This window comes from Schistocerca piceifrons, chromosome 4, assembly GCF_021461385.2.
Source record: "Schistocerca piceifrons isolate TAMUIC-IGC-003096 chromosome 4, iqSchPice1.1, whole genome shotgun sequence".
NCBI lineage: Eukaryota > Metazoa > Arthropoda > Insecta > Orthoptera > Acrididae > Schistocerca > Schistocerca piceifrons.
In genome coordinates this window covers 775,393,327-775,537,505 of record NC_060141.1, presented here as the reverse complement: position 1 = coordinate 775,537,505, position 144,179 = coordinate 775,393,327, and positions in this window count along the sequence as shown.

The following is a 144,179-nucleotide window of genomic DNA, read 5'->3' as shown; positions in this document are numbered from 1 at the left end:
CACTTCTGCAGGACCAACCACAGTACGAATTAATGAGAGGAAAGATTCAAAGAAGGGGGAGCAGCTGGCTGCAGTAACTATGACTCTCTTAAGGTAGCCAAATGCCTCGTCATCCGGCGAGGTACGTTTGCTAACTAGAGAGACTCGTAGTTGGAGTAACAGTAACGACGTTAACGTGGACATATAGTGGCACATCGGTACCGTAGGACAGGCCATAGCAAGAATGACGTAGAGAAAGGGCTTAGAAAACTGGGAGCAGCAGGCAGGAGTACTATGACTCTCTTAAGGTAGCCAAACGCCTCGTCACCATGTGAAATTTTTTTTGATTACTCGAGGATATCTTCGTAAAGGTAGCTCAGACAACGTTAAGGATTATATGTAGTGGCATATCGCTGCTGCAGGACTGCCCACTGTAATAATTAAGGAGTGGAAAGATACAAAGTACGTCGAGCAGCTGGCAGCAGTAACTATGACTCACTTAAGATAGCCAAATGCCTCGTCATCTGGCAATGTACATTTGCTAACTCGAGAGACTCGTAGTGGGGGTAACAGTGACGACGTTAACGTGGACATATAGTGGCACATCGGATCTGTAGGACAGGCCATAGCAAGAATGATAGAGAGAAAGGGCTTAGAAAAGTGGGAGCACCAGGCAGGAGTACTAGGACTCTCTTAAGGTAGCCAAATGCCTCGTCACCATGTGAAATTTTTTTTGAAAACTCGAGGATATCGTCGTTTAGGTAGCTCAGACATCGTTAAGGTTTACATGTAGTGGCATATTTCTCCTGCAGGACTGACCACAGTAATAATTGAAGTGTGGAAAGATACAAAGTACGTTGATCAGCTGGCAGCAGTAACTATGACTCTCTTAAGGAAGCCAAATGCCTCGTCACTCGACGAAATTTATTTGAAAACTCGTGGAAATCGTCGTTGAAGTAACTCAGACAAGGGTAACATGGACAGGTGGTGGCATATCGCTTCTGCAGGACTGACCACAGTACGAATTAATGAGAGGAAAGATTCAAAGAAGGGGGAGCAGCTGGCTGCAGTAACTATGACTCTCTTAAGGTAGCCAAATGCCTCGTCACTCGACGAAATTTATTTGAAAACTCGTGGAAATCGTCGTTGAAGTAACTCAGAATAGGGTAACAGGGACAGGTGGTGGCATACCACTTCTGCAGGACTGACCACAGTACGAATTAATGAGAGGAAAGATTCAAAGAAGGGGGAGCAGCTGGCTGCAGTAACTATGACTCTCTTAAGGTAGCCAGATGCCTCGTCATCCGGCGAGGTACGTTTGCTAACTAGAGAGACTCGTAGTTGGAGTAACAGTAACGACGTTAACGTGGACATATAGTGGCACATCGGTTCCGTAGGACAGGCCATAGCAAGAATGACATAGAGAAAGGGCTTAGAATACTGGGAGCAGCAGGCAGGAGTACTATGACTCTCTTAAGGTAGCCAAACGCCTCGTCACCATGTGAAATTTTTTTTGATTACTCGAGGATATCTTCGTAAAGGTAGCTCAGACAACGTTAAGGATTATATGTAGTGGCATATCGCTGCTGCAGGACTGCCCACTGTAATAATTAAGGAGTGGAAAGATACAAAGTACGTCGAGCAGCTGGCAGCAGTAACTATGACTCACTTAAGATAGCCAAATGCCTCGTCATCCGGCAATGTACATTTGCTAACTCGAGAGACTCGTAGTGGGGGTAACAGTGGCGACGTTAACATGGACATATAGTGGCACATCGGATCTGTAGGACAGGCCATAGCTGTAATGATAGAGAGAAAGGGCTTAGAAAAGTGGGAGCACCAGGCAGGAGTACTAGGACTCTCTTAAGGTAGCCAAATGCCTCGTCACCATGTGAAATTTTTTTTGAAAACTCGAGGATATCGTCGTTTAGGTAGCTCAGACATCGTTAAGGTTTACATGTAGTGGCATATTACTCCTGCAGGACTGACCACAGTAATAATTAAAGTGTGGAAAGATACAAAGTACGTTGATCTGCTGGCAGCAGTAACTATGACTCTCTTAAGGAAGCCAAATGCCTCGTCACTCGACGAAATTTATTTGAAAACTCGTGGAAATCGTCGTTGAAGTAACTCAGACAAGGGTAACATGGACAGGTGGTGGCATATCGCTTCTGCAGGACTGACCACAGTACGAATTAATGAGAGGAAAGATTCTAAGAAGGGGGAGCAGCTGGCTGCAGTAACTATGACTCTCTTAAGGTAGCCAAATGCCTCGTCACTCGACGAAATTTATTTGAAAACTCGTGGAAATCGTCGTTGAAGTAACTCAGACAAGGGTAACATGGACAGGTGGTGGCATATCACTTCTGCAGGACTGACCACAGTACGAATTAATGAGAGGAAAGATTCAAAGAAGGGGGAGCAGCTGGCTGCAGTAACTATGACTCTCTTAAGGTAGCCAGATGCCTCGTCATCCGGCGAGGTACGTTTGCTAACTAGAGAGACTCGTAGTTGGAGTAACAGTAACGACGTTAACGTGGACATATAGTGGCACATCGGTTCCGTAGGACAGGCCATAGCAAGAATGACATAGAGAAAGGGCTTAGAATACTGGGAGCAGCAGGCAGGAGTACTATGACTCTCTTAAGGTAGCCAAACGCCTCGTCACCATGTGAAATTTTTTTTGATTACTCGAGGATATCTTCGTAAAGGTAGCTCAGACAACGTTAAGGATTATATGTAGTGGCATATCGCTGCTGCAGGACTGCCCACTGTAATAATTAAGGAGTGGAAAGATACAAAGTACGTCGAGCAGCTGGCAGCAGTAACTATGACTCACTTAAGATAGCCAAATGCCTCGTCATCCGGCAATGTACATTTGCTAACTCGAGAGACTCGTAGTGGGGGTAACAGTGGCGACGTTAACATGGACATATAGTGGCACATCGGATCTGTAGGACAGGCCATAGCTGTAATGATAGAGAGAAAGGGCTTAGAAAAGTGGGAGCTCCAGGCAGGAGTACTAGGACTCTCTTAAGGTAGCCAAATGCCTCGTCACCATGTGAAATTTTTTTTGAAAACTCGAGGATATCGTCGTTTAGGTAGCTCAGACATTGTTAAGGTTTACATGTAGTGGCATATTGCTCCTGCAGGACTGACCACAGTAATAATTAAAGTGTGGAAAGATACAAAGTACGTTGATCAGCTGGCAGCAGTAACTATCACTCTCTTAAGGAAGCCAAATGCCTCCTCACTCGACGAAATTTATTTGAAAACTCGTGGAAATCGTCGTTGAAGTAACTCAGACAAGGGTAACATGGACAGGTGGTGGCATATCGCTTCTGCAGGACTGACCACAGTACGAATTAATGAGAGGAAAGATTCAAAGAAGGGGGAGCAGCTGGCTGCAGTAACTATGACTCTCTTAAGGTAGCCAGATGCCTCGTCATCCGGCGAGGTACGTTTGCTAACTAGAGAGACTCGTAGTTGGAGTAACAGTAACGACGTTAACGTGGACATATAGTGGCACATCGGTTCCGTAGGACAGGCCATAGCAAGAATGACATAGAGAAAGGGCTTAGAATACTGGGAGCAGCAGGCAGGAGTACTATGACTCTCTTAAGGTAGCCAAACGCCTCGTCACCATGTGAAATTTTTTTTGATTACTCGAGGATATCTTTGTAAAGGTAGCTCAGACAACGTTAAGGATTATATGTAGTGGCATATCGCTGCTGCAGGACTGCCCACTGTAATAATTAAGGAGTGGAAAGATACAAAGTACGTCGAGCAGCTGGCAGCAGTAACTATGACTCACTTAAGATAGCCAAATGCCTCGTCATCCGGCAATGTACATTTGCTAACTCGAGAGACTCGTAGTGGGGGTAACAGTGGCGACGTTAACATGGACATATAGTGGCACATCGGATCTGTAGGACAGGCCATAGCTGTAATGATAGAGAGAAAGGGCTTAGAAAAGTGGGAGCACCAGGCAGGAGTACTAGGACTCTCTTAAGGTAGCCAAATGCCTCGTCACCATGTGAAATTTTTTTTGAAAACTCGAGGATATCGTCGTTTAGGTAGCTCAGACATCGTTAAGGTTTACATGTAGTGGCATATTACTCCTGCAGGACTGACCACAGTAATAATTAAAGTGTGGAAAGATACAAAGTACGTTGATCTGCTGGCAGCAGTAACTATGACTCTCTTAAGGAAGCCAAATGCCTCATCACTCGACGAAATTTATTTGAAAACTCGTGGAAATCGTCGTTGAAGTAACTCAGACAAGGGTAACATGGACAGGTGGTGGCATATCGCTTCTGAGGGACTGACCACAGTACGAATTAATGAGAGGAAAGATTCTAAGAAGGGGGAGCAGCTGGCTGCAGTAACTATGACTCTCTTAAGGTAGCCAAATGCCTCGTCACTCGACGAAATTTAATTTAAAACTCGTGGAAATCGTCGTTGAAGTAACTCAGAAAAGTGTAACATGGACAGGTGGTGGCATATCACTTCTGCAGGACCAACCACAGTACGAATTAATGAGAGGAAAGATTCAAAGAAGGGGGAGCAGCTGGCTGCAGTAACTATGACTCTCTTAAGGTAGCCAAATGCCTCGTCATCCGGCGAGGTACGTTTGCTAACTAGAGAGACTCGTAGTTGGAGTAACAGTAACGACGTTAACGTGGACATATAGTGGCACATCGGTACCGTAGGACAGGCCATAGCAAGAATGACGTAGAGAAAGGGCTTAGAAAACTGGGAGCAGCAGGCAGGAGTACTATGACTCTCTTAAGGTAGCCAAACGCCTCGTCACCATGTGAAATTTTTTTTGATTACTCGAGGATATCTTCGTAAAGGTAGCTCAGACAACGTTAAGGATTATATGTAGTGGCATATCGCTGCTGCAGGACTGCCCACTGTAATAATTAAGGAGTGGAAAGATACAAAGTACGTCGAGCAGCTGGCAGCAGTAACTATGACTCACTTAAGATAGCCAAATGCCTCGTCATCTGGCAATGTACATTTGCTAACTCGAGAGACTCGTAGTGGGGGTAACAGTGACGACGTTAACGTGGACATATAGTGGCACATCGGATCTGTAGGACAGGCCATAGCTGTAATGATAGAGAGAAAGGGCTTAGAAAAGTGGGAGCACCAGGCAGGAGTACTAGGACTCTCTTAAGGTAGCCAAATGCCTCGTCACCATGTGAAATTTTTTTTGAAAACTCGAGGATATCGTCGTTTAGGTAGCTCAGACATCGTTAAGGTTTACATGTAGTGGCATATTTCTCCTGCAGGACTGACCACAGTAATAATTGAAGTGTGGAAAGATACAAAGTACGTTGATCAGCTGGCAGCAGTAACTATGACTCTCTTAAGGAAGCCAAATGCCTCGTCACTCGACGAAATTTATTTGAAAACTCGTGGAAATCGTCGTTGAAGTAACTCAGACAAGGGTAACATGGACAGGTGGTGGCATATCGCTTCTGCAGGACTGACCACAGTACGAATTAATGAGAGGAAAGATTCAAAGAAGGGGGAGCAGCTGGCTGCAGTAACTATGACTCTCTTAAGGTAGCCAAATGCCTCGTCACTCGACGAAATTTATTTGAAAACTCGTGGAAATCGTCGTTGAAGTAACTCAGAATAGGGTAACAGGGACAGGTGGTGGCATACCACTTCTGCAGGACTGACCACAGTACGAATTAATGAGAGGAAAGATTCAAAGAAGGGGGAGCAGCTGGCTGCAGTAACTATGACTCTCTTAAGGTAGCCAGATGCCTCGTCATCCGGCGAGGTACGTTTGCTAACTAGAGAGACTCGTAGTTGGAGTAACAGTAACGACGTTAACGTGGACATATAGTGGCACATCGGTTCCGTAGGACAGGCCATAGCAAGAATGACATAGAGAAAGGGCTTAGAATACTGGGAGCAGCAGGCAGGAGTACTATGACTCTCTTAAGGTAGCCAAACGCCTCGTCACCATGTGAAATTTTTTTTGATTACTCGAGGATATCTTCGTAAAGGTAGCTCAGACAACGTTAAGGATTATATGTAGTGGCATATCGCTGCTGCAGGACTGCCCACTGTAATAATTAAGGAGTGGAAAGATACAAAGTACGTCGAGCAGCTGGCAGCAGTAACTATGACTCACTTAAGATAGCCAAATGCCTCGTCATCCGGCAATGTACATTTGCTAACTCGAGAGACTCGTAGTGGGGGTAACAGTGGCGACGTTAACATGGACATATAGTGGCACATCGGATCTGTAGGACAGGCCATAGCTGTAATGATAGAGAGAAAGGGCTTAGAAAAGTGGGAGCACCAGGCAGGAGTACTAGGACTCTCTTAAGGTAGCCAAATGCCTCGTCACCATGTGAAATTTTTTTTGAAAACTCGAGGATATCGTCGTTTAGGTAGCTCAGACATCGTTAAGGTTTACATGTAGTGGCATATTACTCCTGCAGGACTGACCACAGTAATAATTAAAGTGTGGAAAGATACAAAGTACGTTGATCTGCTGGCAGCAGTAACTATGACTCTCTTAAGGAAGCCAAATGCCTCGTCACTCGACGAAATTTATGTGAAAACTCGTGGAAATCGTCGTTGAAGTAACTCAGACAAGGGTAACATGGACAGGTGGTGGCATATCGCTTCTGCAGGACTGACCACAGTACGAATTAATGAGAGGAAAGATTCTAAGAAGGGGGAGCAGCTGGCTGCAGTAACTATGACTCTCTTAAGGTAGCCAAATGCCTCGTCACTCGACGAAATTTATTTTAAAACTCGTGGAAATCTTCGTTGAAGTAACTCAGAAAAGTGTAACATGGACAGGTGGTGGCATATCACTTCTGCAGGACCAACCACAGTACGAATTAATGAGAGGAAAGATTCAAAGAAGGGGGAGCAGCTGGCTGCAGTAACTATGACTCTCTTAAGGTAGCCAGATGCCTCGTCATCCGGCGAGGTACGTTTGCTAACTAGAGAGACTCGTAGTTGGAGTAACAGTAACGACGTTAACGTGGACATATAGTGGCACATCGGTTCCGTAGGACAGGCCATAGCAAGAATGACATAGAGAAAGGGCTTAGAATACTGGGAGCAGCAGGCAGGAGTACTATGACTCTCTTAAGGTAGCCAAACGCCTCGTCACCATGTGAAATTTTTTTTGATTACTCGAGGATATCTTCGTAAAGGTAGCTCAGACAACGTTAAGGATTATATGTAGTGGCATATCGCTGCTGCAGGACTGCCCACTGTAATAATTAAGGAGTGGAAAGATACAAAGTACGTCGAGCAGCTGGCAGCAGTAACTATGACTCACTTAAGATAGCCAAATGCCTCGTCATCCGGCAATGTACATTTGCTAACTCGAGAGACTCGTAGTGGGGGTAACAGTGGCGACGTTAACATGGACATATAGTGGCACATCGGATCTGTAGGACAGGCCATAGCTGTAATGATAGAGAGAAAGGGCTTAGAAAAGTGGGAGCACCAGGCAGGAGTACTAGGACTCTCTTAAGGTAGCCAAATGCCTCGTCACCATGTGAAATTTTTTTTGAAAACTCGAGGATATCGTCGTTTAGGTAGCTCAGACATCGTTAAGGTTTACATGTAGTGGCATATTACTCCTGCAGGACTGACCACAGTAATAATTAAAGTGTGGAAAGATACAAAGTACGTTGATCTGCTGGCAGCAGTAACTATGACTCTCTTAAGGAAGCCAAATGCCTCGTCACTCGACGAAATTTATTTGAAAACTCGTGGAAATCGTCGTTGAAGTAACTCAGACAAGGGTAACATGGACAGGTGGTGGCATATCGCTTCTGCAGGACTGACCACAGTACGAATTAATGAGAGGAAAGATTCTAAGAAGGGGGAGCAGCTGGCTGCAGTAACTATGACTCTCTTAAGGTAGCCAAATGCCTCGTCACTCGACGAAATTTATTTTAAAACTCGTGGAAATCTTCGTTGAAGTAACTCAGAAAAGTGTAACATGGACAGGTGGTGGCATATCACTTCTGCAGGACCAACCACAGTACGAATTAATGAGAGGAAAGATTCAAAGAAGGGGGAGCAGCTGGCTGCAGTAACTATGACTCTCTTAAGGTAGCCAAATGCCTCGTCATCCGGCGAGGTACGTTTGCTAACTAGAGAGACTCGTAGTTGGAGTAACAGTAACGACGTTAACGTGGACATATAGTGGCACATCGGTACCGTAGGACAGGCCATAGCAAGAATGACATAGAGAAAGGGCTTAGAAAACTGGGAGCAGCAGGCAGGAGTACTATGACTCTCTTAAGGTAGCCAAACGCCTCGTCACCATGTGAAATTTTTTTTGATTACTCGAGGATATCTTCGTAAAGGTAGCTCAGACAACGTTAAGGATTATATGTAGTGGCATATCGCTGCTGCAGGACTGCCCACTGTAATAATTAAGGAGTGGAAAGATACAAAGTACGTCGAGCAGCTGGCAACAGTAACTATGACTCACTTAAGATAGCCAAATGCCTCGTCATCTGGCAATGTACATTTGCTAACTCGAGAGACTCGTAGTGGGGGTAACAGTGACGACGTTAACGTGGACATATAGTGGCACATCGGATCTGTAGGACAGGCCATAGCTGTAATGATAGAGAGAAAGGGCTTAGAAAAGTGGGAGCACCAGGCAGGAGTACTAGGACTCCCTTAAGGTAGCCAAATGCCTCGTCACCATGTGAAATTTTTTTTGAAAACTCGAGGATATCGTCGTTTAGGTAGCTCAGACATCGTTAAGGTTTACATGTAGTGGCATATTGCTCCTGCAGGACTGACCACAGTAATAATTAAAGTGTGGAAAGATACAAAGTACGTTGATCAGCTGGCAGCAGTAACTATGACTCTCTTAAGGAAGCCAAATGCCTCGTCACTCGACGAAATTTATTTGAAAACTCGTGGAAATCGTCGTTGAAGTAACTCAGACAAGGGTAACATGGACAGGTGGTGGCATATCGCTTCTGCAGGACTGACCACAGTACGAATTAATGAGAGGAAAGATTCAAAGAAGGGGGAGCAGCTGGCTGCAGTAACTATGACTCTCTTAAGGTAGCCAAATGCCTCGTCACTCGACGAAATTTATTTGAAAACTCGTGGAAATCGTCGTTGAAGTAACTCAGACAAGGGTAACATGGACAGGTGGTGGCATATCACTTCTGCAGGACTGACCACAGTACGAATTAATGAGAGGAAAGATTCAAAGAAGGGGGAGCAGCTGGCTGCAGTAACTATGACTCTCTTAAGGTAGCCAGATGCCTCGTCATCCGGCGAGGTACGTTTGCTAACTAGAGAGACTCGTAGTTGGAGTAACAGTAACGACGTTAACGTGGACATATAGTGGCACATCGGTTCCGTAGGACAGGCCATAGCAAGAATGACATAGAGAAAGGGCTTAGAGTACTGGGAGCAGCAGGCAGGAGTACTATGACTCTCTTAAGGTAGCCAAACGCCTCGTCACCATGTGAAATTTTTTTTGATTACTCGAGGATATCGTCGTTTAGGTAGCTCAGACATCGTTAAGGTTTACATGTAGTGGCATATTACTCCTGCAGGACTGACCACAGTAATAATTAAAGTGTGGAAAGATACAAAGTACGTTGATCTGCTGGCAGCAGTAACTATGACTCTCTTAAGGAAGCCAAATGCCTCGTCACTCGACGAAATTTATTTGAAAACTCGTGGAAATCGTCGTTGAAGTAACTCAGACAAGGGTAACATGGACAGGTGGTGGCATATCGCTTCTGCAGGACTGACCACAGTACGAATTAATGAGAGGAAAGATTCTAAGAAGGGGGAGCAGCTGGCTGCAGTAACTATGACTCTCTTAAGGTAGCCAAATGCCTCGTCACTCGACGAAATTTATTTTAAAACTCGTGGAAATCTTCGTTGAAGTAACTCAGAAAAGTGTAACATGGACAGGTGGTGGCATATCACTTCTGCAGGACCAACCACAGTACGAATTAATGAGAGGAAAGATTCAAAGAAGGGGGAGCAGCTGGCTGCAGTAACTATGACTCTCTTAAGGTAGCCAAATGCCTCGTCATCCGGCGAGGTACGTTTGCTAACTAGAGAGACTCGTAGTTGGAGTAACAGTAACGACGTTAACGTGGACATATAGTGGCACATCGGTACCGTAGGACAGGCCATAGCAAGAATGACATAGAGAAAGGGCTTAGAAAACTGGGAGCAGCAGGCAGGAGTACTATGACTCTCTTAAGGTAGCCAAACGCCTCGTCACCATGTGAAATTTTTTTTGATTACTCGAGGATATCTTCGTAAAGGTAGCTCAGACAACGTTAAGGATTATATGTAGTGGCATATCGCTGCTGCAGGACTGCCCACTGTAATAATTAAGGAGTGGAAAGATACAAAGTACGTCGAGCAGCTGGCAACAGTAACTATGACTCACTTAAGATAGCCAAATGCCTCGTCATCTGGCAATGTACATTTGCTAACTCGAGAGACTCGTAGTGGGGGTAACAGTGACGACGTTAACGTGGACATATAGTGGCACATCGGATCTGTAGGACAGGCCATAGCTGTAATGATAGAGAGAAAGGGCTTAGAAAAGTGGGAGCACCAGGCAGGAGTACTAGGACTCCCTTAAGGTAGCCAAATGCCTCGTCACCATGTGAAATTTTTTTTGAAAACTCGAGGATATCGTCGTTTAGGTAGCTCAGACATCGTTAAGGTTTACATGTAGTGGCATATTGCTCCTGCAGGACTGACCACAGTAATAATTAAAGTGTGGAAAGATACAAAGTACGTTGATCAGCTGGCAGCAGTAACTATGACTCTCTTAAGGAAGCCAAATGCCTCGTCACTCGACGAAATTTATTTGAAAACTCGTGGAAATCGTCGTTGAAGTAACTCAGACAAGGGTAACATGGACAGGTGGTGGCATATCGCTTCTGCAGGACTGACCACAGTACGAATTAATGAGAGGAAAGATTCAAAGAAGGGGGAGCAGCTGGCTGCAGTAACTATGACTCTCTTAAGGTAGCCAAATGCCTCGTCACTCGACGAAATTTATTTGAAAACTCGTGGAAATCGTCGTTGAAGTAACTCAGACAAGGGTAACATGGACAGGTGGTGGCATATCACTTCTGCAGGACTGACCACAGTACGAATTAATGAGAGGAAAGATTCAAAGAAGGGGGAGCAGCTGGCTGCAGTAACTATGACTCTCTTAAGGTAGCCAGATGCCTCGTCATCCGGCGAGGTACGTTTGCTAACTAGAGAGACTCGTAGTTGGAGTAACAGTAACGACGTTAACGTGGACATATAGTGGCACATCGGTTCCGTAGGACAGGCCATAGCAAGAATGACATAGAGAAAGGGCTTAGAGTACTGGGAGCAGCAGGCAGGAGTACTATGACTCTCTTAAGGTAGCCAAACGCCTCGTCACCATGTGAAATTTTTTTTGATTACTCGAGGATATCTTCGTAAAGGTAGCTCAGACAACGTTAAGGATTATATGTAGTGGCATATCGCTGCTGCAGGACTGCCCACTGTAATAATTAAGGAGTGGAAAGATACAAAGTACGTCGAGTAGCTGGCAGCAGTAACTATGACTCACTTAAGATAGCCAAATGCCTCGTCATCCGGCAATGTACATTTGCTAACTCGAGAGACTCGTAGTGGGGGTAACAGTGGCGACGTTAACATGGACATATAGTGGCACATCGGATCTGTAGGACAGGCCATAGCTGTAATGATAGAGAGAAAGGGCTTAGAAAAGTGGGAGCACCAGGCAGGAGTACTAGGACTCTCTTAAGGTAGCCAAATGCCTCGTCACCATGTGAAATTTTTTTTGAAAACTCGAGGATATCGTCGTTTAGGTAGCTCAGACATCGTTAAGGTTTACATGTAGTGGCATATTACTCCTGCAGGACTGACCACAGTAATAATTAAAGTGTGGAAAGATACAAAGTACGTTGATCTGCTGGCAGCAGTAACTATGACTCTCTTAAGGAAGCCAAATGCCTCGTCACTCGACGAAATTTATTTGAAAACTCGTGGAAATCGTCGTTGAAGTAACTCAGACAAGGGTAACATGGACAGGTGGTGGCATATCGCTTCTGCAGGACTGACCACAGTACGAATTAATGAGAGGAAAGATTCTAAGAAGGGGGAGCAGCTGGCTGCAGTAACTATGACTCTCTTAAGGTAGCCAAATGCCTCGTCACTCGACGAAATTTATTTTAAAACTCGTGGAAATCTTCGTTGAAGTAACTCAGAAAAGTGTAACATGGACAGGTGGTGGCATATCACTTCTGCAGGACCAACCACAGTACGAATTAATGAGAGGAAAGATTCAAAGAAGGGGGAGCAGCTGGCTGCAGTAACTATGACTCTCTTAAGGTAGCCAAATGCCTCGTCATCCGGCGAGGTACGTTTGCTAACTAGAGAGACTCGTAGTTGGAGTAACAGTAACGACGTTAACGTGGACATATAGTGGCACATCGGTACCGTAGGACAGGCCATAGCAAGAATGACATAGAGAAAGGGCTTAGAAAACTGGGAGCAGCAGGCAGGAGTACTATGACTCTCTTAAGGTAGCCAAACGCCTCGTCACCATGTGAAATTTTTTTTGATTACTCGAGGATATCTTCGTAAAGGTAGCTCAGACAACGTTAAGGATTATATGTAGTGGCATATCGCTGCTGCAGGACTGCCCACTGTAATAATTAAGGAGTGGAAAGATACAAAGTACGTCGAGCAGCTGGCAACAGTAACTATGACTCACTTAAGATAGCCAAATGCCTCGTCATCTGGCAATGTACATTTGCTAACTCGAGAGACTCGTAGTGGGGGTAACAGTGACGACGTTAACGTGGACATATAGTGGCACATCGGATCTGTAGGACAGGCCATAGCTGTAATGATAGAGAGAAAGGGCTTAGAAAAGTGGGAGCACCAGGCAGGAGTACTAGGACTCCCTTAAGGTAGCCAAATGCCTCGTCACCATGTGAAATTTTTTTTGAAAACTCGAGGATATCGTCGTTTAGGTAGCTCAGACATCGTTAAGGTTTACATGTAGTGGCATATTGCTCCTGCAGGACTGACCACAGTAATAATTAAAGTGTGGAAAGATACAAAGTACGTTGATCAGCTGGCAGCAGTAACTATGACTCTCTTAAGGAAGCCAAATGCCTCGTCACTCGACGAAATTTATTTGAAAACTCGTGGAAATCGTCGTTGAAGTAACTCAGACAAGGGTAACATGGACAGGTGGTGGCATATCGCTTCTGCAGGACTGACCACAGTACGAATTAATGAGAGGAAAGATTCAAAGAAGGGGGAGCAGCTGGCTGCAGTAACTATGACTCTCTTAAGGTAGCCAAATGCCTCGTCACTCGACGAAATTTATTTGAAAACTCGTGGAAATCGTCGTTGAAGTAACTCAGACAAGGGTAACATGGACAGGTGGTGGCATATCACTTCTGCAGGACTGACCACAGTACGAATTAATGAGAGGAAAGATTCAAAGAAGGGGGAGCAGCTGGCTGCAGTAACTATGACTCTCTTAAGGTAGCCAGATGCCTCGTCATCCGGCGAGGTACGTTTGCTAACTAGAGAGACTCGTAGTTGGAGTAACAGTAACGACGTTAACGTGGACATATAGTGGCACATCGGTTCCGTAGGACAGGCCATAGCAAGAATGACATAGAGAAAGGGCTTAGAGTACTGGGAGCAGCAGGCAGGAGTACTATGACTCTCTTAAGGTAGCCAAACGCCTCGTCACCATGTGAAATTTTTTTTGATTACTCGAGGATATCTTCGTAAAGGTAGCTCAGACAACGTTAAGGATTATATGTAGTGGCATATCGCTGCTGCAGGACTGCCCACTGTAATAATTAAGGAGTGGAAAGATACAAAGTACGTCGAGTAGCTGGCAGCAGTAACTATGACTCACTTAAGATAGCCAAATGCCTCGTCATCCGGCAATGTACATTTGCTAACTCGAGAGACTCGTAGTGGGGGTAACAGTGGCGACGTTAACATGGACATATAGTGGCACATCGGATCTGTAGGACAGGCCATAGCTGTAATGATAGAGAGAAAGGGCTTAGAAAAGTGGGAGCTCCAGGCAGGAGTACTAGGACTCTCTTAAGGTAGCCAAATGCCTCGTCACCATGTGAAATTTTTTTTGAAAACTCGAGGATATCGTCGTTTAGGTAGCTCAGACATCGTTAAGGTTTACATGTAGTGGCATATTGCTCCTGCAGGACTGACCACAGTAATAATTAAAGTGTGGAAAGATACAAAGTACGTTGATCAGCTGGCAGCAGTAACTATGACTCTCTTAAGGAAGTCAAATGCCTCGTCACTCGACGAAATTTATTTGAAAACTCGTGGAAATCTTCGTTGAAGTAACTCAGAAAAGTGTAACATGGACAGGTGGTGGCATATCACTTCTGCAGGACCAACCACAGTACGAATTAATGAGAGGAAAGATTCAAAGAAGGGGGAGCAGCTGGCTGCAGTAACTATGACTCTCTTAAGGTAGCCAAATGCCTCGTCATCCGGCGAGGTACGTTTGCTAACTAGAGAGACTCGTAGTTGGAGTAACAGTAACGACGTTAACGTGGACATATAGTGGCACATCGGTACCGTAGGACAGGCCATAGCAAGAATGACATAGAGAAAGGGCTTAGAAAACTGGGAGCAGCAGGCAGGAGTACTATGACTCTCTTAAGGTAGCCAAACGCCTCGTCACCATGTGAAATTTTTTTTGATTACTCGAGGATATCTTCGTAAAGGTAGCTCAGACAACGTTAAGGATTATATGTAGTGGCATATCGCTGCTGCAGGACTGCCCACTGTAATAATTAAGGAGTGGAAAGATACAAAGTACGTCGAGCAGCTGGCAGCAGTAACTATGACTCACTTAAGATAGCCAAATGCCTCGTCATCCGGCAATGTACATTTGCTAACTCGAGAGACTCGTAGTGGGGGTAACAGTGGCGACGTTAACATGGACATATAGTGGCACATCGGATCTGTAGGACAGGCCATAGCTGTAATGATAGAGAGAAAGGGCTTAGAAAAGTGGGAGCACCAGGCAGGAGTACTAGGACTCTCTTAAGGTAGCCAAATGCCTCGTCACCATGTGAAATTTTTTTTGAAAACTCGAGGATATCGTCGTTTAGGTAGCTCAGACATCGTTAAGGTTTACATGTAGTGGCATATTACTCCTGCAGGACTGACCACAGTAATAATTAAAGTGTGGAAAGATACAATGTACGTTGATCTGCTGGCAGCAGTAACTATGACTCTCTTAAGGAAGCCAAATGCCTCGTCACTCGACGAAATTTATGTGAAAACTCGTGGAAATCGTCGTTGAAGTAACTCAGACAAGGGTAACATGGACAGGTGGTGGCATATCGCTTCTGCAGGACTGACCACAGTACGAATTAATGAGAGGAAAGATTCTAAGAAGGGGGAGCAGCTGGCTGCAGTAACTATGACTCTCTTAAGGTAGCCAAATGCCTCGTCACTCGACGAAATTTATTTTAAAACTCGTGGAAATCTTCGTTGAAGTAACTCAGAAAAGTGTAACATGGACAGGTGGTGGCATATCACTTCTGCAGGACCAACCACAGTACGAATTAATGAGAGGAAAGATTCAAAGAAGGGGGAGCAGCTGGCTGCAGTAACTATGACTCTCTTAAGGTAGCCAGATGCCTCGTCATCCGGCGAGGTACGTTTGCTAACTAGAGAGACTCGTAGTTGGAGTAACAGTAACGACGTTAACGTGGACATATAGTGGCACATCGGTTCCGTAGGACAGGCCATAGCAAGAATGACATAGAGAAAGGGCTTAGAATACTGGGAGCAGCAGGCAGGAGTACTATGACTCTCTTAAGGTAGCCAAACGCCTCGTCACCATGTGAAATTTTTTTTGATTACTCGAGGATATCTTCGTAAAGGTAGCTCAGACAACGTTAAGGATTATATGTAGTGGCATATCGCTGCTGCAGGACTGCCCACTGTAATAATTAAGGAGTGGAAAGATACAAAGTACGTCGAGCAGCTGGCAGCAGTAACTATGACTCACTTAAGATAGCCAAATGCCTCGTCATCCGGCAATGTACATTTGCTAACTCGAGAGACTCGTAGTGGGGGTAACAGTGGCGACGTTAACATGGACATATAGTGGCACATCGGATCTGTAGGACAGGCCATAGCTGTAATGATAGAGAGAAAGGGCTTAGAAAAGTGGGAGCACCAGGCAGGAGTACTAGGACTCTCTTAAGGTAGCCAAATGCCTCGTCACCATGTGAAATTTTTTTTGAAAACTCGAGGATATCGTCGTTTAGGTAGCTCAGACATCGTTAAGGTTTACATGTAGTGGCATATTACTCCTGCAGGACTGACCACAGTAATAATTAAAGTGTGGAAAGATACAAAGTACGTTGATCTGCTGGCAGCAGTAACTATGACTCTCTTAAGGAAGCCAAATGCCTCGTCACTCGACGAAATTTATTTGAAAACTCGTGGAAATCGTCGTTGAAGTAACTCAGACAAGGGTAACATGGACAGGTGGTGGCATATCGCTTCTGCAGGACTGACCACAGTACGAATTAATGAGAGGAAAGATTCTAAGAAGGGGGAGCAGCTGGCTGCAGTAACTATGACTCTCTTAAGGTAGCCAAATGCCTCGTCACTCGACGAAATTTATTTTAAAACTCGTGGAAATCTTCGTTGAAGTAACTCAGAAAAGTGTAACATGGACAGGTGGTGGCATATCACTTCTGCAGGACCAACCACAGTACGAATTAATGAGAGGAAAGATTCAAAGAAGGGGGAGCAGCTGGCTGCAGTAACTATGACTCTCTTAAGGTAGCCAAATGCCTCGTCATCCGGCGAGGTACGTTTGCTAACTAGAGAGACTCGTAGTTGGAGTAACAGTAACGACGTTAACGTGGACATATAGTGGCACATCGGTACCGTAGGACAGGCCATAGCAAGAATGACATAGAGAAAGGGCTTAGAAAACTGGGAGCAGCAGGCAGGAGTACTATGACTCTCTTAAGGTAGCCAAACGCCTCGTCACCATGTGAAATTTTTTTTGATTACTCGAGGATATCTTCGTAAAGGTAGCTCAGACAACGTTAAGGATTATATGTAGTGGCATATCGCTGCTGCAGGACTGCCCACTGTAATAATTAAGGAGTGGAAAGATACAAAGTACGTCGAGCAGCTGGCAACAGTAACTATGACTCACTTAAGATAGCCAAATGCCTCGTCATCTGGCAATGTACATTTGCTAACTCGAGAGACTCGTAGTGGGGGTAACAGTGACGACGTTAACGTGGACATATAGTGGCACATCGGATCTGTAGGACAGGCCATAGCTGTAATGATAGAGAGAAAGGGCTTAGAAAAGTGGGAGCACCAGGCAGGAGTACTAGGACTCCCTTAAGGTAGCCAAATGCCTCGTCACCATGTGAAATTTTTTTTGAAAACTCGAGGATATCGTCGTTTAGGTAGCTCAGACATCGTTAAGGTTTACATGTAGTGGCATATTGCTCCTGCAGGACTGACCACAGTAATAATTAAAGTGTGGAAAGATACAAAGTACGTTGATCAGCTGGCAGCAGTAACTATGACTCTCTTAAGGAAGCCAAATGCCTCGTCACTCGACGAAATTTATTTGAAAACTCGTGGAAATCGTCGTTGAAGTAACTCAGACAAGGGTAACATGGACAGGTGGTGGCATATCGCTTCTGCAGGACTGACCACAGTACGAATTAATGAGAGGAAAGATTCAAAGAAGGGGGAGCAGCTGGCTGCAGTAACTATGACTCTCTTAAGGTAGCCAAATGCCTCGTCACTCGACGAAATTTATTTGAAAACTCGTGGAAATCGTCGTTGAAGTAACTCAGACAAGGGTAACATGGACAGGTGGTGGCATACCACTTCTGCAGGACTGACCACAGTACGAATTAATGAGAGGAAAGATTCAAAGAAGGGGGAGCAGCTGGCTGCAGTAACTATGACTCTCTTAAGGTAGCCAGATGCCTCGTCATCCGGCGAGGTACGTTTGCTAACTAGAGAGACTCGTAGTTGGAGTAACAGTAACGACGTTAACGTGGACATATAGTGGCACATCGGTTCCGTAGGACAGGCCATAGCAAGAATGACATAGAGAAAGGGCTTAGAATACTGGGAGCAGCAGGCAGGAGTACTATGACTCTCTTAAGGTAGCCAAACGCCTCGTCACCATGTGAAATTTTTTTTGATTACTCGAGGATATCTTCGTAAAGGTAGCTCAGACAACGTTAAGGATTATATGTAGTGGCATATCGCTGCTGCAGGACTGCCCACTGTAATAATTAAGGAGTGGAAAGATACAAAGTACGTCGAGCAGCTGGCAGCAGTAACTATGACTCACTTAAGATAGCCAAATGCCTCGTCATCCGGCAATGTACATTTGCTAACTCGAGAGACTCGTAGTGGGGGTAACAGTGGCGACGTTAACATGGACATATAGTGGCACATCGGATCTGTAGGACAGGCCATAGCTGTAATGATAGAGAGAAAGGGCTTAGAAAAGTGGGAGCACCAGGCAGGAGTACTAGGACTCTCTTAAGGTAGCCAAATGCCTCGTCACCATGTGAAATTTTTTTTGAAAACTCGAGGATATCGTCGTTTAGGTAGCTCAGACATCGTTAAGGTTTACATGTAGTGGCATATTACTCCTGCAGGACTGACCACAGTAATAATTAAAGTGTGGAAAGATACAAAGTACGTTGATCTGCTGGCAGCAGTAACTATGACTCTCTTAAGGAAGCCAAATGCCTCGTCACTCGACGAAATTTATTTGAAAACTCGTGGAAATCGTCGTTGAAGTAACTCAGACAAGGGTAACATGGACAGGTGGTGGCATATCGCTTCTGCAGGACTGACCACAGTACGAATTAATGAGAGGAAAGATTCTAAGAAGGGGGAGCAGCTGGCTGCAGTAACTATGACTCTCTTAAGGTAGCCAAATGCCTCGTCACTCGACGAAATTTATTTGAAAACTCGTGGAAATCGTCGTTGAAGTAACTCAGACAAGGGTAACATGGACAGGTGGTGGCATATCACTTCTGCAGGACTGACCACAGTACGAATTAATGAGAGGAAAGATTCAAAGAAGGGGGAGCAGCTGGCTGCAGTAACTATGACTCTCTTAAGGTAGCCAGATGCCTCGTCATCCGGCGAGGTACGTTTGCTAACTAGAGAGACTCGTAGTTGGAGTAACAGTAACGACGTTAACGTGGACATATAGTGGCACATCGGTTCCGTAGGACAGGCCATAGCAAGAATGACATAGAGAAAGGGCTTAGAATACTGGGAGCAGCAGGCAGGAGTACTATGACTCTCTTAAGGTAGCCAAACGCCTCGTCACCATGTGAAATTTTTTTTGATTACTCGAGGATATCTTCGTAAAGGTAGCTCAGACAACGTTAAGGATTATATGTAGTGGCATATCGCTGCTGCAGGACTGCCCACTGTAATAATTAAGGAGTGGAAAGATACAAAGTACGTCGAGCAGCTGGCAGCAGTAACTATGACTCACTTAAGATAGCCAAATGCCTCGTCATCCGGCAATGTACATTTGCTAACTCGAGAGACTCGTAGTGGGGGTAACAGTGGCGACGTTAACATGGACATATAGTGGCACATCGGATCTGTAGGACAGGCCATAGCTGTAATGATAGAGAGAAAGGGCTTAGAAAAGTGGGAGCTCCAGGCAGGAGTACTAGGACTCTCTTAAGGTAGCCAAATGCCTCGTCACCATGTGAAATTTTTTTTGAAAACTCGAGGATATCGTCGTTTAGGTAGCTCAGACATTGTTAAGGTTTACATGTAGTGGCATATTGCTCCTGCAGGACTGACCACAGTAATAATTAAAGTGTGGAAAGATACAAAGTACGTTGATCAGCTGGCAGCAGTAACTATCACTCTCTTAAGGAAGCCAAATGCCTCCTCACTCGACGAAATTTATTTGAAAACTCGTGGAAATCGTCGTTGAAGTAACTCAGACAAGGGTAACATGGACAGGTGGTGGCATATCGCTTCTGCAGGACTGACCACAGTACGAATTAATGAGAGGAAAGATTCAAAGAAGGGGGAGCAGCTGGCTGCAGTAACTATGACTCTCTTAAGGTAGCCAGATGCCTCGTCATCCGGCGAGGTACGTTTGCTAACTAGAGAGACTCGTAGTTGGAGTAACAGTAACGACGTTAACGTGGACATATAGTGGCACATCGGTTCCGTAGGACAGGCCATAGCAAGAATGACATAGAGAAAGGGCTTAGAATACTGGGAGCAGCAGGCAGGAGTACTATGACTCTCTTAAGGTAGCCAAACGCCTCGTCACCATGTGAAATTTTTTTTGATTACTCGAGGATATCTTTGTAAAGGTAGCTCAGACAACGTTAAGGATTATATGTAGTGGCATATCGCTGCTGCAGGACTGCCCACTGTAATAATTAAGGAGTGGAAAGATACAAAGTACGTCGAGCAGCTGGCAGCAGTAACTATGACTCACTTAAGATAGCCAAATGCCTCGTCATCCGGCAATGTACATTTGCTAACTCGAGAGACTCGTAGTGGGGGTAACAGTGGCGACGTTAACATGGACATATAGTGGCACATCGGATCTGTAGGACAGGCCATAGCTGTAATGATAGAGAGAAAGGGCTTAGAAAAGTGGGAGCACCAGGCAGGAGTACTAGGACTCTCTTAAGGTAGCCAAATGCCTCGTCACCATGTGAAATTTTTTTTGAAAACTCGAGGATATCGTCGTTTAGGTAGCTCAGACATCGTTAAGGTTTACATGTAGTGGCATATTACTCCTGCAGGACTGACCACAGTAATAATTAAAGTGTGGAAAGATACAAAGTACGTTGATCTGCTGGCAGCAGTAACTATGACTCTCTTAAGGAAGCCAAATGCCTCATCACTCGACGAAATTTATTTGAAAACTCGTGGAAATCGTCGTTGAAGTAACTCAGACAAGGGTAACATGGACAGGTGGTGGCATATCGCTTCTGAGGGACTGACCACAGTACGAATTAATGAGAGGAAAGATTCTAAGAAGGGGGAGCAGCTGGCTGCAGTAACTATGACTCTCTTAAGGTAGCCAAATGCCTCGTCACTCGACGAAATTTAATTTAAAACTCGTGGAAATCGTCGTTGAAGTAACTCAGAAAAGTGTAACATGGACAGGTGGTGGCATATCACTTCTGCAGGACCAACCACAGTACGAATTAATGAGAGGAAAGATTCAAAGAAGGGGGAGCAGCTGGCTGCAGTAACTATGACTCTCTTAAGGTAGCCAAATGCCTCGTCATCCGGCGAGGTACGTTTGCTAACTAGAGAGACTCGTAGTTGGAGTAACAGTAACGACGTTAACGTGGACATATAGTGGCACATCGGTACCGTAGGACAGGCCATAGCAAGAATGACGTAGAGAAAGGGCTTAGAAAACTGGGAGCAGCAGGCAGGAGTACTATGACTCTCTTAAGGTAGCCAAACGCCTCGTCACCATGTGAAATTTTTTTTGATTACTCGAGGATATCTTCGTAAAGGTAGCTCAGACAACGTTAAGGATTATATGTAGTGGCATATCGCTGCTGCAGGACTGCCCACTGTAATAATTAAGGAGTGGAAAGATACAAAGTACGTCGAGCAGCTGGCAGCAGTAACTATGACTCACTTAAGATAGCCAAATGCCTCGTCATCTGGCAATGTACATTTGCTAACTCGAGAGACTCGTAGTGGGGGTAACAGTGACGACGTTAACGTGGACATATAGTGGCACATCGGATCTGTAGGACAGGCCATAGCTGTAATGATAGAGAGAAAGGGCTTAGAAAAGTGGGAGCACCAGGCAGGAGTACTAGGACTCTCTTAAGGTAGCCAAATGCCTCGTCACCATGTGAAATTTTTTTTGAAAACTCGAGGATATCGTCGTTTAGGTAGCTCAGACATCGTTAAGGTTTACATGTAGTGGCATATTTCTCCTGCAGGACTGACCACAGTAATAATTGAAGTGTGGAAAGATACAAAGTACGTTGATCAGCTGGCAGCAGTAACTATGACTCTCTTAAGGAAGCCAAATGCCTCGTCACTCGACGAAATTTATTTGAAAACTCGTGGAAATCGTCGTTGAAGTAACTCAGACAAGGGTAACATGGACAGGTGGTGGCATATCGCTTCTGCAGGACTGACCACAGTACGAATTAATGAGAGGAAAGATTCAAAGAAGGGGGAGCAGCTGGCTGCAGTAACTATGACTCTCTTAAGGTAGCCAAATGCCTCGTCACTCGACGAAATTTATTTGAAAACTCGTGGAAATCGTCGTTGAAGTAACTCAGAATAGGGTAACAGGGACAGGTGGTGGCATACCACTTCTGCAGGACTGACCACAGTACGAATTAATGAGAGGAAAGATTCAAAGAAGGGGGAGCAGCTGGCTGCAGTAACTATGACTCTCTTAAGGTAGCCAGATGCCTCGTCATCCGGCGAGGTACGTTTGCTAACTAGAGAGACTCGTAGTTGGAGTAACAGTAACGACGTTAACGTGGACATATAGTGGCACATCGGTTCCGTAGGACAGGCCATAGCAAGAATGACATAGAGAAAGGGCTTAGAATACTGGGAGCAGCAGGCAGGAGTACTATGACTCTCTTAAGGTAGCCAAACGCCTCGTCACCATGTGAAATTTTTTTTGATTACTCGAGGATATCTTCGTAAAGGTAGCTCAGACAACGTTAAGGATTATATGTAGTGGCATATCGCTGCTGCAGGACTGCCCACTGTAATAATTAAGGAGTGGAAAGATACAAAGTACGTCGAGCAGCTGGCAGCAGTAACTATGACTCACTTAAGATAGCCAAATGCCTCGTCATCCGGCAATGTACATTTGCTAACTCGAGAGACTCGTAGTGGGGGTAACAGTGGCGACGTTAACATGGACATATAGTGGCACATCGGATCTGTAGGACAGGCCATAGCTGTAATGATAGAGAGAAAGGGCTTAGAAAAGTGGGAGCACCAGGCAGGAGTACTAGGACTCTCTTAAGGTAGCCAAATGCCTCGTCACCATGTGAAATTTTTTTTGAAAACTCGAGGATATCGTCGTTTAGGTAGCTCAGACATCGTTAAGGTTTACATGTAGTGGCATATTACTCCTGCAGGACTGACCACAGTAATAATTAAAGTGTGGAAAGATACAAAGTACGTTGATCTGCTGGCAGCAGTAACTATGACTCTCTTAAGGAAGCCAAATGCCTCGTCACTCGACGAAATTTATGTGAAAACTCGTGGAAATCGTCGTTGAAGTAACTCAGACAAGGGTAACATGGACAGGTGGTGGCATATCGCTTCTGCAGGACTGACCACAGTACGAATTAATGAGAGGAAAGATTCTAAGAAGGGGGAGCAGCTGGCTGCAGTAACTATGACTCTCTTAAGGTAGCCAAATGCCTCGTCACTCGACGAAATTTATTTTAAAACTCGTGGAAATCTTCGTTGAAGTAACTCAGAAAAGTGTAACATGGACAGGTGGTGGCATATCACTTCTGCAGGACCAACCACAGTACGAATTAATGAGAGGAAAGATTCAAAGAAGGGGGAGCAGCTGGCTGCAGTAACTATGACTCTCTTAAGGTAGCCAGATGCCTCGTCATCCGGCGAGGTACGTTTGCTAACTAGAGAGACTCGTAGTTGGAGTAACAGTAACGACGTTAACGTGGACATATAGTGGCACATCGGTTCCGTAGGACAGGCCATAGCAAGAATGACATAGAGAAAGGGCTTAGAATACTGGGAGCAGCAGGCAGGAGTACTATGACTCTCTTAAGGTAGCCAAACGCCTCGTCACCATGTGAAATTTTTTTTGATTACTCGAGGATATCTTCGTAAAGGTAGCTCAGACAACGTTAAGGATTATATGTAGTGGCATATCGCTGCTGCAGGACTGCCCACTGTAATAATTAAGGAGTGGAAAGATACAAAGTACGTCGAGCAGCTGGCAGCAGTAACTATGACTCACTTAAGATAGCCAAATGCCTCGTCATCCGGCAATGTACATTTGCTAACTCGAGAGACTCGTAGTGGGGGTAACAGTGGCGACGTTAACATGGACATATAGTGGCACATCGGATCTGTAGGACAGGCCATAGCTGTAATGATAGAGAGAAAGGGCTTAGAAAAGTGGGAGCACCAGGCAGGAGTACTAGGACTCTCTTAAGGTAGCCAAATGCCTCGTCACCATGTGAAATTTTTTTTGAAAACTCGAGGATATCGTCGTTTAGGTAGCTCAGACATCGTTAAGGTTTACATGTAGTGGCATATTACTCCTGCAGGACTGACCACAGTAATAATTAAAGTGTGGAAAGATACAAAGTACGTTGATCTGCTGGCAGCAGTAACTATGACTCTCTTAAGGAAGCCAAATGCCTCGTCACTCGACGAAATTTATTTGAAAACTCGTGGAAATCGTCGTTGAAGTAACTCAGACAAGGGTAACATGGACAGGTGGTGGCATATCGCTTCTGCAGGACTGACCACAGTACGAATTAATGAGAGGAAAGATTCTAAGAAGGGGGAGCAGCTGGCTGCAGTAACTATGACTCTCTTAAGGTAGCCAAATGCCTCGTCACTCGACGAAATTTATTTTAAAACTCGTGGAAATCTTCGTTGAAGTAACTCAGAAAAGTGTAACATGGACAGGTGGTGGCATATCACTTCTGCAGGACCAACCACAGTACGAATTAATGAGAGGAAAGATTCAAAGAAGGGGGAGCAGCTGGCTGCAGTAACTATGACTCTCTTAAGGTAGCCAAATGCCTCGTCATCCGGCGAGGTACGTTTGCTAACTAGAGAGACTCGTAGTTGGAGTAACAGTAACGACGTTAACGTGGACATATAGTGGCACATCGGTACCGTAGGACAGGCCATAGCAAGAATGACATAGAGAAAGGGCTTAGAAAACTGGGAGCAGCAGGCAGGAGTACTATGACTCTCTTAAGGTAGCCAAACGCCTCGTCACCATGTGAAATTTTTTTTGATTACTCGAGGATATCTTCGTAAAGGTAGCTCAGACAACGTTAAGGATTATATGTAGTGGCATATCGCTGCTGCAGGACTGCCCACTGTAATAATTAAGGAGTGGAAAGATACAAAGTACGTCGAGCAGCTGGCAACAGTAACTATGACTCACTTAAGATAGCCAAATGCCTCGTCATCTGGCAATGTACATTTGCTAACTCGAGAGACTCGTAGTGGGGGTAACAGTGACGACGTTAACGTGGACATATAGTGGCACATCGGATCTGTAGGACAGGCCATAGCTGTAATGATAGAGAGAAAGGGCTTAGAAAAGTGGGAGCACCAGGCAGGAGTACTAGGACTCCCTTAAGGTAGCCAAATGCCTCGTCACCATGTGAAATTTTTTTTGAAAACTCGAGGATATCGTCGTTTAGGTAGCTCAGACATCGTTAAGGTTTACATGTAGTGGCATATTGCTCCTGCAGGACTGACCACAGTAATAATTAAAGTGTGGAAAGATACAAAGTACGTTGATCAGCTGGCAGCAGTAACTATGACTCTCTTAAGGAAGCCAAATGCCTCGTCACTCGACGAAATTTATTTGAAAACTCGTGGAAATCGTCGTTGAAGTAACTCAGACAAGGGTAACATGGACAGGTGGTGGCATATCGCTTCTGCAGGACTGACCACAGTACGAATTAATGAGAGGAAAGATTCAAAGAAGGGGGAGCAGCTGGCTGCAGTAACTATGACTCTCTTAAGGTAGCCAAATGCCTCGTCACTCGACGAAATTTATTTGAAAACTCGTGGAAATCGTCGTTGAAGTAACTCAGACAAGGGTAACATGGACAGGTGGTGGCATATCACTTCTGCAGGACTGACCACAGTACGAATTAATGAGAGGAAAGATTCAAAGAAGGGGGAGCAGCTGGCTGCAGTAACTATGACTCTCTTAAGGTAGCCAGATGCCTCGTCATCCGGCGAGGTACGTTTGCTAACTAGAGAGACTCGTAGTTGGAGTAACAGTAACGACGTTAACGTGGACATATAGTGGCACATCGGTTCCGTAGGACAGGCCATACCAAGAATGACATAGAGAAAGGGCTTAGAGTACTGGGAGCAGCAGGCAGGAGTACTATGACTCTCTTAAGGTAGCCAAACGCCTCGTCACCATGTGAAATTTTTTTTGATTACTCGAGGATATCTTCGTAAAGGTAGCTCAGACAACGTTAAGGATTATATGTAGTGGCATATCGCTGCTGCAGGACTGCCCACTGTAATAATTAAGGAGTGGAAAGATACAAAGTACGTCGAGTAGCTGGCAGCAGTAACTATGACTCACTTAAGATAGCCAAATGCCTCGTCATCCGGCAATGTACATTTGCTAACTCGAGAGACTCGTAGTGGGGGTAACAGTGGCGACGTTAACATGGACATATAGTGGCACATCGGATCTGTAGGACAGGCCATAGCTGTAATGATAGAGAGAAAGGGCTTAGAAAAGTGGGAGCTCCAGGCAGGAGTACTAGGACTCTCTTAAGGTAGCCAAATGCCTCGTCACCATGTGAAATTTTTTTTGAAAACTCGAGGATATCGTCGTTTAGGTAGCTCAGACATCGTTAAGGTTTACATGTAGTGGCATATTGCTCCTGCAGGACTGACCACAGTAATAATTAAAGTGTGGAAAGATACAAAGTACGTTGATCAGCTGGCAGCAGTAACTATGACTCTCTTAAGGAAGTCAAATGCCTCGTCACTCGACGAAATTTATTTGAAAACTCGTGGAAATCTTCGTTGAAGTAACTCAGAAAAGTGTAACATGGACAGGTGGTGGCATATCACTTCTGCAGGACCAACCACAGTACGAATTAATGAGAGGAAAGATTCAAAGAAGGGGGAGCAGCTGGCTGCAGTAACTATGACTCTCTTAAGGTAGCCAAATGCCTCGTCATCCGGCGAGGTACGTTTGCTAACTAGAGAGACTCGTAGTTGGAGTAACAGTAACGACGTTAACGTGGACATATAGTGGCACATCGGTACCGTAGGACAGGCCATAGCAAGAATGACATAGAGAAAGGGCTTAGAAAACTGGGAGCAGCAGGCAGGAGTACTATGACTCTCTTAAGGTAGCCAAACGCCTCGTCACCATGTGAAATTTTTTTTGATTACTCGAGGATATCTTCGTAAAGGTAGCTCAGACAACGTTAAGGATTATATGTAGTGGCATATCGCTGCTGCAGGACTGCCCACTGTAATAATTAAGGAGTGGAAAGATACAAAGTACGTCGAGCAGCTGGCAGCAGTAACTATGACTCACTTAAGATAGCCAAATGCCTCGTCATCCGGCAATGTACATTTGCTAACTCGAGAGACTCGTAGTGGGGGTAACAGTGGCGACGTTAACATGGACATATAGTGGCACATCGGATCTGTAGGACAGGCCATAGCTGTAATGATAGAGAGAAAGGGCTTAGAAAAGTGGGAGCACCAGGCAGGAGTACTAGGACTCTCTTAAGGTAGCCAAATGCCTCGTCACCATGTGAAATTTTTTTTGAAAACTCGAGGATATCGTCGTTTAGGTAGCTCAGACATCGTTAAGGTTTACATGTAGTGGCATATTACTCCTGCAGGACTGACCACAGTAATAATTAAAGTGTGGAAAGATACAATGTACGTTGATCTGCTGGCAGCAGTAACTATGACTCTCTTAAGGAAGCCAAATGCCTCGTCACTCGACGAAATTTATGTGAAAACTCGTGGAAATCGTCGTTGAAGTAACTCAGACAAGGGTAACATGGACAGGTGGTGGCATATCGCTTCTGCAGGACTGACCACAGTACGAATTAATGAGAGGAAAGATTCTAAGAAGGGGGAGCAGCTGGCTGCAGTAACTATGACTCTCTTAAGGTAGCCAAATGCCTCGTCACTCGACGAAATTTATTTTAAAACTCGTGGAAATCTTCGTTGAAGTAACTCAGAAAAGTGTAACATGGACAGGTGGTGGCATATCACTTCTGCAGGACCAACCACAGTACGAATTAATGAGAGGAAAGATTCAAAGAAGGGGGAGCAGCTGGCTGCAGTAACTATGACTCTCTTAAGGTAGCCAGATGCCTCGTCATCCGGCGAGGTACGTTTGCTAACTAGAGAGACTCGTAGTTGGAGTAACAGTAACGACGTTAACGTGGACATATAGTGGCACATCGGTTCCGTAGGACAGGCCATAGCAAGAATGACATAGAGAAAGGGCTTAGAATACTGGGAGCAGCAGGCAGGAGTACTATGACTCTCTTAAGGTAGCCAAACGCCTCGTCACCATGTGAAATTTTTTTTGATTACTCGAGGATATCTTCGTAAAGGTAGCTCAGACAACGTTAAGGATTATATGTAGTGGCATATCGCTGCTGCAGGACTGCCCACTGTAATAATTAAGGAGTGGAAAGATACAAAGTACGTCGAGCAGCTGGCAGCAGTAACTATGACTCACTTAAGATAGCCAAATGCCTCGTCATCCGGCAATGTACATTTGCTAACTCGAGAGACTCGTAGTGGGGGTAACAGTGGCGACGTTAACATGGACATATAGTGGCACATCGGATCTGTAGGACAGGCCATAGCTGTAATGATAGAGAGAAAGGGCTTAGAAAAGTGGGAGCACCAGGCAGGAGTACTAGGACTCTCTTAAGGTAGCCAAATGCCTCGTCACCATGTGAAATTTTTTTTGAAAACTCGAGGATATCGTCGTTTAGGTAGCTCAGACATCGTTAAGGTTTACATGTAGTGGCATATTACTCCTGCAGGACTGACCACAGTAATAATTAAAGTGTGGAAAGATACAAAGTACGTTGATCTGCTGGCAGCAGTAACTATGACTCTCTTAAGGAAGCCAAATGCCTCGTCACTCGACGAAATTTATTTGAAAACTCGTGGAAATCGTCGTTGAAGTAACTCAGACAAGGGTAACATGGACAGGTGGTGGCATATCGCTTCTGCAGGACTGACCACAGTACGAATTAATGAGAGGAAAGATTCTAAGAAGGGGGAGCAGCTGGCTGCAGTAACTATGACTCTCTTAAGGTAGCCAAATGCCTCGTCACTCGACGAAATTTATTTTAAAACTCGTGGAAATCTTCGTTGAAGTAACTCAGAAAAGTGTAACATGGACAGGTGGTGGCATATCACTTCTGCAGGACCAACCACAATACGAATTAATGAGAGGAAAGATTCAAAGAAGGGGGAGCAGCTGGCTGCAGTAACTATGACTCTCTTAAGGTAGCCAAATGCCTCGTCATCCGGCGAGGTACGTTTGCTAACTAGAGAGACTCGTAGTTGGAGTAACAGTAACGACGTTAACGTGGACATATAGTGGCACATCGGTACCGTAGGACAGGCCATAGCAAGAATGACATAGAGAAAGGGCTTAGAAAACTGGGAGCAGCAGGCAGGAGTACTATGACTCTCTTAAGGTAGCCAAACGCCTCGTCACCATGTGAAATTTTTTTTGATTACTCGAGGATATCTTCGTAAAGGTAGCTCAGACAACGTTAAGGATTATATGTAGTGGCATATCGCTGCTGCAGGACTGCCCACTGTAATAATTAAGGAGTGGAAAGATACAAAGTACGTCGAGCAGCTGGCAACAGTAACTATGACTCACTTAAGATAGCCAAATGCCTCGTCATCTGGCAATGTACATTTGCTAACTCGAGAGACTCGTAGTGGGGGTAACAGTGACGACGTTAACGTGGACATATAGTGGCACATCGGATCTGTAGGACAGGCCATAGCTGTAATGATAGAGAGAAAGGGCTTAGAAAAGTGGGAGCACCAGGCAGGAGTACTAGGACTCCCTTAAGGTAGCCAAATGCCTCGTCACCATGTGAAATTTTTTTTGAAAACTCGAGGATATCGTCGTTTAGGTAGCTCAGACATCGTTAAGGTTTACATGTAGTGGCATATTGCTCCTGCAGGACTGACCACAGTAATAATTAAAGTGTGGAAAGATACAAAGTACGTTGATCAGCTGGCAGCAGTAACTATGACTCTCTTAAGGAAGCCAAATGCCTCGTCACTCGACGAAATTTATTTGAAAACTCGTGGAAATCGTCGTTGAAGTAACTCAGACAAGGGTAACATGGACAGGTGGTGGCATATCGCTTCTGCAGGACTGACCACAGTACGAATTAATGAGAGGAAAGATTCAAAGAAGGGGGAGCAGCTGGCTGCAGTAACTATGACTCTCTTAAGGTAGCCAAATGCCTCGTCACTCGACGAAATTTATTTGAAAACTCGTGGAAATCGTCGTTGAAGTAACTCAGACAAGGGTAACATGGACAGGTGGTGGCATATCACTTCTGCAGGACTGACCACAGTACGAATTAATGAGAGGAAAGATTCAAAGAAGGGGGAGCAGCTGGCTGCAGTAACTATGACTCTCTTAAGGTAGCCAGATGCCTCGTCATCCGGCGAGGTACGTTTGCTAACTAGAGAGACTCGTAGTTGGAGTAACAGTAACGACGTTAACGTGGACATATAGTGGCACATCGGTTCCGTAGGACAGGCCATAGCAAGAATGACATAGAGAAAGGGCTTAGAGTACTGGGAGCAGCAGGCAGGAGTACTATGACTCTCTTAAGGTAGCCAAACGCCTCGTCACCATGTGAAATTTTTTTTGATTACTCGAGGATATCTTCGTAAAGGTAGCTCAGACAACGTTAAGGATTATATGTAGTGGCATATCGCTGCTGCAGGACTGCCCACTGTAATAATTAAGGAGTGGAAAGATACAAAGTACGTCGAGTAGCTGGCAGCAGTAACTATGACTCACTTAAGATAGCCAAATGCCTCGTCATCCGGCAATGTACATTTGCTAACTCGAGAGACTCGTAGTGGGGGTAACAGTGGCGACGTTAACATGGACATATAGTGGCACATCGGATCTGTAGGACAGGCCATAGCTGTAATGATAGAGAGAAAGGGCTTAGAAAAGTGGGAGCTCCAGGCAGGAGTACTAGGACTCTCTTAAGGTAGCCAAATGCCTCGTCACCATGTGAAATTTTTTTTGAAAACTCGAGGATATCGTCGTTTAGGTAGCTCAGACATCGTTAAGGTTTACATGTAGTGGCATATTGCTCCTGCAGGACTGACCACAGTAATAATTAAAGTGTGGAAAGATACAAAGTACGTTGATCAGCTGGCAGCAGTAACTATGACTCTCTTAAGGAAGTCAAATGCCTCGTCACTCGACGAAATTTATTTGAAAACTCGTGGAAATCTTCGTTGAAGTAACTCAGAAAAGTGTAACATGGACAGGTGGTGGCATATCACTTCTGCAGGACCAACCACAGTACGAATTAATGAGAGGAAAGATTCAAAGAAGGGGGAGCAGCTGGCTGCAGTAACTATGACTCTCTTAAGGTAGCCAAATGCCTCGTCATCCGGCGAGGTACGTTTGCTAACTAGAGAGACTCGTAGTTGGAGTAACAGTAACGACGTTAACGTGGACATATAGTGGCACATCGGTACCGTAGGACAGGCCATAGCAAGAATGACATAGAGAAAGGGCTTAGAAAACTGGGAGCAGCAGGCAGGAGTACTATGACTCTCTTAAGGTAGCCAAACGCCTCGTCACCATGTGAAATTTTTTTTGATTACTCGAGGATATCTTCGTAAAGGTAGCTCAGACAACGTTAAGGATTATATGTAGTGGCATATCGCTGCTGCAGGACTGCCCACTGTAATAATTAAGGAGTGGAAAGATACAAAGTACGTCGAGCAGCTGGCAGCAGTAACTATGACTCACTTAAGATAGCCAAATGCCTCGTCATCTGGCAATGTACAATTGCTAACTCGAGAGACTCGTAGTGGGGGTAACAGTGACGACGTTAACGTGGACATATAGTGGCACATCGGATCTGTAGGACAGGCCATAGCTGTAATGATAGAGAGAAAGGGCTTAGAAAAGTGGGAGCACCAGGCAGGAGTACTAGGACTCTCTTAAGGTAGCCAAATGCCTCGTCACCATGTGAAATTTTTTTTGAAAACTCGAGGATATCGTCGTTTAGGTAGCTCAGACATCGTTAAGGTTTACCTGTAGTGGCATATTGCTCTTGCAGGACTGACCACAGTAATAATTAAAGTGTGGAAAGATACAAAGTACGTTGATCAGCTGGCAGCAGTAACTATGACTCTCTTAAGGAAGCCAAATGACTCGTCACTCGACGAAATTTATTTGAAAACTCGTGGAAATCGTCGTTGAAGTAACTCAGACAAGGGTAACATGGACAGGTGGTGGCATATCGCTTCTGCAGGACTGACCACAGTACGAATTAATGAGAGGAAAGATTCAAAGAAGGGGGAGCAGCTGGCTGCAGTAACTATGACTCTCTTAAGGTAGCCAAATGCCTCGTCACTCGACGAAATTTATTTGAAAACTCGTGGAAATCGTCGTTGAAGTAACTCAGACAAGGGTAACATGGACAGGTGGTGGCATATCACTTCTGCAGGACTGACCACAGTACGAATTAATGAGAGGAAAGATTCAAAGAAGGGGGAGCAGCTGGCTGCAGTAACTATGACTCTCTTAAGGTAGCCAGATGCCTCGTCATCCGGCGAGGTACGTTTGCTAACTAGAGAGACTCGTAGTTGGAGTAACAGTAACGACGTTAACGTGGACATATAGTGGCACATCGGTTCCGTAGGACAGGCCATAGCAAGAATGACATAGAGAAAGGGCTTAGAATACTGGGAGCAGCAGGCAGGAGTACTATGACTCTCTTAAGGTAGCCAAACGCCTCGTCACCATGTGAAATTTTTTTTGATTACTCGAGGATATCTTCGTAAAGGTAGCTCAGACAACGTTAAGGATTATATGTAGTGGCATATCGCTGCTGCAGGACTGCCCACTGTAATAATTAAGGAGTGGAAAGATACAAAGTACGTCGAGCAGCTGGCAGCAGTAACTATGACTCACTTAAGATAGCCAAATGCCTCGTCATCCGGCAATGTACATTTGCTAACTCGAGAGACTCGTAGTGGGGGTAACAGTGGCGACGTTAACATGGACATATAGTGGCACATCGGATCTGTAGGACAGGCCATAGCTGTAATGATAGAGAGAAAGGGCTTAGAAAAGTGGGAGCTCCAGGCAGGAGTACTAGGACTCTCTTAAGGTAGCCAAATGCCTCGTCACCATGTGAAATTTTTTTTGAAAACTCGAGGATATCGTCGTTTAGGTAGCTCAGACATCGTTAAGGTTTACATGTAGTGGCATATTGCTCCTGCAGGACTGACCACAGTAATAATTAAAGTGTGGAAAGATACAAAGTACGTTGATCAGCTGGCAGCAGTAACTATGACTCTCTTAAGGAAGCCAAATGCCTCGTCACTCGACGAAATTTATTTGAAAACTCGTGGAAATCGTCGTTGAAGTAACTCAGACAAGGGTAACATGGACAGGTGGTGGCATATCGCTTCTGCAGGACTGACCACAGTACGAATTAATGAGAGGAAAGATTCAAAGAAGGGGGAGCAGCTGGCTGCAGTAACTATGACTCTCTTAAGGTAGCCAAATGCCTCGTCACTCGACGAAATTTATTTGAAAACTCGTGGAAATCGTCGTTGAAGTAACTCAGAATAGGGTAACATGGACAGGTGGTGGCATACCACTTCTGCAGGACTGACCACAGTACGAATTAATGAGAGGAAAGATTCAAAGAAGGGGGAGCAGCTGGCTGCAGTAACTATGACTCTCTTAAGGTAGCCAGATGCCTCGTCATCCGGCGAGGTACGTTTGCTAACTAGAGAGACTCGTAGTTGGAGTAACAGTAACGACGTTAACGTGGACATATAGTGGCACATCGGTTCCGTAGGACAGGCCATAGCAAGAATGACATAGAGAAAGGGCTTAGAAAACTGGGAGCAGCAGGCAGGAGTACTATGACTCTCTTAAGGTAGCCAAACGCCTCGTCACCATGTGAAATTTTTTTTGATTACTCGAGGATATCTTCGTAAAGGTAGCTCAGACAACGTTAAGGATTATATGTAGTGGCATATCGCTGCTGCAGGACTGCCCACTGTAATAATTAAGGAGTGGAAAGATACAAAGTACGTCGAGCAGCTGGCAGCAGTAACTATGACTCACTTAAGATAGCCAAATGCCTCGTCATCTGGCAATGTACATTTGCTAACTCGAGAGACTCGTAGTGGGGGTAACAGTGACGACGTTAACGTGGACATATAGTGGCACATCGGATCTGTAGGACAGGCCATAGCTGTAATGATAGAGAGAAAGGGCTTAGAAAAGTGGGAGCACCAGGCAGGAGTACTAGGACTCCCTTAAGGTAGCCAAATGCCTCGTCACCATGTGAAATTTTTTTTGAAAACTCGAGGATATCGTCGTTTAGGTAGCTCAGACATCGTTAAGGTTTACATGTAGTGGCATATTGCTCCTGCAGGACTGACCACAGTAATAATTAAAGTGTGGAAAGATACAAAGTACGTTGATCAGCTGGCAGCAGTAACTATGACTCTCTTAAGGAAGCCAAATGCCTCGTCACTCGACGAAATTTATTTGAAAACTCGTGGAAATCGTCGTTGAAGTAACTCAGACAAGGGTAACATGGACAGGTGGTGGCATATCGCTTCTGCAGGACTGACCACAGTACGAATTAATGAGAGGAAAGATTCAAAGAAGGGGGAGCAGCTGGCTGCAGTAACTATGACTCTCTTAAGGTAGCCAAATGCCTCGTCACTCGACGAAATTTATTTGAAAACTCGTGGAAATCGTCGTTGAAGTAACTCAGACAAGGGTAACATGGACAGGTGGTGGCATATCACTTCTGCAGGACTGACCACAGTACGAATTAATGAGAGGAAAGATTCAAAGAAGGGGGAGCAGCTGGCTGCAGTAACTATGACTCTCTTAAGGTAGCCAGATGCCTCGTCATCCGGCGAGGTACGTTTGCTAACTAGAGAGACTCGTAGTTGGAGTAACAGTAACGACGTTAACGTGGACATATAGTGGCACATCGGTTCCGTAGGACAGGCCATAGCAAGAATGACATAGAGAAAGGGCTTAGAATACTGGGAGCAGCAGGCAGGAGTACTATGACTCTCTTAAGGTAGCCAAACGCCTCGTCACCATGTGAAATTTTTTTTGATTACTCGAGGATATCTTCGTAAAGGTAGCTCAGACAACGTTAAGGATTATATGTAGTGGCATATCGCTGCTGCAGGACTGCCCACTGTAATAATTAAGGAGTGGAAAGATACAAAGTACGTCGAGCAGCTGGCAGCAGTAACTATGACTCACTTAAGATAGCCAAATGCCTCGTCATCCGGCAATGTACATTTGCTAACTCGAGAGACTCGTAGTGGGGGTAACAGTGGCGACGTTAACATGGACATATAGTGGCACATCGGATCTGTAGGACAGGCCATAGCTGTAATGATAGAGAGAAAGGGCTTAGAAAAGTGGGAGCTCCAGGCAGGAGTACTAGGACTCTCTTAAGGTAGCCAAATGCCTCGTCACCATGTGAAATTTTTTTTGAAAACTCGAGGATATCGTCGTTTAGGTAGCTCAGACATCGTTAAGGTTTACATGTAGTGGCATATAGCTCCTGCAGGACTGACCACAGTAATAATTAAAGTGTGGAAAGATACAAAGTACGTTGATCAGCTGGCAGCAGTAACTATGACTCTCTTAAGGAAGCCAAATGCCTCGTCACTCGACGAAATTTATTTGAAAACTCGTGGAAATCTTCGTTGAAGTAACTCAGAAAAGTGTAACATGGACAGGTGGTGGCATATCACTTCTGCAGGACCAACCACAGTACGAATTAATGAGAGGAAAGATTCAAAGAAGGGGGAGCAGCTGGCTGCAGTAACTATGACTCTCTTAAGGTAGCCAAATGCCTCGTCATCCGGCGAGGTACGTTTGCTAACTAGAGAGACTCGTAGTTGGAGTAACAGTAACGACGTTAACGTGGACATATAGTGGCACATCGGTACCGTAGCACAGGCCATAGCAAGAATGACATAGAGAAAGGGCTTAGAAAACTGGGAGCAGCAGGCAGGAGTACTATGACTCTCTTAAGGTAGCCAAACGCCTCGTCACCATGTGAAATTTTTTTTGATTACTCGAGGATATCTTCGTAAAGGTAGCTCAGACAACGTTAAGGATTATATGTAGTGGCATATCGCTGCTGCAGGACTGCCCACTGTAATAATTAAGGAGTGGAAAGATACAAAGTACGTCGAGCAGCTGGCAGCAGTAACTATGACTCACTTAAGATAGCCAAATGCCTCGTCATCTGGCAATGTACATTTGCTAACTCGAGAGACTCGTAGTGGGGGTAACAGTGACGACGTTAACGTGGACATATAGTGGCACATCGGATCTGTAGGACAGGCCATAGCTGTAATGATAGAGAGAAAGGGCTTAGAAAAGTGGGAGCACCAGGCAGGAGTACTAGGACTCTCTTAAGGTAGCCAAATGCCTCGTCACCATGTGAAATTTTTTTTGAAAACTCGAGGATATCGTCGTTTAGGTAGCTCAGACATCGTTAAGGTTTACATGTAGTGGCATATTGCTCCTGCAGGACTGACCACAGTAATAATTAAAGTGTGGAAAGATACAAAGTACGTTGATCAGCTGGCAGCAGTAACTATGACTCTCTTAAGGAAGCCAAATGACTCGTCACTCGACGAAATTTATTTGAAAACTCGTGGAAATCGTCGTTGAAGTAACTCAGACAAGGGTAACATGGACAGGTGGTGGCATATCGCTTCTGCAGGACTGACCACAGTACGAATTAATGAGAGGAAAGATTCAAAGAAGGGGGAGCAGCTGGCTGCAGTAACTATGACTCTCTTAAGGTAGCCAAATGCCTCGTCACTCGACGAAATTTATTTGAAAACTCGTGGAAATCGTCGTTGAAGTAACTCAGACAAGGGTAACATGGACAGGTGGTGGCATATCACTTCTGCAGGACTGACCACAGTACGAATTAATGAGAGGAAAGATTCAAAGAAGGGGGAGCAGCTGGCTGCAGTAACTATGACTCTCTTAAGGTAGCCAGATGCCTCGTCATCCGGCGAGGTACGTTTGCTAACTAGAGAGACTCGTAGTTGGAGTAACAGTAACGACGTTAACGTGGACATATAGTGGCACATCGGTTCCGTAGGACAGGCCATAGCAAGAATGACATAGAGAAAGGGCTTAGAATACTGGGAGCAGCAGGCAGGAGTACTATGACTCTCTTAAGGTAGCCAAACGCCTCGTCACCATGTGAAATTTTTTTTGATTACTCGAGGATATCTTCGTAAAGGTAGCTCAGACAACGTTAAGGATTATATGTAGTGGCATATCGCTGCGCAAGGACTGCCCACTGTAATAATTAAGGAGTGGAAAGATACAAAGTACGTCGAGCAGCTGGCAGCAGTAACTATGACTCACTTAAGATAGCCAAATGCCTCGTCATCTGGCAATGTACATTTGCTAACTCGAGAGACTCGTAGTGGGGGTAACAGTGACGACGTTAACGTGGACATATAGTGGCACATCGGATCTGTAGGACAGGCCATAGCTGTAATGATAGAGAGAAAGGGCTTAGAAAAGTGGGAGCACCAGGCAGGAGTACTAGGACTCCCTTAAGTTAGCCAAATGCCTCGTCACCATGTGAAATTTTTTTTGAAAACTCGAGGATATCGTCGTTTAGGTAGCTCAGACATCGTTAAGGTTTACATGTAGTGGCATATTGCTCCTGCAGGACTGACCACAGTAATAATTAAAGTGTGGAAAGATACAAAGTACGTTGATCAGCTGGCAGCAGTAACTATGACTCTCTTAAGGAAGCCAAATGCCTCGTCACTCGACGAAATTTATTTGAAAACTCGTGGAAATCGTCGTTGAAGTAACTCAGACAAGGGTAACATGGACAGGTGGTGGCATATCGCTTCTGCAGGACTGACCACAGTACGAATTAATGAGAGGAAAGATTCAAAGAAGGGGGAGCAGCTGGCTGCAGTAACTATGACTCTCTTAAGGTAGCCAAATGCCTCGTCACTCGACGAAATTTATTTGAAAACTCGTGGAAATCGTCGTTGAAGTAACTCAGACAAGGGTAACATGGACAGGTGGTGGCATATCACTTCTGCAGGACTGACCACAGTACGAATTAATGAGAGGAAAGATTCAAAGAAGGGGGAGCAGCTGGCTGCAGTAACTATGACTCTCTTAAGGTAGCCAGATGCCTCGTCATCCGGCGAGGTACGTTTGCTAACTAGAGAGACTCGTAGTTGGAGTAACAGTAACGACGTTAACGTGGACATATAGTGGCACATCGGTTCCGTAGGACAGGCCATAGCAAGAATGACATAGAGAAAGGGCTTAGAATACTGGGAGCAGCAGGCAGGAGTACTATGACTCTCTTAAGGTAGCCAAACGCCTCGTCACCATGTGAAATTTTTTTTGATTACTCGAGGATATCTTCGTAAAGGTAGCTCAGACAACGTTAAGGATTATATGTAGTGGCATATCGCTGCGCAAGGACTGCCCACTGTAATAATTAAGGAGTGGAAAGATACAAAGTACGTCGAGCAGCTGGCAGCAGTAACTATGACTCACTTAAGATAGCCAAATGCCTCGTCATCTGGCAATGTACATTTGCTAACTCGAGAGACTCGTAGTGGGGGTAACAGTGACGACGTTAACGTGGACATATAGTGGCACATCGGATCTGTAGGACAGGCCATAGCTGTAATGATAGAGAGAAAGGGCTTAGAAAAGTGGGAGCACCAGGCAGGAGTACTAGGACTCCCTTAAGGTAGCCAAATGCCTCGTCACCATGTGAAATTTTTTTTGAAAACTCGAGGATATCGTCGTTTAGGTAGCTCAGACATCGTTAAGGTTTACATGTAGTGGCATATTGCTCCTGCAGGACTGACCACAGTAATAATTAAAGTGTGGAAAGATACAAAGTACGTTGATCAGCTGGCAGCAGTAACTATGACTCTCTTAAGGAAGCCAAATGCCTCGTCACTCGACGAAATTTATTTGAAAACTCGTGGAAATCGTCGTTGAAGTAACTCAGACAAGGGTAACATGGACAGGTGGTGGCATATCGCTTCTGCAGGACTGACCACAGTACGAATTAATGAGAGGAAAGATTCAAAGAAGGGGGAGCAGCTGGCTGCAGTAACTATGACTCTCTTAAGGTAGCCAAATGCCTCGTCACTCGACGAAATTTATTTGAAAACTCGTGGAAATCGTCGTTGAAGTAACTCAGACAAGGGTAACATGGACAGGTGGTGGCATATCACTTCTGCAGGACTGACCACAGTACGAATTAATGAGAGGAAAGATTCAAAGAAGGGGGAGCAGCTGGCTGCAGTAACTATGACTCTCTTAAGGTAGCCAGATGCCTCGTCATCCGGCGAGGTACGTTTGCTAACTAGAGAGACTCGTAGTTGGAGTAACAGTAACGACGTTAACGTGGACATATAGTGGCACATCGGTTCCGTAGGACAGGCCATAGCAAGAATGACATAGAGAAAGGGCTTAGAATACTGGGAGCAGCAGGCAGGAGTACTATGACTCTCTTAAGGTAGCCAAACGCCTCGTCACCATGTGAAATTTTTTTTGATTACTCGAGGATATCTTCGTAAAGGTAGCTCAGACAACGTTAAGGATTATATGTAGTGGCATATCGCTGCTGCAGGACTGCCCACTGTAATAATTAAGGAGTGGAAAGATACAAAGTACGTCGAGCAGCTGGCAGCAGTAACTATGACTCACTTAAGATAGCCAAATGCCTCGTCATCCGGCAATGTACATTTGCTAACTCGAGAGACTCGTAGTGGGGGTAACAGTGGCGACGTTAACATGGACATATAGTGGCACATCGGATCTGTAGGACAGGCCATAGCTGTAATGATAGAGAGAAAGGGCTTAGAAAAGTGGGAGCTCCAGGCAGGAGTACTAGGACTCTCTTAAGGTAGCCAAATGCCTCGTCACCATGTGAAATTTTTTTTGAAAACTCGAGGATATCGTCGTTTAGGTAGCTCAGACATCGTTAAGGTTTACATGTAGTGGCATATAGCTCCTGCAGGACTGACCACAGTAATAATTAAAGTGTGGAAAGATACAAAGTACGTTGATCAGCTGGCAGCAGTAACTATGACTCTCTTAAGGAAGCCAAATGCCTCGTCACTCGACGAAATTTATTTGAAAACTCGTGGAAATCTTCGTTGAAGTAACTCAGAAAAGTGTAACATGGACAGGTGGTGGCATATCACTTCTGCAGGACCAACCACAGTACGAATTAATGAGAGGAAAGATTCAAAGAAGGGGGAGCAGCTGGCTGCAGTAACTATGACTCTCTTAAGGTAGCCAAATGCCTCGTCATCCGGCGAGGTACGTTTGCTAACTAGAGAGACTCGTAGTTGGAGTAACAGTAACGACGTTAACGTGGACATATAGTGGCACATCGGTACCGTAGGACAGGCCATAGCAAGAATGACATAGAGAAAGAGCTTAGAAAACTGGGAGCAGCAGGCAGGAGTACTATGACTCTCTTAAGGTAGCCAAACGCCTCGTCACCATGTGAAATTTTTTTTGATTACTCGAGGATATCTTCGTAAAGGTAGCTCAGACAACGTTAAGGATTATATGTAGTGGCATATCGCTGCTGCAGGACTGCCCACTGTAATAATTAAGGAGTGGAAAGATACAAAGTACGTCGAGCAGCTGGCAGCAGTAACTATGACTCACTTAAGATAGCCAAATGCCTCGTCATCTGGCAATGTACATTTGCTAACTCGAGAGACTCGTAGTGGGGGTAACAGTGACGACGTTAACGTGGACATATAGTGGCACATCGGATCTGTAGGACAGGCCATAGCTGTAATGATAGAGAGAGAGGGCTTAGAAAAGTGGGAGCACCAGGCAGGAGTACTAGGACTCTCTTAAGGTAGCCAAATGCCTCGTCACCATGTGAAATTTTTTTTGAAAACTCGAGGATATCGTCGTTTAGGTAGCTCAGACATCGTTAAGGTTTACATGTAGTGGCATATTGCTCCTGCAGGACTGACCACAGTAATAATTAAAGTGTGGAAAGATACAAAGTACGTTGATCAGCTGGCAGCAGTAACTATGACTCTCTTAAGGAAGCCAAATGCCTCGTCACTCGACGAAATTTATTTGAAAACTCGTGGAAATCTTCGTTGAAGTAACTCAGAAAAGTGTAACATGGACAGGTGGTGGCATATCACTTCTGCAGGACCAACCACAGTACGAATTAATGAGAGGAAAGATTCAAAGAAGGGGGAGCAGCTGGCTGCAGTAACTATGACTCTCTTAAGGTAGCCAGATGCCTCGTCATCCGGCGAGGTACGTTTGCTAACTAGAGAGACTCGTAGTTGGAGTAACAGTAACGACGTTAACGTGGACATATAGTGGCACATCGGTTCCGTAGGACAGGCCATAGCAAGAATGACATAGAGAAAGGGCTTAGAATACTGGGAGCAGCAGGCAGGAGTACTATGACTCTCTTAAGGTAGCCAAACGCCTCGTCACCATGTGAAATTTTTTTTGATTACTCGAGGATATCTTCGTAAAGGTAGCTCAGACAACGTTAAGGATTATATGTAGTGGCATATCGCTGCTGCAGGACTGCCCACTGTAATAATTAAGGAGTGGAAAGATACAAAGTACGTCGAGCAGCTGGCAGCAGTAACTATGACTCACTTAAGATAGCCAAATGCCTCGTCATCCGGCAATGTACATTTGCTAACTCGAGAGACTCGTAGTGGGGGTAACAGTGGCGACGTTAACATGGACATATAGTGGCACATCGGATCTGTAGGACAGGCCATAGCTGTAATGATAGAGAGAAAGGGCTTAGAAAAGTGGGAGCTCCAGGCAGGAGTACTAGGACTCTCTTAAGGTAGCCAAATGCCTCGTCACCATGTGAAATTTTTTTTGAAAACTCGAGGATATCGTCGTTTAGGTAGCTCAGACATCGTTAAGGTTTACATGTAGTGGCATATAGCTCCTGCAGGACTGACCACAGTAATAATTAAAGTGTGGAAAGATACAAAGTACGTTGATCAGCTGGCAGCAGTAACTATGACTCTCTTAAGGAAGCCAAATGCCTCGTCACTCGACGAAATTTATTTGAAAACTCGTGGAAATCTTCGTTGAAGTAACTCAGAAAAGTGTAACATGGACAGGTGGTGGCATATCACTTCTGCAGGACCAACCACAGTACGAATTAATGAGAGGAAAGATTCAAAGAAGGGGGAGCAGCTGGCTGCAGTAACTATGACTCTCTTAAGGTAGCCAAATGCCTCGTCATCCGGCGAGGTACGTTTGCTAACTAGAGAGACTCGTAGTTGGAGTAACAGTAACGACGTTAACGTGGACATATAGTGGCACATCGGTACCGTAGGACAGGCCATAGCAAGAATGACATAGAGAAAGAGCTTAGAAAACTGGGAGCAGCAGGCAGGAGTACTATGACTCTCTTAAGGTAGCCAAACGCCTCGTCACCATGTGAAATTTTTTTTGATTACTCGAGGATATCTTCGTAAAGGTAGCTCAGACAACGTTAAGGATTATATGTAGTGGCATATCGCTGCTGCAGGACTGCCCACTGTAATAATTAAGGAGTGGAAAGATACAAAGTACGTCGAGCAGCTGGCAGCAGTAACTATGACTCACTTAAGATAGCCAAATGCCTCGTCATCTGGCAATGTACATTTGCTAACTCGAGAGACTCGTAGTGGGGGTAACAGTGACGACGTTAACGTGGACATATAGTGGCACATCGGATCTGTAGGACAGGCCATAGCTGTAATGATAGAGAGAGAGGGCTTAGAAAAGTGGGAGCACCAGGCAGGAGTACTAGGACTCTCTTAAGGTAGCCAAATGCCTCGTCACCATGTGAAATTTTTTTTGAAAACTCGAGGATATCGTCGTTTAGGTAGCTCAGACATCGTTAAGGTTTACATGTAGTGGCATATTGCTCCTGCAGGACTGACCACAGTAATAATTAAAGTGTGGAAAGATACAAAGTACGTTGATCAGCTGGCAGCAGTAACTATGACTCTCTTATGGAAGCCAAATGACTCGTCACTCGACGAAATTTATTTGAAAACTCGTGGAAATCGTCGTTGAAGTAACTCAGACAAGGGTAACATGGACAGGTGGTGGCATATCGCTTCTGCAGGACTGACCACAGTACGAATTAATGAGAGGAAAGATTCAAAGAAGGGGGAGCAGCTGGCTGCAGTAACTATGACTCTCTTAAGGTAGCCAAATGCCTCGTCACTCGACGAAATTTATTTGAAAACTCGTGGAAATCGTCGTTGAAGTAACTCAGACAAGGGTAACATGGACAGGTGGTGGCATATCACTTCTGCAGGACTGACCACAGTACGAATTAATGAGAGGAAAGATTCAAAGAAGGGGGAGCAGCTGGCTGCAGTAACTATGACTCTCTTAAGGTAGCCAGATGCCTCGTCATCCGGCGAGGTACGTTTGCTAACTAGAGAGACTCGTAGTTGGAGTAACAGTAACGACGTTAACGTGGACATATAGTGGCACATCGGTTCCGTAGGACAGGCCATAGCAAGAATGACATAGAGAAAGGGCTTAGAATACTGGGAGCAGCAGGCAGGAGTACTATGACTCTCTTAAGGTAGCCAAACGCCTCGTCACCATGTGAAATTTTTTTTGATTACTCGAGGATATCTTCGTAAAGGTAGCTCAGACAACGTTAAGGATTATATGTAGTGGCATATCGCTGCTGCAGGACTGCCCACTGTAATAATTAAGGAGTGGAAAGATACAAAGTACGTCGAGCAGCTGGCAGCAGTAACTATGACTCACTTAAGATAGCCAAATGCCTCGTCATCCGGCAATGTACATTTGCTAACTCGAGAGACTCGTAGTGGGGGTAACAGTGGCGACGTTAACATGGACATATAGTGGCACATCGGATCTGTAGGACAGGCCATAGCTGTAATGATAGAGAGAAAGGGCTTAGAAAAGTGGGAGCTCCAGGCAGGAGTACTAGGACTCTCTTAAGGTAGCCAAATGCCTCGTCACCATGTGAAATTTTTTTTGAAAACTCGAGGATATCGTCGTTTAGGTAGCTCAGACATCGTTAAGGTTTACATGTAGTGGCATATTGCTCCTGCAGGACTGACCACAGTAATAATTAAAGTGTGGAAAGATACAAAGTACGTTGATCAGCTGGCAGCAGTAACTATGACTCTCTTAAGGAAGCCAAATGCCTCGTCACTCGACGAAATTTATTTGAAAACTCGTGGAAATCTTCGTTGAAGTAACTCAGAAAAGTGTAACATGGACAGGTGGTGGCATATCACTTCTGCAGGACCAACCACAGTACGAATTAATGAGAGGAAAGATTCAAAGAAGGGGGAGCAGCTGGCTGCAGTAACTATGACTCTCTTAAGGTAGCCAAATGCCTCGTCATCCGGCGAGGTACGTTTGCTAACTAGAGAGACTCGTAGTTGGAGTAACAGTAACGACGTTAACGTGGACATATAGTGGCACATCGGTACCGTAGGACAGGCCATAGCAAGAATGACATAGAGAAAGGGCTTAGAAAACTGGGAGCAGCAGGCAGGAGTACTATGACTCTCTTAAGGTAGCCAAACGCCTCGTCACCATGTGAAATTTTTTTTGATTACTCGAGGATATCTTCGTAAAGGTAGCTCAGACAACGTTAAGGATTATATGTAGTGGCATATCGCTGCTGCAGGACTGCCCACTGTAATAATTAAGGAGTGGAAAGATACAAAGTACGTCGAGCAGCTGGCAGCAGTAACTATGACTCACTTAAGATAGCCAAATGCCTCGTCATCTGGCAATGTACATTTGCTAACTCGAGAGACTCGTAGTGGGGGTAACAGTGACGACGTTAACGTGGACATATAGTGGCACATCGGATCTGTAGGACAGGCCATAGCTGTAATGATAGAGAGAAAGGGCTTAGAAAAGCGGGAGCACCAGGTAGGAGTACTAGGACTCTCTTAAGGTAGCCAAATGCCTCGTCACCATGTGAAATTTTTTTTGAAAACTCGAGGATATCGTCGTTTAGGTAGCTCAGACATCGTTAAGGTTTACATGTAGTGGCATATTGCTCCTGCAGGACTGACCACAGTAATAATTAAAGTGTGGAAAGATACAAAGTACGTTGATCAGCTGGCAGCAGTAACTATGACTCTCTTAAGGAAGCCAAATGCCTCGTCACTCGACGAAATTTATTTGAAAACTCGTGGAAATCTTCGTTGAAGTAACTCAGAAAAGTGTAACATGGACAGGTGGTGGCATATCACTTCTGCAGGACCAACCACAGTACGAATTAATGAGAGGAAAGATTCAAAGAAGGGGGAGCAGCTGGCTGCAGTAACTATGACTCTCTTAAGGTAGCCAAATGCCTCGTCATCCGGCGAGGTACGTTTGCTAACTAGAGAGACTCGTAGTTGGAGTAACAGTAACGACGTTAACGTGGACATATAGTGGCACATCGGTACCGTAGGACAGGCCATAGCAAGAATGACATAGAGAAAGGGCTTAGAAAACTGGGAGCAGCAGGCAGGAGTACTATGACTCTCTTAAGGTAGCCAAACGCCTCGTCACCATGTGAAATTTTTTTTGATTACTCGAGGATATCTTCGTAAAGGTAGCTCAGACAACGTTAAGGATTATATGTAGTGGCATATCGCTGCTGCAGGACTGCCCACTGTAATAATTAAGGAGTGGAAAGATACAAAGTACGTCGAGCAGCTGGCAGCAGTAACTATGACTCACTTAAGATAGCCAAATGCCTCGTCATCTGGCAATGTACATTTGCTAACTCGAGAGACTCGTAGTGGGGGTAACAGTGACGACGTTAACGTGGACATATAGTGGCACATCGGATCTGTAGGACAGGCCATAGCTGTAATGATAGAGAGAAAGGGCTTAGAAAAGTGGGAGCACCAGGTAGGAGTACTAGGACTCTCTTAAGGTAGCCAAATGCCTCGTCACCATGTGAAATTTTTTTTGAAAACTCGAGGATATCGTCGTTTAGGTAGCTCAGACATCGTTAAGGTTTACATGTAGTGGCATATTGCTCCTGCAGGACTGACCACAGTAATAATTAAAGTGTGGAAAGATACAAAGTACGTTGATCAGCTGGCAGCAGTAACTATGACTCTCTTAAGGAAGCCAAATGCCTCGTCACTCGACGAAATTTATTTGAAAACTCGTGGAAATCGTCGTTGAAGTAACTCAGACAAGGGTAACATGGACAGGTGGTGGCATATCGCTTCTGCAGGACTGACCACAGTACGAATTAATGAGAGGAAAGATTCAAAGAAGGGGGAGCAGCTGGCTGCAGTAACTATGACTCTCTTAAGGTAGCCAAATGCCTCGTCACTCGACGAAATTTATTTGAAAACTCGTGGAAATCGTCGTTGAAGTAACTCAGACAAGGGTAACATGGACAGGTGGTGGCATATCACTTCTGCAGGACTGACCACAGTACGAATTAATGAGAGGAAAGATTCAAAGAAGGGGGAGCAGCTGGCTGCAGTAACTATGACTCTCTTAAGGTAGCCAGATGCCTCGTCATCCGGCGAGGTACGATTGCTAACTAGAGAGACTCGTAGTTGGAGTAACAGTAACGACGTTAACGTGGACATATAGTGGCACATCGGTTCCGTAGGACAGGCCATAGCAAGAATGACATAGAGAAAGGGCTTAGAATACTGGGAGCAGCAGGCAGGAGTACTATGACTCTCTTAAGGTAGCCAAACGCCTCGTCACCATGTGAAATTTTTTTTGATTACTCGAGGATATCTTCGTAAAGGTAGCTCAGACAACGTTAAGGATTATATGTAGTGGCATATCGCTGCTGCAGGACTGCCCACTGTAATAATTAAGGAGTGGAAAGATACAAAGTACGTCGAGCAGCTGGCAGCAGTAACTATGACTCACTTAAGATAGCCAAATGCCTCGTCATCCGGCAATGTACATTTGCTAACTCGAGAGACTCGTAGTGGGGGTAACAGTGGCGACGTTAACATGGACATATAGTGGCACATCGGATCTGTAGGACAGGCCATAGCTGTAATGATAGAGAGAAAGGGCTTAGAAAAGTGGGAGCTCCAGGCAGGAGTACTAGGACTCTCTTAAGGTAGCCAAATGCCTCGTCACCATGTGAAATTTTTTTTGAAAACTCGAGGATATCGTCGTTTAGGTAGCTCAGACATCGTTAAGGTTTACATGTAGTGGCATATTGCTCCTGCAGGACTGACCACAGTAATAATTAAAGTGTGGAAAGATACAAAGTACGTTGATCAGCTGGCAGCAGTAACTATGACTCTCTTAAGGAAGCCAAATGCCTCGTCACTCGACGAAATTTATTTGAAAACTCGTGGAAATCGTCGTTGAAGTAACTCAGACAAGGGTAACATGGACAGGTGGTGGCATATCGCTTCTGCAGGACTGACCACAGTACGAATTAATGAGAGGAAAGATTCAAAGAAGGGGGAGCAGCTGGCTGCAGTACCTATGACTCTCTTAAGGTAGCCAAATGCCTCGTCACTCGACGAAATTTATTTGAAAACTCGTGGAAATCGTCGTTGAAGTAACTCAGACAAGGGTAACATGGACAGGTGGTGGCATATCACTTCTGCAGGACTGACCACAGTACGAATTAATGAGAGGAAAGATTCAAAGAAGGGGGAGCAGCTGGCTGCAGTAACTATGACTCTCTTAAGGTAGCCAGATGCCTCGTCATCCGGCGAGGTACGTTTGCTAACTAGAGAGACTCGTAGTTGGAGTAACAGTAACGACGTTAACGTGGACATATAGTGGCACATCGGTTCCGTAGGACAGGCCATAGCAAGAATGACATAGAGAAAGGGCTTAGAATACTGGGAGCAGCAGGCAGGAGTACTATGACTCTCTTAAGGTAGCCAAACGCCTCGTCACCATGTGAAATGTTTTTTGATTACTCGAGGATATCTTCGTAAAGGTAGCTCAGACAACGTTAAGGATTATATGTAGTGGCATATCGCTGCTGCAGGACTGCCCACTGTAATAATTAAGGAGTGGAAAGATACAAAGTACGTCGAGCAGCTGGCAGCAGTAACTATGACTCACTTAAGATAGCCAAATGCCTCGTCATCCGGCAATGTACATTTGCTAACTCGAGAGACTCGTAGTGGGGGTAACAGTGGCGACGTTAACATGGACATATAGTGGCACATCGGATCTGTAGGACAGGCCATAGCTGTAATGATAGAGAGAAAGGGCTTAGAAAAGTGGGAGCTCCAGGCAGGAGTACTAGGACTCTCTTAAGGTAGCCAAATGCCTCGTCACCATGTGAAATTTTTTTTGAAAGCTCGAGGATATCGTCGTTTAGGTAGCTCAGACATCGTTAAGGTTTACATGTAGTGGCATATTGCTCCTGCAGGACTGACCACAGTAATAATTAAAGTGTGGAAAGATACAAAGTACGTTGATCAGCTGGCAGCAGTAACTATGACTCTCTTAAGGAAGCCAAATGCCTCGTCACTCGACGAAATTTATTTGAAAACTCGTGGAAATCTTCGTTGAAGTAACTCAGAAAAGTGTAACATGGACAGGTGGTGGCATATCACTTCTGCAGGACCAACCACAGTACGAATTAATGAGAGGAAAGATTCAAAGAAGGGGGAGCAGCTGGCTGCAGTAACTATGACTCTCTTAAGGTAGCCAAATGCCTCGTCATCCGGCGAGGTACGTTTGCTAACTAGAGAGACTCGTAGTTGGAGTAACAGTAACGACGTTAACGTGGACATATAGTGGCACATCGGTACCGTAGGACAGGCCATAGCAAGAATGACATAGAGAAAGGGCTTAGAAAACTGGGAGCAGCAGGCAGGAGTACTATGACTCTCTTAAGGTAGCCAAACGCCTCGTCACCATGTGAAATTTTTTTTGATTACTCGAGGATATCTTCGTAAAGGTAGCTCAGACAACGTTAAGGATTATATGTAGTGGCATATCGCTGCTGCAGGACTGCCCACTGTAATAATTAAGGAGTGGAAAGATACAAAGTACGTCGAGCAGCTGGCAGCAGTAACTATGACTCACTTAAGATAGCCAAATGCCTCGTCATCTGGCAATGTACATTTGCTAACTCGAGAGACTCGTAGTGGGGGTAACAGTGACGACGTTAACGTGGACATATAGTGGCACATCGGATCTGTAGGACAGGCCATAGCTGTAATGATAGAGAGAAAGGGCTTAGAAAAGTGGGAGCACCAGGCAGGAGTACTAGGACTCTCTTAAGGTAGCCAAATGCCTCGTCACCATGTGAAATTTTTTTTGAAAACTCGAGGATATCGTCGTTTAGGTAGCTCAGACATCGTTAAGGTTTACATGTAGTGGCATATTGCTCCTGCAGGACTGACCACAGTAATAATTAAAGTGTGGAAAGATACAAAGTACGTTGATCAGCTGGCAGCAGTAACTATGACTCTCTTAAGGAAGCCAAATGCCTCGTCACTCGACGAAATTTATTTGAAAACTCGTGGAAATCGTCGTTGAAGTAACTCAGACAAGGGTAACATGGACAGGTGGTGGCATATCGCTTCTGCAGGACTGACCACAGTACGAATTAATGAGAGGAAAGATTCAAAGAAGGGGGAGCAGCTGGCTGCAGTAACTATGACTCTCTTAAGGTAGCCAAATGCCTCGTCACTCGACGAAATTTATTTGAAAACTCGTGGAAATCGTCGTTGAAGTAACTCAGACAAGGGTAACATGGACAGGTGGTGGCATATCACTTCTGCAGGACTGACCACAGTACGAATTAATGAGAGGAAAGATTCAAAGAAGGGGGAGCAGCTGGCTGCAGTAACTATGACTCTCTTAAGGTAGCCAGATGCCTCGTCATCCGGCGAGGTACGATTGCTAACTAGAGAGACTCGTAGTTGGAGTAACAGTAACGACGTTAACGTGGACATATAGTGGCACATCGGTTCCGTAGGACAGGCCATAGCAAGAATGACATAGAGAAAGGGCTTAGAATACTGGGAGCAGCAGGCAGGAGTACTATGACTCTCTTAAGGTAGCCAAACGCCTCGTCACCATGTGAAATTTTTTTTGATTACTCGAGGATATCTTCGTAAAGGTAGCTCAGACAACGTTAAGGATTATATGTAGTGGCATATCGCTGCTGCAGGACTGCCCACTGTAATAATTAAGGAGTGGAAAGATACAAAGTACGTCGAGCAGCTGGCAGCAGTAACTATGACTCACTTAAGATAGCCAAATGCCTCGTCATCCGGCAATGTACATTTGCTAACTCGAGAGACTCGTAGTGGGGGTAACAGTGGCGACGTTAACATGGACATATAGTGGCACATCGGATCTGTAGGACAGGCCATAGCTGTAATGATAGAGAGAAAGGGCTTAGAAAAGTGGGAGCTCCAGGCAGGAGTACTAGGACTCTCTTAAGGTAGCCAAATGCCTCGTCACCATGTGAAATTTTTTTTGAAAACTCGAGGATATCGTCGTTTAGGTAGCTCAGACATCGTTAAGGTTTACATGTAGTGGCATATTGCTCCTGCAGGACTGACCACAGTAATAATTAAAGTGTGGAAAGATACAAAGTACGTTGATCAGCTGGCAGCAGTAACTATGACTCTCTTAAGGAAGCCAAATGCCTCGTCACTCGACGAAATTTATTTGAAAACTCGTGGAAATCGTCGTTGAAGTAACTCAGACAAGGGTAACATGGACAGGTGGTGGCATATCGCTTCTGCAGGACTGACCACAGTACGAATTAATGAGAGGAAAGATTCAAAGAAGGGGGAGCAGCTGGCTGCAGTAACTATGACTCTCTTAAGGAAGCCAAATGCCTCGTCACTCGACGAAATTTATTTGAAAACTCGTGGAAATCTTCGTTGAAGTAACTCAGAAAAGTGTAACATGGACAGGTGGTGGCATATCACTTCTGCAGGACCAACCACAGTACGAATTAATGAGAGGAAAGATTCAAAGAAGGGGGAGCAGCTGGCTGCAGTAACTATGACTCTCTTAAGGTAGCCAAATGCCTCGTCATCCGGCGAGGTACGTTTGCTAACTAGAGAGACTCGTAGTTGGAGTAACAGTAACGACGTTAACGTGGACATATAGTGGCTCATCGGTACCGTAGGACAGGCCATAGCAAGAATGACATAGAGAAAGGGCTTAGAAAACTGGGAGCAGCAGGCAGGAGTACTATGACTCTCTTAAGGTAGCCAAACGCCTCGTCACCATGTGAAATTTTTTTTGATTACTCGAGGATATCTTCGTAAAGGTAGCTCAGACAACGTTAAGGATTATATGTAGTGGCATATCGCTGCTGCAGGACTGCCCACTGTAATAATTAAGGAGTGGAAAGATACAAAGTACGTCGAGCAGCTGGCAGCAGTAACTATGACTCACTTAAGATAGCCAAATGCCTCGTCATCTGGCAATGTACATTTGCTAACTCGAGAGACTCGTAGTGGGGGTAACAGTGACGACGTTAACGTGGACATATAGTGGCACATCGGATCTGTAGGACAGGCCATAGCTGTAATGATAGAGAGAAAGGGCTTAGAAAAGTGGGAGCACCAGGCAGGAGTACTAGGACTCTCTTAAGGTAGCCAAATGCCTCGTCACCATGTGAAATTTTTTTTGAAAACTCGAGGATATCGTCGTTTAGGTAGCTCAGACATCGTTAAGGTTTACATGTAGTGGCATATTGCTCCTGCAGGACTGACCACAGTAATAATTAAAGTGTGGAAAGATACAAAGTACGTTGATCAGCTGGCAGCAGTAACTATGACTCTCTTAAGGAAGCCAAATGCCTCGTCACTCGACGAAATTTATTTGAAAACTCGTGGAAATCGTCGTTGAAGTAACTCAGACAAGGGTAACATGGACAGGTGGTGGCATATCGCTTCTGCAGGACGGACCACAGTACGAATTAATGAGAGGAAAGATTCAAAGAAGGGGGAGCAGCTGGCTGCAGTAACTATGACTCTCTTAAGGTAGCCAAATGCCTCGTCACTCGACGAAATTTATTTGAAAACTCGTGGAAATCGTCGTTGAAGTAACTCAGACAAGGGTAACATGGACAGGTGGTGGCATATCACTTCTGCAGGACTGACCACAGTACGAATTAATGAGAGGAAAGATTCAAAGAAGGGGGAGCAGCTGGCTGCAGTAACTATGACTCTCTTAAGGTAGCCAGATGCCTCGTCATCCGGCGAGGTACGTTTGCTAACTAGAGAGACTCGTAGTTGGAGTAACAGTAACGACGTTAACATGGACATATAGTGGCACATCGGTTCCGTAGGACAGGCCATAGCAAGAATGACATAGAGAAAGGGCTTAGAATACTGGGAGCAGCAGGCAGGAGTACTATGACTCTCTTAAGGTAGCCAAACGCCTCGTCACCATGTGAAATTTTTTTTGATTACTCGAGGATATCTTCGTAAAGGTAGCTCAGACAACGTTAAGGATTATATGTAGTGGCATATCGCTGCTGCAGGACTGCCCACTGTAATAATTAAGGAGTGGAAAGATACAAAGTACGTCGAGCAGCTGGCAGCAGTAACTATGACTCACTTAAGATAGCCAAATGCCTCGTCATCCGGCAATGTACATTTGCTAACTCGAGAGACTCGTAGTGGGGGTAACAGTGGCGACGTTAACATGGACATATAGTGGCACATCGGATCTGTAGGACAGGCCATAGCTGTAATGATAGAGAGAAAGGGCTTAGAAAAGTGGGAGCTCCAGGCAGGAGTACTAGGACTCTCTTAAGGTATCCAAATGCCTCGTCACCATGTGAAATTTTTTTTGAAAACTCGAGGATATCGTCGTTTAGGTAGCTCAGACATCGTTAAGGTTTACATGTAGTGGCATATTGCTCCTGCAGGACTGACCACAGTAATAATTAAAGTGTGGAAAGATACAAAGTACGTTGATCAGCTGGCAGCAGTAACTATGACTCTCTTAAGGAAGCCAAATGCCTCGTCACTCGACGAAATTTATTTGAAAACTCGTGGAAATCGTCGTTGAAGTAACTCTGACAAGGGTAACATGGACAGGTGGTGGCATATCGCTTCTGCAGGACTGACCACAGTACGAATTAATGAGAGGAAAGATTCAAAGAAGGGGGAGCAGCTGGCTGCAGTAACTATGACTCTCTTAAGGTAGCCAAATGCCTCGTCACTCGACGAAATTTATTTGAAAACTCGTGGAAATCGTCGTTGAAGTAACTCAGACAAGGGTAACATGGACAGGTGGTGGCATATCACTTCTGCAGGACTGACCACAGTACGAATTAATGAGAGGAAAGATTCAAAGAAGGGGGAGCAGCTGGCTGCAGTAACTATGACTCTCTTAAGGTAGCCAGATGCCTCGTCATCCGGCGAGGTACGTTTGCTAACTAGAGAGACTCGTAGTTGGAGTAACAGTAACGACGTTAACGTGGACATATAGTGGCACATCGGTTCCGTAGGACAGGCCATAGCAAGAATGACATAGAGAAAGGGCTTAGAATACTGGGAGCAGCAGGTAGGAGTACTATGACTCTCTTAAGGTAGCCAAACGCCTCGTCACCATGTGAAATTTTTTTTGATTACTCGAGGATATCTTCGTAAAGGTAGCTCAGACAACGTTAAGGATTATATGTAGTGGCATATCGCTGCTGCAGGACTGCCCACTGTAATAATTAAGGAGTGGAAAGATACAAAGTACGTCGAGCAGCTGGCAGCAGTAACTATGACTCACTTAAGATAGCCAAATGCCTCGTCATCCGGCAATGTACATTTGCTAACTCGAGAGACTCGTAGTGGGGGTAACAGTGGCGACGTTAACATGGACATATAGTGGCACATCGGATCTGTAGGACAGGCCATAGCTGTAATGATAGAGAGAAAGGGCTTAGAAAAGTGGGAGCTCCAGGCAGGAGTACTAGGACTCTCTTAAGGTATCCAAATGCCTCGTCACCATGTGAAATTTTTTTTGAAAACTCGAGGATATCGTCGTTTAGGTAGCTCAGACATCGTTAAGGTTTACATGTAGTGGCATATTGCTCCTGCAGGACTGACCACAGTAATAATTAAAGTGTGGAAAGATACAAAGTACGTTGATCAGCTGGCAGCAGTAACTATGACTCTCTTAAGGAAGCCAAATGCCTCGTCACTCGACGAAATTTATTTGAAAACTCGTGGAAATCGTCGTTGAAGTAACTCAGACAAGGGTAACATGGACAGGTGGTGGCATATCGCTTCTGCAGGACTGACCACAGTACGAATTAATGAGAGGAAAGATTCAAAGAAGGGGGAGCAGCTGGCTGCAGTAACTATGACTCTCTTAAGGTAGCCAAATGCCTCGTCACTCGACGAAATTTATTTGAAAACTCGTGGAAATCGTCGTTGAAGTAACTCAGACAAGGGTAACATGGACAGGTGGTGGCATATCACTTCTGCAGGACTGACCACAGTACGAATTAATGAGAGGAAAGATTCAAAGAAGGGGGAGCAGCTGGCTGCAGTAACTATGACTCTCTTAAGGTAGCCAGATGCCTCGTCATCCGGCGAGGTACGTTTGCTAACTAGAGAGACTCGTAGTTGGAGTAACAGTAACGACGTTAACGTGGACATATAGTGGCACATCGGTTCCGTAGGACAGGCCATAGCAAGAATGACATAGAGAAAGGGCTTAGAATACTGGGAGCAGCAGGCAGGAGTACTATGACTCTCTTAAGGTAGCCAAACGCCTCGTCACCATGTGAAATGTTTTTTGATTACTCGAGGATATCTTCGTAAAGGTAGCTCAGACAACGTTAAGGATTATATGTAGTGGCATATCGCTGCTGCAGGACTGCCCACTGTAATAATTAAGGAGTGGAAAGATACAAAGTACGTCGAGCAGCTGGCAGCAGTAACTATGACTCACTTAAGATAGCCAAATGCCTCGTCATCCGGCAATGTACATTTGCTAACTCGAGAGACTCGTAGTGGGGGTAACAGTGGCGACGTTAACATGGACATATAGTGGCACATCGGATCTGTAGGACAGGCCATAGCTGTAATGATAGAGAGAAAGGGCTTAGAAAAGTGGGAGCTCCAGGCAGGAGTACTAGGACTCTCTTAAGGTATCCAAATGCCTCGTCACCATGTGAAATTTTTTTTGAAAACTCGAGGATATCGTCGTTTAGGTAGCTCAGACATCGTTAAGGTTTACATGTAGTGGCATATTGCTCCTGCAGGACTGACCACAGTAATAATTAAAGTGTGGAAAGATACAAAGTACGTTGATCAGCTGGCAGCAGTAACTATGACTCTCTTAAGGAAGCCAAATGCCTCGTCACTCGACGAAATTTATTTGAAAACTCGTGGAAATCGTCGTTGAAGTAACTCAGACAAGGGTAACATGGACAGGTGGTGGCATATCGCTTCTGCAGGACTGACCACAGTACGAATTAATGAGAGGAAAGATTCAAAGAAGGGGGAGCAGCTGGCTGCAGTAACTATGACTCTCTTAAGGTAGCCAAATGCCTCGTCACTCGACGAAATTTATTTGAAAACTCGTGGAAATCGTCGTTGAAGTAACTCAGACAAGGGTAACATGGACAGGTGGTGGCATATCACTTCTGCAGGACTGACCACAGTACGAATTAATGAGAGGAAAGATTCAAAGAAGGGGGAGCAGCTGGCTGCAGTAACTATGACTCTCTTAAGGTAGCCAGATGCCTCGTCATCCGGCGAGGTACGTTTGCTAACTAGAGAGACTCGTAGTTGGAGTAACAGTAACGACGTTAACATGGACATATAGTGGCACATCGGTTCCGTAGGACAGGCCATAGCAAGAATGACATAGAGAAAGGGCTTAGAATACTGGGAGCAGCAGGCAGGAGTACTATGACTCTCTTAAGGTAGCCAAACGCCTCGTCACCATGTGAAATTTTTTTTGATTACTCGAGGATATCTTCGTAAAGGTAGCTCAGACAACGTTAAGGATTATATGTAGTGGCATATCGCTGCTGCAGGACTGCCCACTGTAATAATTAAGGAGTGGAAAGATACAAAGTACGTCGAGCAGCTGGCAGCAGTAACTATGACTCACTTAAGATAGCCAAATGCCTCGTCATCCGGCAATGTACATTTGCTAACTCGAGAGACTCGTAGTGGGGGTAACAGTGGCGACGTTAACATGGACATATAGTGGCACATCGGATCTGTAGGACAGGCCATAGCTGTAATGATAGAGAGAAAGGGCTTAGAAAAGTGGGAGCTCCAGGCAGGAGTACTAGGACTCTCTTAAGGTATCCAAATGCCTCGTCACCATGTGAAATTTTTTTTGAAAACTCGAGGATATCGTCGTTTAGGTAGCTCAGACATCGTTAAGGTTTACATGTAGTGGCATATTGCTCCTGCAGGACTGACCACAGTAATAATTAAAGTGTGGAAAGATACAAAGTACGTTGATCAGCTGGCAGCAGTAACTATGACTCTCTTAAGGAAGCCAAATGCCTCGTCACTCGACGAAATTTATTTGAAAACTCGTGGAAATCGTCGTTGAAGTAACTCTGACAAGGGTAACATGGACAGGTGGTGGCATATCGCTTCTGCAGGACTGACCACAGTACGAATTAATGAGAGGAAAGATTCAAAGAAGGGGGAGCAGCTGGCTGCAGTAACTATGACTCTCTTAAGGTAGCCAAATGCCTCGTCACTCGACGAAATTTATTTGAAAACTCGTGGAAATCGTCGTTGAAGTAACTCAGACAAGGGTAACATGGACAGGTGGTGGCATATCACTTCTGCAGGACTGACCACAGTACGAATTAATGAGAGGAAAGATTCAAAGAAGGGGGAGCAGCTGGCTGCAGTAACTATGACTCTCTTAAGGTAGCCAGATGCCTCGTCATCCGGCGAGGTACGTTTGCTAACTAGAGAGACTCGTAGTTGGAGTAACAGTAACGACGTTAACGTGGACATATAGTGGCACATCGGTTCCGTAGGACAGGCCATAGCAAGAATGACATAGAGAAAGGGCTTAGAATACTGGGAGCAGCAGGTAGGAGTACTATGACTCTCTTAAGGTAGCCAAACGCCTCGTCACCATGTGAAATTTTTTTTGATTACTCGAGGATATCTTCGTAAAGGTAGCTCAGACAACGTTAAGGATTATATGTAGTGGCATATCGCTGCTGCAGGACTGCCCACTGTAATAATTAAGGAGTGGAAAGATACAAAGTACGTCGAGCAGCTGGCAGCAGTAACTATGACTCACTTAAGATAGCCAAATGCCTCGTCATCCGGCAATGTACATTTGCTAACTCGAGAGACTCGTAGTGGGGGTAACAGTGGCGACGTTAACATGGACATATAGTGGCACATCGGATCTGTAGGACAGGCCATAGCTGTAATGATAGAGAGAAAGGGCTTAGAAAAGTGGGAGCTCCAGGCAGGAGTACTAGGACTCTCTTAAGGTATCCAAATGCCTCGTCACCATGTGAAATTTTTTTTGAAAACTCGAGGATATCGTCGTTTAGGTAGCTCAGACATCGTTAAGGTTTACATGTAGTGGCATATTGCTCCTGCAGGACTGACCACAGTAATAATTAAAGTGTGGAAAGATACAAAGTACGTTGATCAGCTGGCAGCAGTAACTATGACTCTCTTAAGGAAGCCAAATGCCTCGTCACTCGACGAAATTTATTTGAAAACTCGTGGAAATCGTCGTTGAAGTAACTCAGACAAGGGTAACATGGACAGGTGGTGGCATATCGCTTCTGCAGGACTGACCACAGTACGAATTAATGAGAGGAAAGATTCAAAGAAGGGGGAGCAGCTGGCTGCAGTAACTATGACTCTCTTAAGGTAGCCAAATGCCTCGTCACTCGACGAAATTTATTTGAAAACTCGTGGAAATCGTCGTTGAAGTAACTCAGACAAGGGTAACATGGACAGGTGGTGGCATATCACTTCTGCAGGACTGACCACAGTACGAATTAATGAGAGGAAAGATTCAAAGAAGGGGGAGCAGCTGGCTGCAGTAACTATGACTCTCTTAAGGTAGCCAGATGCCTCGTCATCCGGCGAGGTACGTTTGCTAACTAGAGAGACTCGTAGTTGGAGTAACAGTAACGACGTTAACGTGGACATATAGTGGCACATCGGTTCCGTAGGACAGGCCATAGCAAGAATGACATAGAGAAAGGGCTTAGAATACTGGGAGCAGCAGGCAGGAGTACTATGACTCTCTTAAGGTAGCCAAACGCCTCGTCACCATGTGAAATGTTTTTTGATTACTCGAGGATATCTTCGTAAAGGTAGCTCAGACAACGTTAAGGATTATATGTAGTGGCATATCGCTGCTGCAGGACTGCCCACTGTAATAATTAAGGAGTGGAAAGATACAAAGTACGTCGAGCAGCTGGCAGCAGTAACTATGACTCACTTAAGATAGCCAAATGCCTCGTCATCCGGCAATGTACATTTGCTAACTCGAGAGACTCGTAGTGGGGGTAACAGTGGCGACGTTAACATGGACATATAGTGGCACATCGGATCTGTAGGACAGGCCATAGCTGTAATGATAGAGAGAAAGGGCTTAGAAAAGTGGGAGCTCCAGGCAGGAGTACTAGGACTCTCTTAAGGTATCCAAATGCCTCGTCACCATGTGAAATTTTTTTTGAAAACTCGAGGATATCGTCGTTTAGGTAGCTCAGACATCGTTAAGGTTTACATGTAGTGGCATATTGCTCCTGCAGGACTGACCACAGTAATAATTAAAGTGTGGAAAGATACAAAGTACGTTGATCAGCTGGCAGCAGTAACTATGACTCTCTTAAGGAAGCCAAATGCCTCGTCACTCGACGAAATTTATTTGAAAACTCGTGGAAATCGTCGTTGAAGTAACTCAGACAAGGGTAACATGGACAGGTGGTGGCATATCGCTTCTGCAGGACTGACCACAGTACGAATTAATGAGAGGAAAGATTCAAAGAAGGGGGAGCAGCTGGCTGCAGTAACTATGACTCTCTTAAGGTAGCCAAATGCCTCGTCACTCGACGAAATTTATTTGAAAACTCGTGGAAATCGTCGTTGAAGTAACTCAGACAAGGGTAACATGGACAGGTGGTGGCATATCACTTCTGCAGGACTGACCACAGTACGAATTAATGAGAGGAAAGATTCAAAGAAGGGGGAGCAGCTGGCTGCAGTAACTATGACTCTCTTAAGGTAGCCAGATGCCTCGTCATCCGGCGAGGTACGTTTGCTAACTAGAGAGACTCGTAGTTGGAGTAACAGTAACGACGTTAACATGGACATATAGTGGCACATCGGTTCCGTAGGACAGGCCATAGCAAGAATGACATAGAGAAAGGGCTTAGAATACTGGGAGCAGCAGGCAGGAGTACTATGACTCTCTTAAGGTAGCCAAACGCCTCGTCACCATGTGAAATTTTTTTTGATTACTCGAGGATATCTTCGTAAAGGTAGCTCAGACAACGTTAAGGATTATATGTAGTGGCATATCGCTGCTGCAGGACTGCCCACTGTAATAATTAAGGAGTGGAAAGATACAAAGTACGTCGAGCAGCTGGCAGCAGTAACTATGACTCACTTAAGATAGCCAAATGCCTCGTCATCCGGCAATGTACATTTGCTAACTCGAGAGACTCGTAGTGGGGGTAACAGTGGCGACGTTAACATGGACATATAGTGGCACATCGGATCTGTAGGACAGGCCATAGCTGTAATGATAGAGAGAAAGGGCTTAGAAAAGTGGGAGCTCCAGGCAGGAGTACTAGGACTCTCTTAAGGTATCCAAATGCCTCGTCACCATGTGAAATTTTTTTTGAAAACTCGAGGATATCGTCGTTTAGGTAGCTCAGACATCGTTAAGGTTTACATGTAGTGGCATATTGCTCCTGCAGGACTGACCACAGTAATAATTAAAGTGTGGAAAGATACAAAGTACGTTGATCAGCTGGCAGCAGTAACTATGACTCTCTTAAGGAAGCCAAATGCCTCGTCACTCGACGAAATTTATTTGAAAACTCGTGGAAATCGTCGTTGAAGTAACTCTGACAAGGGTAACATGGACAGGTGGTGGCATATCGCTTCTGCAGGACTGACCACAGTACGAATTAATGAGAGGAAAGATTCAAAGAAGGGGGAGCAGCTGGCTGCAGTAACTATGACTCTCTTAAGGTAGCCAAATGCCTCGTCACTCGACGAAATTTATTTGAAAACTCGTGGAAATCGTCGTTGAAGTAACTCAGACAAGGGTAACATGGACAGGTGGTGGCATATCACTTCTGCAGGACTGACCACAGTACGAATTAATGAGAGGAAAGATTCAAAGAAGGGGGAGCAGCTGGCTGCAGTAACTATGACTCTCTTAAGGTAGCCAGATGCCTCGTCATCCGGCGAGGTACGTTTGCTAACTAGAGAGACTCGTAGTTGGAGTAACAGTAACGACGTTAACGTGGACATATAGTGGCACATCGGTTCCGTAGGACAGGCCATAGCAAGAATGACATAGAGAAAGGGCTTAGAATACTGGGAGCAGCAGGTAGGAGTACTATGACTCTCTTAAGGTAGCCAAACGCCTCGTCACCATGTGAAATTTTTTTTGATTACTCGAGGATATCTTCGTAAAGGTAGCTCAGACAACGTTAAGGATTATATGTAGTGGCATATCGCTGCTGCAGGACTGCCCACTGTAATAATTAAGGAGTGGAAAGATACAAAGTACGTCGAGCAGCTGGCAGCAGTAACTATGACTCACTTAAGATAGCCAAATGCCTCGTCATCCGGCAATGTACATTTGCTAACTCGAGAGACTCGTAGTGGGGGTAACAGTGGCGACGTTAACATGGACATATAGTGGCACATCGGATCTGTAGGACAGGCCATAGCTGTAATGATAGAGAGAAAGGGCTTAGAAAAGTGGGAGCTCCAGGCAGGAGTACTAGGACTCTCTTAAGGTATCCAAATGCCTCGTCACCATGTGAAATTTTTTTTGAAAACTCGAGGATATCGTCGTTTAGGTAGCTCAGACATCGTTAAGGTTTACATGTAGTGGCATATTGCTCCTGCAGGACTGACCACAGTAATAATTAAAGTGTGGAAAGATACAAAGTACGTTGATCAGCTGGCAGCAGTAACTATGACTCTCTTAAGGAAGCCAAATGCCTCGTCACTCGACGAAATTTATTTGAAAACTCGTGGAAATCGTCGTTGAAGTAACTCAGACAAGGGTAACATGGACAGGTGGTGGCATATCGCTTCTGCAGGACTGACCACAGTACGAATTAATGAGAGGAAAGATTCAAAGAAGGGGGAGCAGCTGGCTGCAGTAACTATGACTCTCTTAAGGTAGCCAAATGCCTCGTCACTCGACGAAATTTATTTGAAAACTCGTGGAAATCGTCGTTGAAGTAACTCAGACAAGGGTAACATGGACAGGTGGTGGCATATCACTTCTGCAGGACTGACCACAGTACGAATTAATGAGAGGAAAGATTCAAAGAAGGGGGAGCAGCTGGCTGCAGTAACTATGACTCTCTTAAGGTAGCCAGATGCCTCGTCATCCGGCGAGGTACGTTTGCTAACTAGAGAGACTCGTAGTTGGAGTAACAGTAACGACGTTAACGTGGACATATAGTGGCACATCGGTTCCGTAGGACAGGCCATAGCAAGAATGACATAGAGAAAGGGCTTAGAATACTGGGAGCAGCAGGCAGGAGTACTATGACTCTCTTAAGGTAGCCAAACGCCTCGTCACCATGTGAAATGTTTTTTGATTACTCGAGGATATCTTCGTAAAGGTAGCTCAGACAACGTTAAGGATTATATGTAGTGGCATATCGCTGCTGCAGGACTGCCCACTGTAATAATTAAGGAGTGGAAAGATACAAAGTACGTCGAGCAGCTGGCAGCAGTAACTATGACTCACTTAAGATAGCCAAATGCCTCGTCATCCGGCAATGTACATTTGCTAACTCGAGAGACTCGTAGTGGGGGTAACAGTGGCGACGTTAACATGGACATATAGTGGCACATCGGATCTGTAGGACAGGCCATAGCTGTAATGATAGAGAGAAAGGGCTTAGAAAAGTGGGAGCTCCAGGCAGGAGTACTAGGACTCTCTTAAGGTATCCAAATGCCTCGTCACCATGTGAAATTTTTTTTGAAAACTCGAGGATATCGTCGTTTAGGTAGCTCAGACATCGTTAAGGTTTACATGTAGTGGCATATTGCTCCTGCAGGACTGACCACAGTAATAATTAAAGTGTGGAAAGATACAAAGTACGTTGATCAGCTGGCAGCAGTAACTATGACTCTCTTAAGGAAGCCAAATGCCTCGTCACTCGACGAAATTTATTTGAAAACTCGTGGAAATCGTCGTTGAAGTAACTCAGACAAGGGTAACATGGACAGGTGGTGGCATATCGCTTCTGCAGGACTGACCACAGTACGAATTAATGAGAGGAAAGATTCAAAGAAGGGGGAGCAGCTGGCTGCAGTAACTATGACTCTCTTAAGGTAGCCAAATGCCTCGTCACTCGACGAAATTTATTTGAAAACTCGTGGAAATCGTCGTTGAAGTAACTCAGACAAGGGTAACATGGACAGGTGGTGGCATATCACTTCTGCAGGACTGACCACAGTACGAATTAATGAGAGGAAAGATTCAAAGAAGGGGGAGCAGCTGGCTGCAGTAACTATGACTCTCTTAAGGTAGCCAGATGCCTCGTCATCCGGCGAGGTACGTTTGCTAACTAGAGAGACTCGTAGTTGGAGTAACAGTAACGACGTTAACATGGACATATAGTGGCACATCGGTTCCGTAGGACAGGCCATAGCAAGAATGACATAGAGAAAGGGCTTAGAATACTGGGAGCAGCAGGCAGGAGTACTATGACTCTCTTAAGGTAGCCAAACGCCTCGTCACCATGTGAAATTTTTTTTGATTACTCGAGGATATCTTCGTAAAGGTAGCTCAGACAACGTTAAGGATTATATGTAGTGGCATATCGCTGCTGCAGGACTGCCCACTGTAATAATTAAGGAGTGGAAAGATACAAAGTACGTCGAGCAGCTGGCAGCAGTAACTATGACTCACTTAAGATAGCCAAATGCCTCGTCATCCGGCAATGTACATTTGCTAACTCGAGAGACTCGTAGTGGGGGTAACAGTGGCGACGTTAACATGGACATATAGTGGCACATCGGATCTGTAGGACAGGCCATAGCTGTAATGATAGAGAGAAAGGGCTTAGAAAAGTGGGAGCTCCAGGCAGGAGTACTAGGACTCTCTTAAGGTATCCAAATGCCTCGTCACCATGTGAAATTTTTTTTGAAAACTCGAGGATATCGTCGTTTAGGTAGCTCAGACATCGTTAAGGTTTACATGTAGTGGCATATTGCTCCTGCAGGACTGACCACAGTAATAATTAAAGTGTGGAAAGATACAAAGTACGTTGATCAGCTGGCAGCAGTAACTATGACTCTCTTAAGGAAGCCAAATGCCTCGTCACTCGACGAAATTTATTTGAAAACTCGTGGAAATCGTCGTTGAAGTAACTCTGACAAGGGTAACATGGACAGGTGGTGGCATATCGCTTCTGCAGGACTGACCACAGTACGAATTAATGAGAGGAAAGATTCAAAGAAGGGGGAGCAGCTGGCTGCAGTAACTATGACTCTCTTAAGGTAGCCAAATGCCTCGTCACTCGACGAAATTTATTTGAAAACTCGTGGAAATCGTCGTTGAAGTAACTCAGACAAGGGTAACATGGACAGGTGGTGGCATATCACTTCTGCAGGACTGACCACAGTACGAATTAATGAGAGGAAAGATTCAAAGAAGGGGGAGCAGCTGGCTGCAGTAACTATGACTCTCTTAAGGTAGCCAGATGCCTCGTCATCCGGCGAGGTACGTTTGCTAACTAGAGAGACTCGTAGTTGGAGTAACAGTAACGACGTTAACGTGGACATATAGTGGCACATCGGTTCCGTAGGACAGGCCATAGCAAGAATGACATAGAGAAAGGGCTTAGAATACTGGGAGCAGCAGGTAGGAGTACTATGACTCTCTTAAGGTAGCCAAACGCCTCGTCACCATGTGAAATTTTTTTTGATTACTCGAGGATATCTTCGTAAAGGTAGCTCAGACAACGTTAAGGATTATATGTAGTGGCATATCGCTGCTGCAGGACTGCCCACTGTAATAATTAAGGAGTGGAAAGATACAAAGTACGTCGAGCAGCTGGCAGCAGTAACTATGACTCACTTAAGATAGCCAAATGCCTCGTCATCCGGCAATGTACATTTGCTAACTCGAGAGACTCGTAGTGGGGGTAACAGTGGCGACGTTAACATGGACATATAGTGGCACATCGGATCTGTAGGACAGGCCATAGCTGTAATGATAGAGAGAAAGGGCTTAGAAAAGTGGGAGCTCCAGGCAGGAGTACTAGGACTCTCTTAAGGTATCCAAATGCCTCGTCACCATGTGAAATTTTTTTTGAAAACTCGAGGATATCGTCGTTTAGGTAGCTCAGACATCGTTAAGGTTTACATGTAGTGGCATATTGCTCCTGCAGGACTGACCACAGTAATAATTAAAGTGTGGAAAGATACAAAGTACGTTGATCAGCTGGCAGCAGTAACTATGACTCTCTTAAGGAAGCCAAATGCCTCGTCACTCGACGAAATTTATTTGAAAACTCGTGGAAATCGTCGTTGAAGTAACTCAGACAAGGGTAACATGGACAGGTGGTGGCATATCGCTTCTGCAGGACTGACCACAGTACGAATTAATGAGAGGAAAGATTCAAAGAAGGGGGAGCAGCTGGCTGCAGTAACTATGACTCTCTTAAGGTAGCCAAATGCCTCGTCACTCGACGAAATTTATTTGAAAACTCGTGGAAATCGTCGTTGAAGTAACTCAGACAAGGGTAACATGGACAGGTGGTGGCATATCACTTCTGCAGGACTGACCACAGTACGAATTAATGAGAGGAAAGATTCAAAGAAGGGGGAGCAGCTGGCTGCAGTAACTATGACTCTCTTAAGGTAGCCAGATGCCTCGTCATCCGGCGAGGTACGTTTGCTAACTAGAGAGACTCGTAGTTGGAGTAACAGTAACGACGTTAACGTGGACATATAGTGGCACATCGGTTCCGTAGGACAGGCCATAGCAAGAATGACATAGAGAAAGGGCTTAGAATACTGGGAGCAGCAGGCAGGAGTACTATGACTCTCTTAAGGTAGCCAAACGCCTCGTCACCATGTGAAATGTTTTTTGATTACTCGAGGATATCTTCGTAAAGGTAGCTCAGACAACGTTAAGGATTATATGTAGTGGCATATCGCTGCTGCAGGACTGCCCACTGTAATAATTAAGGAGTGGAAAGATACAAAGTACGTCGAGCAGCTGGCAGCAGTAACTATGACTCACTTAAGATAGCCAAATGCCTCGTCATCCGGCAATGTACATTTGCTAACTCGAGAGACTCGTAGTGGGGGTAACAGTGGCGACGTTAACATGGACATATAGTGGCACATCGGATCTGTAGGACAGGCCATAGCTGTAATGATAGAGAGAAAGGGCTTAGAAAAGTGGGAGCTCCAGGCAGGAGTACTAGGACTCTCTTAAGGTATCCAAATGCCTCGTCACCATGTGAAATTTTTTTTGAAAACTCGAGGATATCGTCGTTTAGGTAGCTCAGACATCGTTAAGGTTTACATGTAGTGGCATATTGCTCCTGCAGGACTGACCACAGTAATAATTAAAGTGTGGAAAGATACAAAGTACGTTGATCAGCTGGCAGCAGTAACTATGACTCTCTTAAGGAAGCCAAATGCCTCGTCACTCGACGAAATTTATTTGAAAACTCGTGGAAATCGTCGTTGAAGTAACTCAGACAAGGGTAACATGGACAGGTGGTGGCATATCGCTTCTGCAGGACTGACCACAGTACGAATTAATGAGAGGAAAGATTCAAAGAAGGGGGAGCAGCTGGCTGCAGTAACTATGACTCTCTTAAGGTAGCCAAATGCCTCGTCACTCGACGAAATTTATTTGAAAACTCGTGGAAATCGTCGTTGAAGTAACTCAGACAAGGGTAACATGGACAGGTGGTGGCATATCACTTCTGCAGGACTGACCACAGTACGAATTAATGAGAGGAAAGATTCAAAGAAGGGGGAGCAGCTGGCTGCAGTAACTATGACTCTCTTAAGGTAGCCAGATGCCTCGTCATCCGGCGAGGTACGTTTGCTAACTAGAGAGACTCGTAGTTGGAGTAACAGTAACGACGTTAACGTGGACATATAGTGGCACATCGGTTCCGTAGGACAGGCCATAGCAAGAATGACATAGAGAAAGGGCTTAGAATACTGGGAGCAGCAGGCAGGAGTACTATGACTCTCTTAAGGTAGCCAAACGCCTCGTCACCATGTGAAATGTTTTTTGATTACTCGAGGATATCTTCGTAAAGGTAGCTCAGACAACGTTAAGGATTATATGTAGTGGCATATCGCTGCTGCAGGACTGCCCACTGTAATAATTAAGGAGTGGAAAGATACAAAGTACGTCGAGCAGCTGGCAGCAGTAACTATGACTCACTTAAGATAGCCAAATGCCTCGTCATCCGGCAATGTACATTTGCTAACTCGAGAGACTCGTAGTGGGGGTAACAGTGGCGACGTTAACATGGACATATAGTGGCACATCGGATCTGTAGGACAGGCCATAGCTGTAATGATAGAGAGAAAGGGCTTAGAAAAGTGGGAGCTCCAGGCAGGAGTACTAGGACTCTCTTAAGGTAGCCAAATGCCTCGTCACCATGTGAAATTTTTTTTGAAAACTCGAGGATATCGTCGTTTAGGTAGCTCAGACATCGTTAAGGTTTACATGTAGTGGCATATTGCTCCTGCAGGACTGACCACAGTAATAATTAAAGTGTGGAAAGATACAAAGTACGTTGATCAGCTGGCAGCAGTAACTATGACTCTCTTAAGGAAGCCAAATGCCTCGTCACTCGACGAAATTTATTTGAAAACTCGTGGAAATCTTCGTTGAAGTAACTCAGAAAAGTGTAACATGGACAGGTGGTGGCATATCACTTCTGCAGGACCAACCACAGTACGAATTAATGAGAGGAAAGATTCAAAGAAGGGGGAGCAGCTGGCTGCAGTAACTATGACTCTCTTAAGGTAGCCAAATGCCTCGTCATCCGGCGAGGTACGTTTGCTAACTAGAGAGACTCGTAGTTGGAGTAACAGTAACGACGTTAACGTGGACATATAGTGGCACATCGGTTCCGTAGGACAGGCCATAGCAAGAATGACATAGAGAAAGGGCTTAGAATACTGGGAGCAGCAGGCAGGAGTACTATGACTCTCTTAAGGTAGCCAAACGCCTCGTCACCATGTGAAATTTTTTTTGATTACTCGAGGATATCTTCGTAAAGGTAGCTCAGACAACGTTAAGGATTATATGTAGTGGCATATCGCTGCTGCAGGACTGCCCACTGTAATAATTAAGGAGTGGAAAGATACAAAGTACGTCGAGCACCTGGCAGCAGTAACTATGACTCACTTAAGATAGCCAAATGCCTCGTCATCTGGCAATGTACATTTGCTAACTCGAGAGACTCGTAGTGGGGGTAACAGTGACGACGTTAACGTGGACATATAGTGGCACATCGGATCTGTAGGACAGGCCATAGCTGTAATGATAGAGAGAAAGGGCTTAGAAAAGTGGGAGCACCAGGCAGGAGTACTAGGACTCTCTTAAGGTAGCCAAATGCCTCGTCACCATGTGAAATTTTTTTTGAAAACTCGAGGATATCGTCGTTTAGGTAGCTCAGACATCGTTAAGGTTTACATGTAGTGGCATATTGCTCCTGCAGGACTGACCACAGTAATAATTAAAGTGTGGAAAGATACAAAGTACGTTGATCAGCTGGCAGCAGTAACTATGACTCTCTTAAGGAAGCCAAATGACTCGTCACTCGACGAAATTTATTTGAAAACTCGTGGAAATCGTCGTTGAAGTAACTCAGACAAGGGTAACATGGACAGGTGGTGGCATATCGCTTCTGCAGGACTGACCACAGTACGAATTAATGAGAGGAAAGATTCAAAGAAGGGGGAGCAGCTGGCTGCAGTAACTATGACTCTCTTAAGGTAGCCAAATGCCTCGTCACTCGACGAAATTTATTTGAAAACTCGTGGAAATCGTCGTTGAAGTAACTCAGACAAGGGTAACATGGACAGGTGGTGGCATATCACTTCTGCAGGACTGACCACAGTACGAATTAATGAGAGGAAAGATTCAAAGAAGGGGGAGCAGCTGGCTGCAGTAACTATGACTCTCTTAAGGTAGCCAGATGCCTCGTCATCCGGCGAGGTACGTTTGCTAACTAGAGAGACTCGTAGTTGGAGTAACAGTAACGACGTTAACGTGGACATATAGTGGCACATCGGTTCCGTAGGACAGGCCATAGCAAGAATGACATAGAGAAAGGGCAGAGAATACTGGGAGCCGCAGGCAGGAGTACTATGACTCTCTTAAGGTAGCCAAACGCCTCGTCACCATGTGAAATTTTTTTTGATTACTCGAGGATATCTTCGTAAAGGTAGCTCAGACAACGTTAAGGATTATATGTAGTGGCATATCGCTGCTGCAGGACTGCCCACTGTAATAATTAAGGAGTGGAAAGATACAAAGTACGTCGAGCAGCTGGCAGCAGTAACTATGACTCACTTAAGATAGCCAAATGCCTCGTCATCCGGCAATGTACATTTGCTAACTCGAGAGACTCGTAGTGGGGGTAACAGTGGCGACGTTAACATGGACATATAGTGGCACATCGGATCTGTAGGACAGGCCATAGCTGTAATGATAGAGAGAAAGGGCTTAGAAAAGTGGGAGCTCCAGGCAGGAGTACTAGGACTCTCTTAAGGTATCCAAATGCCTCGTCACCATGTGAAATTTTTTTTGAAAACTCGAGGATATCGTCGTTTAGGTAGCTCAGACATCGTTAAGGTTTACATGTAGTGGCATATTGCTCCTGCAGGACTGACCACAGTAATAATTAAAGTGTGGAAAGATACAAAGTACGTTGATCAGCTGGCAGCAGTAACTATGACTCTCTTAAGGAAGCCAAATGCCTCGTCACTCGACGAAATTTATTTGAAAACTCGTGGAAATCGTCGTTGAAGTAACTCAGACAAGGGTAACATGGACAGGTGGTGGCATATCGCTTCTGCAGGACTGACCACAGTACGAATTAATGAGAGGAAAGATTCAAAGAAGGGGGAGCAGCTGGCTGCAGTAACTATGACTCTCTTAAGGTAGCCAAATGCCTCGTCACTCGACGAAATTTATTTGAAAACTCGTGGAAATCGTCGTTGAAGTAACTCAGACAAGGGTAACATGGACAGGAGGTGGCATATCACTTCTGCAGGACTGACCACAGTACGAATTAATGAGAGGAAAGATTCAAAGAAGGGGGAGCAGCTGGCTGCAGTAACTATGACTCTCTTAAGGTAGCCAGATGCCTCGTCATCCGGCGAGGTACGTTTGCTAACTAGAGAGACTCGTAGTTGGAGTAACAGTAACGACGTTAACGTGGACATATAGTGGCACATCGGTTCCGTAGGACAGGCCATAGCAAGAATGACATAGAGAAAGGGCTTAGAATACTGGGAGCAGCAGGCAGGAGTACTATGACTCTCTTAAGGTAGCCAAACGCCTCGTCACCATGTGAAATGTTTTTTGATTACTCGAGGATATCTTCGTAAAGGTAGCTCAGACAACGTTAAGGATTATATGTAGTGGCATATCGCTGCTGCAGGACTGCCCACTGTAATAATTAAGGAGTGGAAAGATACAAAGTACGTCGAGCAGCTGGCAGCAGTAACTATGACTCACTTAAGATAGCCAAATGCCTCGTCATCCGGCAATGTACATTTGCTAACTCGAGAGACTTGTAGTGGGGGTAACAGTGGCGACGTTAACATGGACATATAGTGGCACATCGGATCTGTAGGACAGGCCATAGCTGTAATGATAGAGAGAAAGGGCTTAGAAAAGTGGGAGCTCCAGGCAGGAGTAATAGGACTCTCTTAAGGTAGCCAAATGCCTCGTCACCATGTGAAATTTTTTTTGAAAACTCGAGGATATCGTCGTTTAGGTAGCTCAGACATCGTTAAGGTTTACATGTAGTGGCATATTGCTCCTGCAGGACTGACCACAGTAATAATTAAAGTGTGGAAAGATACAAAGTACGTTGATCAGCTGGCAGCAGTAACTATGACTCTCTTAAGGAAGCCAAATGCCTCGTCACTCGACGAAATTTATTTGAAAACTCGTGGAAATCTTCGTTGAAGTAACTCAGAAAAGTGTAACATGGACAGGTGGTGGCATATCACTTCTGCAGGACCAACCACAGTACGAATTAATGAGAGGAAAGATTCAAAGAAGGGGGAGCAGCTGGCTGCAGTAACTATGACTCTCTTAAGGTAGCCAAATGCCTCGTCATCCGGCGAGGTACGTTTGCTAACTAGAGAGACTCGTAGTTGGAGTAACAGTAACGACGTTAACGTGGACATATAGTGGCACATCGGTTCCGTAGGACAGGCCATAGCAAGAATGACATAGAGAAAGGGCTTAGAATACTGGGAGCAGCAGGCAGGAGTACTATGACTCTCTTAAGGTAGCCAAACGCCTCGTCACCATGTGAAATTTTTTTTGATTACTCGAGGATATCTTCGTAAAGGTAGCTCAGACAACGTTAAGGATTATATGTAGTGGCATATCGCTGCTGCAGGACTGCCCACTGTAATAATTAAGGAGTGGAAAGATACAAAGTACGTCGAGCACCTGGCAGCAGTAACTATGACTCACTTAAGATAGCCAAATGCCTCGTCATCTGGCAATGTACATTTGCTAACTCGAGAGACTCGTAGTGGGGGTAACAGTGACGACGTTAACGTGGACATATAGTGGCACATCGGATCTGTAGGACAGGCCATAGCTGTAATGATAGAGAGAAAGGGCTTAGAAAAGTGGGAGCACCAGGCAGGAGTACTAGGACTCTCTTAAGGTAGCCAAATGCCTCGTCACCATGTGAAATTTTTTTTGAAAACTCGAGGATATCGTCGTTTAGGTAGCTCAGACATCGTTAAGGTTTACATGTAGTGGCATATTGCTCCTGCAGGACTGACCACAGTAATAATTAAAGTGTGGAAAGATACAAAGTACGTTGATCAGCTGGCAGCAGTAACTATGACTCTCTTAAGGAAGCCAAATGCCTCGTCACTCGACGAAATTTATTTGAAAACTCGTGGAAATCGTCGTTGAAGTAACTCAGACAAGGGTAACATGGACAGGTGGTGGCATATCGCTTCTGCAGGACTGACCACAGTACGAATTAATGAGAGGAAAGATTCAAAGAAGGGGGAGCAGCTGGCTGCAGTAACTATGACTCTCTTAAGGTAGCCAAATGCCTCGTCACTCGACGAAATTTATTTGAAAACTCGTGGAAATCGTCGTTGAAGTAACTCAGACAAGGGTAACATGGACAGGAGGTGGCATATCACTTCTGCAGGACTGACCACAGTACGAATTAATGAGAGGAAAGATTCAAAGAAGGGGGAGCAGCTGGCTGCAGTAACTATGACTCTCTTAAGGTAGCCAGATGCCTCGTCATCCGGCGAGGTACGTTTGCTAACTAGAGAGACTCGTAGTTGGAGTAACAGTAACGACGTTAACGTGGACATATAGTGGCACATCGGTTCCGTAGGACAGGCCATAGCAAGAATGACATAGAGAAAGGGCTTAGAATACTGGGAGCAGCAGGCAGGAGTACTATGACTCTCTTAAGGTAGCCAAACGCCTCGTCACCATGTGAAATTTTTTTTGATTACTCGAGGATATCTTCGTAAAGGTAGCTCAGACAACGTTAAGGATTATATGTAGTGGCATATCGCTGCTGCAGGACTGCCCACTGTAATAATTAAGGAGTGGAAAGATACAAAGTACGTCGAGCAGCTGGCAGCAGTAACTATGACTCACTTAAGATAGCCAAATGCCTCGTCATCCGGCAATGTACATTTGCTAACTCGAGAGACTCGTAGTGGGGGTAACAGTGGCGACGTTAACATGGACATATAGTGGCACATCGGATCTGTAGGACAGGCCATAGCTGTAATGATAGAGAGAAAGGGCTTAGAAAAGTGGGAGCTCCAGGCAGGAGTACTAGGACTCTCTTAAGGTATCCAAATGCCTCGTCACCATGTGAAATTTTTTTTGAAAACTCGAGGATATCGTCGTTTAGGTAGCTCAGACATCGTTAAGGTTTACATGTAGTGGCATATTGCTCCTGCAGGACTGACCACAGTAATAATTAAAGTGTGGAAAGATACAAAGTACGTTGATCAGCTGGCAGCAGTAACTATGACTCTCTTAAGGAAGCCAAATGCCTCGTCACTCGACGAAATTTATTTGAAAACTCGTGGAAATCGTCGTTGAAGTAACTCAGACAAGGGTAACATGGACAGGTGGTGGCATATCGCTTCTGCAGGACTGACCACAGTACGAATTAATGAGAGGAAAGATTCAAAGAAGGGGGAGCAGCTGGCTGCAGTAACTATGACTCTCTTAAGGTAGCCAAATGCCTCGTCACTCGACGAAATTTATTTGAAAACTCGTGGAAATCGTCGTTGAAGTAACTCAGACAAGGGTAACATGGACAGGAGGTGGCATATCACTTCTGCAGGACTGACCACAGTACGAATTAATGAGAGGAAAGATTCAAAGAAGGGGGAGCAGCTGGCTGCAGTAACTATGACTCTCTTAAGGTAGCCAGATGCCTCGTCATCCGGCGAGGTACGTTTGCTAACTAGAGAGACTCGTAGTTGGAGTAACAGTAACGACGTTAACGTGGACATATAGTGGCACATCGGTTCCGTAGGACAGGCCATAGCAAGAATGACATAGAGAAAGGGCTTAGAATACTGGGAGCAGCAGGCAGGAGTACTATGACTCTCTTAAGGTAGCCAAACGCCTCGTCACCATGTGAAATGTTTTTTGATTACTCGAGGATATCTTCGTAAAGGTAGCTCAGACAACGTTAAGGATTATATGTAGTGGCATATCGCTGCTGCAGGACTGCCCACTGTAATAATTAAGGAGTGGAAAGATACAAAGTACGTCGAGCAGCTGGCAGCAGTAACTATGACTCACTTAAGATAGCCAAATGCCTCGTCATCCGGCAATGTACATTTGCTAACTCGAGAGACTTGTAGTGGGGGTAACAGTGGCGACGTTAACATGGACATATAGTGGCACATCGGATCTGTAGGACAGGCCATAGCTGTAATGATAGAGAGAAAGGGCTTAGAAAAGTGGGAGCTCCAGGCAGGAGTACTAGGACTCTCTTAAGGTAGCCAAATGCCTCGTCACCATGTGAAATTTTTTTTCAAAACTCGAGGATATCGTCGTTTAGGTAGCTCAGACATCGTTAAGGTTTACATGTAGTGGCATATTGCTCCTGCAGGACTGACCACAGTAATAATTAAAGTGTGGAAAGATACAAAGTACGTTGATCAGCTGGCAGCAGTAACTATGACTCTCTTAAGGAAGCCAAATGCCTCGTCACTCGACGAAATTTATTTGAAAACTCGTGGAAATCTTCGTTGAAGTAACTCAGAAAAGTGTAACATGGACAGGTGGTGGCATATCACTTCTGCAGGACCAACCACAGTACGAATTAATGAGAGGAAAGATTCAAAGAAGGGGGAGCAGCTGGCTGCAGTAACTATGACTCTCTTAAGGTAGCCAAATGCCTCGTCATCCGGCGAGGTACGTTTGCTAACTAGAGAGACTCGTAGTTGGAGTAACAGTAACGACGTTAACGTGGACATATAGTGGCACATCGGTTCCGTAGGACAGGCCATAGCAAGAATGACATAGAGAAAGGGCTTAGAATACTGGGAGCAGCAGGCAGGAGTACTATGACTCTCTTAAGGTAGCCAAACGCCTCGTCACCATGTGAAATTTTTTTTGATTACTCGAGGATATCTTCGTAAAGGTAGCTCAGACAACGTTAAGGATTATATGTAGTGGCATATCGCTGCTGCAGGACTGCCCACTGTAATAATTAAGGAGTGGAAAGATACAAAGTACGTCGAGCACCTGGCAGCAGTAACTATGACTCACTTAAGATAGCCAAATGCCTCGTCATCTGGCAATGTACATTTGCTAACTCGAGAGACTCGTAGTGGGGGTAACAGTGACGACGTTAACGTGGACATATAGTGGCACATCGGATCTGTAGGACAGGCCATAGCTGTAATGATAGAGAGAAAGGGCTTAGAAAAGTGGGAGCACCAGGCAGGAGTACTAGGACTCTCTTAAGGTAGCCAAATGCCTCGTCACCATGTGAAATTTTTTTTGAAAACTCGAGGATATCGTCGTTTAGGTAGCTCAGACATCGTTAAGGTTTACATGTAGTGGCATATTGCTCCTGCAGGACTGACCACAGTAATAATTAAAGTGTGGAAAGATACAAAGTACGTTGATCAGCTGGCAGCAGTAACTATGACTCTCTTAAGGAAGCCAAATGACTCGTCACTCGACGAAATTTATTTGAAAACTCGTGGAAATCGTCGTTGAAGTAACTCAGACAAGGGTAACATGGACAGGTGGTGGCATATCGCTTCTGCAGGACTGACCACAGTACGAATTAATGAGAGGAAAGATTCAAAGAAGGGGGAGCAGCTGGCTGCAGTAACTATGACTCTCTTAAGGTAGCCAAATGCCTCGTCACTCGACGAAATTTATTTGAAAACTCGTGGAAATCGTCGTTGAAGTAACTCAGACAAGGGTAACATGGACAGGTGGTGGCATATCACTTCTGCAGGACTGACCACAGTACGAATTAATGAGAGGAACGATTCAAAGAAGGGGGAGCAGCTGGCTGCAGTAACTATGACTCTCTTAAGGTAGCCAAATGCCTCGTCATCCGGCGAGGTACGTTTGCTAACTAGAGAGACTCGTAGTTGGAGTAACAGTAACGACGTTAACGTGGACATATAGTGGCACATCGGTACCGTAGGACAGGCCATAGCAAGAATGACATAGAGAAAGGGCTTAGAAAACTGGGAGCAGCAGGCAGGAGTACTATGACTCTCTTAAGGTAGCCAAACGCCTCGTCACCATGTGAAATTTTTTTTGATTACTCGAGGATATCTTCGTAAAGGTAGCTCAGACAACGTTAAGGATTATATGTAGTGGCATATCGCTGCTGCAGGACTGCCCACTGTAATAATTAAGGAGTGGAAAGATACAAAGTACGTCGAGCACCTGGCAGCAGTAACTATGACTCACTTAAGATAGCCAAATGCCTCGTCATCTGGCAATGTACATTTGCTAACTCGAGAGACTCGTAGTGGGGGTAACAGTGACGACGTTAACGTGGACATATAGTGGCACATCGGATCTGTAGGACAGGCCATAGCTGTAATGATAGAGAGAAAGGGCTTAGAAAAGTGGGAGCACCAGGCAGGAGTACTAGGACTCTCTTAAGGTAGCCAAATGCCTCGTCACCATGTGAAATTTTTTTTGAAAACTCGAGGATATCGTCGTTTAGGTAGCTCAGACATCGTTAAGGTTTACATGTAGTGGCATATTGCTCCTGCAGGACTGACCACAGTAATAATTAAAGTGTGGAAAGATACAAAGTACGTTGATCAGCTGGCAGCAGTAACTATGACTCTCTTAAGGAAGCCAAATGACTCGTCACTCGACGAAATTTATTTGAAAACTCGTGGAAATCGTCGTTGAAGTAACTCAGACAAGGGTAACATGGACAGGTGGTGGCATATCGCTTCTGCAGGACTGACCACAGTACGAATTAATGAGAGGAAAGATTCAAAGAAGGGGGAGCAGCTGGCTGCAGTAACTATGACTCTCTTAAGGTAGCCAAATGCCTCGTCACTCGACGAAATTTATTTGAAAACTCGTGGAAATCGTCGTTGAAGTAACTCAGACAAGGGTAACATGGACAGGTGGTGGCATATCACTTCTGCAGGACTGACCACAGTACGAATTAATGAGAGGAACGATTCAAAGAAGGGGGAGCAGCTGGCTGCAGTAACTATGACTCTCTTAAGGTAGCCAAATGCCTCGTCATCCGGCGAGGTACGTTTGCTAACTAGAGAGACTCGTAGTTGGAGTAACAGTAACGACGTTAACGTGGACATATAGTGGCACATCGGTACCGTAGGACAGGCCATAGCAAGAATGACATAGAGAAAGGGCTTAGAAAACTGGGAGCTGCAGGCAGGAGTACTATGACTCTCTTAAGGTAGCCAAACGCCTCGTCACCATGTGAAATTTTTTTTGATTACTCGAGGATATCTTCGTAAAGGTAGCTCAGACAACGTTAAGGATTATATGTAGTGGCATATCGCTGCTGCAGGACTGCCCACTGTAATAATTAAGGAGTGGAAAGATACAAAGTACGTCGAGCAGCTGGCAGCAGTAACTATGACTCACTTAAGATAGCCAAATGCCTCGTCATCTGGCAATGTACATTTGCTAACTCGAGAGACTCGTAGTGGGGGTAACAGTGACGACGTTAACGTGGACATATAGTGGCACATCGGATCTGTAGGACAGGCCATAGCTGTAATGATAGAGAGAAAGGGCTTAGAAAAGTGGGAGCACCAGGCAGGAGTACTAGGACTCTCTTAAGGAAGCCAAATGCCTCGTCACCATGTGAAATTTTTTTTGAAAACTCGAGGATATCGTCGTTTAGGTAGCTCAGACATCGTTAAGGTTTACATGTAGTGGCATATTGCTCCTGCAGGACTGACCACAATAATAATTAAAGTGTGGAAAGATACAAAGTACGTTGATCAGCTGGCAGCAGTAACTATGACTCTCTTAAGGAAGCCAAATGACTCGTCACTCGACGAAATTTATTTGAAAACTCGTGGAAATCGTCGTTGAAGTAACTCAGACAAGGGTAACATGGACAGGTGGTGGCATATCGCTTCTGCAGGACTGACCACAGTACGAATTAATGAGAGGAAAGATTCAAAGAAGGGGGAGCAGCTGGCTGCAGTAACTATGACTCTCTTAAGGTAGCCAAATGCCTCGTCACTCGACGAAATTTATTTGAAAACTCGTGGAAATCGTCGTTGAAGTAACTCAGACAAGGGTAACATGGACAGGTGGTGGCATATCACTTCTGCAGGACTGACCACAGTACGAATTAATGAGAGGAAGGATTCAAAGAAGGGGGAGCAGCTGGCTGCAGTAACTATGACTCTCTTAAGGTAGCCAGATGCCTCGTCATCCGGCGAGGTACGTTTGCTAACTAGAGAGACTCGTAGTTGGAGTAACAGTAACGACGTTAACGTGGACATATAGTGGCACATCGGTTCCGTAGGACAGGCCATAGCAAGAATGACATAGAGAAAGGGCTTAGAATACTGGGAGCAGCAGGCAGGAGTACTATGACTCTCTTAAGGTAGCCAAACGCCTCGTCACCATGTGAAATTTTTTTTGATTACTCGAGGATATCTTCGTAAAGGTAGCTCAGACAACGTTAAGGATTATATGTAGTGGCATATCGCTGCTGCAGGACTGCCCACTGTAATAATTAAGGAGTGGAAAGATACAAAGTACGTCGAGCAGCTGGCAGCAGTAACTATGACTCACTTAAGATAGCCAAATGCCTCGTCATCCGGCAATGTACATTTGCTAACTCGAGAGACTCGTAGTGGGGGTAACAGTGGCGACGTTAACATGGACATATAGTGGCACATCGGATCTGTAGGACAGGCCATAGCTGTAATGATAGAGAGAAAGGGCTTAGAAAAGTGGGAGCTCCAGGCAGGAGTACTAGGACTCTCTTAAGGTAGCCAAATGCCTCGTCACCATGTGAAATTTTTTTTGAAAACTCGAGGATATCGTCGTTTAGGTAGCTCAGACATCGTTAAGGTTTACATGTAGTGGCATATTGCTCCTGCAGGACTGACCACAGTAATAATTAAAGTGTGGAAAGATACAAAGTACGTTGATCAGCTGGCAGCAGTAACTATGACTCTCTTAAGGAAGCCAAATGCCTCGTCACTCGACGAAATTTATTTGAAAACTCGTGGAAATCGTCGTTGAAGTAACTCAGACAAGGGTAACATGGACAGGTGGTGGCATATCGCTTCTGCAGGACTGACCACAGTACGAATTAATGAGAGGAAAGATTCAAAGAAGGGGGAGCAGCTGGCTGCAGTAACTATGACTCTCTTAAGGTAGCCAAATGCCTCGTCACTCGACGAAATTTATTTGAAAACTCGTGGAAATCGTCGTTGAAGTAACTCAGACAAGGGTAACATGGACAGGAGGTGGCATATCACTTCTGCAGGACTGACCACAGTACGAATTAATGAGAGGAAAGATTCAAAGAAGGGGGAGCAGCTGGCTGCAGTAACTATGACTCTCTTAAGGTAGCCAGATGCCTCGTCATCCGGCGAGGTACGTTTGCTAACTAGAGAGACTCGTAGTTGGAGTAACAGTAACGACGTTAACGTGGACATACAGTGGCACATCGGTTCCGTAGGACAGGCCATAGCAAGAATGACATAGAGAAAGGGCTTAGAATACTGGGAGCAGCAGGCAGGAGTACTATGACTCTCTTAAGGTAGCCAAACGCCTCGTCACCATGTGAAATGTTTTTTGATTACTCGAGGATATCTTCGTAAAGGTAGCTCAGACAACGTTAAGGATTATATGTAGTGGCATATCGCTGCTGCAGGACTGCCCACTGTAATAATTAAGGAGTGGAAAGATACAAAGTACGTCGAGCAGCTGGCAGCAGTAACTATGACTCACTTAAGATAGCCAAATGCCTCGTCATCCGGCAATGTACATTTGCTAACTCGAGAGACTTGTAGTGGGGGTAACAGTGGCGACGTTAACATGGACATATAGTGGCACATCGGATCTGTAGGACAGGCCATAGCTGTAATGATAGAGAGAAAGGGCTTAGAAAAGTGGGAGCTCCAGGCAGGAGTACTAGGACTCTCTTAAGGTAGCCAAATGCCTCGTCACCATGTGAAATTTTTTTTGAAAACTCGAGGATATCGTCGTTTAGGTAGCTCAGACATCGTTAAGGTTTACATGTAGTGGCATATTGCTCCTGCAGGACTGACCACAGTAATAATTAAAGTGTGGAAAGATACAAAGTACGTTGATCAGCTGGCAGCAGTAACTATGACTCTCTTAAGGAAGCCAAATGCCTCGTCACTCGACGAAATTTATTTGAAAACTCGTGGAAATCTTCGTTGAAGTAACTCAGAAAAGTGTAACATGGACAGGTGGTGGCATATCACTTCTGCAGGACCAACCACAGTACGAATTAATGAGAGGAAAGATTCAAAGAAGGGGGAGCAGCTGGCTGCAGTAACTATGACTCTCTTAAGGTAGCCAAATGCCTCGTCATCCGGCGAGGTACGTTTGCTAACTAGAGAGACTCGTAGTTGGAGTAACAGTAACGACGTTAACGTGGACATATAGTGGCACATCGGTTCCGTAGGACAGGCCATAGCAAGAATGACATAGAGAAAGGGCTTAGAATACTGGGAGCAGCAGGCAGGAGTACTATGACTCTCTTAAGGTAGCCAAACGCCTCGTCACCATGTGAAATTTTTTTTGATTACTCGAGGATATCTTCGTAAAGGTAGCTCAGACAACGTTAAGGATTATATGTAGTGGCATATCGCTGCTGCAGGACTGCCCACTGTAATAATTAAGGAGTGGAAAGATACAAAGTACGTCGAGCAGCTGGCAGCAGTAACTATGACTCACTTAAGATAGCCAAATGCCTCGTCATCTGGCAATGTACATTTGCTAACTCGAGAGACTCGTAGTGGGGGTAACAGTGACGACGTTAACGTGGACATATAGTGGCACATCGGATCTGTAGGACAGGCCATAGCTGTAATGATAGAGAGAAAGGGCTTAGAAAAGTGGGAGCACCAGGCAGGAGTACTAGGACTCTCTTAAGGTAGCCAAATGCCTCGTCACCATGTGAAATTTTTTTTGAAAACTCGAGGATATCGTCGTTTAGGTAGCTCAGACATCGTTAAGGTTTACATGTAGTGGCATATTGCTCCTGCAGGACTGACCACAGTAATAATTAAAGTGTGGAAAGATACAAAGTACGTTGATCAGCTGGCAGCAGTAACTATGACTCTCTTAAGGAAGCCAAATGACTCGTCACTCGACGAAATTTATTTGAAAACTCGTGGAAATCGTCGTTGAAGTAACTCAGACAAGGGTAACATGGACAGGTGGTGGCATATCGCTTCTGCAGGACTGACCACAGTACGAATTAATGAGAGGAAAGATTCAAAGAAGGGGGAGCAGCTGGCTGCAGTAACTATGACTCTCTTAAGGTAGCCAAATGCCTCGTCACTCGACGAAATTTATTTGAAAACTCGTGGAAATCGTCGTTGAAGTAACTCAGACAAGGGTAACATGGACAGGTGGTGGCATATCACTTCTGCAGGACTGACCACAGTACGAATTAATGAGAGGAACGATTCAAAGAAGGGGGAGCAGCTGGCTGCAGTAACTATGACTCTCTTAAGGTAGCCAAATGCCTCGTCATCCGGCGAGGTACGTTTGCTAACTAGAGAGACTCGTAGTTGGAGTAACAGTAACGACGTTAACGTGGACATATAGTGGCACATCGGTACCGTAGGACAGGCCATAGCAAGAATGACATAGAGAAAGGGCTTAGAAAACTGGGAGCAGCAGGCAGGAGTACTATGACTCTCTTAAGGTAGCCAAACGCCTCGTCACCATGTGAAATTTTTTTTGATTACTCGAGGATATCTTCGTAAAGGTAGCTCAGACAACGTTAAGGATTATATGTAGTGGCATATCGCTGCTGCAGGACTGCCCACTGTAATAATTAAGGAGTGGAAAGATACAAAGTACGTCGAGCAGCTGGCAGCAGTAACTATGACTCACTTAAGATAGCCAAATGCCTCGTCATCTGGCAATGTACATTTGCTAACTCGAGAGACTCGTAGTGGGGGTAACAGTGACGACGTTAACGTGGACATATAGTGGCACATCGGATCTGTAGGACAGGCCATAGCTGTAATGATAGAGAGAAAGGGCTTAGAAAAGTGGGAGCACCAGGCAGGAGTACTAGGACTCTCTTAAGGTAGCCAAATGCCTCGTCACCATGTGAAATTTTTTTTGAAAACTCGAGGATATCGTCGTTTAGGTAGCTCAGACATCGTTAAGGTTTACATGTAGTGGCATATTGCTCCTGCAGGACTGACCACAATAATAATTAAAGTGTGGAAAGATACAAAGTACGTTGATCAGCTGGCAGCAGTAACTATGACTCTCTTAAGGAAGCCAAATGACTCGTCACTCGACGAAATTTATTTGAAAACTCGTGGAAATCGTCGTTGAAGTAACTCAGACAAGGGTAACATGGACAGGTGGTGGCATATCGCTTCTGCAGGACTGACCACAGTACGAATTAATGAGAGGAAAGATTCAAAGAAGGGGGAGCAGCTGGCTGCAGTAACTATGACTCTCTTAAGGTAGCCAAATGCCTCGTCACTCGACGAAATTTATTTGAAAACTCGTGGAAATCGTCGTTGAAGTAACTCAGACAAGGGTAACATGGACAGGTGGTGGCATATCACTTCTGCAGGACTGACCACAGTACGAATTAATGAGAGGAAGGATTCAAAGAAGGGGGAGCAGCTGGCTGCAGTAACTATGACTCTCTTAAGGTAGCCAGATGCCTCGTCATCCGGCGAGGTACGTTTGCTAACTAGAGAGACTCGTAGTTGGAGTAACAGTAACGACGTTAACGTGGACATATAGTGGCACATCGGTTCCGTAGGACAGGCCATAGCAAGAATGACATAGAGAAAGGGCTTAGAATACTGGGAGCAGCAGGCAGGAGTACTATGACTCTCTTAAGGTAGCCAAACGCCTCGTCACCATGTGAAATTTTTTTTGATTACTCGAGGATATCTTCGTAAAGGTAGCTCAGACAACGTTAAGGATTATATGTAGTGGCATATCGCTGCTGCAGGACTGCCCACTGTAATAATTAAGGAGTGGAAAGATACAAAGTACGTCGAGCAGCTGGCAGCAGTAACTATGACTCACTTAAGATAGCCAAATGCCTCGTCATCCGGCAATGTACATTTGCTAACTCGAGAGACTCGTAGTGGGGGTAACAGTGGCGACGTTAACATGGACATATAGTGGCACATCGGATCTGTAGGACAGGCCATAGCTGTAATGATAGAGAGAAAGGGCTTAGAAAAGTGGGAGCTCCAGGCAGGAGTACTAGGACTCTCTTAAGGTAGCCAAATGCCTCGTCACCATGTGAAATTTTTTTTGAAAACTCGAGGATATCGTCGTTTAGGTAGCTCAGACATCGTTAAGGTTTACATGTAGTGGCATATTGCTCCTGCAGGACTGACCACAGTAATAATTAAAGTGTGGAAAGATACAAAGTACGTTGATCAGCTGGCAGCAGTAACTATGACTCTCTTAAGGAAGCCAAATGCCTCGTCACTCGACGAAATTTATTTGAAAACTCGTGGAAATCGTCGTTGAAGTAACTCAGACAAGGGTAACATGGACAGGTGGTGGCATATCGCTTCTGCAGGACTGACCACAGTACGAATTAATGAGAGGAAAGATTCAAAGAAGGGGGAGCAGCTGGCTGCAGTAACTATGACTCTCTTAAGGTAGCCAAATGCCTCGTCACTCGACGAAATTTATTTGAAAACTCGTGGAAATCGTCGTTGAAGTAACTCAGACAAGGGTAACATGGACAGGTGGTGGCATATCACTTCTGCAGGACTGACCACAGTACGAATTAATGAGAGGAAAGATTCAAAGAAGGGGGAGCAGCTGGCTGCAGTAACTATGACTCTCTTAAGGTAGCCAGATGCCTCGTCATCCGGCGAGGTACGTTTGCTAACTAGAGAGACTCGTAGTTGGAGTAACAGTAACGACGTTAACGTGGACATATAGTGGCACATCGGTTCCGTAGGACAGGCCATAGCAAGAATGACATAGAGAAAGGGCTTAGAATACTGGGAGCAGCAGGCAGGAGTACCATGACTCTCTTAAGGTAGCCAAACGCCTCGTCACCATGTGAAATGTTTTTTGATTACTCGAGGATATCTTCGTAAAGGTAGCTCAGACAACGTTAAGGATTATATGTAGTGGCATATCGCTGCTGCAGGACTGCCCACTGTAATAATTAAGGAGTGGAAAGATACAAAGTACGTCGAGCAGCTGGCAGCAGTAACTATGACTCACTTAAGATAGCCAAATGCCTCGTCATCCGGCAATGTACATTTGCTAACTCGAGAGACTCGTAGTGGGGGTAACAGTGGCGACGTTAACATGGACATATAGTGGCACATCGGATCTGTAGGACAGGCCATAGCTGTAATGATAGAGAGAAAGGGCTTAGAAAAGTGGGAGCTCCAGGCAGGAGTACTAGGACTCTCTTAAGGTAGCCAAATGCCTCGTCACCATGTGAAATTTTTTTTGAAAACTCGAGCATATCGTCGTTTAGGTAGCTCAGACATCGTTAAGGTTTACATGTAGTGGCATATTGCTCCTGCAGGACTGACCACAGTAATAATTAAAGTGTGGAAAGATACAAAGTACGTTGATCAGCTGGCAGCAGTAACTATGACTCTCTTAAGGAAGCCAAATGCCTCGTCACTCGACGAAATTTATTTGAAAACTCGTGGAAATCTTCGTTGAAGTAACTCAGAAAAGTGTAACATGGACAGGTGGTGGCATATCACTTCTGCAGGACCAACCACAGTACGAATTAATGAGAGGAAAGATTCAAAGAAGGGGGAGCAGCTGGCTGCAGTAACTATGACTCCCTTAAGGTAGCCAAATGCCTCGTCATCCGGCGAGGTACGTTTGCTAACTAGAGAGACTCGTAGTTGGAGTAACAGTAACGACGTTAACGTGGACATATAGTGGCACATCGGTTCCGTAGGACAGGCCATAGCAAGAATGACATAGAGAAAGGGCTTAGAATACTGGGAGCAGCAGGCAGGAGTACTATGACTCTCTTAAGGTAGCCAAACGCCTCGTCACCATGTGAAATTTTTTTTGATTACTCGAGGATATCTTCGTAAAGGTAGCTCAGACAACGTTAAGGATTATATGTAGTGGCATATCGCTGCTGCAGGACTGCCCACTGTAATAATTAAGGAGTGGAAAGATACAAAGTACGTCGAGCACCTGGCAGCAGTAACTATGACTCACTTAAGATAGCCAAATGCCTCGTCATCTGGCAATGTACATTTGCTAACTCGAGAGACTCGTAGTGGGGGTAACAGTGACGACGTTAACGTGGACATATAGTGGCACATCGGATCTGTAGGACAGGCCATAGCTGTAATGATAGAGAGAAAGGGCTTAGAAAAGTGGGAGCACCAGGCAGGAGTACTAGGACTCTCTTAAGGTAGCCAAATGCCTCGTCACCATGTGAAATTTTTTTTGAAAACTCGAGGATATCGTCGTTTAGGTAGCTCAGACATCGTTAAGGTTTACATGTAGTGGCATATTGCTCCTGCAGGACTGACCACAGTAATAATTAAAGTGTGGAAAGATACAAAGTACGTTGATCAGCTGGCAGCAGTAACTATGACTCTCTTAAGGAAGCCAAATGACTCGTCACTCGACGAAATTTATTTGAAAACTCGTGGAAATCGTCGTTGAAGTAACTCAGACAAGGGTAACATGGACAGGTGGTGGCATATCACTTCTGCAGGACTGACCACAGTACGAATTAATGAGAGGAACGATTCAAAGAAGGGGGAGCAGCTGGCTGCAGTAACTATGACTCTCTTAAGGTAGCCAAATGCCTCGTCATCCGGCGAGGTACGTTTGCTAACTAGAGAGACTCGTAGTTGGAGTAACAGTAACGACGTTAACGTGGACATATAGTGGCACATCGGTACCGTAGGACAGGCCATAGCAAGAATGACATAGAGAAAGGGCTTAGAAAACTGGGAGCAGCAGGCAGGAGTACTATGACTCTCTTAAGGTAGCCAAACGCCTCGTCACCATGTGAAATTTTTTTTGATTACTCGAGGATATCTTCGTAAAGGTAGCTCAGACAACGTTAAGGATTATATGTAGTGGCATATCGCTGCTGCAGGACTGCCCACTGTAATAATTAAGGAGTGGAAAGATACAAAGTACGTCGAGCAGCTGGCAGCAGTAACTATGACTCACTTAAGATAGCCAAATGCCTCGTCATCTGGCAATGTACATTTGCTAACTCGAGAGACTCGTAGTGGGGGTAACAGTGACGACGTTAACGTGGACATATAGTGGCACATCGGATCTGTAGGACAGGCCATAGCTGTAATGATAGAGAGAAAGGGCTTAGAAAAGTGGGAGCACCAGGCAGGAGTACTAGGACTCTCTTAAGGTAGCCAAATGCCTCGTCACCATGTGAAATTTTTTTTGAAAACTCGAGGATATCGTCGTTTAGGTAGCTCAGACATCGTTAAGGTTTACATGTAGTGGCATATTGCTCCTGCAGGACTGACCACAGTAATAATTAAAGTGTGGAAAGATACAAAGTACGTTGATCAGCTGGCAGCAGTAACTATGACTCTCTTAAGGAAGCCAAATGACTCGTCACTCGACGAAATTTATTTGAAAACTCGTGGAAATCGTCGTTGAAGTAACTCAGACAAGGGTAACATGGACAGGTGGTGGCATATCGCTTCTGCAGGACTGACCACAGTACGAATTAATGAGAGGAAAGATTCAAAGAAGGGGGAGCAGCTGGCTGCAGTAACTATGACTCTCTTAAGGTAGCCAAATGCCTCGTCACTCGACGAAATTTATTTGAAAACTCGTGGAAATCGTCGTTGAAGTAACTCAGACAAGGGTAACATGGACAGGTGGTGGCATATCACTTCTGCAGGACTGACCACAGTACGAATTAATGAGAGGAAAGATTCAAAGAAGGGGGAGCAGCTGGCTGCAGTAACTATGACTCTCTTAAGGTAGCCAGATGCCTCGTCATCCGGCGAGGTACGTTTGCTAACTAGAGAGACTCGTAGTTGGAGTAACAGTAACGACGTTAACGTGGACATATAGTGGCACATCGGTTCCGTAGGACAGGCCATAGCAAGAATGACATAGAGAAAGGGCTTAGAATACTGGGAGCAGCAGGCAGGAGTACTATGACTCTCTTAAGGTAGCCAAACGCCTCGTCACCATGTGAAATGTTTTTTGATTACTCGAGGATATCTTCGTAAAGGTAGCTCAGACAACGTTAAGGATTATATGTAGTGGCATATCGCTGCTGCAGGACTGCCCACTGTAATAATTAAGGAGTGGAAAGATACAAAGTACGTCGAGCAGCTGGCAGCAGTAACTATGACTCACTTAAGATAGCCAAATGCCTCGTCATCCGGCAATGTACATTTGCTAACTCGAGAGACTCGTAGTGGGGGTAACAGTGGCGACGTTAACATGGACATATAGTGGCACATCGGATCTGTAGGACAGGCCATAGCTGTAATGATAGAGAGAAAGGGCTTAGAAAAGTGGGAGCTCCAGGCAGGAGTACTAGGACTCTCTTAAGGTAGCCAAATGCCTCGTCACCATGTGAAATTTTTTTTGAAAACTCGAGGATATCGTCGTTTAGGTAGCTCAGACATCGTTAAGGTTTACATGTAGTGGCATATTGCTCCTGCAGGACTGACCACAGTAATAATTAAAGTGTGGAAAGATACAAAGTACGTTGATCAGCTGGCAGCAGTAACTATGACTCTCTTAAGGAAGCCAAATGCCTCGTCACTCGACGAAATTTATTTGAAAACTCGTGGAAATCGTCGTTGAAGTAACTCAGACAAGGGTAACATGGACAGGTGGTGGCATATCGCTTCTGCAGGACTGACCACAGTACGAATTAATGAGAGGAAAGATTCAAAGAAGGGGGAGCAGCTGGCTGCAGTAACTATGACTCTCTTAAGGTAGCCAAATGCCTCGTCACTCGACGAAATTTATTTGAAAACTCGTGGAAATCGTCGTTGAAGTAACTCAGACAAGGGTAACATGGACAGGTGGTGGCATATCACTTCTGCAGGACTGACCACAGTACGAATTAATGAGAGGAAAGATTCAAAGAAGGGGGAGCAGCTGGCTGCAGTAACTATGACTCTCTTAAGGTAGCCAGATGCCTCGTCATCCGGCGAGGTACGTTTGCTAACTAGAGAGACTCGTAGTTGGAGTAACAGTAACGACGTTAACGTGGACATATAGTGGCACATCGGTTCCGTAGGACAGGCCATAGCAAGAATGACATAGAGAAAGGGCTTAGAATACTGGGAGCAGCAGGCAGGAGTACCATGACTCTCTTAAGGTAGCCAAACGCCTCGTCACCATGTGAAATGTTTTTTGATTACTCGAGGATATCTTCGTAAAGGTAGCTCAGACAACGTTAAGGATTATATGTAGTGGCATATCGCTGCTGCAGGACTGCCCACTGTAATAATTAAGGAGTGGAAAGATACAAAGTACGTCGAGCAGCTGGCAGCAGTAACTATGACTCACTTAAGATAGCCAAATGCCTCGTCATCCGGCAATGTACATTTGCTAACTCGAGAGACTCGTAGTGGGGGTAACAGTGGCGACGTTAACATGGACATATAGTGGCACATCGGATCTGTAGGACAGGCCATAGCTGTAATGATAGAGAGAAAGGGCTTAGAAAAGTGGGAGCTCCAGGCAGGAGTACTAGGACTCTCTTAAGGTAGCCAAATGCCTCGTCACCATGTGAAATTTTTTTTGAAAACTCGAGGATATCGTCGTTTAGGTAGCTCAGACATCGTTAAGGTTTACATGTAGTGGCATATTGCTCCTGCAGGACTGACCACAGTAATAATTAAAGTGTGGAAAGATACAAAGTACGTTGATCAGCTGGCAGCAGTAACTATGACTCTCTTAAGGAAGCCAAATGCCTCGTCACTCGACGAAATTTATTTGAAAACTCGTGGAAATCTTCGTTGAAGTAACTCAGAAAAGTGTAACATGGACAGGTGGTGGCATATCACTTCTGCAGGACCAACCACAGTACGAATTAATGAGAGGAAAGATTCAAAGAAGGGGGAGCAGCTGGCTGCAGTAACTATGACTCTCTTAAGGTAGCCAAATGCCTCGTCATCCGGCGAGGTACGTTTGCTAACTAGAGAGACTCGTAGTTGGAGTAACAGTAACGACGTTAACGTGGACATATAGTGGCACATCGGTTCCGTAGGACAGGCCATAGCAAGAATGACATAGAGAAAGGGCTTAGAATACTGGGAGCAGCAGGCAGGAGTACTATGACTCTCTTAAGGTAGCCAAACGCCTCGTCACCATGTGAAATTTTTTTTGATTACTCGAGGATATCTTCGTAAAGGTAGCTCAGACAACGTTAAGGATTATATGTAGTGGCATATCGCTGCTGCAGGACTGCCCACTGTAATAATTAAGGAGTGGAAAGATACAAAGTACGTCGAGCACCTGGCAGCAGTAACTATGACTCACTTAAGATAGCCAAATGCCTCGTCATCCGGCAATGTACATTTGCTAACTCGAGAGACTCGTAGTGGGGGTAACAGTGGCGACGTTAACATGGACATATAGTGGCACATCGGATCTGTAGGACAGGCCATAGCTGTAATGATAGAGAGAAAGGGCTTAGAAAAGTGGGAGCTCCAGGCAGGAGTACTAGGACTCTCTTAAGGTAGCCAAATGCCTCGTCACCATGTGAAATTTTTTTTGAAAACTCGAGGATATCGTCGTTTAGGTAGCTCAGACATCGTTAAGGTTTACATGTAGTGGCATATTGCTCCTGCAGGACTGACCACAGTAATAATTAAAGTGTGGAAAGATACAAAGTACGTTGATCAGCTGGCAGCAGTAACTATGACTCTCTTAAGGAAGCCAAATGCCTCGTCACTCGACGAAATTTATTTGAAAACTCGTGGAAATCTTCGTTGAAGTAACTCAGAAAAGTGTAACATGGACAGGTGGTGGCATATCACTTCTGCAGGACCAACCACAGTACGAATTAATGAGAGGAAAGATTCAAAGAAGGGGGAGCAGCTGGCTGCAGTAACTATGACTCTCTTAAGGTAGCCAAATGCCTCGTCATCCGGCGAGGTACGTTTGCTAACTAGAGAGACTCGTAGTTGGAGTAACAGTAACGACGTTAACGTGGACATATAGTGGCACATCGGTTCCGTAGGACAGGCCATAGCAAGAATGACATAGAGAAAGGGCTTAGAATACTGGGAGCAGCAGGCAGGAGTACTATGACTCTCTTAAGGTAGCCAAACGCCTCGTCACCATGTGAAATTTTTTTTGATTACTCGAGGATATCTTCGTAAAGGTAGCTCAGACAACGTTAAGGATTATATGTAGTGGCATATCGCTGCTGCAGGACTGCCCACTGTAATAATTAAGGAGTGGAAAGATACAAAGTACGTCGAGCACCTGGCAGCAGTAACTATGACTCACTTAAGATAGCCAAATGCCTCGTCATCCGGCAATGTACATTTGCTAACTCGAGAGACTCGTAGTGGGGGTAACAGTGGCGACGTTAACATGGACATATAGTGGCACATCGGATCTGTAGGACAGGCCATAGCTGTAATGATAGAGAGAAAGGGCTTAGAAAAGTGGGAGCTCCAGGCAGGAGTACTAGGACTCTCTTAAGGTAGCCAAATGCCTCGTCACCATGTGAAATTTTTTTTGAAAACTCGAGGATATCGTCGTTTAGGTAGCTCAGACATCGTTAAGGTTTACATGTAGTGGCATATTGCTCCTGCAGGACTGACCACAGTAATAATTAAAGTGTGGAAAGATACAAAGTACGTTGATCAGCTGGCAGCAGTAACTATGACTCTCTTAAGGAAGCCAAATGCCTCGTCACTCGACGAAATTTATTTGAAAACTCGTGGAAATCTTCGTTGAAGTAACTCAGAAAAGTGTAACATGGACAGGTGGTGGCATATCACTTCTGCAGGACCAACCACAGTACGAATTAATGAGAGGAAAGATTCAAAGAAGGGGGAGCAGCTGGCTGCAGTAACTATGACTCTCTTAAGGTAGCCAAATGCCTCGTCATCCGGCGAGGTACGTTTGCTAACTAGAGAGACTCGTAGTTGGAGTAACAGTAACGACGTTAACGTGGACATATAGTGGCACATCGGTTCCGTAGGACAGGCCATAGCAAGAATGACATAGAGAAAGGGCTTAGAATACTGGGAGCAGCAGGCAGGAGTACTATGACTCTCTTAAGGTAGCCAAACGCCTCGTCACCATGTGAAATTTTTTTTGATTACTCGAGGATATCTTCGTAAAGGTAGCTCAGACAACGTTAAGGATTATATGTAGTGGCATATCGCTGCTGCAGGACTGCCCACTGTAATAATTAAGGAGTGGAAAGATACAAAGTACGTCGAGCACCTGGCAGCAGTAACTATGACTCACTTAAGATAGCCAAATGCCTCGTCATCTGGCAATGTACATTTGCTAACTCGAGAGACTCGTAGTGGGGGTAACAGTGACGACGTTAACGTGGACATATAGTGGCACATCGGATCTGTAGGACAGGCCATAGCTGTAATGATAGAGAGAAAGGGCTTAGAAAAGTGGGAGCACCAGGCAGGAGTACTAGGACTCTCTTAAGGTAGCCAAATGCCTCGTCACCATGTGAAATTTTTTTTGAAAACTCGAGGATATCGTCGTTTAGGTAGCTCAGACATCGTTAAGGTTTACATGTAGTGGCATATTGCTCCTGCAGGACTGACCACAGTAATAATTAAAGTGTGGAAAGATACAAAGTACGTTGATCAGCTGGCAGCAGTAACTATGACTCTCTTAAGGAAGCCAAATGACTCGTCACTCGACGAAATTTATTTGAAAACTCGTGGAAATCGTCGTTGAAGTAACTCAGACAAGGGTAACATGGACAGGTGGTGGCATATCACTTCTGCAGGACTGACCACAGTACGAATTAATGAGAGGAACGATTCAAAGAAGGGGGAGCAGCTGGCTGCAGTAACTATGACTCTCTTAAGGTAGCCAAATGCCTCGTCATCCGGCGAGGTACGTTTGCTAACTAGAGAGACTCGTAGTTGGAGTAACAGTAACGACGTTAACGTGGACATATAGTGGCACATCGGTACCGTAGGACAGGCCATAGCAAGAATGACATAGAGAAAGGGCTTAGAAAACTGGGAGCAGCAGGCAGGAGTACTATGACTCTCTTAAGGTAGCCAAACGCCTCGTCACCATGTGAAATTTTTTTTGATTACTCGAGGATATCTTCGTAAAGGTAGCTCAGACAACGTTAAGGATTATATGTAGTGGCATATCGCTGCTGCAGGACTGCCCACTGTAATAATTAAGGAGTGGAAAGATACAAAGTACGTCGAGCAGCTGGCAGCAGTAACTATGACTCACTTAAGATAGCCAAATGCCTCGTCATCTGGCAATGTACATTTGCTAACTCGAGAGACTCGTAGTGGGGGTAACAGTGACGACGTTAACGTGGACATATAGTGGCACATCGGATCTGTAGGACAGGCCATAGCTGTAATGATAGAGAGAAAGGGCTTAGAAAAGTGGGAGCACCAGGCAGGAGTACTAGGACTCTCTTAAGGTAGCCAAATGCCTCGTCACCATGTGAAATTTTTTTTGAAAACTCGAGGATATCGTCGTTTAGGTAGCTCAGACATCGTTAAGGTTTACATGTAGTGGCATATTGCTCCTGCAGGACTGACCACAGTAATAATTAAAGTGTGGAAAGATACAAAGTACGTTGATCAGCTGGCAGCAGTAACTATGACTCTCTTAAGGAAGCCAAATGACTCGTCACTCGACGAAATTTATTTGAAAACTCGTGGAAATCGTCGTTGAAGTAACTCAGACAAGGGTAACATGGACAGGTGGTGGCATATCGCTTCTGCAGGACTGACCACAGTACGAATTAATGAGAGGAAAGATTCAAAGAAGGGGGAGCAGCTGGCTGCAGTAACTATGACTCTCTTAAGGTAGCCAAATGCCTCGTCACTCGACGAAATTTATTTGAAAACTCGTGGAAATCGTCGTTGAAGTAACTCAGACAAGGGTAACATGGACAGGTGGTGGCATATCACTTCTGCAGGACTGACCACAGTACGAATTAATGAGAGGAAAGATTCAAAGAAGGGGGAGCAGCTGGCTGCAGTAACTATGACTCTCTTAAGGTAGCCAGATGCCTCGTCATCCGGCGAGGTACGTTTGCTAACTAGAGAGACTCGTAGTTGGAGTAACAGTAACGACGTTAACGTGGACATATAGTGGCACATCGGTTCCGTAGGACAGGCCATAGCAAGAATGACATAGAGAAAGGGCTTAGAATACTGGGAGCAGCAGGCAGGAGTACTATGACTCTCTTAAGGTAGCCAAACGCCTCGTCACCATGTGAAATGTTTTTTGATTACTCGAGGATATCTTCGTAAAGGTAGCTCAGACAACGTTAAGGATTATATGTAGTGGCATATCGCTGCTGCAGGACTGCCCACTGTAATAATTAAGGAGTGGAAAGATACAAAGTACGTCGAGCAGCTGGCAGCAGTAACTATGACTCACTTAAGATAGCCAAATGCCTCGTCATCCGGCAATGTACATTTGCTAACTCGAGAGACTCGTAGTGGGGGTAACAGTGGCGACGTTAACATGGACATATAGTGGCACATCGGATCTGTAGGACAGGCCATAGCTGTAATGATAGAGAGAAAGGGCTTAGAAAAGTGGGAGCTCCAGGCAGGAGTACTAGGACTCTCTTAAGGTAGCCTAATGCCTCGTCACCATGTGAAATTTTTTTTGAAAACTCGAGGATATCGTCGTTTAGGTAGCTCAGACATCGTTAAGGTTTACATGTAGTGGCATATTGCTCCTGCAGGACTGACCACAGTAATAATTAAAGTGTGGAAAGATACAAAGTACGTTGATCAGCTGGCAGCAGTAACTATGACTCTCTTAAGGAAGCCAAATGCCTCGTCACTCGACGAAATTTATTTGAAAACTCGTGGAAATCGTCGTTGAAGTAACTCAGACAAGGGTAACATGGACAGGTGGTGGCATATCGCTTCTGCAGGACTGACCACAGTACGAATTAATGAGAGGAAAGATTCAAAGAAGGGGGAGCAGCTGGCTGCAGTAACTATGACTCTCTTAAGGTAGCCAGATGCCTCGTCATCCGGCGTGGTACGTTTGCTAACTAGAGAGACTCGTAGTTGGAGTAACAGTGACGACGTTAACGTGGACATATAGTGGCACATCGGTTCCGTAGGACAGGCCATAGCAAGAATGACATAGAGAAAGGGCTTAGAATACTGGGAGCAGCAGGCAGGAGTACTATGACTCTCTTAAGGTAGCCAAACGCCTCGTCACCATGTGAAATTTTTTTTGATTACTCGAGGATATCTTCGTAAAGGTAGCTCAGACAACGTTAAGGATTATATGTAGTGGCATATCGCTGCTGCAGGACTGCCCACTGTAATAATTAAGGAGTGGAAAGATACAAAGTACGTCGAGCAGCTGGCAGCAGTAACTATGACTCACTTAAGATAGCCAAATGCCTCGTCATCCGGCAATGTACATTTGCTAACTCGAGAGACTCGTAGTGGGGGTAACAGTGGCGACGTTAACATGGACATATAGTGGCACATCGGATCTGTAGGACAGGCCATAGCTGTAATGATAGAGAGAAAGGGCTTAGAAAAGTGGGAGCTCCAGGCAGGAGTACTAGGACTCTCTTAAGGTAGCCAAATGCCTCGTCACGATGTGAAATTTTTTTTGAAAACTCGAGGATATCGTCGTTTAGGTAGCTCAGACATCGTTAAGGTTTACATGTAGTGGCATATTGCTCCTGCAGGACTGACCACAGTAATAATTAAAGTGTGGAAAGATACAAAGTACGTTGATCAGCTGGCAGCAGTAACTATGACTCTCTTAAGGAAGCCAAATGCCTCGTCACTCGACGAAATTTATTTGAAAACTCGTGGAAATCGTCGTTGAAGTAACTCAGACAAGGGTAACATGGACAGGTGGTGGCATATCGCTTCTGCAGGACTGACCACAGTACGAATTAATGAGAGGAAAGATTCAAAGAAGGGGGAGCAGCTGGCTGCAGTAACTATGACTCTCTTAAGGTAGCCAAATGCCTCGTCACTCGACGAAATTTATTTGAAAACTCGTGGAAATCGTCGTTGAAGTAACTCAGACAAGGGTAACATGGACAGGTGGTGGCATATCACTTCTGCAGGACTGACCACAGTACGAATTAATGAGAGGAAAGATTCAAAGAAGGGGGAGCAGCTGGCTGCAGTAACTATGACTCTCTTAAGGTAGCCAGATGCCTCGTCATCCGGCGAGGTACGTTTGCTAACTAGAGAGACTCGTAGTTGGAGTAACAGTAACGACGTTAACGTGGACATATAGTGGCACATCGGTTCCGTAGGACAGGCCATAGCAAGAATGACATAGAGAAAGGGCTTAGAATACTGGGAGCAGCAGGCAGGAGTACTATGACTCTCTTAAGGTAGCCAAACGCCTCGTCACCATGTGAAATTTTTTTTGATTACTCGAGGATATCTTCGTAAAGGTAGCTCAGACAACGTTAAGGATTATATGTAGTGGCATATCGCTGCTGCAGGACTGCCCACTGTAATAATTAAGGAGTGGAAAGATACAAAGTACGTCGAGCAGCTGGCAGCAGTAACTATGACTCACTTAAGATAGCCAAATGCCTCGTCATCCGGCAATGTACATTTGCTAACTCGAGAGACTCGTAGTGGGGGTAACAGTGGCGACGTTAACATGGACATATAGTGGCACATCGGATCTGTAGGACAGGCCATAGCTGTAATGATAGAGAGAAAGGGCTTAGAAAAGTGGGAGCTCCAGGCAGGAGTACTAGGACTCTCTTAAGGTAGCCAAATGCCTCGTCACTATGTGAAATTTTTTTTGAAAACTCGAGGATATCGTCGTTTAGGTAGCTCAGACATCGTTAAGGTTTACATGTAGTGGCATATTTCTCCTGCAGGACTGACCACAGTAATAATTAAAGTGTGGAAAGATACAAAGTACGTTGATCAGCTGGCAGCAGTAACTATGACTCTCTTAAGGAAGCCAAATGCCTCGTCACTCGACGAAATTTATTTGAAAACTCGTGGAAATCGTCGTTGAAGTAACTCAGACAAGGGTAACATGGACAGGTGGTGGCATATCGCTTCTGCAGGACTGACCACAGTACGAATTAATGAGAGGAAAGATTCAAAGAAGGGGGAGCAGCTGGCTGCAGTAACTATGACTCTCTTAAGGTAGCCAGATGCCTCGTCATCCGGCGAGGTACGTTTGCTAACTAGAGAGACTCGTAGTTGGAGTAACAGTGACGACGTTAACGTGGACATATAGTGGCACATCGGTTCCGTAGGACAGGCCATAGCAAGAATGACATAGAGAAAGGGCTTAGAATACTGGGAGCAGCAGGCAGGAGTACTATGACTCTCTTAAGGTAGCCAAACGCCTCGTCACCATGTGAAATTTTTTTTGATTACTCGAGGATATCTTCGTAAAGGTAGCTCAGACAACGTTAAGGATTATATGTAGTGGCATATCGCTGCTGCAGGACTGCCCACTGTAATAATTAAGGAGTGGAAAGATACAAAGTACGTCGAGCAGCTGGCAGCAGTAACTATGACTCACTTAAGATAGCCAAATGCCTCGTCATCCGGCAATGTACATTTGCTAACTCGAGAGACTCGTAGTGGGGGTAACAGTGGCGACGTTAACATGGACATATAGTGGCACATCGGATCTGTAGGACAGGCCATAGCTGTAATGATAGAGAGAAAGGGCTTAGAAAAGTGGGAGCTCCAGGCAGGAGTACTAGGACTCTCTTAAGGTAGCCAAATGCCTCGTCACGATGTGAAATTTTTTTTGAAAACTCGAGGATATCGTCGTTTAGGTAGCTCAGACATCGTTAAGGTTTACATGTAGTGGCATATTGCTCCTGCAGGACTGACCACAGTAATAATTAAAGTGTGGAAAGATACAAAGTACGTTGATCAGCTGGCAGCAGTAACTATGACTCTCTTAAGGTAGCCAAATGCCTCGTCACTCGACGAAATTTATTTGAAAACTCGTGGAAATCGTCGTTGAAGTAACTCAGACAAGGGTAACATGGACAGGTGGTGGCATATCGCTTCTGCAGGACTGACCACAGTACGAATTAATGAGAGGAAAGATTCAAAGAAGGGGGAGCAGCTGGCTGCAGTAACTATGACTCTCTTAAGGTAGCCAAATGCCTCGTCACTCGACGAAATTTATTTGAAAACTCGTGGAAATCGTCGTTGAAGTAACTCAGACAAGGGTAACATGGACAGGTGGTGGCATATCACTTCTGCAGGACTGACCACAGTACGAATTAATGAGAGGAAAGATTCAAAGAAGGGGGAGCAGCTGGCTGCAGTAACTATGACTCTCTTAAGGTAGCCAGATGCCTCGTCATCCGGCGAGGTACGTTTGCTAACTAGAGAGACTCGTAGTTGGAGTAACAGTAACGACGTTAACGTGGACATATAGTGGCACATCGGTTCCGTAGGACAGGCCATAGCAAGAATGACATAGAGAAAGGGCTTAGAATACTGGGAGCAGCAGGCAGGAGTACTATGACTCTCTTAAGGTAGCCAAACGCCTCGTCACCATGTGAAATTTTTTTTGATTACTCGAGGATATCTTCGTAAAGGTAGCTCAGACAACGTTAAGGATTATATGTAGTGGCATATCGCTGCTGCAGGACTGCCCACTGTAATAATTAAGGAGTGGAAAGATACAAAGTACGTCGAGCAGCTGGCAGCAGTAACTATGACTCACTTAAGATAGCCAAATGCCTCGTCATCCGGCAATGTACATTTGCTAACTCGAGAGACTCGTAGTGGGGGTAACAGTGGCGACGTTAACATGGACATATAGTGGCACATCGGATCTGTAGGACAGGCCATAGCTGTAATGATAGAGAGAAAGGGCTTAGAAAAGTGGGAGCTCCAGGCAGGAGTACTAGGACTCTCTTAAGGTAGCCAAATGCCTCGTCACTATGTGAAATTTTTTTTGAAAACTCGAGGATATCGTCGTTTAGGTAGCTCAGACATCGTTAAGGTTTACATGTAGTGGCATATTTCTCCTGCAGGACTGACCACAGTAATAATTAAAGTGTGGAAAGATACAAAGTACGTTGATCAGCTGGCAGCAGTAACTATGACTCTCTTAAGGAAGCCAAATGCCTCGTCACTCGACGAAATTTATTTGAAAACTCGTGGAAATCGTCGTTGAAGTAACTCAGACAAGGGTAACATGGACAGGTGGTGGCATATCGCTTCTGCAGGACTGACCACAGTACGAATTAATGAGAGGAAAGATTCAAAGAAGGGGGAGCAGCTGGCTGCAGTAACTATGACTCTCTTAAGGTAGCCAAATGCCTCGTCACTCGACGAAATTTATTTGAAAACTCGTGGAAATCGTCGTTGAAGTAACTCAGACAAGGGTAACATGGACAGGTGGTGGCATATCACTTCTGCAGGACTGACCACAGTACGAATTAATGAGAGGAAAGATTCAAAGAAGGGGGAGCAGCTGGCTGCAGTAACTATGACTCTCTTAAGGTAGCCAGATGCCTCGTCATCCGGCGAGGTACGTTTGCTAACTAGAGAGACTCGTAGTTGGAGTAACAGTAACGACGTTAACGTGGACATATAGTGGCACATCGGTTCCGTAGGACAGGCCATAGCAAGAATGACATAGAGAAAGGGCTTAGAATACTGGGAGCAGCAGGCAGGAGTACTATGACTCTCTTAAGGTAGCCAAACGCCTCGTCACCATGTGAAATTTTTTTTGATTACTCGAGGATATCTTCGTAAAGGTAGCTCAGACAACGTTAAGGATTATATGTAGTGGCATATCGCTGCTGCAGGACTGCCCACTGTAATAATTAAGGAGTGGAAAGATACAAAGTACGTCGAGCAGCTGGCAGCAGTAACTATGACTCACTTAAGATAGCCAAATGCCTCGTCATCCGGCAATGTACATTTGCTAACTCGAGAGACTCGTAGTGGGGGTAACAGTGGCGACGTTAACATGGACATATAGTGGCACATCGGATCTGTAGGACAGGCCATAGCTGTAATGATAGAGAGAAAGGGCTTAGAAAAGTGGGAGCTCCAGGCAGGAGTACTAGGACTCTCTTAAGGTAGCCAAATGCCTCGTCACCATGTGAAATTTTTTTTGAAAACTCGAGGATATCGTCGTTTAGGTAGCTCAGACATCGTTAAGGTTTACATGTAGTGGCATATTTCTCCTGCAGGACTGACCACAGTAATAATTAAAGTGTGGAAAGATACAAAGTACGTTGATCAGCTGGCAGCAGTAACTATGACTCTCTTAAGGAAGCCAAATGCCTCGTCACTCGACGAAATTTATTTGAAAACTCGTAGAAATCGTCGTTGAAGTAACTCAGACAAGGGTAACATGGACAGGTGGTGGCATATCACTTCTGCAGGACTAACCACAGTACGAATTAATGAGAGGAAAGATTCAAAGAAGGGGGAGCAGCTGGCTGCAGTAACTATGACTCTCTTAAGGTAGCCAAATGCCTCGTCACTCGACGAAATTTATTTGAAAACTCGTGGAAATCGTCGTTGAAATAACTCAGACAAGGGTAACATGGACAGGTGGTGGCATATCACTTCTGCAGGTCTGACCACAGTACGAATTAATGAGAGGAAAGATTCAAAGAAGGGGGAGCAGCTGGCTGCAGTAACTATGACTCTCTTAAGGTAGCCAAATGCCTCGTCACTCGACGAAACTTATTTGAAAACTCGTGGAAATCGTCGTTGAAATAACTCAGACAAGGGTAACATGGACAGGTGGTGGCATATCACTTCTGCAGGTCTGACCACAGTACGAATTAATGAGAGGAAAGATTCAAAGAAGGGGGAGCAGCTGGCTGCAGTAACTATGACTCTCTTAAGGTAGCCAGATGCCTCGTCATCCGGCGAGGTACGTTTGCTAACTAGAGAGACTCGTAGTTGGAGTAACAGTAACGACGTTAACGTGGACATATAGTGGCACATCGGTTCCGTAGGACAGGCCATAGCAAGAATGACATAGAGAAAGGGCTTAGAATACTGGGAGCAGCAGGCAGGAGTACTATGACTCTCTTAAGGTAGCCAAACGCCTCGTCACCATGTGAAATTTTTTTTGATTACTCGAGGATATCTTCGTAAAGGTAGCTCAGACAACGTTAAGGATTATATGTAGTGGCATATCGCTGCTGCAGGACTGCCCACTGTAATAATTAAGGAGTGGAAAGATACAAAGTACGTCGAGCAGCTGGCAGCAGTAACTATGACTCACTTAAGATAGCCAAATGCCTCGTCATCCGGCAATGTACATTTGCTAACTCGAGAGACTCGTAGTGGGGGTAACAGTGACGACGTTAACGTGGACATATAGCGGCACATCGGATCTGTAGGACAGGCCATAGCTGTAATGGTAGAGAGAAAGGGCTTAGAAAAGTGGGAGCACCAGGCAGGAGTACTAGGACTCTCTTAAGGTAGCCAAATGCCTCGTCACCATGTGAAATTTTTTTTGAAAACTCGAGGATATCGTCGTTTAGGTAGCTCAGACATCGTTAAGGTTTACATGTAGTGGCATATTGCTCCTGCAGGACTGACCACAGTAATAATTAAAGTGTGGAAAGATACAAAGTACGTTGATCAGCTGGCAGCAGTAACTATGACTCTCTTAAGGAAGCCAAATGCCTCGTCACTCGACGAAATTTATTTGAAAACTCGTGGAAATCGTCGTTGAAGTAACTCAGACAAGGGTAACATGGACAGGTGGTGGCATATCGCTTCTGCAGGACTGACCACAGTACGAATTAATGAGAGGAAAGATTCAAAGAAGGGGGAGCAGCTGGCTGCAGTAACTATGACTCTCTTAAGGTAGCCAAATGCCTCGTCACTCGACGAAATTTATTTGAAAACTCGTGGAAATCGTCGTTGAAGTAACTCAGACAAGGGTAACATGGACAGGTGGTGGCATATCACTTCTGCAGGACTGACCACAGTACGAATTAATGAGAGGAAAGATTCAAAGAAGGGGGAGCAGCTGGCTGCAGTAACTATGACTCTCTTAAGGTAGCCAGATGCCTCGTCATCCGGCGAGGTACGTTTGCTAACTAGAGAGACTCGTAGTTGGAGTAACAGTAACGACGTTAACGTGGACATATAGTGGCACATCGGTTCCGTAGGACAGGCCATAGCAAGAATGACATAGAGAAAGGGCTTAGAATACTGGGAGCAGCAGGCAGGAGTACTATGACTCTCTTAAGGTAGCCAAACGCCTCGTCACCATGTGAAATTTTTTTTGATTACTCGAGGATATCTTCGTAAAGGTAGCTCAGACAACGTTAAGGATTATATGTAGTGGCATATCGCTGCTGCAGGACTGCCCACTGTAATAATTAAGGAGTGGAAAGATACAAAGTACGTCGAGCAGCTGGCAGCAGTAACTATGACTCACTTAAGATAGCCAAATGCCTCGTCATCCGGCAATGTACATTTGCTAACTCGAGAGACTCGTAGTGGGGGTAACAGTGGCGACGTTAACATGGACATATAGTGGCACATCGGATCTGTAGGACAGGCCATAGCTGTAATGATAGAGAGAAAGGGCTTAGAAAAGTGGGAGCTCCAGGCAGGAGTACTAGGACTCTCTTAAGGTAGCCAAATGCCTCGTCACCATGTGAAATTTTTTTTGAAAACTCGAGGATATCGTCGTTTAGGTAGCTCAGACATCGTTAAGGTTTACATGTAGTGGCATATTTCTCCTGCAGGACTGACCACAGTAATAATTAAAGTGTGGAAAGATACAAAGTACGTTGATCAGCTGGCAGCAGTAACTATGACTCTCTTAAGGAAGCCAAATGCCTCGTCACTCGACGAAATTTATTTGAAAACTCGTGGAAATCGTCGTTGAAGTAACTCAGACAAGGGTAACATGGACAGGTGGTGGCATATCACTTCTGCAGGACTAACCACAGTACGAATTAATGAGAGGAAAGATTCAAAGAAGGGGGAGCAGCTGGCTGCAGTAACTATGACTCTCTTAAGGTAGCCAAATGCCTCGTCACTCGACGAAATTTATTTGAAAACTCGTGGAAATCGTCGTTGAAATAACTCAGACAAGGGTAACATGGACAGGTGGTGGCATATCACTTCTGCAGGTCTGACCACAGTACGAATTAATGAGAGGAAAGATTCAAAGAAGGGGGAGCAGCTGGCTGCAGTAACTATGACTCTCTTAAGGTAGCCAAATGCCTCGTCACTCGACGAAATTTATTTGAAAACTCGTGGAAATCGTCGTTGAAATAACTCAGACAAGGGTAACATGGACAGGTGGTGGCATATCACTTCTGCAGGTCTGACCACAGTACGAATTAATGAGAGGAAAGATTCAAAGAAGGGGGAGCAGCTGGCTGCAGTAACTATGACTCTCTTAAGGTAGCCAGATGCCTCGTCATCCGGCGAGGTACGTTTGCTAACTAGAGAGACTCGTAGTTGGAGTAACAGTAACGACGTTAACGTGGACATATAGTGGCACATCGATTCCGTAGGACAGGCCATAGCAAGAATGACATAGAGAAAGGGCTTAGAATACTGGGAGCAGCAGGCAGGAGTACTATGACTCTCTTAAGGTAGCCAAACGCCTCGTCACCATGTGAAATTTTTTTTGATTACTCGAGGATATCTTCGTAAAGGTAGCTCAGACAACGTTAAGGATTATATGTAGTGGCATATCGCTGCTGCAGGACTGCCCACTGTAATAATTAAGGAGTGGAAAGATACAAAGTACGTCGAGCAGCTGGCAGCAGTAACTATGACTCACTTAAGATAGCCAAATGCCTCGTCATCCGGCAATGTACATTTGCTAACTCGAGAGACTCGTAGTGGGGGTAACAGTGGCGACGTTAACATGGACATATAGTGGCACATCGGATCTGTAGGACAGGCCATAGCTGTAATGATAGAGAGAAAGGGCTTAGAAAAGTGGGAGCACCAGGCAGGAGTACTAGGACTCTCTTAAGGTAGCCAAATGCCTCGTCACCATGTGAAATTTTTTTTGAAAACTCGAGGATATCGTCGTTTAGGTAGCTCAGACATCGTTAAGGTTTACATGTAGTGGCATATTACTCCTGCAGGACTGACCACAGTAATAATTAAAGTGTGGAAAGATACAAAGTACGTTGATCTGCTGGCAGCAGTAACTATGACTCTCTTAAGGAAGCCAAATGCCTCGTCACTCGACGAAATTTATTTGAAAACTCGTGGAAATCGTCGTTGAAGTAACTCAGACAAGGGTAACATGGACAGGTGGTGGCATATCGCTTCTGCAGGACTGACCACAGTACGAATTAATGAGAGGAAAGATTCTAAGAAGGGGGAGCAGCTGGCTGCAGTAACTATGACTCTCTTAAGGTAGCCAAATGCCTCGTCACTCGACGAAATTTATTTTAAAACTCGTGGAAATCATCGTTGAAGTAACTCAGAAAAGTGTAACATGGACAGATGGTGGCATATCACTTCCTCAGGACTGACCACAGTACGAATTAATGAGAGGAAAGATTCAAAGAAGGGGGAGCAGCTGGCTGCAGTAACTATGACTCTCTTAAGGTAGCCAGATGCCTCGTCATCCGGCGAGGTACGTTTGCTAACTAGAGAGACTCGTAGTTGGAGTAACAGTAACGACGTTAACGTGGACATATAGTGGCACATCGGTTCCGTAGGACAGGCCATAGCAAGAATGACATAGAGAAAGGGCTTAGAATACTGGGAGCAGCAGGCAGGAGTACTATGACTCTCTTAAGGTAGCCAAACGCCTCGTCACCATGTGAAATTTTTTTTGATTACTCGAGGATATCTTCGTAAAGGTAGCTCAGACAACGTTAAGGATTATATGTAGTGGCATATCGCTGCTGCAGGACTGCCCACTGTAATAATTAAGGAGTGGAAAGATACAAAGTACGTCGAGCAGCTGGCAGCAGTAACTATGACTCACTTAAGATAGCCAAATGCCTCGTCATCCGGCAATGTACATTTGCTAACTCGAGAGACTCGTAGTGGGGGTAACAGTGACGACGTTAACGTGGACATATAGCGGCACATCGGATCTGTAGGACAGGCCATAGCTGTAATGGTAGAGAGAAAGGGCTTAGAAAAGTGGGAGCACCAGGCAGGAGTACTAGGACTCTCTTAAGGTAGCCAAATGCCTCGTCACCATGTGAAATTTTTTTTGAAAACTCGAGGATATCGTCGTTTAGGTAGCTCAGACATCGTTAAGGTTTACATGTAGTGGCATATTGCTCCTGCAGGACTGACCACAGTAATAATTAAAGTGTGGAAAGATACAAAGTACGTTGATCAGCTGGCAGCAGTAACTATGACTCTCTTAAGGAAGCCAAATGCCTCGTCACTCGACGAAATTTATTTGAAAACTCGTGGAAATCGTCGTTGAAGTAACTCAGACAAGGGTAACATGGACAGGTGGTGGCATATCACTTCTGCAGGACTAACCACAGTACGAATTAATGAGAGGAAAGATTCAAAGAAGGGGGAGCAGCTGGCTGCAGTAACTATGACTCTCTTAAGGTAGCCAAATGCCTCGTCACTCGACGAAATTTATTTGAAAACTCGTGGAAATCGTCGTTGAAATAACTCAGACAAGGGTAACATGGACAGGTGGTGGCATATCACTTCTGCAGGTCTGACCACAGTACGAATTAATGAGAGGAAAGATTCAAAGAAGGGGGAGCAGCTGGCTGCAGTAACTATGACTCTCTTAAGGTAGCCAAATGCCTCGTCACTCGACGAAACTTATTTGAAAACTCGTGGAAATCGTCGTTGAAATAACTCAGACAAGGGTAACATGGACAGGTGGTGGCATATCACTTCTGCAGGTCTGACCACAGTACGAATTAATGAGAGGAAAGATTCAAAGAAGGGGGAGCAGCTGGCTGCAGTAACTATGACTCTCTTAAGGTAGCCAGATGCCTCGTCATCCGGCGAGGTACGTTTGCTAACTAGAGAGACTCGTAGTTGGAGTAACAGTAACGACGTTAACGTGGACATATAGTGGCACATCGTTTCCGTAGGACAGGCCATAGCAAGAATGACATAGAGAAAGGGCTTAGAATACTGGGAGCAGCAGGCAGGAGTACTATGACTCTCTTAAGGTAGCCAAACGCCTCGTCACCATGTGAAATTTTTTTTGATTACTCGAGGATATCTTCGTAAAGGTAGCTCAGACAACGTTAAGGATTATATGTAGTGGCATATCGCTGCTGCAGGACTGCCCACTGTAATAATTAAGGAGTGGAAAGATACAAAGTACGTCGAGCAGCTGGCAGCAGTAACTATGACTCACTTAAGATAGCCAAATGCCTCGTCATCCGGCAATGTACATTTGCTAACTCGAGAGACTCGTAGTGGGGGTAACAGTGACGACGTTAACGTGGACATATAGCGGCACATCGGATCTGTAGGACAGGCCATAGCTGTAATGGTAGAGAGAAAGGGCTTAGAAAAGTGGGAGCACCAGGCAGGAGTACTAGGACTCTCTTAAGGTAGCCAAATGCCTCGTCACCATGTGAAATTTTTTTTGAAAACTCGAGGATATCGTCGTTTAGGTAGCTCAGACATCGTTAAGGTTTACATGTAGTGGCATATTGCTCCTGCAGGACTGACCACAGTAATAATTAAAGTGTGGAAAGATACAAAGTACGTTGATCAGCTGGCAGCAGTAACTATGACTCTCTTAAGGAAGCCAAATGCCTCGTCACTCGACGAAATTTATTTGAAAACTCGTGGAAATCGTCGTTGAAGTAACTCAGACAAGGGTAACATGGACAGGTGGTGGCATATCACTTCTGCAGGACTGACCACAGTACGAATTAATGAGAGGAAAGATTCAAAGAAGGGGGAGCAGCTGGCTGCAGTAACTATGACTCTCTTAAGGTAGCCAGATGCCTCGTCATCCGGCGAGGTACGTTTGCTAACTAGAGAGACTCGTAGTTGGAGTAACAGTAACGACGTTAACGTGGACATATAGTGGCACATCGGTTCCGTAGGACAGGCCATAGCAAGAATGACATAGAGAAAGGGCTTAGAATACTGGGAGCAGCAGGCAGGAGTACTATGACTCTCTTAAGGTAGCCAAACGCCTCGTCACCATGTGAAATTTTTTTTTATTACTCGAGGATATCTTCTAAAAGGTAGCTCAGACAACGTTAAGGATTATATGTAGTGGCATATCGCTGCTGCAGGACTGCCCACTGTAATAATTAAGGAGTGGAAAGATACAAAGTACGTCGAGCAGCTGGCAGCAGTAACTATGACTCACTTAAGATAGCCAAATGCCTCGTCATCCGGCAATGTACATTTGCTAACTCGAGAGACTCGTAGTGGGGGTAACAGTGGCGACGTTAACATGGACATATAGTGGCACATCGGATCTGTAGGACAGGCCATAGCTGTAATGATAGAGAGAAAGGGCTTAGAAAAGTGGGAGCTCCAGGCAGGAGTACTAGGACTCTCTTAAGGTAGCCAAATGCCTCGTCACCATGTGAAATTTTTTTTGAAAACTCGAGGATATCGTCGTTTAGGTAGCTCAGACATCGTTAAGGTTTACATGTAGTGGCATATTTCTCCTGCAGGACTGACCACAGTAATAATTAAAGTGTGGAAAGATACAAAGTACGTTGATCAGCTGGCAGCAGTAACTATGACTCTCTTAAGGAAGCCAAATGCCTCGTCACTCGACGAAATTTATTTGAAAACTCGTGGAAATCGTCGTTGAAGTAACTCAGACAAGGGTAACATGGACAGGTGGTGGCATATCACTTCTGCAGGACTAACCACAGTACGAATTAATGAGAGGAAAGATTCAAAGAAGGGGGAGCAGCTGGCTGCAGTAACTATGACTCTCTTAAGGTAGCCAAATGCCTCGTCACTCGACGAAATTTATTTGAAAACTCGTGGAAATCGTCGTTGAAATAACTCAGACAAGGGTAACATGGACAGGTGGTGGCATATCACTTCTGCAGGTCTGACCACAGTACGAATTAATGAGAGGAAAGATTCAAAGAAGGGGGAGCAGCTGGCTGCAGTAACTATGACTCTCTTAAGGTAGCCAAATGCCTCGTCACTCGACGAAATTTATTTGAAAACTCGTGGAAATCGTCGTTGAAATAACTCAGACAAGGGTAACATGGACAGATGGTGGCATATCACTTCCTCAGGACTGACCACAGTACGAATTAATGAGAGGAAAGATTCAAAGAAGGGGGAGCAGCTGGCTGCAGTAACTATGACTCTCTTAAGGTAGCCAGATGCCTCGTCATCCGGCGAGGTACGTTTGCTAACTAGAGAGACTCGTAGTTGGAGTAACAGTAACGACGTTAACGTGGACATATAGTGGCACATCGGTTCCGTAGGACAGGCCATAGCAAGAATGACATAGAGAAAGGGCTTAGAATACTGGGAGCAGCAGGCAGGAGTACTATGACTCTCTTAAGGTAGCCAAACGCCTCGTCACCATGTGAAATTTTTTTTGATTACTCGAGGATATCTTCGTAAAGGTAGCTCAGACAACGTTAAGGATTATATGTAGTGGCATATCGCTGCTGCAGGACTGCCCACTGTAATAATTAAGGAGTGGAAAGATACAAAGTACGTCGAGCAGCTGGCAGCAGTAACTATGACTCACTTAAGATAGCCAAATGCCTCGTCATCCGGCAATGTACATTTGCTAACTCGAGAGACTCGTAGTGGGGGTAACAGTGACGACGTTAACGTGGACATATAGCGGCACATCGGATCTGTAGGACAGGCCATAGCTGTAATGGTAGAGAGAAAGGGCTTATAAAAGTGGGAGCACCAGGCAGGAGTACTAGGACTCTCTTAAGGTAGCCAAATGCCTCGTCACCATGTGAAATTTTTTTTGAAAACTCGAGGATATCGTCGTTTAGGTAGCTCAGACATCGTTAAGGTTTACATGTAGTGGCATATTGCTCCTGCAGGACTGACCACAGTAATAATTAAAGTGTGGAAAGATACAAAGTACGTTGATCAGCTGGCAGCAGTAACTATGACTCTCTTAAGGAAGCCAAATGCCTCGTCACTCGACGAAATTTATATGAAAACTCGTGGAAATCGTCGTTGAAGTAACTCAGACAAGGGTAACATGGACAGGTGGTGGCATATCGCTTCTGCAGGACTGACCACAGTACGAATTAATGAGAGGAAAGATTCAAAGAAGGGGGAGCAGCTGGCTGCAGTAACTATGACTCTCTTAAGGTAGCCAAATGCCTCGTCACTCGACGAAATTTATTTGAAAACTCGTGGAAATCGTCGTTGAAGTAACTCAGACAAGGGTAACATGGACAGGTGGTGGCATATCACTTCTGCAGGACTGACCACAGTACGAATTAATGAGAGGAACGATTCAAAGAAGGGGGAGCAGCTGGCTGCAGTAACTATGACTCTCTTAAGGTAGCCAAATGCCTCGTCATCCGGCGAGGTACGTTTGCTAACTAGAGAGACTCGTAGTTGGAGTAACAGTAACGACGTTAACGTGGACATATAGTGGCACGTCGGTACCGTAGGACAGGCCATAGCAAGAATGACATAGAGAAAGGGCTTAGAAAACTGGGAGCAGCAGGCAGGAGTACTATGACTCTCTTAAGGTAGCCAAACGCCTCGTCACCATGTGAAATTTTTTTTGATTACTCGAGGATATCTTCGTAAAGGTAGCTCAGACAACGTTAAGGATTATATGTAGTGGCATATCGCTGCTGCAGGACTGCCCACTGTAATAATTAAGGAGTGGAAAGATACAAAGTACGTCGAGCAGCTGGCAGCAGTAACTATGACTCACTTAAGATAGCCAAATGCCTCGTCATCTGGCAATGTACATTTGCTAACTCGAGAGACTCGTAGTGGGGGTAACAGTGACGACGTTAACGTGGACATATAGTGGCACATCGGATCTGTAGGACAGGCCATAGCTGTAATGATAGAGAGAAAGGGCTTAGAAAAGTGGGAGCACCAGGCAGGAGTACTAGGACTCTCTTAAGGTAGCCAAATGCCTCGTCACCATGTGAAATTTTTTTTGAAAACTCGAGGATATCGTCGTTTAGGTAGCTCAGACATCGTTAAGGTTTACATGTAGTGGCATATTGCTCCTGCAGGACTGACCACAGTAATAACTAAAGTGTGGAAAGATACAAAGTACGTTGATCAGCTGGCAGCAGTAACTATGACTCTCTTAAGGAAGCCAAATGCCTCGTCACTCGACGAAATTTATTTGAAAACTCGTGGAAATCGACGTTGAAGTAACTCAGACAAGGGTAACATGGACAGGTGGTGGCATATCGCTTCTGCAGGACTGACCGCAGTAATAATTAAAGAGTGGAAAGATACAAAGTACGTTGATCAGCTGGCAGCAGTAACTATGACTCTCTTAAGGTAGCCAAATGCCTCGTCATCCAACGAAGTACATTTGCTAACTCGAGAGACTCGTAGTGGGAGTAACAGTGACGACGTTAACGTGGACATATAGTGGCACATCGGTTCCGTACGACAGGCCATAGCAAGAATGATAGAGAGAAAGGGCTTAGAAAAGTGGGAGCAGCAGGCAGGAGTTCTATGACTCTCTTAAGGTAGACAAATGCCTCGTCACCATGTGAAATTTTTTATGAAATCTCGAGGATATCTTCGTTAAGGTAGCTCAGACAACGTTAAGCTTTACATGTAGTGGCATGTTGCTCCTGCAGGACTGACCACAGTAATAATTAAAGTGTGGAAAGATACAAAGTACGTCGAGCAGCTGGCAGCAGTAACAATGACTGTCTTAAGGTAGCGAAATGCCTCGTCATCCGGCGAGGTACATTTGCTAACTCGAGAGACTCGTGGTGGGAATAGCAGTGACGACGTTAACGTGGACATATAGTGGCACATCGGATCTGTAGGACAGGCCATAGCTGTAATGATAGAGAGAACGGGGTTAGAAAAGTGGGAGCACCAGGGAGGAGTACTAAGACTCTCTTAAAGTAGCCAAATGCCTCGTCACCATGTGAAATTTATTTTGAAAACTCGAGGATATCGTCGTTTAGGTAGCTCAGACATCGTTAAGGTTTACATGTAGTGGCATATTGCTCCTGCAGGACTGACCACAGTAATAATTAAAGTGTGGAAAGATACAAAGTACGTTGATCAGCTGGCAGCAGTAACTATGACTCTCTTAAGGAAGCCAAATGCCTCGTCACTCGACGAAATTTATTTGAAAACTCGTGGAAATCGTCGTTGAAGTAACTCAGACAAGGGTAACATGGACAGGTGGTGGCATATCACTTCTGCAGGACTGACCACAGTACGAATTAATGAGAGGAAAGATTCAAAGAAGGGGGAGCAGCTGGCTGCAGTAACTATGACTCTCTTAAGGTAGCCAGATGCCTCGTCATCCGGCGAGGTACGTTTGCTAACTAGAGAGACTCGTAGTTGGAGTAACAGTAACGACGTTAACGTGGACATATAGTGGCACATCGGTTCCGTAGGACAGGCCATAGCAAGAATGACATAGAGAAAGGGCTTAGAATACTGGGAGCAGCAGGCAGGAGTACTATGACTCTCTTAAGGTAGCCAAACGCCTCGTCACCATGTGAAATTTTTTTTGATTACTCGAGGATATCTTCGTAAAGGTAGCTCAGACAACGTTAAGGATTATATGTAGTGGCATATCGCTGCTGCAGGACTGCCCACTGTAATAATTAAGGAGTGGAAAGATACAAAGTACGTCGAGCAGCTGGCAGCAGTAACTATGACTCACTTAAGATAGCCAAATGCCTCGTCATCCGGCAATGTACATTTGCTAACTCGAGAGACTCGTAGTGGGGGTAACAGTGACGACGTTAACGTGGACATATAGCGGCACATCGGATCTGTAGGACAGGCCATAGCTGTAATGGTAGAGAGAAAGGGCTTAGAAAAGTGGGAGCACCAGGCAGGAGTACTAGGACTCTCTTAAGGTAGCCAAATGCCTCGTCACCATGTGAAATTTTTTTTGAAAACTCGAGGATATCGTCGTTTAGGTAGCTCAGACATCGTTAAGGTTTACATGTAGTGGCATATTGCTCCTGCAGGACTGACCACAGTAATAATTAAAGTGTGGAAAGATACAAAGTACGTTGATCAGCTGGCAGCAGTAACTATGACTCTCTTAAGGAAGCCAAATGCCTCGTCACTCGACGAAATTTATATGAAAACTCGTGGAAATCGTCGTTGAAGTAACTCAGACAAGGGTAACATGGACAGGTGGTGGCATATCGCTTCTGCAGGACTGACCACAGTACGAATTAATGAGAGGAAAGATTCTAAGAAGGGGGAGCAGCTGGCTGCAGTAACTATGACTCTCTTAAGGTAGCCAAATGCCTTGTCACTCGACGAAATTTATTTGAAAACTCGTGGAAATCGTCGTTGAAGTAACTCAGACAAGGGTAACATGGACAGGTGGTGGCATATCACTTCTGCAGGACTGACCACAGTACGAATTAATGAGAGGAAAGATTCAAAGAAGGGGGAGCAGCTGGCTGCAGTAACTATGACTCTCTTAAGGTAGCCAGATGCCTCGTCATCCGGCGAGGTACGTTTGCTAACTAGAGAGACTCGTAGTTGGAGTAACAGTAACGACGTTAACGTGGACATATAGTGGCACATCGGTTCCGTAGGACAGGCCATAGCAAGAATGACATAGAGAAAGGGCTTAGAATACTGGGAGCAGCAGGCAGGAGTACTATGACTCTCTTAAGGTAGCCAAACGCCTCGTCACCATGTGAAATTTTTTTTGATTACTCGAGGATATCTTCGTAAAGGTAGCTCAGACAACGTTAAGGATTATATGTAGTGGCATATCGCTGCTGCAGGACTGCCCACTGTAATAATTAAGGAGTGGAAAGATACAAAGTACGTCGAGCAGCTGGCAGCAGTAACTATGACTCACTTAAGATAGCCAAATGCCTCGTCATCCGGCAATGTACATTTGCTAACTCGAGAGACTCGTAGTGGGGGTAACAGTGACGACGTTAACGTGGACATATAGCGGCACATCGGATCTGTAGGACAGGCCATAGCTGTAATGGTAGAGAGAAAGGGCTTAGAAAAGTGGGAGCACCAGGCAGGAGTACTAGGACTCTCTTAAGGTAGCCAAATGCCTCGTCACCATGTGAAATTTTTTTTGAAAACTTGAGGATATCGTCGTTTAGGTAGCTCAGACATCGTTAAGGTTTACATGTAGTGGCATATTGCTCCTGCAGGACTGACCACAGTAATAATTAAAGTGTGGAAAGATACAAAGTACGTTGATCAGCTGGCAGCAGTAACTATGACTCTCTTAAGGAAGCCAAATGCCTCTTCACTCGACGAAATTTATATGAAAACTCGTGGAAATCGTCGTTGAAGTAACTGAGACAAGGGTAACATGGACAGGTGGTGGCATATCGCTTCTGCAGGACTGACCACAGTACGAATTAATGAGAGGAAAGATTCTAAGAAGGGGGAGCAGCTGGCTGCAGTAACTATGACTCTCTTAAGGTAGCCAAATGCCTTGTCATTCGACGAAATTTATTTGAAAACTCGTGGAAATCGTCGTTGAAGTAACTCAGACAAGGGTAACATGGACAGGTGGTGGCATATCACTTCTGCAGGACTGACCACAGTACGAATTAATGAGAGGAAAGATTCAAAGAAGGGGGAGCAGCTGGCTGCAGTAACTATGACTCTCTTAAGGTAGCCAAATGCCTCGTCATCCGGCGAGGTACGTTTGCAAACTAGAGAGACTCGTAGTTGGAGTAACAGTAACGACGTTAACGTGGACATATAGTGGCACATCGGTACCGTAGGACAGGCCATAGCAAGAATGACATAGAGAAAGGGCTTAGAATACTGGGAGCAGCAGGCAGGAGTACTATGACTCTCTTAAGGTAGCCAAACGCCTCGTCACCATGTGAAATTTTTTTTGATTACTCGAGGATATCTTCGTAAAGGTAGCTCAGACAACGTTAAGGATTATATGTAGTGGCATATCGCTGCTGCGGGACTGCCCACTGTAATAATTAAGGAGTGGAAAGATACAAAGTACGTCGAGCAGCTGGCAGCAGTAACTATGACTCACTTAAGATAGCCTAATGCCTCGTCATCCGGCAATGTACATTTGCTAACTCGAGAGACTCGTAGTGGGAGTAACAGTGACGACGTTAACGTGGACATATAGTGGCACATCGGATCTGTAGGACAGGCCAACGCTGTAATGATAGAGAGAAAGGGCTTAGAAAAGTGGGAGCATCAGGCAGGAGTACTAGGACTCTCTTAAGGTAGCCAAATGCCTCGTCACCATGTGAAATTTTTTTTGAAAACTCGAGGATATCGTCGTTTAGGTAGCTCAGACATCGTTAAGGTTTACATGTAGTGGCATATTGCTCCTGCAGGACTGACCACAGTAATAACTAAAGTGTGGAAAGATACAAAGTACGTTGATCAGCTGGCAGCAGTAACTATGACTCTCTTAAGGAAGCCAAATGCCTCGTCACTCGACGAAATTTATTTGAAAACTCGTGGAAATCGACGTTGAAGTAACTCAGACAAGGGTAACATGGACAGGTGGTGGCATATCGCTTCTGCAGGACTGACCGCAGTAATAATTAAAGAGTGGAAAGATACAAAGTACGTTGATCAGCTGGCAGCAGTAACTATGACTCTCTTAAGGTAGCCAAATGCCTCGTCATCCAACGAAGTACATTTGCTAACTCGAGAGACTCGTAGTGGGAGTAACAGTGACGACGTTAACGTGGACATATAGTGGCACATCGGTTCCGTACGACAGGCCATAGCAAGAATGATAGAGAGAAAGGGCTTAGAAAAGTGGGAGCAGCAGGCAGGAGTTCTATGACTCTCTTAAGGTAGCCAAATGCCTCGTCACCATGTGAAATTTTTTATGAAATCTCGAGGATATCTTCGTTAAGGTAGCTCAGACAACGTTAAGCTTTACATGTAGTGGCATGTTGCTCCTGCAGGACTGACCACAGTAATAATTAAAGTGTGGAAAGATACAAAGTACGTCGAGCAGCTGGCAGCAGTAACAATGACTGTCTTAAGGTAGCGAAATGCCTCGTCATCCGGCGAGGTACATTTGCTAACTCGAGAGACTCGTGGTGGGAATAGCAGTGACGACGTTAACGTGGACATATAGTGGCACATCGGATCTGTAGGACAGGCCATAGCTGTAATGATAGAGAGAACGGGGTTAGAAAAGTGGGAGCACCAGGGAGGAGTACTAAGACTCTCTTAAAGTAGCCAAATGCCTCGTCACCATGTGAAATTTATTTTGAAAACTCGAGGATATCGTCGTTTAGGTAGCTCAGACATCGTTAAGGTTTACATGTAGTGGCATATTGCTCCTGCAGGACTGACCACAGTAATAATTAAAGTGTGGAAAGATACAAAGTACGTTGATCAGCTGGCAGCAGTAACTATGACTCTCTTAAGGAAGCCAAATGCCTCGTCACTCGACGAAATTTATTTGAAAACTCGTGGAAATCGTCGTTGAAGTAACTCAGACAAGGGTAACATGGACAGGTGGTGGCATATCACTTCTGCAGGACTGACCACAGTACGAATTAATGAGAGGAAAGATTCAAAGAAGGGGGAGCAGCTGGCTGCAGTAACTATGACTCTCTTAAGGTAGCCAGATGCCTCGTCATCCGGCGAGGTACGTTTGCTAACTAGAGAGACTCGTAGTTGGAGTAACAGTAACGACGTTAACGTGGACATATAGTGGCACATCGGTTCCGTAGGACAGGCCATAGCAAGAATGACATAGAGAAAGGGCTTAGAATACTGGGAGCAGCAGGCAGGAGTACTATGACTCTCTTAAGGTAGCCAAACGCCTCGTCACCATGTGAAATTTTTTTTGATTACTCGAGGATATCTTCGTAAAGGTAGCTCAGACAACGTTAAGGATTATATGTAGTGGCATATCGCTGCTGCAGGACTGCCCACTGTAATAATTAAGGAGTGGAAAGATACAAAGTACGTCGAGCAGCTGGCAGCAGTAACTATGACTCACTTAAGATAGCCAAATGCCTCGTCATCCGGCAATGTACATTTGCTAACTCGAGAGACTCGTAGTGGGGGTAACAGTGACGACGTTAACGTGGACATATAGCGGCACATCGGATCTGTAGGACAGGCCATAGCTGTAATGGTAGAGAGAAAGGGCTTAGAAAAGTGGGAGCACCAGGCAGGAGTACTAGGACTCTCTTAAGGTAGCCAAATGCCTCGTCACCATTTGAAATTTTTTTTGAAAACTCGAGGATATCGTCGTTTAGGTAGCTCAGACATCGTTAAGGTTTACATGTAGTGGCATATTGCTCCTGCAGGACTGACCACAGTAATAATTAAAGTGTGGAAAGATACAAAGTACGTTGATCAGCTGGCAGCAGTAACTATGACTCTCTTAAGGAAGCCAAATGCCTCGTCACTCGACGAAATTTATATGAAAACTCGTGGAAATCGTCGTTGAAGTAACTCAGACAAGGGTAACATGGACAGGTGGTGGCATATCGCTTCTGCAGGACTGACCACAGTACGAATTAATGAGAGGAAAGATTCTAAGAAGGGGGAGCAGCTGGCTGCAGTAACTATGACTCTCTTAAGGTAGCCAAATGCCTTGTCACTCGACGAAATTTATTTGAAAACTCGTGGAAATCGTCGTTGAAGTAACTCACACAAGGGTAACATGGACAGGTGGTGGCATATCACTTCTGCAGGACTGACCACAGTACGAATTAATGAGAGGAAAGATTCAAAGAAGGGGGAGCAGCTGGCTGCAGTAACTATGACTCTCTTAAGGTAGCCAAATGCCTCGTCATCCGGCGAGGTACGTTTGCAAACTAGAGAGACTCGTAGTTGGAGTAACAGTAACGACGTTAACGTGGACATATAGTGGCACATCGGTACCGTAGGACAGGCCATAGCAAGAATGACATAGAGAAAGGGCTTAGAATACTGAGAGCAGCAGGCAGGAGTACTATGACTCTCTTAAGGTAGCCAAACGCCTCGTCACCATGTGAAATTTTTTTTGATTACTCGAGGATATCTTCGTAAAGGTAGCTCAGACAACGTTAAGGATTATATGTAGTGGCATATCGCTGCTGCAGGACTGCCCACTGTAATAATTAAGGAGTGGAAAGATACAAAGTACGTCGAGCAGCTGGCAGCAGTAACTATGACTCACTTAAGATAGCCTAATGCCTCGTCATCCGGCAATGTACATTTGCTAACTCGAGAGACTCGTAGTGGGAGTAACAGTGACGACGTTAACGTGGACATATAGTGGCACATCGGATCTGTAGGACAGGCCAACGCTGTAATGATAGAGAGAAAGGGCTTAGAAAAGTGGGAGCATCAGGCAGGAGTACTAGGACTCTCTTAAGGTAGCCAAATGCCTCGTCACCATGTGAAATTTTTTTTGAAAACTCGAGGATATCGTCGTTTAGGTAGCTCAGACATCGTTAAGGTTTACATGTAGTGGCATATTGCTCCTGCAGGACTGACCACAGTAATAACTAAAGTGTGGAAAGATACAAAGTACGTTGATCAGCTGGCAGCAGTAACTATGACTCTCTTAAGGAAGCCAAATGCCTCGTCACTCGACGAAATTTATTTGAAAACTCGTGGAAATCGTCGTTGAAGTAACTCAGACAAGGGTAACATGGACAGGTGGTGGCATATCGCTTCTGCAGGACTGACCGCAGTAATAATTAAAGAGTGGAAAGATACAAAGTACGTTGATCAGCTGGCAGCAGTAACTATGACTCTCTTAAGGTAGCCAAATGCCTCGTCATCCAACGAAGTACATTTGCTAACTCGAGAGACTCGTAGTGGGAGTAACAGTGACGACGTTAACGTGGACATATAGTGGCACATCGGTTCCGTACGACAGGCCATAGCAAGAATGATAGAGAGAAAGGGCTTAGAAAAGTGGGAGCAGCAGGCAGGAGTTCTATGACTCTCTTAAGGTAGCCAAATGCCTCGTCACCATGTGAAATTTTTTATGAAATCTCGAGGATATCTTCGTTAAGGTAGCTCAGACAACGTTAAGCTTTACATGTAGTGGCATGTTGCTCCTGCAGGACTGACCACAGTAATAATTAAAGTGTGGAAAGATACAAAGTACGTCGAGCAGCTGGCAGCAGTAACAATGACTGTCTTAAGGTAGCGAAATGCCTCGTCATCCGGCGAGGTACATTTGCTAACTCGAGAGACTCGTGGTGGGAATAGCAGTGACGACGTTAACGTGGACATATAGTGGCACATCGGATCTGTAGGACAGGCCATAGCTGTAATGATAGAGAGAACGGGGTTAGAAAAGTGGGAGCACCAGGGAGGAGTACTAAGACTCTCTTAAAGTAGCCAAATGCCTCGTCACCATGTGAAATTTATTTTGAAAACTCGAGGATATCGTCGTTTAGGTAGCTCAGACATCGTTAAGGTTTACATGTAGTGGCATATTGCTCCTGCAGGACTGACCACAGTAATAATTAAAGTGTGGAAAGATACAAAGTACGTTGATCAGCTGGCAGCAGTAACTATGACTCTCTTAAGGAAGCCAAATGCCTCGTCACTCGACGAAATTTATTTGAAAACTCGTGGAAATCGTCGTTGAAGTAACTCAGACAAGGGTAACATGGACAGGTGGTGGCATATCACTGCTGCAGGACTGACCACAGTACGAATTAATGAGAGGAAAGATTCAAAGAAGGGGGAGCAGCTGGCTGCAGTAACTATGACTCTCTTAAGGTAGCCAGATGCCTCGTCATCCGGCGAGGTACGTTTGCTAACTAGAGAGACTCGTAGTTGGAGTAACAGTAACGACGTTAACGTGGACATATAGTGGCACATCGGTTCCGTAGGACAGGCCATAGCAAGAATGACATAGAGAAAGGGCTTAGAATACTGGGAGCAGCAGGCAGGAGTACTATGACTCTCTTAAGGTAGCCAAACGCCTCGTCACCATGTGAAATTTTTTTTGATTACTCGAGGATATCTTCGTAAAGGTAGCTCAGACAACGTTAAGGATTATATGTAGTGGCATATCGCTGCTGCAGGACTGCCCACTGTAATAATTAAGGAGTGGAAAGATACAAAGTACGTCGAGCAGCTGGCAGCAGTAACTATGACTCACTTAAGATAGCCAAATGCCTCGTCATCCGGCAATGTACATTTGCTAACTCGAGAGACTCGTAGTGGGGGTAACAGTGACGACGTTAACGTGGACATATAGCGGCACATCGGATCTGTAGGACAGGCCATAGCTGTAATCGTAGAGAGAAAGGGCTTAGAAAAGTGGGAGCACCAGGCAGGAGTACTAGGACTCTCTTAAGGTAGCCAAATGCCTCGTCACCATTTGAAATTTTTTTTGAAAACTCGAGGATATCGTCGTTTAGGTAGCTCAGACATCGTTAAGGTTTACATGTAGTGGCATATTGCTCCTGCAGGACTGACCACAGTAATAATTAAAGTGTGGAAAGATACAAAGTACGTTGATCAGCTGGCAGCAGTAACTATGACTCTCTTAAGGAAGCCAAATGCCTCGTCACTCGACGAAATTTATATGAAAACTCGTGGAAATCGTCGTTGAAGTAACTCAGACAAGGGTAACATGGACAGGTGGTGGCATATCGCTTCTGCAGGACTGACCACAGTACGAATTAATGAGAGGAAAGATTCTAAGAAGGGGGAGCAGCTGGCTGCAGTAACTATGACTCTCTTAAGGTAGCCAAATGCCTTGTCACTCGACGAAATTTATTTGAAAACTCGTGGAAATCGTCGTTGAAGTAACTCACACAAGGGTAACATGGACAGGTGGTGGCATATCACTTCTGCAGGACTGACCACAGTACGAATTAATGAGAGGAAAGATTCAAAGAAGGGGGAGCAGCTGGCTGCAGTAACTATGACTCTCTTAAGGTAGCCAAATGCCTCGTCATCCGGCGAGGTACGTTTGCAAACTAGAGAGACTCGTAGTTGGAGTAACAGTAACGACGTTAACGTGGACATATAGTGGCACATCGGTACCGTAGGACAGGCCATAGCAAGAATGACATAGAGAAAGGGCTTAGAATACTGGGAGCAGCAGGCAGGAGTACTATGACTCTCTTAAGGTAGCCAAACGCCTCGTCACCATGTGAAATTTTTTTTGATTACTCGAGGATATCTTCGTAAAGGTAGCTCAGACAACGTTAAGGATTATATGTAGTGGCATATCGCTGCTGCAGGACTGCCCACTGTAATAATTAAGGAGTGGAAAGATACAAAGTACGTCGAGCAGCTGGCAGCAGTAACTATGACTCACTTAAGATAGCCTAATGCCTCGTCATCCGGCAATGTACATTTGCTAACTCGAGAGACTCGTAGTGGGAGTAACAGTGACGACGTTAACGTGGACATATAGTGGCACATCGGATCTGTAGGACAGGCCAACGCTGTAATGATAGAGAGAAAGGGCTTAGAAAAGTGGGAGCATCAGGCAGGAGTACTAGGACTCTCTTAAGGTAGCCAAATGCCTCGTCACCATGTGAAATTTTTTTTGAAAACTCGAGGATATCGTCGTTTAGGTAGCTCAGACATCGTTAAGGTTTACATGTAGTGGCATATTGCTCCTGCAGGACTGACCACAGTAATAACTAAAGTGTGGAAAGATACAAAGTACGTTGATCAGCTGGCAGCAGTAACTATGACTCTCTTAAGGAAGCCAAATGCCTCGTCACTCGACGAAATTTATTTGAAAACTCGTGGAAATCGTCGTTGAAGTAACTCAGACAAGGGTAACATGGACAGGTGGTGGCATATCGCTTCTGCAGGACTGCCCGCAGTAATAATTAAAGAGTGGAAAGATACAAAGTACGTTGATCAGCTGGCAGCAGTAACTATGACTCTTTTAAGGTAGCCAAATGCCTCGTCATCCAACGAAGTACATTTGCTAACTCGAGAGACTCGTAGTGGGAGTAACAGTGACGACGTTAACGTGGACATATAGTGGCACATCGGTTCCGTACGACAGGCCATAGCAAGAATGATAGAGAGAAAGGGCTTAGAAAAGTGGGAGCAGCAGGCAGGAGTTCTATGACTCTCTTAAGGTAGCCAAATGCCTCGTCACCATGTGAAATTTTTTATGAAATCTCGAGGATATCTTCGTTAAGGTAGCTCAGACAACGTTAAGCTTTACATGTAGTGGCATGTTGCTCCTGCAGGACTGACCACAGTAATAATTAAAGTGTGGAAAGATACAAAGTACGTCGAGCAGCTGGCAGCAGTAACAATGACTGTCTTAAGGTAGCGAAATGCCTCGTCATCCGGCGAGGTACATTTGCTAACTCGAGAGACTCGTGGTGGGAATAGCAGTGACGACGTTAACGTGGACATATAGTGGCACATCGGATCTGTAGGACAGGCCATAGCTGTAATGATAGAGAGAACGGGGTTAGAAAAGTGGGAGCACCAGGGAGGAGTACTAAGACTCTCTTAAAGTAGCCAAATGCCTCGTCACCATGTGAAATTTATTTTGAAAACTCGAGGATATCGTCGTTTAGGTAGCTCAGACATCGTTAAGGTTTACATGTAGTGGCATATTGCTCCTGCAGGACTGACCACAGTAATAATTAGAGTGTGGAAAGATACAAAGTACGTTGATCAGCTGGCAGCAGTAACTATGACTCTCTTAAGGAAGCCAAATGCCTCGTCACTCGACGAAATTTATTTGAAAACTCGTGGAAATCGTCGTTGAAGTAACTCAGACAAGGGTAACATGGACAGGTGGTGGCATATCACTTCTGCAGGACTGACCACAGTACGAATTAATGAGAGGAAAGATTCAAAGAAGGGGGAGCAGCTGGCTGCAGTAACTATGACTCTCTTAAGGTAGCCAGATGCCTCGTCATCCGGCGAGGTACGTTTGCTAACTAGAGAGACTCGTAGTTGGAGTAACAGTAACGACGTTAACGTGGACATATAGTGGCACATCGGTTCCGTAGGACAGGCCATAGCAAGAATGACATAGAGAAAGGGCTTAGAATACTGGGAGCAGCAGGCAGGAGTACTATGACTCTCTTAAGGTAGCCAAACGCCTCGTCACCATGTGAAATTTTTTTTGATTACTCGAGGATATCTTCGTAAAGGTAGCTCAGACAACGTTAAGGATTATATGTAGTGGCATATCGCTGCTGCAGGACTGCCCACTGTAATAATTAAGGAGTGGAAAGATACAAAGTACGTCGAGCAGCTGGCAGCAGTAACTATGACTCACTTAAGATAGCCAAATGCCTCGTCATCCGGCAATGTACATTTGCTAACTCGAGAGACTCGTAGTGGGGGTAACAGTGACGACGTTAACGTGGACATATAGCGGCACATCGGATCTGTAGGACAGGCCATAGCTGTAATGGTAGAGAGAAAGGGCTTAGAAAAGTGGGAGCACCAGGCAGGAGTACTAGGACTCTCTTAAGGTAGCCAAATGCCTCGTCACTATTTGAAATTTTTTTTGAAAACTCGAGGATATCGTCGTTTAGGTAGCTCAGACATCGTTAAGGTTTACATGTAGTGGCATATTGCTCCTGCAGGACTGACCACAGTAATAACTAAAGTGTGGAAAGATACAAAGTACGTTGATCAGCTGGCAGCAGTAACTATGACTCTCTTAAGGAAGCCAAATGCCTCGTCACTCGACGAAATTTATTTGAAAACTCGTGGAAATCGTCGTTGAAGTAACTCAGACAAGGGTAACATGGACAGGTGGTGGCATATCGCTTCTGCAGGACTGACCGCAGTAATAATTAAAGAGTGGAAAGATACAAAGTACGTTGATCAGCTGGCAGCAGTAACTATGACTCTCTTAAGGTAGCCAAATGCCTCGTCATCCAACGAAGTACATTTGCTAACTCGAGAGACTCGTAGTGGGAGTAACAGTGACGACGTTAACGTGGACATATAGTGGCACATCGGTTCCGTACGACAGGCCATAGCAAGAATGATAGAGAGAAAGGGCTTAGAAAAGTGGGAGCAGCAGGCAGGAGTTCTATGACTCTCTTAAGGTAGCCAAATGCCTCGTCACCATGTGAAATTTTTTATGAAATCTCGAGGATATCTTCGTTAAGGTAGCTCAGACAACGTTAAGCTTTACATGTAGTGGCATGTTGCTCCTGCAGGACTGACCACAGTAATAATTAAAGTGTGGAAAGATACAAAGTACGTCGAGCAGCTGGCAGCAGTAACAATGACTGTCTTAAGGTAGCGAAATGCCTCGTCATCCGGCGAGGTACATTTGCTAACTCGAGAGACTCGTGGTGGGAATAGCAGTGACGACGTTAACGTGGACATATAGTGGCACATCGGATCTGTAGGACAGGCCATAGCTGTAATGATAGAGAGAACGGGGTTAGAAAAGTGGGAGCACCAGGGAGGAGTACTAAGACTCTCTTAAAGTAGCCAAATGCCTCGTCACCATGTGAAATTTATTTTGAAAACTCGAGGATATCGTCGTTTAGGTAGCTCAGACATCGTTAAGGTTTACATGTAGTGGCATATTGCTCCTCCAGGACTGACCACAGTAATAATTAAAGTGTGGAAAGATACAAAGTACGTTGATCAGCTGGCAGCAGTAACTATGACTCTCTTAAGGAAGCCAAATGCCTCGTCACTCGACGAAATTTATTTGAAAACTCGTGGAAATCGTCGTTGAAGTAACTCAGACAAGGGTAACATGGACAGGTGGTGGCATATCACTTCTGCAGGACTGACCACAGTACGAATTAATGAGAGGAAAGATTCAAAGAAGGGGGAGCAGCTGGCTGCAGTAACTATGACTCTCTTAAGGTAGCCAGATGCCTCGTCATCCGGCGAGGTACGTTTGCTAACTAGAGAGACTCGTAGTTGGAGTAACAGTAACGACGTTAACGTGGACATATAGTGGCACATCGGTTCCGTAGGACAGGCCATAGCAAGAATGACATAGAGAAAGGGCTTAGAATACTGGGAGCAGCAGGCAGGAGTACTATGACTCTCTTAAGGTAGCCAAACGCCTCGTCACCATGTGAAATTTTTTTTGATTACTCGAGGATATCTTCGTAAAGGTAGCTCAGACAACGTTAAGGATTATATGTAGTGGCATATCGCTGCTGCAGGACTGCCCACTGTAATAATTAAGGAGTGGAAAGATACAAAGTACGTCGAGCAGCTGGCAGCAGTAACTATGACTCACTTAAGATAGCCAAATGCCTCGTCATCCGGCAATGTACATTTGCTAACTCGAGAGACTCGTAGTGGGGGTAACAGTGACGACGTTAACGTGGACATATAGCGGCACATCGGATCTGTAGGACAGGCCATAGCTGTAATGGTAGAGAGAAAGGGCTTAGAAAAGTGGGAGCACCAGGCAGGAGTACTAGGACTCTCTTAAGGTAGCCAAATGCCTCGTCACTATTTGAAATTTTTTTTGAAAACTCGAGGATATCGTCGTTTAGGTAGCTCAGACATCGTTAAGGTTTACATGTAGTGGCATATTGCTCCTGCAGGACTGACCACAGTAATAACTAAAGTGTGGAAAGATACAAAGTACGTTGATCAGCTGGCAGCAGTAACTATGACTCTCTTAAGGAAGCCAAATGCCTCGTCACTCGACGAAATTTATTTGAAAACTCGTGGAAATCGTCGTTGAAGTAACTCAGACAAGGGTAACATGGACAGGTGGTGGCATATCGCTTCTGCAGGACTGACCGCAGTAATAATTAAAGAGTGGAAAGATACAAAGTACGTTGATCAGCTGGCAGCAGTAACTTTGACTCTCTTAAGGTAGCCAAATGCCTCGTCATCCAACGAAGTACATTTGCTAACTCGAGAGACTCGTAGTGGGAGTAACAGTGACGACGTTAACGTGGACATATAGTGGCACATCGGTTCCGTACGACAGGCCATAGCAAGAATGATAGAGAGAAAGGGCTTAGAAAAGTGGGAGCAGCAGGCAGGAGTTCTATGACTCTCTTAAGGTAGCCAAATGCCTCGTCACCATGTGAAATTTTTTATGAAATCTCGAGGATATCTTCGTTAAGGTAGCTCAGACAACGTTAAGCTTTACATGTAGTGGCATGTTGCTCCTGCAGGACTGACCACAGTAATAATTAAAGTGTGGAAAGATACAAAGTACGTCGAGCAGCTGGCAGCAGTAACAATGACTGTCTTAAGGTAGCGAAATGCCTCGTCATCCGGCGAGGTACATTTGCTAACTCGAGAGACTCGTGGTGGGAATAGCAGTGACGACGTTAACGTGGACATATAGTGGCACATCGGATCTGTAGGACAGGCCATAGCTGTAATGATAGAGAGAACGGGGTTAGAAAAGTGGGAGCACCAGGGAGGAGTACTAAGACTCTCTTAAAGTAGCCAAATGCCTCGTCACCATGTGAAATTTATTTTGAAAACTCGAGGATATCGTCGTTTAGGTAGCTCAGACATCGTTAAGGTTTACATGTAGTGGCATATTGCTCCTCCAGGACTGACCACAATAATAATTAAAGTGTGGAAAGATACAAAGTACGTTGATCAGCTGGCAGCAGTAACTATGACTCTCTTAAGGAAGCCAAATGCCTCGTCACTCGACGAAATTTATTTGAAAACTCGTGGAAATCGTCGTTGAAGTAACTCAGACAAGGGTAACATGGACAGGTGGTGGCATATCACTTCTGCAGGACTGACCACAGTACGAATTAATGAGAGGAAAGATTCAAAGAAGGGGGAGCAGCTGGCTGCAGTAACTATGACTCTCTTAAGGTAGCCAGATGCCTCGTCATCCGGCGAGGTACGTTTGCTAACTAGAGAGACTCGTAGTTGGAGTAACAGTAACGACGTTAACGTGGACATATAGTGGCACATCGGTTCCGTAGGACAGGCCATAGCAAGAATGACATAGAGAAAGGGCTTAGAATACTGGGAGCAGCAGGCAGGAGTACTATGACTCTCTTAAGGTAGCCAAACGCCTCGTCACCATGTGAAATTTTTTTTGATTACTCGAGGATATCTTCGTAAAGGTAGCTCAGACAACGTTAAGGATTATATGTAGTGGCATATCGCTGCTGCAGGACTGCCCACTGTAATAATTAAGGAGTGGAAAGATACAAAGTACGTCGAGCACCTGGCAGCAGTAACTATGACTCACTTAAGGTAGCCAAATGCCTCGTCATCCGGCAATGTACATTTGCTAACTCGAGAGACTCGTAGTGGGGGTAACAGTGACGACGTTAACGTGGACATATAGCGGCACATCGGATCTGTAGGACAGGCCATAGCTGTAATGGTAGAGAGAAAGGGCTTAGAAAAGTGGGAGCACCAGGCAGGAGTACTAGGACTCTCTTAAGGTAGCCAAATGCCTCGTCACCATGTGAAATTTTTTTTGAAAACTCGAGGATATCGTCGTTTAGGTAGCTCAGACATCGTTAAGGTTTACATGTAGTGGCATATTGCTCCTGCAGGACTGACCACAGTAATAATTAAAGTGTGGAAAGATACAAAGTACGTTGATCAGCTGGCAGCAGTAACTATGACTCTCTTAAGGAAGCCAAATGCCTCGTCACTCGACGAAATTTATTTGAAAACTCGTGGAAATCGTCGTTGAAGTAACTCAGACAAGGGTAACATGGACAGGTGGTGGCATATCACTTCTGCAGGACTGACCACAGTACGAATTAATGAGAGGAAAGATTCAAAGAAGGGGGAGCAGCTGGCTGCAGTAACTATGACTCTCTTAAGGTAGCCAGATGCCTCGTCATCCGGCGAGGTACGTTTGCTAACTAGAGAGACTCGTAGTTGGAGTAACAGTAACGACGTTAACGTGGACATATAGTGGCACATCGGTTCCGTAGGACAGGCCATAGCAAGAATGACATAGAGAAAGGGCTTAGAATACTGGGAGCAGCAGGCAGGAGTACTATGACTCTCTTAAGGTAGCCAAACGCCTCGTCACCATGTGAAATTTTTTTTGATTACTCGAGGATATCTTCGTAAAGGTAGCTCAGACAACGTTAAGGATTATATGTAGTGGCATATCGCTGCTGCAGGACTGCCCACTGTAATAATTAAGGAGTGGAAAGATACAAAGTACGTCGAGCAGCTGGCAGCAGTAACTATGACTCACTTAAGATAGCCAAATGCCTCGTCATCCGGCAATGTACATTTGCTAACTCGAGAGACTCGTAGTGGGGGTAACAGTGACGACGTTAACGTGGACATATAGCGGCACATCGGATCTGTAGGACAGGCCATAGCTGTAATGGTAGAGAGAAAGGGCTTAGAAAAGTGGGAGCACCAGGCAGGAGTACTAGGACTCTCTTAAGGTAGCCAAATGCCTCGTCACTATTTGAAATTTTTTTTGAAAACTCGAGGATATCGTCGTTTAGGTAGCTCAGACATCGTTAAGGTTTACATGTAGTGGCATATTGCTCCTGCAGGACTGACCACAGTAATAACTAAAGTGTGGAAAGATACAAAGTACGTTGATCAGCTGGCAGCAGTAACTATGACTCTCTTAAGGAAGCCAAATGCCTCGTCACTCGACGAAATTTATTTGAAAACTCGTGGAAATCGTCGTTGAAGTAACTCAGACAAGGGTAACATGGACAGGTGGTGGCATATCGCTTCTGCAGGACTGACCGCAGTAATAATTAAAGAGTGGAAAGATACAAAGTACGTTGATCAGCTGGCAGCAGTAACTATGACTCTCTTAAGGTAGCCAAATGCCTCGTCATCCAACGAAGTACATTTGCTAACTCGAGAGACTCGTAGTGGGAGTAACAGTGACGACGTTAACGTGGACATATAGTGGCACATCGGTTCCGTACGACAGGCCATAGCAAGAATGATAGAGAGAAAGGGCTTAGAAAAGTGGGAGCAGCAGGCAGGAGTTCTATGACTCTCTTAAGGTAGCCAAATGCCTCGTCACCATGTGAAATTTTTTATGAAATCTCGAGGATATCTTCGTTAAGGTAGCTCAGACAACGTTAAGCTTTACATGTAGTGGCATGTTGCTCCTGCAGGACTGACCACAGTAATAATTAAAGTGTGGAAAGATACAAAGTACGTCGAGCAGCTGGCAGCAGTAACAATGACTGTCTTAAGGTAGCGAAATGCCTCGTCATCCGGCGAGGTACATTTGCTAACTCGAGAGACTCGTGGTGGGAATAGCAGTGACGACGTTAACGTGGACATATAGTGGCACATCGGATCTGTAGGACAGGCCATAGCTGTAATGATAGAGAGAACGGGGTTAGAAAAGTGGGAGCACCAGGGAGGAGTACTAAGACTCTCTTAAAGTAGCCAAATGCCTCGTCACCATGTGAAATTTATTTTGAAAACTCGAGGATATCGTCGTTTAGGTAGCTCAGACATCGTTAAGGTTTACATGTAGTGGCATATTGCTCCTCCAGGACTGACCACAGTAATAATTAAAGTGTGGAAAGATACAAAGTACGTTGATCAGCTGGCAGCAGTAACTATGACTCTCTTAAGGAAGCCAAATGCCTCGTCACTCGACGAAATTTATTTGAAAACTCGTGGAAATCGTCGTTGAAGTAACTCAGACAAGGGTAACATGGACAGGTGGTGGCATATCACTTCTGCAGGACTGACCACAGTACGAATTAATGAGAGGAAAGATTCAAAGAAGGGGGAGCAGCTGGCTGCAGTAACTATGACTCTCTTAAGGTAGCCAGATGCCTCGTCATCCGGCGAGGTACGTTTGCTAACTAGAGAGACTCGTAGTTGGAGTAACAGTAACGACGTTAACGTGGACATATAGTGGCACATCGGTTCCGTAGGACAGGCCATAGCAAGAATGACATAGAGAAAGGGCTTAGAATACTGGGAGCAGCAGGCAGGAGTACTATGACTCTCTTAAGGTAGCCAAACGCCTCGTCACCATGTGAAATTTTTTTTGATTACTCGAGGATATCTTCGTAAAGGTAGCTCAGACAACGTTAAGGATTATATGTAGTGGCATATCGCTGCTGCAGGACTGCCCACTGTAATAATTAAGGAGTGGAAAGATACAAAGTACGTCGAGCAGCTGGCAGCAGTAACTATGACTCACTTAAGATAGCCAAATGCCTCGTCATCCGGCAATGTACATTTGCTAACTCGAGAGACTCGTAGTGGGGGTAACAGTGACGACGTTAACGTGGACATATAGCGGCACATCGGATCTGTAGGACAGGCCATAGCTGTAATGGTAGAGAGAAAGGGCTTAGAAAAGTGGGAGCACCAGGCAGGAGTACTAGGACTCTCTTAAGGTAGCCAAATGCCTCGTCACTATTTGAAATTTTTTTTGAAAACTCGAGGATATCGTCGTTTAGGTAGCTCAGACATCGTTAAGGTTTACATGTAGTGGCATATTGCTCCTGCAGGACTGACCACAGTAATAACTAAAGTGTGGAAAGATACAAAGTACGTTGATCAGCTGGCAGCAGTAACTATGACTCTCTTAAGGAAGCCAAATGCCTCGTCACTCGACGAAATTTATTTGAAAACTCGTGGAAATCGTCGTTGAAGTAACTCAGACAAGGGTAACATGGACAGGTGGTGGCATATCGCTTCTGCAGGACTGACCGCAGTAATAATTAAAGAGTGGAAAGATACAAAGTACGTTGATCAGCTGGCAGCAGTAACTTTGACTCTCTTAAGGTAGCCAAATGCCTCGTCATCCAACGAAGTACATTTGCTAACTCGAGAGACTCGTAGTGGGAGTAACAGTGACGACGTTAACGTGGACATATAGTGGCACATCGGTTCCGTACGACAGGCCATAGCAAGAATGATAGAGAGAAAGGGCTTAGAAAAGTGGGAGCAGCAGGCAGGAGTTCTATGACTCTCTTAAGGTAGCCAAATGCCTCGTCACCATGTGAAATTTTTTATGAAATCTCGAGGATATCTTCGTTAAGGTAGCTCAGACAACGTTAAGCTTTACATGTAGTGGCATGTTGCTCCTGCAGGACTGACCACAGTAATAATTAAAGTGTGGAAAGATACAAAGTACGTCGAGCAGCTGGCAGCAGTAACAATGACTGTCTTAAGGTAGCGAAATGCCTCGTCATCCGGCGAGGTACATTTGCTAACTCGAGAGACTCGTGGTGGGAATAGCAGTGACGACGTTAACGTGGACATATAGTGGCACATCGGATCTGTAGGACAGGCCATAGCTGTAATGATAGAGAGAACGGGGTTAGAAAAGTGGGAGCACCAGGGAGGAGTACTAAGACTCTCTTAAAGTAGCCAAATGCCTCGTCACCATGTGAAATTTATTTTGAAAACTCGAGGATATCGTCGTTTAGGTAGCTCAGACATCGTTAAGGTTTACATGTAGTGGCATATTGCTCCTCCAGGACTGACCACAATAATAATTAAAGTGTGGAAAGATACAAAGTACGTTGATCAGCTGGCAGCAGTAACTATGACTCTCTTAAGGAAGCCAAATGCCTCGTCACTCGACGAAATTTATTTGAAAACTCGTGGAAATCGTCGTTGAAGTAACTCAGACAAGGGTAACATGGACAGGTGGTGGCATATCACTTCTGCAGGACTGACCACAGTACGAATTAATGAGAGGAAAGATTCAAAGAAGGGGGAGCAGCTGGCTGCAGTAACTATGACTCTCTTAAGGTAGCCAGATGCCTCGTCATCCGGCGAGGTACGTTTGCTAACTAGAGAGACTCGTAGTTGGAGTAACAGTAACGACGTTAACGTGGACATATAGTGGCACATCGGTTCCGTAGGACAGGCCATAGCAAGAATGACATAGAGAAAGGGCTTAGAATACTGGGAGCAGCAGGCAGGAGTACTATGACTCTCTTAAGGTAGCCAAACGCCTCGTCACCATGTGAAATTTTTTTTGATTACTCGAGGATATCTTCGTAAAGGTAGCTCAGACAACGTTAAGGATTATATGTAGTGGCATATCGCTGCTGCAGGACTGCCCACTGTAATAATTAAGGAGTGGAAAGATACAAAGTACGTCGAGCACCTGGCAGCAGTAACTATGACTCACTTAAGATAGCCAAATGCCTCGTCATCCGGCAATGTACATTTGCTAACTCGAGAGACTCGTAGTGGGGGTAACAGTGACGACGTTAACGTGGACATATAGCGGCACATCGGATCTGTAGGACAGGCCATAGCTGTAATGGTAGAGAGAAAGGGCTTAGAAAAGTGGGAGCACCAGGCAGGAGTACTAGGACTCTCTTAAGGTAGCCAAATGCCTCGTCACCATGTGAAATTTTTTTTGAAAACTCGAGGATATCGTCGTTTAGGTAGCTCAGACATCGTTAAGGTTTACATGTAGTGGCATATTGCTCCTGCAGGACTGACCACAGTAATAATTAAAGTGTGGAAAGATACAAAGTACGTTGATCAGCTGGCAGCAGTAACTATGACTCTCTTAAGGAAGCCAAATGCCTCGTCACTCGACGAAATTTATTTGAAAACTCGTGGAAATCGTCGTTGAAGTAACTCAGACAAGGGTAACATGGACAGGTGGTGGCATATCGCTTCTGCAGGACTGACCACAGTACGAATTAATGAGAGGAAAGATTCTAAGAAGGGGGAGCAGCTGGCTGCAGTAACTATGACTCTCTTAAGGTAGCCAAATGCCTTGTCACTCGACGAAATTTATTTGAAAACTCGTGGAAATCGTCGTTGAAGTAACTCAGACAAGGGTAACATGGACAGGTGGTGGCATATCACTTCTGCAGGACTGACCACAGTACGAATTAATGAGAGGAAAGATTCAAAGAAGGGGGAGCAGCTGGCTGCAGTAACTATGACTCTCTTAAGGTAGCCAGATGCCTCGTCATCCGGCGAGGTACGTTTGCTAACTAGAGAGACTCGTAGTTGGAGTAACAGTAACGACGTTAACGTGGACATATAGTGGCACATCGGTTCCGTAGGACAGGCCATAGCAAGAATGACATAGAGAAAGGGCTTAGAATACTGGGAGCAGCAGGCAGGAGTACTATGACTCTCTTAAGGTAGCCAAACGCCTCGTCACCATGTGAAATTTTTTTTGATTACTCGAGGATATCTTCGTAAAGGTAGCTCAGACAACGTTAAGGATTATATGTAGTGGCATATCGCTGCTGCAGGACTGCCCACTGTAATAATTAAGGAGTGGAAAGATACAAAGTACGTCGAGCAGCTGGCAGCAGTAACTATGACTCACTTAAGATAGCCAAATGCCTCGTCATCCGGCAATGTACATTTGCTAACTCGAGAGACTCGTAGTGGGGGTAACAGTGACGACGTTAACGTGGACATATAGTGGCACATCGGATCTGTAGGACAGGCCATAGCTGTAATGGTAGAGAGAAAGGGCTTAGAAAAGTGGGAGCACCAGGCAGGAGTACTAGGACTCTCTTAAGGTAGCCAAATGCCTCGTCACCATGTGAAATTTTTTTTGAAAACTCGAGGATATCGTCGTTTAGGTAGCTCAGACATCGTTAAGGTTTACATGTAGTGGCATATTGCTCCTGCAGGACTGACCACAGTAATAATTAAAGTGTGGAAAGATACAAAGTACGTTGATCAGCTGGCAGCAGTAACTATGACTCTCTTAAGGAAGCCAAATGCCTCGTCACTCGACGAAATTTATATGAAAACTCGTGGAAATCGTCGTTGAAGTAACTCAGACAAGGGTAACATGGACAGGTGGTGGCATATCGCTTCTGCAGGACTGACCACAGTACGAATTAATGAGAGGAAAGATTCTAAGAAGGGGGAGCAGCTGGCTGCAGTAACTATGACTCTCTTAAGGTAGCCAAATGCCTTGTCACTCGACGAAATTTATTTGAAAACTCGTGGAAATCGTCGTTGAAGTAACTCAGACAAGGGTAACATGGACAGGTGGTGGCATATCACTTCTGCAGGACTGACCACAGTACGAATTAATGAGAGGAAAGATTCAAAGAAGGGGGAGCAGCTGGCTGCAGTAACTATGACTCTCTTAAGGTAGCCAAATGCCTCGTCATCCGGCGAGGTACGTTTGCAAACTAGAGAGACTCGTAGTTGGAGTAACAGTAACGACGTTAACGTGGACATATAGTGGCACATCGGTACCGTAGGACAGGCCATAGCAAGAATGACATAGAGAAAGGGCTTAGAATACTGGGAGCAGCAGGCAGGAGTACTATGACTCTCTTAAGGTAGCCAAACGCCTCGTCACCATGTGAAATTTTTTTTGATTACTCGAGGATATCTTCGTAAAGGTAGCTCAGACAACGTTAAGGATTATATGTAGTGGCATATCGCTGCTGCAGGACTGCCCACTGTAATAATTAAGGAGTGGAAAGATACAAAGTACGTCGAGCAGCTGGCAGCAGTAACTATGACTCACTTAAGATAGCCTAATGCCTCGTCATCCGGCAATGTACATTTGCTAACTCGAGAGACTCGTAGTGGGAGTAACAGTGACGACGTTAACGTGGACATATAGTGGCACATCGGATCTGTAGGACAGGCCAACGCTGTAATGATAGAGAGAAAGGGCTTAGAAAAGTGGGAGCATCAGGCAGGAGTACTAGGACTCTCTTAAGGTAGCCAAATGCCTCGTCACCATGTGAAATTTTTTTTGAAAACTCGAGGATATCGTCGTTTAGGTAGCTCAGACATCGTTAAGGTTTACATGTAGTGGCATATTGCTCCTGCAGGACTGACCACAGTAATAACTAAAGTGTGGAAAGATACAAAGTACGTTGATCAGCTGGCAGCAGTAACTATGACTCTCTTAAGGAAGCCAAATGCCTCGTCACTCGACGAAATTTATTTGAAAACTCGTGGAAATCGTCGTTGAAGTAACTCAGACAAGGGTAACATGGACAGGTGGTGGCATATCGCTTCTGCAGGACTGACCGCAGTAATAATTAAAGAGTGGAAAGATACAAAGTACGTTGATCAGCTGGCAGCAGTAACTATGACTCTCTTAAGGTAGCCAAATGCCTCGTCATCCAACGAAGTACATTTGCTAACTCGAGAGACTCGTAGTGGGAGTAACAGTGACGACGTTAACGTGGACATATAGTGGCACATCGGTTCCGTACGACAGGCCATAGCAAGAATGACATAGAGAAAGGGCTTAGAATACTGGGAGCAGCAGGCAGGAGTACTATGACTCTCTTAAGGTAGCCAAACGCCTCGTCACCATGTGAAATTTTTTTTGATTACTCGAGGATATCTTCGTAAAGGTAGCTCAGACAACGTTAAGGATTATATGTAGTGGCATATCGCTGCTGCAGGACTGCCCACTGTAATAATTAAGGAGTGGAAAGATACAAAGTACGTCGAGCAGCTGGCAGCAGTAACTATGACTCACTTAAGATAGCCAAATGCCTCGTCATCCGGCAATGTACATTTGCTAACTCGAGAGACTCGTAGTGGGGGTAACAGTGACGACGTTAACGTGGACATATAGCGGCACATCGGATCTGTAGGACAGGCCATAGCTGTAATGGTAGAGAGAAAGGGCTTAGAAAAGTGGGAGCACCAGGCAGGAGTACTAGGACTCTCTTAAGGTAGCCAAATGCCTCGTCACCATTTGAAATTTTTTTTGAAAACTCGAGGATATCGTCGTTTAGGTAGCTCAGACATCGTTAAGGTTTACATGTAGTGGCATATTGCTCCTGCAGGACTGACCACAGTAATAATTAAAGTGTGGAAAGATACAAAGTACGTTGATCAGCTGGCAGCAGTAACTATGACTCTCTTAAGGAAGCCAAATGCCTCGTCACTCGACGAAATTTATATGAAAACTCGTGGAAATCGTCGTTGAAGTAACTCAGACAAGGGTAACATGGACAGGTGGTGGCATATCGCTTCTGCAGGACTGACCACAGTACGAATTAATGAGAGGAAAGATTCAAAGAAGGGGGAGCAGCTGGCTGCAGTAACTATGACTCTCTTAAGGTAGCCAAATGCCTCGTCATCCGGCGAGGTACGTTTGCAAACTAGAGAGACTCGTAGTTGGAGTAACAGTAACGACGTTAACGTGGACATATAGTGGCACATCGGTACCGTAGGACAGGCCATAGCAAGAATGACATAGAGAAAGGGCTTAGAATACTGGGAGCAGCAGGCAGGAGTACTATGACTCTCTTAAGGTAGCCAAACGCCTCGTCACCATGTGAAATTTTTTTTGATTACTCGAGGATATCTTCGTAAAGGTAGCTCAGACAACGTTAAGGATTATATGTAGTGGCATATCGCTGCTGCAGGACTGCCCACTGTAATAATTAAGGAGTGGAAAGATACAAAGTACGTCGAGCAGCTGGCAGCAGTAACTATGACTCACTTAAGATAGCCTAATGCCTCGTCATCCGGCAATGTACATTTGCTAACTCGAGAGACTCGTAGTGGGAGTAACAGTGACGACGTTAACGTGGACATATAGTGGCACATCGGATCTGTAGGACAGGCCAACGCTGTAATGATAGAGAGAAAGGGCTTAGAAAAGTGGGAGCATCAGGCAGGAGTACTAGGACTCTCTTAAGGTAGCCAAATGCCTCGTCACCATGTGAAATTTTTTTTGAAAACTCGAGGATATCGTCGTTTAGGTAGCTCAGACATCGTTAAGGTTTACATGTAGTGGCATATTGCTCCTGCAGGACTGACCACAGTAATAACTAAAGTGTGGAAAGATACAAAGTACGTTGATCAGCTGGCAGCAGTAACTATGACTCTCTTAAGGAAGCCAAATGCCTCGTCACTCGACGAAATTTATTTGAAAACTCGTGGAAATCGTCGTTGAAGTAACTCAGACAAGGGTAACATGGACAGGTGGTGGCATATCGCTTCTGCAGGACTGACCGCAGTAATAATTAAAGAGTGGAAAGATACAAAGTACGTTGATCAGCTGGCAGCAGTAACTATGACTCTCTTAAGGTAGCCAAATGCCTCGTCATCCAACGAAGTACATTTGCTAACTCGAGAGACTCGTAGTGGGAGTAACAGTGACGACGTTAACGTGGACATATAGTGGCACATCGGTTCCGTACGACAGGCCATAGCAAGAATGATAGAGAGAAAGGGCTTAGAAAAGTGGGAGCAGCAGGCAGGAGTTCTATGACTCTCTTAAGGTAGCCAAATGCCTCGTCACCATGTGAAATTTTTTATGAAATCTCGAGGATATCTTCGTTAAGGTAGCTCAGACAACGTTAAGCTTTACATGTAGTGGCATGTTGCTCCTGCAGGACTGACCACAGTAATAATTAAAGTGTGGAAAGATACAAAGTACGTCGAGCAGCTGGCAGCAGTAACAATGACTGTCTTAAGGTAGCGAAATGCCTCGTCATCCGGCGAGGTACATTTGCTAACTCGAGAGACTCGTGGTGGGAATAGCAGTGACGACGTTAACGTGGACATATAGTGGCACATCGGATCTGTAGGACAGGCCATAGCTGTAATGATAGAGAGAACGGGGTTAGAAAAGTGGGAGCACCAGGGAGGAGTACTAAGACTCTCTTAAAGTAGCCAAATGCCTCGTCACCATGTGAAATTTATTTTGAAAACTCGAGGATATCGTCGTTTAGGTAGCTCAGACATCGTTAAGGTTTACATGTAGTGGCATATTGCTCCTGCAGGACTGACCACAGTAATAATTAAAGTGTGGAAAGATACAAAGTACGTTGATCAGCTGGCAGCAGTAACTATGACTCTCTTAAGGAAGCCAAATGCCTCGTCACTCGACGAAATTTATTTGAAAACTCGTGGAAATCGTCGTTGAAGTAACTCAGACAAGGGTAACATGGACAGGTGGTGGCATATCACTTCTGCAGGACTGACCACAGTACGAATTAATGAGAGGAAAGATTCAAAGAAGGGGGAGCAGCTGGCTGCAGTAACTATGACTCTCTTAAGGTTGCCAGATGCCTCGTCATCCGGCGAGGTACGTTTGCTAACTAGAGAGACTCGTAGTTGGAGTAACAGTAACGACGTTAACGTGGACATATAGTGGCACATCGGTTCCGTAGGACAGGCCATAGCAAGAATGACATAGAGAAAGGGCTTAGAATACTGGGAGCAGCAGGCAGGAGTACTATGACTCTCTTAAGGTAGCCAAACGCCTCGTCACCATGTGAAATTTTTTTTGATTACTCGAGGATATCTTCGTAAAGGTAGCTCAGACAACGTTAAGGATTATATGTAGTGGCATATCGCTGCTGCAGGACTGCCCACTGTAATAATTAAGGAGTGGAAAGATACAAAGTACGTCGAGCAGCTGGCAGCAGTAACTATGACTCACTTAAGATAGCCAAATGCCTCGTCATCCGGCAATGTACATTTGCTAACTCGAGAGACTCGTAGTGGGAGTAACAGTGACGACGTTAACGTGGACATATAGTGGCACATCGGTTCCGTACGACAGGCCATAGCAAGAATGACATAGAGAAAGGGCTTAGAATACTGGGAGCAGCAGGCAGGAGTACTATGACTCTCTTAAGGTAGCCAAACGCCTCGTCACCATGTGAAATTTTTTTTGATTACTCGAGGATATCTTCGTAAAGGTAGCTCAGACAACGTTAAGGATTATATGTAGTGGCATATCGCTGCTGCAGGACTGCCCACTGTAATAATTAAGGAGTGGAAAGATACAAAGTACGTCGAGCAGCTGGCAGCAGTAACTATGACTCACTTAAGATAGCCAAATGCCTCGTCATCCGGCAATGTACATTTGCTAACTCGAGAGACTCGTAGTGGGGGTAACAGTGACGACGTTAACGTGGACATATAGCGGCACATCGGATCTGTAGGACAGGCCATAGCTGTAATGGTAGAGAGAAAGGGCTTAGAAAAGTGGGAGCACCAGGCAGGAGTACTAGGACTCTCTTAAGGTAGCCAAATGCCTCGTCACCATTTGAAATTTTTTTTGAAAACTCGAGGATATCGTCGTTTAGGTAGCTCAGACATCGTTAAGGTTTACATGTAGTGGCATATTGCTCCTGCAGGACTGACCACAGTAATAATTAAAGTGTGGAAAGATACAAAGTACGTTGATCAGCTGGCAGCAGTAACTATGACTCTCTTAAGGAAGCCAAATGCCTCGTCACTCGACGAAATTTATATGAAAACTCGTGGAAATCGTCGTTGAAGTAACTCAGACAAGGGTAACATGGACAGGTGGTGGCATATCGCTTCTGCAGGACTGACCACAGTACGAATTAATGAGAGGAAAGATTCAAAGAAGGGGGAGCAGCTGGCTGCAGTAACTATGACTCTCTTAAGGTAGCCAAATGCCTCGTCATCCGGCGAGGTACGTTTGCAAACTAGAGAGACTCGTAGTTGGAGTAACAGTAACGACGTTAACGTGGACATATAGTGGCACATCGGTACCGTAGGACAGGCCATAGCAAGAATGACATAGAGAAAGGGCTTAGAATACTGGGAGCAGCAGGCAGGAGTACTATGACTCTCTTAAGGTAGCCAAACGCCTCGTCACCATGTGAAATTTTTTTTGATTACTCGAGGATATCTTCGTAAAGGTAGCTCAGACAACGTTAAGGATTATATGTAGTGGCATATCGCTGCTGCAGGACTGCCCACTGTAATAATTAAGGAGTGGAAAGATACAAAGTACGTCGAGCAGCTGGCAGCAGTAACTATGACTCACTTAAGATAGCCTAATGCCTCGTCATCCGGCAATGTACATTTGCTAACTCGAGAGACTCGTAGTGGGAGTAACAGTGACGACGTTAACGTGGACATATAGTGGCACATCGGATCTGTAGGACAGGCCAACGCTGTAATGATAGAGAGAAAGGGCTTAGAAAAGTGGGAGCATCAGGCAGGAGTACTAGGACTCTCTTAAGGTAGCCAAATGCCTCGTCACCATGTGAAATTTTTTTTGAAAACTCGAGGATATCGTCGTTTAGGTAGCTCAGACATCGTTAAGGTTTACATGTAGTGGCATATTGCTCCTGCAGGACTGACCACAGTAATAACTAAAGTGTGGAAAGATACAAAGTACGTTGATCAGCTGGCAGCAGTAACTATGACTCTCTTAAGGAAGCCAAATGCCTCGTCACTCGACGAAATTTATTTGAAAACTCGTGGAAATCGTCGTTGAAGTAACTCAGACAAGGGTAACATGGACAGGTGGTGGCATATCGCTTCTGCAGGACTGACCGCAGTAATAATTAAAGAGTGGAAAGATACAAAGTACGTTGATCAGCTGGCAGCAGTAACTATGACTCTCTTAAGGTAGCCAAATGCCTCGTCATCCAACGAAGTACATTTGCTAACTCGAGAGACTCGTAGTGGGAGTAACAGTGACGACGTTAACGTGGACATATAGTGGCACATCGGTTCCGTACGACAGGCCATAGCAAGAATGATAGAGAGAAAGGGCTTAGAAAAGTGGGAGCAGCAGGCAGGAGTTCTATGACTCTCTTAAGGTAGCCAAATGCCTCGTCACCATGTGAAATTTTTTATGAAATCTCGAGGATATCTTCGTTAAGGTAGCTCAGACAACGTTAAGCTTTACATGTAGTGGCATGTTGCTCCTGCAGGACTGACCACAGTAATAATTAAAGTGTGGAAAGATACAAAGTACGTCGAGCAGCTGGCAGCAGTAACAATGACTGTCTTAAGGTAGCGAAATGCCTCGTCATCCGGCGAGGTACATTTGCTAACTCGAGAGACTCGTGGTGGGAATAGCAGTGACGACGTTAACGTGGACATATAGTGGCACATCGGATCTGTAGGACAGGCCATAGCTGTAATGATAGAGAGAACGGGGTTAGAAAAGTGGGAGCACCAGGGAGGAGTACTAAGACTCTCTTAAAGTAGCCAAATGCCTCGTCACCATGTGAAATTTATTTTGAAAACTCGAGGATATCGTCGTTTAGGTAGCTCAGACATCGTTAAGGTTTACATGTAGTGGCATATTGCTCCTGCAGGACTGACCACAGTAATAATTAAAGTGTGGAAAGATACAAAGTACGTTGATCAGCTGGCAGCAGTAACTATGACTCTCTTAAGGAAGCCAAATGCCTCGTCACTCGACGAAATTTATTTGAAAACTCGTGGAAATCGTCGTTGAAGTAACTCAGACAAGGGTAACATGGACAGGTGGTGGCATATCACTTCTGCAGGACTGACCACAGTACGAATTAATGAGAGGAAAGATTCAAAGAAGGGGGAGCAGCTGGCTGCAGTAACTATGACTCTCTTAAGGTTGCCAGATGCCTCGTCATCCGGCGAGGTACGTTTGCTAACTAGAGAGACTCGTAGTTGGAGTAACAGTAACGACGTTAACGTGGACATATAGTGGCACATCGGTTCCGTAGGACAGGCCATAGCAAGAATGACATAGAGAAAGGGCTTAGAATACTGGGAGCAGCAGGCAGGAGTACTATGACTCTCTTAAGGTAGCCAAACGCCTCGTCACCATGTGAAATTTTTTTTGATTACTCGAGGATATCTTCGTAAAGGTAGCTCAGACAACGTTAAGGATTATATGTAGTGGCATATCGCTGCTGCAGGACTGCCCACTGTAATAATTAAGGAGTGGAAAGATACAAAGTACGTCGAGCAGCTGGCAGCAGTAACTATGACTCACTTAAGATAGCCAAATGCCTCGTCATCCGGCAATGTACATTTGCTAACTCGAGAGACTCGTAGTGGGGGTAACAGTGACGACGTTAACGTGGACATATAGCGGCACATCGGATCTGTAGGACAGGCCATAGCTGTAATGGTAGAGAGAAAGGGCTTAGAAAAGTGGGAGCACCAGGCAGGAGTACTAGGACTCTCTTAAGGTAGCCAAATGCCTCGTCACCATTTGAAATTTTTTTTGAAAACTCGAGGATATCGTCGTTTAGGTAGCTCAGACATCGTTAAGGTTTACATGTAGTGGCATATTGCTCCTGCAGGACTGACCACAGTAATAATTAAAGTGTGGAAAGATACAAAGTACGTTGATCAGCTGGCAGCAGTAACTATGACTCTCTTAAGGAAGCCAAATGCCTCGTCACTCGACGAAATTTATATGAAAACTCGTGGAAATCGTCGTTGAAGTAACTCAGACAAGGGTAACATGGACAGGTGGTGGCATATCGCTTCTGCAGGACTGACCACAGTACGAATTAATGAGAGGAAAGATTCTAAGAAGGGGGAGCAGCTGGCTGCAGTAACTATGACTCTCTTAAGGTAGCCAAATGCCTTGTCACTCGACGAAATTTATTTGAAAACTCGTGGAAATCGTCGTTGAAGTAACTCACACAAGGGTAACATGGACAGGTGGTGGCATATCACTTCTGCAGGACTGACCACAGTACGAATTAATGAGAGGAAAGATTCAAAGAAGGGGGAGCAGCTGGCTGCAGTAACTATGACTCTCTTAAGGTAGCCAAATGCCTCGTCATCCGGCGAGGTACGTTTGCAAACTAGAGAGACTCGTAGTTGGAGTAACAGTAACGACGTTAACGTGGACATATAGTGGCACATCGGTACCGTAGGACAGGCCATAGCAAGAATGACATAGAGAAAGGGCTTAGAATACTGGGAGCAGCAGGCAGGAGTACTATGACTCTCTTAAGGTAGCCAAACGCCTCGTCACCATGTGAAATTTTTTTTGATTACTCGAGGATATCTTCGTAAAGGTAGCTCAGACAACGTTAAGGATTATATGTAGTGGCATATCGCTGCTGCAGGACTGCCCACTGTAATAATTAAGGAGTGGAAAGATACAAAGTACGTCGAGCAGCTGGCAGCAGTAACTATGACTCACTTAAGATAGCCTAATGCCTCGTCATCCGGCAATGTACATTTGCTAACTCGAGAGACTCGTAGTGGGAGTAACAGTGACGACGTTAACGTGGACATATAGTGGCACATCGGATCTGTAGGACAGACCAACGCTGTAATGATAGAGAGAAAGGGCTTAGAAAAGTGGGAGCATCAGGCAGGAGTACTAGGACTCTCTTAAGGTAGCCAAATGCCTCGTCACCATGTGAAATTTTTTTTGAAAACTCGAGGATATCGTCGTTTAGGTAGCTCAGACATCGTTAAGGTTTACATGTAGTGGCATATTGCTCCTGCAGGACTGACCACAGTAATAACTAAAGTGTGGAAAGATACAAAGTACGTTGATCAGCTGGCAGCAGTAACTATGACTCTCTTAAGGAAGCCAAATGCCTCGTCACTCGACGAAATTTATTTGAAAACTCGTGGAAATCGTCGTTGAAGTAACTCAGACAAGGGTAACATGGACAGGTGGTGGCATATCGCTTCTGCAGGACTGACCGCAGTAATAATTAAAGAGTGGAAAGATACAAAGTACGTTGAACAGCTGGCAGCAGTAACTATGACTCTCTTAAGGTAGCCAAATGCCTCGTCATCCAACGAAGTACATTTGCTAACTCGAGAGACTCGTAGTGGGAGTAACAGTGACGACGTTAACGTGGACATATAGTGGCACATCGGTTCCGTACGACAGGCCATAGCAAGAATGATAGAGAGAAAGGGCTTAGAAAAGTGGGAGCAGCAGGCAGGAGTTCTATGACTCTCTTAAGGTAGCCAAATGCCTCGTCACCATGTGAAATTTTTTATGAAATCTCGAGGATATCTTCGTTAAGGTAGCTCAGACAACGTTAAGCTTTACATGTAGTGGCATGTTGCTCCTGCAGGACTGACCACAGTAATAATTAAAGTGTGGAAAGATACAAAGTACGTCGAGCAGCTGGCAGCAGTAACAATGACTGTCTTAAGGTAGCGAAATGCCTCGTCATCCGGCGAGGTACATTTGCTAACTCGAGAGACTCGTGGTGGGAATAGCAGTGACGACGTTAACGTGGACATATAGTGGCACATCGGATCTGTAGGACAGGCCATAGCTGTAATGATAGAGAGAACGGGGTTAGAAAAGTGGGAGCACCAGGGAGGAGTACTAAGACTCTCTTAAAGTAGCCAAATGCCTCGTCACCATGTGAAATTTATTTTGAAAACTCGAGGATATCGTCGTTTAGGTAGCTCAGACATCGTTAAGGTTTACATGTAGTGGCATATTGCTCCTGCAGGACTGACCACAGTAATAATTAAAGTGTGGAAAGATACAAAGTACGTTGATCAGCTGGCAGCAGTAACTATGACTCTCTTAAGGAAGCCAAATCCCTCGTCACTCGACGAAATTTATTTGAAAACTCGTGGAAATCGTCGTTGAAGTAACTCAGACAAGGGTAACATGGACAGGTGGTGGCATATCACTTCTGCAGGACTGACCACAGTACGAATTAATGAGAGGAAAGATTCAAAGAAGGGGGAGCAGCTGGCTGCAGTAACTATGACTCTCTTAAGGTTGCCAGATGCCTCGTCATCCGGCGAGGTACGTTTGCTAACTAGAGAGACTCGTAGTTGGAGTAACAGTAACGACGTTAACGTGGACATATAGTGGCACATCGGTTCCGTAGGACAGGCCATAGCAAGAATGACATAGAGAAAGGGCTTAGAATACTGGGAGCAGCAGGCAGGAGTACTATGACTCTCTTAAGGTAGCCAAACGCCTCGTCACCATGTGAAATTTTTTTTGATTACTCGAGGATATCTTCGTAAAGGTAGCTCAGACAACGTTAAGGATTATATGTAGTGGCATATCGCTGCTGCAGGACTGCCCACTGTAATAATTAAGGAGTGGAAACATACAAAGTACGTCGAGCAGCTGGCAGCAGTAACTATGACTCACTTAAGATAGCCAAATGCCTCGTCATCCGGCAATGTACATTTGCTAACTCGAGAGACTCGTAGTGGGGGTAACAGTGACGACGTTAACGTGGACATATAGCGGCACATCGGATCTGTAGGACAGGCCATAGCTGTAATGGTAGAGAGAAAGGGCTTAGAAAAGTGGGAGCACCAGGCAGGAGTACTAGGACTCTCTTAAGGTAGCCAAATGCCTCGTCACCATTTGAAATTTTTTTTGAAAACTCGAGGATATCGTCGTTTAGGTAGCTCAGACATCGTTAAGGTTTACATGTAGTGGCATATTGCTCCTGCAGGACTGACCACAGTAATAATTAAAGTGTGGAAAGATACAAAGTACGTTGATCAGCTGGCAGCAGTAACTATGACTCTCTTAAGGAAGCCAAATGCCTCGTCACTCGACGAAATTTATATGAAAACTCGTGGAAATCGTCGTTGAAGTAACTCAGACAAGGGTAACATGGACAGGTGGTGGCATATCGCTTCTGCAGGACTGACCACAGTACGAATTAATGAGAGGAAAGATTCTAAGAAGGGGGAGCAGCTGGCTGCAGTAACTATGACTCTCTTAAGGTAGCCAAATGCCTTGTCACTCGACGAAATTTATTTGAAAACTCGTGGAAATCGTCGTTGAAGTAACTCAGACAAGGGTAACATGGACAGGTGGTGGCATATCACTTCTGCAGGACTGACCGCAGTAATAATTAAAGAGTGGAAAGATACAAAGTACGTTGATCAGCTGGCAGCAGTAACTATGACTCTCTTAAGGTAGCCAAATGCCTCGTCATCCAACGAAGTACATTTGCTAACTCGAGAGACTCGTAGTGGGAGTAACAGTGACGACGTTAACGTGGACATATAGTGGCACATCGGTTCCGTACGACAGGCCATAGCAAGAATGATAGAGAGAAAGGGCTTAGAAAAGTGGGAGCAGCAGGCAGGAATTCTATGACTCTCTTAAGGTAGCCAAATGCCTCGTCACCATGTGAAATTTTTTATGAAATCTCGAGGATATCTTCGTTAAGGTAGCTCAGACAACGTTAAGCTTTACATGTAGTGGCATGTTGCTCCTGCAGGACTGACCACAGTAATAATTAAAGTGTGGAAAGATACAAAGTACGTCGAGCAGCTGGCAGCAGTAACAATGACTGTCTTAAGGTAGCGAAATGCCTCGTCATCCGGCGAGGTACATTTGCTAACTCGTGAGACTCGTGGTGGGAATAGCAGTGACGACGTTAACGTGGACATATAGTGGCACATCGGATCTGTAGGACAGGCCATAGCTGTAATGATAGAGAGAACGGGGTTAGAAAAGTGGGAGCACCAGGGAGGAGTACTAAGACTCTCTTAAAGTAGCCAAATGCCTCGTCACCATGTGAAATTTATTTTGAAAACTCGAGGATATCGTCGTTTAGGTAGCTCAGACATCGTTAAGGTTTACATGTAGTGGCATATTGCTCCTGCAGGACTGACCACAGTAATAATTAAAGTGTGGAAAGATACAAAGTACGTTGATCAGCTGGCAGCAGTAACTATGACTCTCTTAAGGAAGCCAAATGCCTCGTCACTCGACGAAATTTATTTGAAAACTCGTGGAAATCGTCGTTGAAGTAACTCAGACAGGGGTAACATGGACAGGTGGTGGCATATCACTTCTGCAGGACTGACCACAGTACGAATTAATGAGAGGAAAGATTCAAAGAAGGGGGAGCAGCTGGCTGCAGTAACTATGACTCTCTTAAGGTTGCCAGATGCCTCGTCATCCGGCGAGGTACGTTTGCTAACTAGAGAGACTCGTAGTTGGAGTAACAGTAACGACGTTAACGTGGACATATAGTGGCACATCGGTTCCGTAGGACAGGCCATAGCAAGAATGACATAGAGAAAGGGCTTAGAATACTGGGAGCAGCAGGCAGGAG